Source organism: Rhineura floridana, chromosome 1 (assembly GCF_030035675.1).
Source record: "Rhineura floridana isolate rRhiFlo1 chromosome 1, rRhiFlo1.hap2, whole genome shotgun sequence".
In the NCBI taxonomy this organism is placed as follows: Eukaryota; Metazoa; Chordata; class Lepidosauria; order Squamata; family Rhineuridae; genus Rhineura; species Rhineura floridana.
This window is the reverse complement of record NC_084480.1, coordinates 35,355,525-35,499,703: the sequence shown is the minus strand read 5'-3', so window position 1 is coordinate 35,499,703 and position 144,179 is coordinate 35,355,525. Positions and strand designations below refer to the sequence as shown.

The window sequence follows — 144,179 nt, the reverse complement described above, 5'->3', positions numbered from 1 at the left end:
ACCATGAAAACCCTGTTCATAGGGGTCGCCATAAGTCAGGATCAACTTGAAGGCAATATGGTCTCTTTCTTTCATTCACTGGCACTCACTAGGGATGGAAAGATCTGTCAGTTTCAGTTCTCTTAGTTTCTCATTTTTCTGATCTTCAATTCAGTTCTGCAGCAATTTGTAATTTTTTAAAAACAAAATCCTCATGAAAATACTTCAGCACTTCAGTGTAAATTTGTCCTACTAAATACATTTTTGTATGCAGTTTTGACTGACGTACACATTTTTGCAAGCAATTTCTCCTAATATAATGCATCTTTGTGTGATATTACTAATGTATTCATTCATGTGCACATTTTCCCTGAATATGTTCATTTTTGTAAACACTATTTCGTTGAGGAACTACATCGCAAAATTCAGGTGTAAATCTTGAAGGATGGCCATGTTTTGGTCCACATATTGTTTTGGAAAGTGCAAATTTGATAAATTTGGCTTTAAATCTGAACCAAACTGAATTTCTCCACCGTCCTCAGCACTCACATACCCAGATAGTTTTAGAAATGGTATGTGTGTGAGAGGGAGAGAGGGAGACTTATAACTCACAATGGGTAAATTTGTCCATTTCAGTTCCCTAAGTTTCTCATTTTTCCAATCTTAAATTCAGTTCTCCACATTACTGCAACAACATATTTTTTTTAAAAAAATCATCATGAAAATTCATCAGCATCTTCATGTAAATTTCTCCTAATAAACTCATTTTTGTAAGAGGTTTTGACTAATTATACAAATTTTGCACACCATTTTCCCATTATAATGCCATTTTATATATTTTCACTAAAATATGCTTTTACATGCACACTTTACAAGTATATGCATTTTTGTACACATTACTTGGCTGGAGAATGGCACTGCAAAATTCGGAGATGTGTTTTCAAGGATATTTTGGTTCAAAAATATTTTGGTTCACATCTTGCTTCAGAAAGTGAGAATTAGGTATGTTTGCCTTTAAATGCTAACAGAATCACATTTCTTCTCCATCCCTACTTGCAACAAAGCCCCCAACACCCCTACCAAGTCAGTACCAGATTTCTGAAACCCAGATTTCTAATCCCAGACTTTCTCTCTCCATCCTTTAACTGTTGGTACTGTACTCACTCGCCAGTGTTTAGCATATAATATTCTTGCAGCCACTAAGAGATATGAAACTAGTTCCATGTGTTTTACATGAAATTCTGAATTAGCTTACTGGTTTTCTGGATCCCAATTATAGCATTAGTTCCCCCGAAGATCTCAATTCTACAGGTTAATTGTACATAAAGTATCTCCTTTTGCTTGAAAGGGTTATATTCTTGTTCTCTGCATTGCACGTGGCATAACAAAACTTATAGCTTAATAAAACACAGATCCTTGACAGTGGCCATAAGTATTTTCTGGGTTATGCTAAACCTCCCCCCCCAAGTGTGTTCTCTTCAGGAAAAGTGCAAATTCACTCACAATTGGTATAAGCAATTGGACCTGTCTAGTGAGGAAGATGACAGACAGAATGTTAGTTAGACATGAATATCAGTGACCTGTGGCTGTAACCTTGATCAAGATTTTTGCTATTAATTACAAGGGCTGCTTATTCACTAATGCTTCTGCCTAGCAATTGAAATCCCTAAGAACAACAGGACTTCTGAGCAAGTAAAAAAGTCACTCATACTGGATTTGGGGGAGGGGTTGATCTGCCTGGCTGTGGTATATTTTAGAGTGGAAGAGTCTAGTTCAGCGATGAACACTGAGTGCTCTGACACAAGACTTTAACTCCCCTTAATTTGAGGATAATACTGATCTTGTGTGAATCTGTTATAAGGATTAAAGAAAAAGGTATTTGCCACATGGATTTGCACATCTTTGTATACACTGCCTTATATATCTAGATCCAACTTTAGAAACAATTGCTGTGGGCTGTATTCACCTAACTTGTCGTGCTAGCAGAAGCCAGTACAAGGATTCCTGCTACTGCAAAGGGACTTCCCCCCTCCTCTCCCTATGTGCAGTGCATCCTCTCCCCAAATCTGCCCTGGAGGGTCAGGAAAACCCCAAAAGAGCAAATGGGGGAGGAGAGGGGAGATTGTTCCTGCAGGCAAGCAGAAATACTTGTGCTGATGGAATGATCTCCTTAGTGCTACATTGAACACAACCCCATGATTTGAATAGAAATACAATACATATTCCCATATTTATTTATTTAATTAATTTATTTATCACCCTTCCTCCAAAAGGAGGCCAGGACAGCATTAATGATAAAGACTGTAACCAGGTGAGTCGTGTGTCTGTTCAGTCTCCTGTCCAGGTGCTAACTATGGATGGGGAACTTCAAAGGTCCCTATTCTCTCTATTTATGGTTCTTTATATTTAAACCAGACTTGGACCAACCAGATCTTTATAAAAAGAGCTCCCATCAAACAGAGACTGTCCTCTGACTGCTTCAAATAGAGACTGTTTTCCATAAATATTCACAGCTGTCTTACAAGAATAAGACACCAGTGTAGCAATGTTGATAAAAGTGGCTGCTGGAAAGAACTACAGGGGGTGAGAGACACTCTAGTTGTCATCACAGCTGGCCCTACCATTAAGAAGTGGATCTTTTAGTTTTGTGGCACCTACCCTTTGGAATTCTCTCCCCTATCAAATAAGGAACAGATTTTAGGCTTTAAACTTAGTTGACAGAGAACCAGAAGAACTATGGAGTGAAGTCAGAGACATTATCAGGGAAGGATGCAAAAAGACAATACCTCTAGTTAAAAAGAGAGAAAGACCTCAATGGATGACTGAAGAAACGCTTAAAATGGTTAAAGAGAGAAGGAAAACAAAAGCAACAGGAGATAGAAACACGGTCAAAACCCTAAATGCAACAATACAGTGACTAGTACGTAGGGACACAGAGAACTATTACAATAGTTATTGTATAGAAATAGAAGAGGATAATAAAAAAGGTAGAACAAGAGCCCTACTCCAAAAAATCAGAGAAATGAAAGGGAAATTTAAACCAAGAGTAGGGATGTTGAATAATCAACAGGGGAACACACTGACCGACCGAGATGAAATAAAAGGAAGATGGAAGTAATACACTGAAGAACTCTATAAAAGAGATGCCAGGATGACAGATTCATTCACGGAGGAACCGTATGATGAAGAACCAGAAATTTTAGAATGTGAGGTGAAAGCTGCTCTTAAAATACTTGGAAGAAACAAATCACCAGGAACAGATGGCATACCAATAGAGTTGCTACAAGCTACTGAGTGTCCAGATTTTGGCAAAAATTTGTCAACAGATATGAAAAACTAAACAATGGCCCACAGACTGGAAGTGTTCAATAATTATCCCAATTCCAAAGAAAGGGGATCCCAGGGAATGCAGTAATTATCAAGCTGTTGCCTTAATATCCCATGCAAGTAAAGTAATGCTCAAGATTCTACAACAAAGGCTCTTACCATATGTGGAGTGAGAAATGCCAGAAATCCATTGGATAATGGAATGGACCAAGGAATTTCAGAAGAAAATCGCCCTGTGCTTTATAGATTACAACAAAGCCTTTGACTGTGTGACTGTGTAGATCATGAAAAACTATGGAATGCTTTAAAAGAAATGGGGGTGCCACAGCATCTGATTGTCCTGATGTGCAACCTATACGCTGGACAAGAGGCTACTGTAAGGACAGAATGTGGAGAAACCAGTTGGTTCCCCATTGGAAAGGGTGTGAGACAGGGGTGTATTTTATCACCCTATTTATTTAATCTATACGCAGAACATATACGGAAAGTGAGATTGAACCAAAATGAAGGAGGTGTGAAAACTGGAGGGAGAAATATCAATAATTTAAGATATGCAGACGATACCATCCTACTAGCAGAAACCAATAATGATTTGAAACGAATGCTGATGAAAGTTCAAGAGGAAAGCACAAAAGCAGGACTACAGCTGAACGTCAAGAAGACTAAAGTAATGACAACAGAAGATTTATGTAGCTTTAAAGTTGACAATGAGGACATTGAACTTGTCAAGGATTATCAATACCTCAGCACAGTCATTAACCAAAATGGAGACAATAGTCCAGAAATCAGAAGAAGGCTAGGACTGGTGAGGGCAGCTAGGAGAGAACTAGAAAAGGTCCTCAAATACAAAGATGTATCACTGAACACTAAAGTCAGGATCATTCAGACCATGGTATTCCCAATCTCTATGTATGGATGTGAAAGTTGGATAGTGAAAAAAGCGGGTAAGAAAAAAATCAACTCATTTGAAATGTGGTGTTGGAGGAGCGCTTTGCGCATACCATGGACTGCGAAAAAGACAAATAATTGGGTGTTAGAACAAATTAAACCTGAACTGTCACTAGAAGCTAAAATGATGAAACTGAGGTTATCATACATTGGACACATCATGAGAAGACATGATTCACTAGAAAACACGATACTGCTGGGAAAAACAGAAGGAAGTAGAAAAAGAGGAAGGCCAAACAAGAGATGGATTGATTCCACAAAGGAAGCCACAGACCTGAACTTACAAGATCTGAACAGGGTGGTTCATGACAGATGCTCTTGGAGGTCACTGATTCATAGGGTCGCCATAAGTGGTAATTGGCTTGGAGGCACATAACAGCAACAACAAATATTAGACAGGCACCATCTGTGTTATCTTTTTGGTGCCCACTGAAGACCTTCCTCTTTCAACAAGTCTTTTAAATAGAGACCTTATCCCAGTCTGTGTCTGCATTGGAATTACTTTTAAAGATGTTTTAAATTGTTTTAAGATGTTTTTAAAGATGTTTTGTTTTAATGTATTTTAAAGTCTACTTTTAAGATGTTTCAGAGTGTTTTGTTTGCCACCCTGGGCTCCTTCTGAGAGGAAGAGTGGGTTAGAAATTTAATAAATAAGTAAGTAAATAAGTAAAATGAAATGACTGCCTAGGGCTGTTGCTTTTAACCCCTCCCCCTGGCTATCCCTGCTGTTGGAGGCCAGAGCTGTGTAAGCTACACAAGATGCCCTGGCCTCTTAAACTAGCCTACTGCCTTAGATGTGGTGAACACCTGAATTAAGAGAACTACCAGTCCAGTTGGCCTCTGAATGAGGAATGGGTGCCATCTTGTCATTTACCCCAGGCAGCAAAATGTCTTGGGCTAGCCTTGGCTGCCAACAAGGGCCTGGTTACTTCCACCTGCTTTTTGCTACCATTCAGCCTCTGGAGCCTTCAAAAGGACACTGATGCTAGAAGGAACTGCAGGGGGCACAGTTTGTTGTCAAAGAGAAGGTGAGGGTGTGAGTCCTTCATGTTCCTTTATGAAGGGAGGGGTAACTGCTTAAGACTCTAAGAGTGCCTCTCCATGAGGGGAATGGTGTGTAAGATTGCTCCAGGTGAGAGATGGCTTGGGAGGCAACCTAGTTGTGGGGTGGGTTGCCAGCTTAGTTTGTTGGGCTTCTGAAAACTCATATTACTGGGCTGATAATTGGTGATGCTTCTGCAGTATGGTTGGGTTTTAATATCTATGAAGACTTTTTGATTTGAGTGATTTTGAAGAGGGATTTTTAATTTTAAATGAATAATTATTGACGTTATTGAAATGTTGCTATTATGTTTTGAAATAATTTGTTGCCGGTATTGTTATTGAAATGCTAATTATTTTTATGTATCACCATTAATTGTTTACTTTGTGTATTCAGCTTGTCATTTCTGCGAACTGCTTCAAGCACAATATAGTTGTGGAAAAAATGTTGTACACAAATAAACTGCCTATAACTATCTACTGGCACTAGACAAAGTTCGGATGGCAACTCTAGTATGTATGACTTTTATCTGGTCTTTCTTCCAACATGACAGTTTTACACCTAGGGAAGCGTTGGCCAACCTGATGCTCTCTAGATGTTCCACTACAACTCCCATAACCCCTCATCATTGGCTATGTTGGCTGGGGCTGATGGGAGTTGTAGTCCAACATCTGGAGGATAACAGGTCAGCCAAGGCTGATCCAGGCATTGACAAGGTTGATGAATCATGTGCTTTCATACCATTCTTTTAATTTTAATTAATTAATTAATTAAATTTCTGCCGTGGCTTACCTCCCCAAGGAGCCCACAGCAGCAAACACATGTGATAAAACAATCTAAAAACATCTAAAAGCAATTTCAATACAGATGCAGATTGGGAAAAATCTCTACGTAACAGGCTTGTTGGAAGGGGGAGGTCTTCAGTAAGCATTGAAAAGACAACAGAGACTGCACCTGTCTAATATTTAATAGGAGAGAATTTCAAAGGGTCGGTGCCAGAAGGCTAATGGCCTGATTCCTATATAGTGTGGAACAGACCTCTTGAAGAGATGCATCTACAGGAGGCCCTCATCTGCAGAGTGCAGTGATCAATTAGGTATATAAGGGGTGATATGATCTTTCAGCTGGTCCCAAGCTCTATATGTCTTTATATGCTAAACCTAGCACCTTGAACTTAGTTCTGTAGCTAATTGGCAGCTAGTGCACTTATTTCAGCAACAGCATAGCATGTTATAGTAATGCCATAGATTTTCAAAGACATACTGTTAAGTTGGTGTATTCAGCACTCCCTGTTAGGAACATGGAAGCTGCCTAATACCAAGTCTCATAATCAAGCAGTTCTCACCTTTACTATGGGCTTCTTCAGACATCCTGTTTATTTAGCATTCATCCTGATTTGCTTGCACAACCTTACATGGAGGTTAGACTATGTCCAGTCCTCATTGAGCATTCATTCTTACTTGTTTGTAGGGCTGTTATATGACAATGAGCATTCATCCTGATTTGCTTGCAGGGTGTTCATACGTCTTCCTGTTAATCATTTGTTCATCCCAGGGTATTCCTCATCACTTTCTTAACCACAAAAGGCTGTTTTTTTTAAAACAGTGCATTTGTTGCACTAGGGTGACAGAGTTCTTTAATCCATTCTAACTGCAGAAACCTACATTTCTGGTATGCACTATGAATCCCTCTTGCAAAATACTTGGGAACATAGGAAGCTGCCTTTATACTATGACAGACCATTGTTCCATCTAGTTCAGTACTGTCTACACTGATAGGCAGTAGCTCTCCAGGGTTTCAGACAGGGGTCTCTCCCAGTCCCTACCTGGAGATGCTGGGGATTGAACCTGGGACCTTATGCATGCAAAGCAGATGCTCTGCCATTGAGCTCCAGGATATAAGATTTTGAACATTGCAATAAAAACCATAATAAAAACATGCAAATTTATTTTTAAACCCTGACATAACATAGTGTGGAATCCAGTGGCCAAAATTAAAACTATTTTGTTGACACCCAACTATGGTCTCCATTCTGTGATTAATGGAATGTGCTAGTTTATTTTTCCCTTGAGAATCTGAAAGGCTAAAAAAAAGATCACAACTGAACAAAAGCATATCAATAACAGGAAGCTGTTGGTGAGAAATACCCCGATCTTCCTGTAAATTCACGTCACCACACTCCTCAGGGACAAAGGTGCATGAACAGCATGGTAAATAATTATGATTTAATATGGGCTTTGCAATGCTGTTTACCGTACAACAACAAAAAAGAATTGTTTCTCAGGGCACAAGAAAAGCAAATAATAGAAACCCCTATCAATCTAATCAGGAAATGATGATGTTATGTCTGGGTCAGCTGTTGAAAACAGATTGTAACCCATCAGTGTATCAACCAGGTAGCTCTACATGGATCCAAACAGAAAGATCAATGGTAGAAAGTCTTAGTGTTAAGATGAGGATAAGATGGGGGGGGCAACTTTCTCGTGTGTGCAGAGATACTGAACTGCACACAAACACAAATTGAACGGAGAAGATTGCAGCATTTCCTCTGAAGACATTTACCATATATATTTAGCATTTGGAGGACTTGTTTTTCAATAACCATCTTGCACTTTTGCCCAGTGCAGCAGAGGAATTTTGTGGTTTCATTGCTGAAGAAACTGTTGGGCGCAAACAGCAAATAGTTATACTGCTTCTAGGTCAAGGGGTATGGACTGAGCAGCAGGTTCTGAACAAATGCACAGCTTTCAGGACAGGTCCAGCAGGCTTAAGAAGCAAATACTTAGAACCTGCAACAAAACAGTGCAGTTTATTGTTCCTTTTAACTGGAATGCTCCTGTTCAGGATTCCAGACAGCATTTTCACTCTCCTGCCATCTGTCTTTCTGTTCTTTTTTCCTTTTCCAATTGTCAAACTACACTCTGGTGGCTACTGAACATGTTCAGTCCTCTGAGCATGTTGACACCTCCCTCTTGTTTATCAGTGGCCCCATTTGTCTATGATATTAACGTAACATAAGAACAGCCTGTTGGATCGGCGAGTGGCCCATCTAGTCCAGCATCCTGTTCTCGCTGGCCAACCAACAGCACATGGGAAACCCACCAGCAGGCCCTGGGTGGAAGAGCACTCTTCCCTCCTGTGGTTTCCAGGAAATGGAACTCAGAAGGATACCACCTCTGACTATGGAAGCAAAGCACAACCATCATGGCTAGCTGACAATGATAGCCTTATCTTCCATGAATTTGTCTAATACTCTTTTAAGCCATCCGAGGTGGTAGCCCTCATTGCTTCTTGTGGGAGCAAATTCTATAGTTTAATTATGTGCTGTGTGATCTTGTTGGCACCTAGCACCTGAATTGGCCATTGGATGGAGTGGTGGTTTGGTTGGTATTTTGTGAACATCAGACTTGTGAGAACCTAGCCTCAAATCCTTCCTCAGTGGATGGGCAAACTAGAATCACAGAGTCATAGAATAGTAGAGTTGGAAGGGGCCTATAAGGCCATTGAGTCTAACCCCTTGCTCAATGCAGGAATCCAACTTAAGGCATACCTGATATGTGGCTGTCCAGCTGCCTCTTGAATGCTTCCAGTGCAGGACAGCCCACCACCTCCCTAGGTAATTGGTTCCATTGTTGTACTGCTCCAATAGCTAGAACGTTTTTCCTGATGTTCAGCCAAAATCAGGCTTCCTATAATTTGAGCCCATTATTCCATGTCCTGCACTCTGGGATGATCGAGAAGAGATCTTGGCCCTCCTCTGTGTGACAACCTTTCAAGTACTTGAAGAATGCTATCATATATCCCCACAGTCTTCTCTTCTCAAAGCTAAACATGCCCAGTTCCTTCAGTCTATCCCCATAGGAACATAGTTCCCAGTTCCCTGGTCATACTTGTTGCCCTCCTCTGAAACTGTTCCAGCTTGTCTGCATCCTTAAAGTGCGGTGTCCAGAACTGGACACAGATGAGCCCTAACCAATGTTGAATAAAGGGGAACTAGTACTTCATGCGATTTGGAAACTATACTACTGTTAATGCAGTGTAAAATAGCATTTGCCTTTTTTGCAGCCACACCGGACTGTTGGCTCATATTTAGCTTGTGATCAACAACAATTCCAAGATCCTTTTTGCATGTAGTATTGTTGAGCCAAGTATTCCCCCTTATAACTGTGCATTTTGATTTCTTTTTCTTAGGTGTAGAACTTTGTACTTATCCCTGTTAAATTTCATCCTGTTGTTTTCAGCCCAGTGCTCCAGCTTACCAAGATCACTTTGAATTTTGTTTCTGTCTTCCACTGTATTAGCTATCCCTCCCAATCAATCAATCAATCTTTATTGATACGGTCATAGACCAAAAGATATTTATAAATAAAACTACATACATTTATAATAAAAGGTTACAAAGTTGCAGTCATGTTAAAACAGTAAAACAATAAAACAACAAGGAAAACAGTTACAGTTGGGTGGCGGAAGCTTCTGAAAGGATAGATGCCTTCCGAATTGATTGAGCCGCAAAAATAAATTTAGCAACTGACAAGATAGTATCCTTATTAGCTGCTGACAAAAGATGTAAAAGTAAACAGTTAAGCGGTTTGTAGGGGTATTTATTTATGATGAGGGTTATGAATTTGGAGCGAATATCGTCATATAGGGCGCACTCAAAGATGACATGAGAGAGAGTTTCTATGGCGCTGACACCACAAAGGCATAATCGGTTTGCATACGGGATACGTTTAAATCTCCCTTCAAGTAAGGCAGAGATAAGACAGTTAAATCTAGCCTTTGTAAAGGCTAGACGATATTTGGGGATCGTAAGAGTTTCCAGATAAGGGGCACTGAGCATAGGCACAAAGCTCAGACCAAAGTGAATAGGAGAGCAGGTCGAGGTGGCTGCAGTTATGGAGCGTTGGAAGTCCATATCGTTGATACGAGTCCGGATAGAATGTTTAACTGTCTCTGGAGCGAGGGACATCAGATGTTCAATTGAGAGGCCAATACTTGCAAGGTAATTTGTAAACGTACGGGCCCATTTCGAGGTAAAAGAGTCTTCCCAGAGTAAAGGGAGATAGCCAGAAGATTTTTCATAAGACATTTTAAACCAGAAATTTAGGGCGGCCAACCACGCTTGAGACTCAAGTGAGACTAGGCCAGATTCTAACCTAAGGACCGCCGCAGGAATGCACCTGGGAACGCCAAAAATTTGTCTGAGAAACGAGGAGAGAACTGCCTCCGCAGAAGAGTTGAAGGCGCCAACTATCCCTCCCAATTTTGTGTCATCTGCAAAGCTGATAAGTATTCCCTGCACCTTGTTATCCAAGTTATTAATAAAAATGTTGAAGAGCGCTGGACCCAGGACTGCGCCCTGCAGTACCCCACTTGTTACCTCCCCCTAGTTTGAAAAGGAACCATTGATAAGTACTCTTTGGGTACAATTCTGTAGCCAACTATGGATCCATCTGATAGTTTTTCCATACAGCCCCCATTTAGCTAACTTGCTAATCAGAATATCATGGGGCACTTTGTCAAAAGCTTTGCTGAAGTCGAGATATATTAGCTGAAGTCGAGATAATTAGTGTCTACAGCATTCCCACAGTCTACCAGGGATGCTTCCCAATCAGAAAATTAGATAAAATTAGTCTGGCAGGATTTGTTCTTGACAATCCATGTAGGCTTCTAGTAATCACTGCATTGTTTTCAAGGTGCTTACAGACTGACCGTTTTATGATCTGCTCCAGAATTTTCCCAGGGGTTGTTGTCAGGCTGACTGGTCTGTAGTTCTCAGGTTCCTCCTTTTTGCCCTTTTTGAAGACAGGGACAACATCAGTCCTCTTCCAGTCATCTGGCACTTCATCCATCCTCCACAATTTTGTATAGACAGTGGTTCTGAGAGTTCTTCAGCCAGTTCCTTCATTACTCTAGGATGCAGTTCATTGGGCCCTGGAGATTTGAACTCATTCAAAATAATTAGGTATTCCATGACCATTTGTTTTATTAATCTCAAGCTTCAATCCTTCCCCTTCAACTTGTACTTCAGATTTGCCGGGAGGATCATATACCCTCTTTGGTGAGAAGACTGTACCAAAGTAGGTACTGAGCACTTCTGCCTTTTCTTTGTCACCTGTTATCATTTTGCCACCTTCATTGAGTAGCTGAACCATCATTTCTTTTTTCTGTCTTTTGCTATGTATCTACCTGAAGAATAGTTTTTGTTGCTTTTAGCATCCCCCGCTAACCTCAGCTCATTCTCAGCTTTAGCCTTTCTGATGCAAACCTGGCAACAGATTTGTTTGCTTAAATCCAAATCTTTCCCAATTATATGGCAGTGATCCATGTGTGCCTAGTTTTTATAGCAAACATGGCACATGGGTGAGGACATAAAACCCTCCCCTTTCTGCAGTCTATCTCCCCACAGTATATCGACTCACGTAACTTTCTCCTCAGCTAAGCTCTGATACCAGAAGTGAGTTGGGCTGGGAGGAAGGCGCTTGGAGGAGGGAGAGGGTATGGGAGGCAGTGGGAGTTGGCTCATTAGAGCAACTGGGGCACTGCACCACCATTAGTCTTCCCTGAGCCAGCCACCTGCCTTCTTTCTTTCTTACAGCCAGTCCAGGGGATGGCTTTGCCTGTCAGAGTCATCCTCATTAGTCTCAGTGTTACCCTTGTGGAACTCAGCAGGAAGGAGGATGGGGACAAAACTGGAATTATTTGGCTCTACCTATCATTGGTTCTGGGTCCACCTAGCATTGGCCTTCCTGGCTTCTGCTCCACCAGTCTCAATGGTCACCAGCCACCACTGTGGGGAGGTAAGCCATAGTCCCTGGGACAGTTCAGCTCTGTGCATTGGACCCCGCCCTCCTTTATATGGGATTGAGGCAAATTTGGAATCCATTTCACAGGGTTGTGTGGGGCTACATGACGAAAAGGTCATCAAGGATTCAGCACTCCAAAAAGAACTACACAAATAATTCATAATAATGTTGATACAGTTTATTTCCCAACACGCCAAGAACAGCATTAGTGATTGGTGAGCATTGTTAATCTACTACAGAGTAGGGTTGGGGAGAAATTCAATTCAGTTCATATTTAAAGGGACTCTGCCTAATTTGCACTTTCCAAAATGAGAACTGACGTGAAGTCATCCTTCTAAATTTGTGCTTCTCTGAATTTTGCAATGCAGTTCTCTAGCCAAGCCATGTGTACAAAAACATTAAAAGTGTGCATAAAAATGCATATATTAATGAAAATAGCATGGAAAAATGCATTACATGAGGGTGCCTTTCACACTGCACTATATTCTATTATTCCAACAATTTCTTACCTGGCAATTTGAGCATTATATTTGACCTTTCACACGACATAAAAGCTAGTTCCGGAAATATAGTGGATATAGTGAAAGTTTAGCGCTCATTTCCATAACAAATTTCACCAGAAATAATCTGTTTGCAATCCTGGAACCCCTAGGATGCAGGAGGTTTGCACTGGCTACAGCCACTCACATAATTGGCATCCCAGCATGCACTGCGTTCCCGCCCTTTAGGCACACACCAATTTTTTTCCTGATGAAAATTGTACTGGTATTCTGGTGTGTATGTGTGGGTAGCAGCATTCCCTTCCTCCTTTTCCCACACACACCCGTGTCCAGATACTAACTCAAGCAGTGAATTACTGGGGAACTGAAGTGCACATGTGTATAACGGGTGAGGGAGGAAAACAAAGTGTTATTCATTGCACCAGTGTAAAAGACAGTTGTGCAAAATGACGGTATAACGACCGAAGAAGCCACAGTTCCTTAACACAACAGGTACTGCAGTATGAAAGGCATTTTAGGAAACGGGACAGAAGCACTACCATTTTAATCCATTAAACTAATGCAATAAAACCCACGTCTGAATGCAGCCTGGGTAGAACTAATTAGGAGAAATTTGCATTAAAATTCTGATTAATTTTCATGAGGATTTTTTTTAAATCGCAAACTGATGTGGAAATGTGGAGAAGTGAATTTAGGATTAGGATGGGCCTTGCTGATAATTTCCTCTTTCAAAAAGTAGAAGAAGGAACAAGGGGATCGGCAATCCTGAACCGGATCTTAACCAACACGGACGAATTGGTCACGGGAATTAAAGCGGTCGGTACGTTGGGGGAAAGTGACCACGTAATGCTGGAATTTGTGATTCTGGGGAAAGCCAAAGAAGAATATAGTCAAACATGGACCTTGGATTTCAGGAAAGCCGATTTTAGCAAGCTCAGGGAAATGATGGGTAGGATCCCGTGGCTAGATAGACTAAAGAAAAAAGGAGCCCAAGAAGCGTGGGAGTTCATGAAGAACGTATTACAAAAAGCGCAATCGCAAACAATTCCGAAGAGAAAGAAAAACGGAAGACATCGGAAAAAGCCAATGTGGCTACACGGAAGACTGGTGGAGGAGGTAAAAGTAAAAAAGAGCATGTATAAAGAATGGAAGGAAGGACACATCACCAAGGAAGAGTACCGACGAGCGGCTCGGGCTTGCAGGAATAGCGTAAGGAAAGCTAAAACCCAGAATGAGCTGAGGCTGGCGAGGGAAGCGAGGAACAACAAAAAGGGTTTTTTCAGATATGTTCGAAGCAAGAGAAAGACCAAGGAAATGGTGGGACTGCTGCTCATTGAGGATGGCAAAATGTTGACAGATAACAAGGAAAAGGCAGAACTGCTCAACACCTATTTTGCCTCCGTTTTCTCCCAAAAAGGGAACAGTGTGCAACCTTGCATCGGTAGCAATCTCAGTAAGGGGTCGGGATTGCAGTTCGAGATTGATAAGGAGATAGTCAGGAAATACCTAGTTAACCTAAATGAGTTCAAATCTCCAGGGCCTGATGAACTGCATCCCAGAGTATTGAAGGAACTTGCGGATGTACTCTCGGAATCTCTTGCCATCATCTTTGAAAAATCCTGGAGAACGGGAGAGGTGCCGGAGGATTGGAGACGGGCAAACATCGTCCCGCTCTTTAAAAAGGGTAAAAAAGAAGATCCGGGGAATTACAGGCCAGTCAGTCTGACTTCAATACCGGGAAAGATATTAGAACGGATAATAAAAGAGTCCATTGGCAACTATCTAGATGACAATGCTGTGATTAGTAGGAGCCAGCATGGATTTGTCAAGAAAAAATCCTGTCAAACTAATCTCATCTCTTTTTTTTGATCAGGTCACTAGCCTAGTAGATGGTGGAAATGCTGTAGTTGTCATCTATCTAGATTTCAGCAAAGCGTTTGACAAAGTCCCCCATGACCTTTTGATCAGCAAACTCATCAAATGCGGACTACATGGAAATACTGTCAGGTGGATTCACAACTGGTTGGAAAACCATACTCAAAGAGTGGTCGTCGGTGGCTCTGCTTCGGACTGGAAGGAGGTTTCGAGTGGAGTGCCACAGGGTTCTGTCCTGGGGCCGATACTCTTCAACATTTTTATCAATGACTTAGATGATGGGGTGGAGGGAAGCCTTATGAAGTTTGCGGATGATACAAAACTGGGAGGGATAGCTAACACAATGGAAGACAGGAATAAAATCCAAAGGGACCTGGATAGACTAGAAAAATGGGCTGAAATTAATAAAATGACATTCAATAAAGACAAATGCAGGATTATGCATTTAGGCCACAAAAACAAAATGCATGGGTACAGGATGGGAAATACCCGGCTTAGCAGTAGTGCGTGTGAGAAGGACCTTGGAATTGTAGTGGATCGCAAGTTGAACATGACCCAGCAGTGTGATGCTGCGGCAAAAAAGGCAAATGCGGGTTTGGGATGCATAAACAGAGATATAGTTTCCAGGTCGAGGGAAGTAATGGTCCCACTATATTCTGCATTAGTCAGGCCCATTAGTCAGGCCTCATCTGGAATACTGCGTTCAGTTCTGGGCGCCTAATTTTAAGAAAGATATAGACAAGTTAGAGTGGGTTCAGAAGAGGGCGACAAGGATGATAGCCGGTATGGAGAACAAGTCTTATGAGGAAAGGTTGAAGGAACTTGGCATGTTCAGTCTGGTGAAGAAAAGGCTGAGGGGCGACATGATTACACTCGTTAAGTACCTGAAGGGCTGTCACATAGAGGAGGGTACAGATTTGTTCACTGCTGCCCCAGAGGGACAGCTATCTGCGGGAGATGCTCTAGCTGTGGATTTCCTGCTGTGAGCAGGGGGTTGGACTCGATGGCCTACAAGGCCCCTTCCAACTCTATGATTCTATGATTCTATGATTCTATGATTCTATGATTAGAAAAATGAGAAAATGAGAGAACCAAAATTGACCGGTTCATCCACCTCTACTACACAGCAGGAACCATTTTAAATGAAGGGTGTATTCTTGCCCATATAAGAGAGTGCGCTTATGTTTGGTTTGTTTGTCTTTGTTGTTTAATTTTCAGTTTCGGGGGAAAAATGAATGTAAAGGAAGCTGTATTTTACCACCTAAACGCAAGGATGCTATTGAGCTCTGCTAAGATGTCAGGCATATGGAGTTTATAATACAGCCACGAGAATGGCTGTATACTGTAGCCAGTGCGGATTTTTCGCATTCCGCAATGTTAAATTGAAAATACCTCCCATGCCATTCTGCTGCTTCCCATAAGCTCATTTCAAAACAAAACCTTACAAAACCATTAGTCAAAGACCAGCACTATAAAATATTAAAACTATAAAAACATATAGTCCTATATACAAAATATATACAAAACTTATAGTCCTGAACTCAGAATCACTTGCTTAACAACCCTCTAAGTTTCATGGCAATACGCTCAAGAGAGAATCAAGAGTTCAAAATGTAAAACGAGAAAAAAAATCCAGACCTCTGTTGGACTTTTTTCTGTCAGCGGTCTCATAATTTGTTGAAATTAATTAACAATCAGCCATGTTCACAGAATATCTGTAATCCTATTACCGACATTGCTCAGAGGCACATGTTACCAAATTCTTCCAAGCTACACAGGAAGTGGATTGGACTGTGAAAGACCAACCCAAATTGTGTTCGCATTTTGACAAATCTGCAGGCAGCACAGTATCTCAGAGAGGAGGTCAGATCTCCTGCTCCCCTGGTGCATTCACTATAGCTGCCCAATTTCCCTGCTTTTTAAAGTTTGATAGAAATATCTGTTGGCTATAAGTATGTTCTTACACCACAAGGGTTTTTTTGCCTATTAGTGAATTTTGTAGTATGCTCACGGTTTCTCTAATTTCTTCAGCAGTGAGTAGTGAAACACTAAATATGTAATTAAATTGCTTAAATTTAATAATTAAAGACATTTTCAAGGATTGTGCTGCTTATTTTGTTCCCACAAACTCTGCATTTTTAAAAAAAATTCTGTGGGATCTTGTATTATCACTTTATCCAGCTTCTCTCCCAAAATATTTTGGAGATAATCAGGCAAGCTGTTATGTAAAGGCCACTTAGAACAATGCAGACTTTGTGAAGAAGTCTGGGGGGGGGAAATAACTTGTGCAGAAAATAATCTCAGCCTGGTCTGTCAGATTTTAAAGCTTAAATCAGATTGGGTCAGGATCAGTATTTGGATGAGAGGTTTTTTTTCACAGCTTTTGCAAAAAAAACAAGTCCACAGTGAATTTCCCACCAGAAATCACAACTGAAGTAATGAGTCAGCATTCTAGGAAAGAACACCAAGCATCAGCATTAGCAAAAAACACACAAAAAACTCTCACTAAAGAAATGTCCATTAATGATTTAAATAAATTTCTTATCTTCATTTTACCCGAGTTATTACCGTCCTGAAAAGAAATCTGTACAATTACTCTTGAAAAATTCTTGTGCATCCCTTGATCTTCCTCCCTTTTCAGGCTTTTTGGTTTGCTATGGATGCATTCTGAACATTGGATATGAATGAACATCTGGATTTGCTGTAGCTAGGGGTGGAGGAGAAATTTGGGTCGGTTTGCATTTGAACATGAACGTACCTAAGTCATATGTCCCAAAACCATACCTGAACTGAAATGCAGCTCTCCTTTGAAATCTGCACTTCTGTGAATACAGTTCTCAAAAAAAAGTGTATCAAACTGTAGTGGGAAACTGTGTATAAAAATGCCTATATTTGTAAAGATTACATACAAACATGCACTGTAAGTAGGGGGAAACTGCTAGAAAAACTGTATTAGACAAAATTGCATACAGATATGTGGATATTAGCAGAAATGCATACAAAAATGCTGACCAATTTTCATGAGTTTCATTTTAAAAAATACACTGCAAACTGATGCACAAATGCAGCAAGGTGAATTGAAGATTGGAAAAATGGAAACAGAAATGAGCAGCTCCATTCACCCCTAGCTACAGCAAATGTAGAACTGTTCAAAAGACAGAGGACATGTCTGTGCTTCTATCAGGTTTGATAGTGGTATACAAATAGGCAAATAGAAGGCATCCTCTTACAACAACTGACACTTGAAGAAACATGTAATTAGGGTTGTGGAACAATGTTCTGAAGTAACTAACAGGCTTGCTTAAATCCAGAATGGTCCACTGAATCTGCCTCACAAGTTTCTAAGAAGATTTAGGTCCATATGAAGCTGTCTTACACCGTCAGACTGTTGGTCATCAACTTGGATGGCTTTAAAAGAGGATTAGACGAATTCATGGAGGATAAGGCTATCAATGGCTACTTAACCCTGATGGCTGTGTTCTACCTTCACTGTCAAAGTGGTATGTTTCCAAATACCAGTTTCTGGAAACTGTTAGGAGGGGAGAGTGCTGTTGGACTCATGCCTGGTTGTGGGCTTCCCATAGACTTCTGGTCTGTGAGAACAGGATACTGGACTAGATGGGCTGTTGGCCTGATCCAGTTGGCCGTTCTTATCTCAGTCCAGTATTGCCTACAGTCTTCCTCCTTTCAGATGGGACTAGAACTCCCATTAGCCCAGACCACTGATGATGATGGCTGGGGCCGGTGGGAGTTGAGGTCCAAAACATCTGAAGGGCACCAGGTTGGGGAAGGATAGTCTATACAGATTAGCAGCAGTGCATCAGGGCTTCAAACTGTGAGATGCCAGGGACTGAATATGAGATCTTTTGCACACAAAGCATGTGCTTTACCACTGAACTGTTTTCCCTTGCCCCATGGAATTCCCCCTGGGAGTTGCACAAGATCCCACATCTTATCACCCATTCAATGCTAATTAAAAATCAGCTTACTGAGACAATTTTATCTTCACAGTTCAGTACCTGCATGTTTATTGAAATGAAGTAACACATCAGAGATAATGATAATCCAATTCACATTGCTTTTCCCCATCCCCAAGGAACTAAATTTCGTTTTATGAGCAATTTTCTGCCAAATGCAATCTACTCCTAGCAGAAAACTCTTTTAATAGGATGAAACAGAAATGCCTATTATAATGAAATAAAAACTAAATGCCTGTTATAATTAAATAAAAACTCATTCAAATCAGATTCAGGAAACAGCAGCTATTAGATTTAATATTTCCCTCAGAGACAAACATGAAGCAAAAATATTGGTGGTTTACACTTCCAAACACACAGAGCACAAAGCAGCTGTCGGCTTTTTTAAAAAAGGTGTTTCTATATGACTACATGAGAAATATCACACCACAGAATGCATGACATGTGTCATGCTGAGCATTAAAACCACAATACCATTTCACAGTAACAGCAGAAGCTTATTTAAAATACTGGTTTGAACATACATACAGTCTGTTTCAAACACAGTATTTCCAACATGCCAGTGCCCACTGAGCTACTCTATCCCCGAGGGCTTTCTCATTCATTTTGGTGGAAGGAGGCCATGTTTCTTTGAGTACATACATGACCCCTCCATTGCAATGAATGGGCCTGGCAAATGGGTTAGAAATCAAGGTGTACGCTTAACTGTTGCACCATTAGCTCTGCGATTTTCAGAAGCATTGATGAATATTGAACAGAACAGTTTCTTAGTAACTGTGTCTTAGGACAGGGCCAGATTATATTTTCACCCTGATGTAGTTTATTGCATGGAGGGGAGCCAAAATCATGCAATGAATTACCAGATTTTCCTTAGCAAATTGATGCTGCAATTTTGGCCAACATGAGTAAGCCATATTTGGACATGTCATTATCCTGTTCTTTTGAGGTTTGGAGCTCACAGGTAAAGTGTAAGCAATAAACAGAGCCTATTCCAATCAAATCAGGACTCTGGGCAGCAGTTTCCTATGGACCCTACTGGTTGAGCTATAGCAATATGTTGTCTTAGTAGAGAGCTGAGGTAATCTAAGACTTATGTAGGCGTGCAAAGCCTATATTGCATTTGGCCCTACCTCCCTGAGGAGGTGGCTGTGCTACCTTAAGGGGTCCTTGTCCAATACTGTGGCACTGATTTCCACACTGTGGAGGATATGGAGAGGTTATTGGGGGTTCTTCCTCTGAGTCTGAGGAAGGCAGAACAGCTACAGCCTCAGAGGGTGCAAGAGGAGGTGCTAAGGGCCTCTCGGCCTGAGTAGATAGCCTATATTTCTGTCTCATCTGTATTTTACTTGGGGTAGCAGTTTCAGGGGTTATGATACCTTTCTCTGTGTAGACAGCTGGGAACAGTAGAAACAGGGCTGGAGTGCCAAGTGGATGGAGAAGACAGTGCAGCTCCCTTTATGTGATGGGCAAGATTGTGGAGAGGCAAAGTTTGAACCAGTCTAGCCTCTCTACATTTTGACTTTTGTAGCCCAAGTCCCGTCTTCAGCAGGATCATTAACAGCTTCTGGCATGATATTAATTTCCTGGTTTATGACTCCTGATTATTACATCTTTCTTTTCACATATAACTTTCAATTCAGACGTTCAGATTTTGCTGAATATCAGGAAGAACTTCCTAACTGTTAGAGCAGTACAACAATTACCTAGGGAGGTGGTGGGATCTCCAACACTGGAGGCATCTAAGAGGCAGCTGGACAGCCACCTGTTGGGTATGCTTTAAGCTGGATTCCTGCATTGAGCAGGGGTTGGACTTGATGGCCTTATAGGTCCCTTCCAACTCCACTATTCTATTATTCTAATCCTCAATCACTCCCCTTTTCCATCACCACCTGCCTGGGAGGAGGAGGGCAGGTTTGATCATTTGCATGTTTATTGAGTTCAGTGGGATTTACTCCCGTGTAATCATGGCTAGGATAGATAAAACTGACCATGGGCGAGAAGAAGGGGGAGGGGAGAGTAAAGGAAAGGGGGAAGGGGGGAGATGGGAGCAGAAGGAGGGGGAAGGAGTGGATTGGAAGGGGGAGGGAAGGGGCAAAAGAAAGGTGATGGGAGGGAGGAGGAGGGGAGGGCAGGTTTGATCATTTGCATGCTTATTGAGTTCAATGGGATTTACTCCCATGCAATCATGCTTAAGATTGCACCCCCCATGGGGGGGTGGGGAGGGTGGAGGGGAGGGGAGGGAGGGGAAAGGAGGGGATTGGAAGGGGATGGGTGAAGGAAGGGGGAAGGAAGGGGCAAGAGGGAGGGGATAGCAGGTTTGATCATTTGCATACTTTTTGAGTTCAGCGGGATTTACTCCTGCACAATCATGCTTAGGATAGGTGAAACTGACCTGGGGGAGGGGCAGGGAGGGGATGAGAGGACAGGAAGGGGAGGGGAAGGGAGGGAGGCGAGGGGAGGAGATTGGGTGGATGGGCACTGGGCAGAAGGGAAGCCCCTTTCCAAAAGGAAAACATTGTGAACAGTATCATTCTTTTTCAGGGTTCCCCCCACCTTTTTATTCTACAGAAAGCACATGTAGCCTCCCACCCAAATTTAAACCAAAGCTGTCCCTGGTCACATCCACACCAGGCCTTTATTTCACTTTTGACAGTCATGGCTTCTCCCAAAGAATCTTGGGAACTGTAGTTAGTGAAAGGTGCTGAGAGTTGCTAGGAGACGCTGTATTCCCCTCACAGAACTACAATCAGAGCGGCTGACTGTTAAACCACTCTGGTCACTGGAGCTCTGTCAGGGGAATAGGACTCTCCTCTTAGCACCCTTCACAAACTACACGTCCCAGGATTCTTTGGGGGAAGCCATGACTGTGTAAACTGAAATAAAGGTCTGGCGTGTGTGTGGCCCCGATTAGGCAAGCCAAGCAGCTGTGAGTCTGGCTTTTAGAACACTGACAGTTGGTTCTTACTGAGCATGCCCGACATCATTCAGTTCAATGCTAAGTTTCTTAAATTAATTAAAAATCAGCCAGGCATTTTTTAATCTTTTAAACTGCAGAAGATAAAGGTCAGGGTACGGGGCAACGTCAGTAACAGGATTACAGGTGCTCTGTAAACATGGCTGATTTTTAGTTAATTTCAACAAATTATGAGAACTCTGACAGAAAAAAGTGCAAGGGCTCTGGTTTTTTCTCTCTCTCTTTTTACACTTTGAACTCTTGATTCTCTCTGTTTTGTGCATCACCATGAATATTTAGAGGGTTGTTAAGCAAGCGTTTGTTTTGAAATGAGCTTATGGGAAGCATCAGAATGTCATGAGAGGGTATTTTCAATTTAACATTGGGGAATGGGAAAAATCCATGCTGACTATAGTATATAGCCGTTCTCATGGCTGTATAATTATGGTATCAAAATTAAGGAATCACTATTTATGATTGACACACATACCTCATACTCTTCACATTGTTTGTAATGATTATATTTATTATATTTATCATTAGGACATTGTTAGTTATACATTTGTTATTGTGTATTGTGTTTGATAATATTTTTGTTTTAAATTTAAAGTTCACTTCTCACTCTTTTCAGCAAACATTTAACTGGGATTAATATGTGCATTGGTTCAAGGATCCTATTGTACAAGTTGTTTAATGGGATAGAAGTGAAATGCAATGCGGTGCAACGTATATGTTGTTATGAATGCCCTCTTTTGTTTTTTAAAACGTCTATTTCATGCTATAATCTTGTTCTTTGGCCTTATAGCGCTCTCCAGTGGTCAGACTGCCCCATATCACTAGGAATGGGAGTCTTAACTTTTGACCAATACAGATAAATTTGCTAGTGGAGAATATTATGTGTACGATCAACTTTCCTACAGGCTAAGGATTATATAAATACTGGAAAGGCCAATCTTTTAACTTAGGTGGAATGTGTGAGAAGTAGAAAGTGAAGGCTGAAATGGTTTCGTAACTATGTAACTGAGTGGGTGGCATTGGTTAATAGTACATTTTAATTTCACCTACATGCCTTAGGTTATGTTACAAGTGTATGAAAGGTTTGTCTGAAATTAGATAACGTTGACACATTTTCTGACCAGTACTTCTTAATGCCCCATTACCATGAAAATTAAGGGGTTTGTAGCGCTTAATGATAGGAGTCAGGAAGTGGTGGGCCTGTAAAGCTCCTCTTAGAATTCTGAGACTGAATTTACTAATAAGCAAAAAACCTGGTGGTTTAAGAACGTATCTATAGCCAACAGATATTTATAACAAAGTTTAAAAAGCAGGGAAATTGGGCAGCTATAATGAATGCACCAGAGGAGCAAGAGACTTGGCCTCCTCTCTGAGATATTGTACTGCCCTACACATTTGTAAAAATGCAAACAAAATTTGGGTTGGTCTTTCACAGTCCAATCCACTTCCTGTGTAGCTTGGAAAAATTTGCTAGAAATAGACATATCTGTTGGCTATAGGTACATTCTTAAACTGCAAGGCTTTTTGCTTATTAGTGAATTTCTCTGCTTTTTAATCTGTGAGGTAAGAAATGGGATCCTGTACAAATTTGCTGAGAATGGATTGATCATTTGCATGCTTATTGAGTTAGGAGGATTTACTCTCCTGCAATCATGCTTAGGATAGGTGAAACTGACCACAGGGGATGGGGAGGGGAGGAGGGGGAGGGGAGCAGGCAGGAGGTGGAAGACAGGTTTGATCATTTGCATGTTTATTGAGTTAGTGGGATTTACTCCTGTGCAATTATGCTTAGGATAGGTAAAACTGACCATGGGGAGGAGGAAGAAGGAAGAGGGGAGGGGAGGAAGAAGGGAGGAGAAAAGGAGATGACAGCAGAAGGAGGGGAAAGGCAGGTCTGATCTTTGTATGCTTATTGAGTTCAGTGGAATTTACTCCCATGCACTCATAGCCAGGATAGGTAAAACTGACCATGGGGGAGGGGGAGAGTAGAGGGAAGGGGGAAAGAGGGGAGCAGAAGGAGGGACAGGGGGAAGGAGAGGATTGGAAGGGGAGGGGTGAAGGAAGGGTGAGGGAAGGGGCAAAAGGGAGGTAATGGGAGAGAGTAGGAGGGGAGGGCAGGTTGATCATTTGCATGCTTATTGAGTTCAGTGGGATTTACTCCCGTCAATCATGCTTAGGATAGGTGAAACTGACCATAGGGGAGGAGGAGGAGAGGGTGGGAGGGCGGAGGGGAGTGGAAAGGAGAGGGGAGGAGATTGGATGGGTGGGCACTGGGCAGAGGGGAAGCCCCTTTCCTTTCCAAATGGAAAACATTGTGAACAGTATCATTCTTTTTCATGGTTTCCCCCACCTTTTTATTCTACAGCAGGCTCATGTAGTCTCCCTCCCAAATTTACACCAAAGCTGTCCCTGGCCACATCCACACCAGACCTTTATTTCACTTTAGACAGTCATGGCTTCTCCCACAGAATCCTGGGAAGCGTAGTTAGTAAAGGGTGCTGAGAGTTGCTAGGAGATGCCCTGTTCCCCTCATAGAGCTTCAACCAGAGTGGCTGACTTTTAAACCACTCTGGCCACTGGAGCTCTGTCAGGGGAATAGGACTCTCCTCTCAGCACCCTTCACAAACTACACTTCCCAGGATTCTTTGAGGGAAGCCAGGACTGTCTCAAGTGAAATCAAAGTCTGGTGTGGATGTGGCCCCCTGATTAGGCAAGCCAAGCAACTATGAGTCTACTTTTAGAACACTGAGTAAGAACACTGGTTCTTACTGAGCATACCTGACATTATCATTGTGTTCAATGCAAAATTTCTTAAATTAATTAAAAATCAGCCAGGCATTTTTTAAACTTTTAAATGGCAGAGGATGAAGGTCAGAGTATGGGTAAGGTCAGTAATAGGATTACAGGTACTCTGTGAACATGGCTGATTTTTAATTAATTTCAACAAATTATGAGAACTCTGACAGAAAAAAGTCTGGTTTCTCTCTCTCTCTCTTTACACTTTGAACTCTTGATCTCTCTGTTTTGTGTATCACCATGAATATTTAGAGGGTTGTTAAGCAAGTGTTTCTGAGTTCAGGACTTTAAGTTTTGTACGGTTTTGTTTTGAAATGAGCTTATGGGAAGCATCAGAATGTCATGGGAGGGTATTTTCAATTTAACATTGTGGAATGTGAAAAATCCATGCTGACTATAGTATAGAGCCACTCTCGTGGCTGTATAATTATGGTATCAAAATTAAGGAATCGCTATTTATGATTGAGACACATATCTCATACTCTTCACACTGTTTGTAATGATTATATTTATTATATTTATTTATTATATTTGCAAAACAGGTTGGGGGTCCTTTTCAGTGTGAGGGTCTCATTCGCTTCTCGGCAATCTTTCAGAGGCAACATGCTAACGGTGGACAGGGCCAGAGGCAAAAGTGAGCAGAGCATTAATGGTGAGTTTTATCCTTGTATAGTATGTTAGCTTTTACCCACACTCTCACACCCCTCTCTACCTTCCATCCAAGTAAGCAAGAGGCATTGGCAGAGTTCAAGGACACAGTCCAGCTAGGCAAAAAGACTCAAGGAGAGTGCCAAGCAAGGCCAGTGAAAGATGGGGCTTGTAGAGAAAGGGTGTGGTCTGGGGAGAGTCTTGATGGTTAGCATGAACCACCCAGAGGGCTGCATTCAGCCCTTGGGCCTGAGGTTTTCCTCCTGTTGTACAACATCTCCCCAAACAAAACAAATGCTCAGTGCAGACCAGATATAATCTAACCACCATGCAAGCTTGTGCAAGCAAATTAGGATGAATGGTCCATAAACAGGTCCTTTGGAGGAGCCCACTTTCACGCAAGTCAGTAGGTCTTCCCACGGACCCCTTGAAAAGCCCAGAGGGTCTTGGCAGACCACTTAAGGATTGTAACAATTGTCATATGCTGTGCTAGATGCCATATGATTTTTAATTGTATTTTTATTGCTTCTTTTATTGTATTATATTACAATTTGAATTCCACAAAACTCAGATTGTAAGTGTTCTTTACAGACACGCTGCAGGCCACCGGAATGGAACTAGAGTACCACTGGTGGTCCATCAACCACAGAGTTTGGGAACCCCTCCTCTACGTGTAAGGCCTGACCCGGACTTTTGAGATTAAATTATTCTGGGCCCAGGAATTTGTTTTGACTATCAGAAATTAACTGAGCTCACGGTCCTTCCATGCAACAATCCAGTCCTGGTCCTTCTCCCCCTCTTCATTGCAACAGTATAACTTTAGAGCCACTGATAGACACCTTTGCCCATCCACTTCAAACACCCAGAGCTCCACTAGTAGATCCTTATCAACATTTGGCGCAACCCTGGTGTACAGCGCTTTTATAATTTGAGGCTGATCTTCTTCTTTAGGGATGCCATCTCCTTTGCTACCAGTGTAGCTGCCTTCAGGGCCAAGTCCTGGCATTAAAAGCAGCAGCAGCAGAAGAAAAGGTTCCCGGGGCTAAGCGCAGGCTCAAAGTCAGTCCAGGAGACGACGCTGAAGTTGGTTCCTAGTTCCCAGTTCCCAGTTCCTTATTTGTGTGAAAGTTCAATCACTAACAGAGAAGAAAAGTTGACAGCTACAACAACGTCAAGCCAAATTTAACATGCCCCTGAACCCCAAAATATATAATGGGGTACCCTGTATGATATATCACTGTAATCAGGAGACTCCCCCCGTCAAGACTGACAATAAATTTATACAATCAAAATCATCAGGATTCCGATATTATCATAAACACATAATGATGTCATAAAATCATAAAAAATAAGTAACTGGGGGTACACACCCCAAAATCTGCTCTGGGCCAGGACAAATCATATACGAGATGCCAGTGTGTCCCGCCTGGCCCAGAGCTTCTCCTGCACATGGGAGGGCATCTATCCAAAACCAAATCAGACAAAAACATACAGGAAAAAATAAGTAACTGGGGGTACACGCCTAAAAATCTGCTCTGGACCAGGACAAATTATATACCCCAGGAAAGGGGAGGGTGTCCCCTATGGGATGCCACTGCATCCCGTCTGGCCCAGAGCTTCTGCTGGACACCAGGCACTCACGAGGGCATCTATGCAAAATCAAACTGGACAAAAACACGCAGAAAAAAATAAGTAACTGGGGGTACACGCCTAAAAATCTGCTCTGGGCCAGGACAAATCATATACCCCAGGAAAGGGGAGGGTGTCCCCTATGAGATGCCACTGCATCCCGCCTGGCCCAGAGCTTCTGCTGGGCGCATGGCACATGCACAGGCATCTATCCAAAACCAAAGCAGACAAAAACATACAGGAAAAAATAAGTAATTGGGGGTACATGCCCCAAAATCTGCTCTGGGCCAGGACAAATCATATACCCCAGGAAAGGGGAGGGTGTCCCCTATGAGATGCCACTGCGTCCCGCCTGGCCTAGAGCTTCTGCTTGGCGCAGGGCACATGGGAGGGCATCTATCCAAAACCAAAGCAGACAAAAACATACAGGAAAAAATAAGTAACTCGGGTACACGCCCCCAAATCTGCTCAGGGCTAGGACAAATCATATACCCCCGGAAAGGGGAGAGTGTCCCCTACGAGATGCCAGTGTGTCCTGCCTGGCCCAGAGCTTCTGCTGTGTGCAGGGCACGTGGGAGGGCATCTATCCAAAACCAAAGCAGATAAAAACATACAGGAAAAAATAAGTAACTGGGGGTACATGCTCTGGGCCAGGACAAATCATATACCCCAGGAAAAAAGATGGTGTACTCTATGAGATGCATGTCTTTCCCAGCTAAAATAATGAAGAGTAAATATGGCAAAATTGGTACAGAACGCGGCGGCGCGCCTGATTAAAGGCAGCTGCTGGCAAGATCATATCACTCCAGTGCTAAAAGAGATGCACTGGTTACCAGTTGCTTACCAGGCCCAATTCAAGGTGTTAGTTTTGACCTTTAAAACCCTATACGGTTTCGGCCCAGTCTATCTAAAGGAGTGCCTCCAGCAACATCAGCTATGCCGCCCAACAAGATCAGCCTCAAAAGACCTTCTCTCCATCCCATCAGTCAAAACAGCCAAACTGGTGAGAACGAGAGAGAGGGTTTTTTCAATTGTGGCCCCCACCCTGTGGAACTCCCTCCCAAATGATCTCCACCATGCCCCTTCTATGATGAGCTTCTGCCGGGCCTTGAAGACCGGGCTCTTCAGGCAGGCTTTTGGGGTGGGCTAGATTTTATCTGCATTGTTTTTAGATTTTCAATGTCTAGGTATTATATGCCTATGTTGTATGTCGCCCAGAGTGGCTGGACAGCCAGCCAGATGGGCAACTAATAAATTCTATAAATAAATAAATAATTTGTGGTGACCACTACAAAATCTTCTGTGGGCTATGAAAAATCATTCACTTGAGCAAAGTGAAGAGTGTCCTCCGCGAGATGCCACTGCATCCTGCCTGGCATGGTTTGTGGTCATACGGAACAGGTATCGACATCTATGCACAACAACAATAATCAAGCTATGTAGAAAATACATAAGGAACTGTGGGATTCCACCATCAAACATGCTTTGGGCACTGCAGGTCATACACCCATGCATTCTGGAGAGGGTTCCCACCCAATTCAGAATTTCTTGTATCTGTATGGCACAGACAAGGGCATATATGTATTAGAAAATATAGCAAATATGTACAGGAAAAGAATAAGGAAATGAGGTGCCCATCACAAAAGATGGTTTGGGGCACCATAAAACATACTACATTGCACTTGGAAGAGTGTCTTCTCTGAGATGCCATCCATGAATGCTTTTGAGTGTCAATTATGAAATTACATCTTCAAGAAATCATTGTTGTTTAACCTGCCACATTTCCTTCTGTCACCAATACCAATGGCTTTTAAAAATAATAATATTTGAGCTGTAACAAGGTGAGTAAGAGGGTAGACCGATACAAAAATTAAACATAAAAAAATCCCATATTTCAACAATCCTTTTAAGGAGAGACCTTGTCCCAGTGTGCATCTGTATTGGAATTATATTCAAGATGTTTTCAACAATGTTTTGTAATTTTCAAAAGGTGTTTTTCAATGTTTTGTATTTGATTTTGTAAAGATCTTTTATTTTTAAGATGTTTTTAAAAGACTTGGGGGGGTATCACTTTTTTGCCACCCTGGGCAAATGTGGTGATGTTTGTGCAACAGATGAGTTGTTCTAAGACTTCACAAAGAAAAATAGTACTCCAAGTCATATTGTAGCAATGAGGCTATAAAGGACCAAACAATAATGATGATGTGCAATGTGCAGTTTAGAAGGTCCTCTTCTAAATCTACTACTATTTCAGAGATGTTTGAAAACCAGGAGATTATTTCGAATGGGTGAAATTGTTTAATTCCAGCCCATGTGAAATGGTGTTGATTTTGTAAACTGCAAAAATGTTCTAATATATTTCTAAGCAAAATGTTTTTTTACTGTTTTACCAGTTCTGATAAATGTGACCTCCTTATTTGTTTTTTAAATTAAGTCTGCACTTGTTTATATGTTCATTTGTATACTTGGTTGTTACCTGTTGGAGAAATATAATATATATGTGTAGTAATTTATTTAGAGATATAATAAATCAAATGCACAACAATTCTTCTCAAAGTATGACTCTATGTTATCTGGTGCCATGGCAGATGGAAACTTGGCCGGATCACCAGACAACGATTCACTCAAGAAGCATAAAGATGTAATTTCATAGATGAGACTCTAAACTATGCATGGATGGCATCTAATAGAAGACAGTATCCCTGATGTGTGGAACTATGATTCGTGGTGCCCCAAATCATATTTTGGAATGGGCATCCAAGTTTCTTATAATGTTTCCTATAGATTTTGGCTATTCTTCTGATACATAAATTAATGTTGTTGGTGTTGTTTAGATTTATTCCCTGCAGTTAACTAAAATGTTTCGGGCAGATCACAAAAGTTATAAAATGCATAATTAAATACAGTTCAAAACACTCTAAAATCAGAAATGATAAATGACCTTGTCTGAGCTATAACTGAACAAAAAGCTCTGACCTGGGTTGGAACCAATGCCATCTTGTAGAGGACCCTGTCCTGTATGAATATGTGTATGGATCGTCACCTTGCAGTGGTGAGTGGGCTTGCGTGTTCCAATGAACCCTGTGAGCGATGCCGTCGGGAGTCATGTACTCCCAGCGGGGTCATCCATGGCAGTAAGGTCAAGGGAGAGGAACCAGATAAAGAACGATCAAAGAAAGTCCTCAACGGCAGAACAGGCAGAGGATAACAATGTGTATGTTACAATGGCTGTGAAGGCGGATGAAGGCTGCAGCAGATAAAAGACTTCCAATCAACATGGTATCCATGCCATTGGATCAAAGCCTTTTTCTATCAAGATTGTGTGTTGATCGTCGTGCACCGATCTCCCCACATAAAACAAATTCACGCACAGGCGTCTTCCAGCCAAACCAAACCAAAAGTCCCATGGCGATCAGTGGATGGCAACGGGGGCAGCACTGTGAAATCCGGAAGCTGCTAGTCATGGACTGGCACATGGGCAGTGGATACAGACTCAGTCGTCCTGGCTCAAGGACCGAGGCAGTTGAGTTGTTTGGCAGCTGTATCCACAACTGAGCATTCCTATTCAGGATCCACTCTGCTCACCCCTTATGGGGAAGGTGCTAGAAAAGGTGCCCTAAATATAGTCTGCCTCATCTCTCTCCCTGACTGGATTACCGCGTCCAGTGGGGTCACCACTTAGCAGTCGCAAAAGACAAATGAACTTTGGAACGTGGAATATACGGACATTGCTGGACAATACAGATAGTGAACGTCCTGAACGCAGAACTGCCATCACTGCGAGGGAGTTGAGATGTTTTGGTATTGACATAGCAGCGCTCCAAGAAACTCGAAGAGCAGGAGAGGGACAATTGAAGGAAGAAAAAGGTGGTTACACCTTCTTCTGGAAAGGACTGCCTGAACAAGAACGACGAATACATGGAGTAGCTTTGCTATTAAAAATGATCTTGTGAAGCTCTTGTCAGAAGTTCCTACTGGCATTAATGAACAACTCTCAACTCTCTGATTAAAACTTGCCAAAAACCAGCAGACAACTATTGTAAGTGCTTATGCACCAACATTAGATGCTGATGAAGACATCAAGGAAATTTTTTATACCCAGCTGGACACCATCTTATCAGAGATACCTAAGGAGGACAAAATTATCCTCCTGGGCGATTTCAATGCAAGAGTTGGGCGTGATTTTGATTTATGGCCAGAAACCATTGGGAAAGAAGGAGTTGGCAATAGCAACCTGAATGGAACTCTACTTCTGACTTAATGTTCAGAGCATAATCTTATTATTACAAACACACTCTTTCACCAGAAAGATAAATTTAAAGCATCATGGAAGCACTGGCATCTCCTGGATTACGTAATTATCTGTGCCAGAGATTGTCATGATGTCCTCCTCACCAGGGCCATGACGAGTGCCGATGACTGCTGGACAGATCACCGATTAATTCAATCCACGATGGCCATTAATATTGTTCCTCAACGTAGGCTCCAAGGAAGAAAACCAAGGCGTAAAATGAACATCCACGCCCTTCAAGATCCTATTAAGCGAGCTTGCTTTCAAACAACTCTCAAGTAACATCTACCTACGGAACTCCCTGAAAATGTTGAGGAACACTGGATTAAACTGAAGACATCCATTATTGCAGCATGTGAACAAACTATTGGATACCAAACTAAGAAACATCAGGACTGGTTTGATGAGAATGATAGTGAGATTGAACATATCATTGACAAGAAAAGAAAAGCCTTCCAGATATGGCAAAAAGACATTAACTGTGCTGCTAAGAAAAAAATCTATGCCAGTGCAAAGGCTAAGGTCCAAAGAAGAACTAGAGAACTTAAGAACGCCTGGTGGATAAAGAAAGCTCAAGAAATCCAGCATTTTGCAGATGCTCATGATGCACGGGGCTTTTTTAATGCCACAAAGGCCATCTACGGACCAACAAATTATGGTTCAATAGATGGTACCAAACTTCTAAAGGACAAAGAGTCTACTGCACTGTGTTGGAAAGAGCATTACCATGACCTCCTTAATCGTTAACTCTATTGTGGCTGGTGAGGTCTTCTCGCAAATCCCGCAACAACAAATTAGAGATGAGCTTGCAGCATCCCCCAATTTAGATGAAGTCAGTAAAGCCATTAATCAAATGAAGAATAACAAAGCTAGTGGACCTGATGGGATTCCTGCTGAAGTCTTTAAAGAAGGTGGGCCTGAACTTACACAACAACTTAATAAGCTCATCGAAAAAATCTGGATGAGGGAGGAGATCCTGGAAGACTTTAGGGATGCCATAATTATCACTCTTTTCATGAAGGGTGATAGAACAGATTGTGGGAACTACCGAGGCATCTGTCTTCTAGCTACTGCAGGTAAAATCCTTGCAAGGATCCTTGCAAATTGCCTCCTACCTATTTCAGAAGACATTCTCCCTGAATCCCAAAATGGTTTCCGCCCTTCCAGGCGGACAGTGGACATGATCTTCACTGCACGACAGCTTCCAGAAAAATGCAGGGAGCAAAACCGACCTCTGTATATGGCATTTATTGATCTGACTAAGGCCTTTGATACTGTAAATCGAGCTGCCCTCTGGACCATCCTTCTGAAAATTGGATGCCTTGATAAATTTGTGAATGTTTTGCGACTCCTCCATGACGACACGAGGGCAACAATTTTGGATAACTGTGGCTCTCAAAGTGATCCATTCAAAGTGGGATCAGGCATCAAACAGGGATGTGTCATTGCTCGGACCTTATTTGCTATTTTTATCGCCATGATTCTATACCTTGTTGAGGGGAAACTTCCCACTGGCGTGGAAATCACATATCGAACAGATGGAAAGCTTTTTAATCTCAGTAGGCTGAAAGCAAAAAGTAAGGTAATTACAACCTCTGTCGTAGAACTTCAATATGCCGATGATAATGTAGTCTCCACACATTCAGAGGAAGATCTTCAAACTATCCTAAATGTCTTTGCAGAAGCATATGAAAAGCTTGGCCTCTTGCTTAGCATCAAAAAAACCAAAGTGCTTCATCAGCAAGTGCGAACCAATTCCTCTGTAGCACCATCATTCCAGCTTAATGTGCAACGCTGGAGAATGTCGATCACATTTTTTATCTTGGCAGCCATCTCTCTGTAAAAGCTGACATCGATGCTGAAATTCAGCATCGTCTGAGCTCTGCAAGTGCCGCATTCTCCCGAATGAAACGTAGAGTGTATGAGGATTGGGATATTCACAGGGAGACCAAAATGCTTATTTACAAAGCCATTGTACTACCGACCTTACCGTATGCCTGTGAAACATGGACCATCTATAAACGCCACTCCCAACTTCTTGAAATATTCCACCAACGCTGCCTCTGGAAAATTCTGCAAATTACTTGGAAAGATAGGCGGACTAATGTTAGCGTATTGGAAGAAGCAAAGACCACCAGTGTTGAAGCAATGATCCTCCAACCCCAACTTTGCTGGACCGGCCATGTTGTTCGAATGCCTGATCACTGTCTTCCAAAGCAGGTACTTTACTCCCAACTTAAGGATGGAAAAAGGAATATCAGTGGACAGCAAAAGAGGTTTAAAGATGTTATCAAAGCTAATCTTAAAAGATGTAACATGCATTAAGAACTGGGAAGCCTTGGCCCATGAACATCACAAATGGAGGTCGGCCATTATCAAAGGTGCTATGGACTTTGAAGAAGCACGAGTACAGGGCGAAAGGGACAAGCGAGCTAAGCGGAAGGCACGTCAAGCAAATCCTCATCGTGACCATCTTCCATCTGGAAAACTATGTCCTCACTGTGGGAGGCTGTGTGGATCCAGAATTGGCCTCTACAGTCACTTACGGACCCACCGCTAAAGACCATACAATCTTACTCGGCCACGAGTGATCGCCAATGAATGAATGAAATGAATGAATGAATGATATATAATACTTCAAATAAAGTTTTGGGGTGGGCACCACCAGATCCTTTTCCCCCCTACCTAATTTAAACATTTGGATGTGTATAGTTGCTCAGATCCACTCCTTCTGCACACAAGAAATTCTGGGCAAGTCAGGAAGCCATGGATTCTCGTAGAGGATGTTTTTGTCCATTTTAGTTGTGAGTATATGCCATTATATGCGCCCTGCGCCCTCCACAACCTCTGGGCTAAGCAGGACACACTGGAATGTTATAGAGGACACCCTCCCCTTTCCTGGGGTGTATGATTTGTCCTGGCCCAGAGCAGATTTTGGGGTGGGTACCCCCAGTTACTTATTTTTTCCTGCGTGTTTTGTCCAGTTTGATCTTGCATAGATGCACTCGTGAGTGCCTGGTACCCAGCAGAAGCTCTGGGCCGGATGGGACACAGTGGCATCTCATAGGGGACACCCTCCCCTTTCCTGGGGTATATGATTTGTCCTGGCCCAGAGCACATTTTGGGGCGGTGTCCCCTACGAGATACCACTGCGTCCCGCCTGGCCCAGAGCTTCTGCTGGGCACAGGGCACATGGGACGGCATCTATCCAAAACCAAAGCAGAAAAAAACATACAGGAAAAAATAAGTAATTGGGGGTACATGCCCCAAAATCTGCTCTGGGCCAGGACAAATCATATACCTCAGGAAAGCGAAGGGTGTCCCCTACGAGATGCCACTGCGTCCCACCTGGCCCAGAGCTTCTGCTGGGCGCAGGGCACATGGGAGGGCATCTATCCAAAACCAAATCAGAAAAAAACATACAGGAAAAAATAAGTAACTAGGGGTACATGCCCCAAAATCTGCTCTGGGCCAGGACAAATCATATACCCCCGGAAAGGGGCGGGTGTACTAGATGCCACTGCGTCCTGTCCGGCCCAGAGCTTTCTGCAGTTTCTGCAGTGGCAGAAGCTCTGGACCAGGCGGGATGCAGTGGCATCTCATAGGGGACACCCTCCCCTTTCCAGGGGTATATGATTTGTCCTGGCCCAGAGCAGAGTTTGGGGCATGTACCCCCAGTTACTTATTTTTTCCTGTATGTTTTTGTCTGATTTGGTTTTGGATAGATGGCCTCCCATGTGCCCTGCACCCAGCAGAACCTCTGGGCCAGGCGGGACGCAGTGTGATCTCGTAGGGTACACCCTCCCCTTTCCTGGAGTATATGATTTGTCCTGGCCCAGAGCAGTTTTTTGGGCGTGTACCCCCAGTTACTTATTTTTTCCTGTATGTTTTTGTCTGCTTTGGTTTTGGATAGATGGCCTCCCATGTGCCCTGCGTCCAGCAGAAGCTCTGGGCCGGACGGGACGCACTGGCATCTCGTAGGGGACACCCTCCCCTTTCCTGGGGTATATGATTTGTCGTGGCCCAGAGCAGTTTTGGGGGCGTGTACCCCCAGTTACTTATTTTTTATGATTTTATGACATCATTATGTATTTATGATAATATCAGAATCCTGATGATTTTGATTGTATAAATTTATTGTCAGTCTTAACGGGAAGAGTCTCCTGATTACAGCGATATATCATACAGGGTACCCCATTATATATTTTGGGGTTCAGGGGCATGTTAAATTTGGGTTGACGTTGCTGTAGCTGTCAATTTTTCTTCTTTGTTAGTGATTGAACTTTCACGCAAACAAGGAACTGGGAACTGGGAACCAACTTCAGCGTCGTGTCCAGGAGGGTAGCCAACTTGTTCTGAAAAAAGACTGGATGAAGAGCACCGGCTTGCGTGGCCCAAAGGCCCGCCTGCCCTCCCTCCTTCCTCGCCCGTCTGTGTAACCTGACCTGAGCAACAAGCACGCTAGCAGCAGTAGCTGTCGGCGGGCGGAGCTCCCCTTCCTTGGCACTGCAAGCGGTCTGTGCTCCCCGGGGCCTCCCGTTGTCGGTCCCCTTTCCCCGGAGAGCGGGCGGCATGGCCCAGGGCTGGGGTTCAGGCAGCGCCCTGCTGCTGCTGCTGCTCGCCATTAGCCGAGAGGCGCTTGCAGGTAGGGCAAGAATTCCCGCTGCCTTTGCTTGGTGGTGGTGGTGGTGTGGCTACACCCCTCCCAACCCTTCTCCTGCCGTCGCAAAACGACTAGAGACAGGGAGGGTAGGTGGGTGCGCGGGCGGATCTGGGCGCCGCTGCTTCTCCAGGCTTGTGGTGAAGAGGCTGCGCCTACATGTGTGGGCTCGCTTGCTCCGCTCCTCCCTTTGCTTCCAGCTCTTCGCTCCAACCGTGCCTTTCCGTCTGTCCCTGCGAGGGATTGGCCGGTCCCGATTGCAGTTTGCAAGAATGCAACGCATGGCGTGGCTTGGCGCTGGCGGCTGCGACTCGTGCCAGCTGTAGCCTGGTAGCAGACTCTTGAAGCAGGAAACAAACGAAATTATAGTTTGGAGACTTTTTTTGGTGGCGCGCGAGCCAGGTGTAGTAGGAAGAAACTGGGCAACCACGCTTGTAATGAAAGCTAAAAAAAGAAGCAACAGCAACTCTTCCGAGATTTTCAGTTTAACAACAAAACAAAATCTCCCCCCCCCCCGGGGGAGAATCTAATAAGCAGTAGCTGCAGTCCAGCTTTATAGTGTTTTTGATGCCAATGGCTTGCAAAACCTTTTACTAAACTTGGATTGTGTACTTGGATAATTTCTTAAAACACACACACACACTTCATCTGTAAACCTAGCCCTTAATCTTGGGTATTTAGGAGCAGGTTCAGTGGTGGGAGAGATGCACTCTGCACATGTTCAGAAGCAATATATTGCTTCACATGCTCAAGGACTAATTTTTTGGCTATTTAGGTAACTACTTTTTGGAGAAAAATCCTGCTAGAACCTGCAGTCCTGCGTACAGGTATCTGAAAATGAACTCAATAGGACTTATAAGTGGACTGTTTAAAGTTCCTGCTATAGCTCCTAGGTTGGATCACTGCTGAGAAGTTGTCTGTGAAGCCAAACAGTAGACCTGGGTGGCAAGTGCCCTGTTTTTTTAGCTCATAGTTATTTTAAAAAAGACAACCAAGCATGATACTTGAATTTTGGCAGCAGTGGTATACCATTAAATGACTGTCACCTTTTTTTACGTGCCAATGTGTTCCTCAGTCTGTAAACATTTTCCTACCCCTGCTTTATAGAGTGAGTGCTGATGTCCTCATGAAAAAAAAGGTGGAAAGTTGACATAAGTTTCTCCTGCATCAAACTGTGTCTGATTCCCCCCCTCCCGTCAATGTCCTTTTATTAGACAAACTGTGTTGGCAAGTATTTTGAGTTCCACAGATTTCTGCCTGATGGGGAACTTTGTGGACCTTGCAGGCTTACTTACCTTGCCAGCATAGTTCATCCAATAAAACCCCCCATCATTTGGAGCAATCTGAGAACTGTGAAATTACTTCAGAGTAATCTTCAACAGGATGACATCAGACTGAAGGCAAGGGCTGTGTTTGAAGTGATTTGTGGACTTCTCCATTTCAGGAAAAGAAGGGGCAAGATCAGGGTTCTGAATAATTAGGTTCTAAATTAAATCATGATAGGCCTTACACTATTCTAGATGAAGCTCAGGCTGTTTGCCTGTAGATGACAGAAGATTTGTTGCCACGTTAAACATGAGCTGTAGAATGTAAGTTAGTATTTAGGCTGCATTCGTACATTGAAATCATAAGTCATTAAAAGCCTTTAGAAGCAGACCAAAGCCATTAAAATCAATGGTAGCTTTTTTCATTGACTATAATACGGGTTTTGGATTGCATGCTTTGGACACGATTCAGAGGTACGTGCCTGTAGGACACTGAAGATATTTTCAGCATTTCCCTATCAGCAGCTTCCTCCACTGTTCCTCAAAATAAACCTCCAATCTGTTTTTAAACTGCCCATTAAAAAGAGCATTCTGGATTTCTGGTAGCTGCTGATGGGAAAACTGACTTTAGTAAATGTTCAAAATCCCCCCCCCCATTTTTTGGTGAATTGATACCTTGATACGTCTCTTCACAGAGCTTGTTCATGTCATGCAGGGCTGGAGAACCTTTTTACCTCCAAGGGCTGCATTCCCTTCTGGGAAACCTTTCTGGGACCACATGCCAACGGTGGGTGGGAGCAGAGGAAAAAAACTGGTGAGAGCTCATGTAACTGTTGCCTTTGTACGATAGGCTAGTTTCTGTACACACTCACACAGCCCCCTCTATCCAGGGAAGCAAGAGTTTAAGGACACATTCTAACCTGGCAAAATTACTCATGGAGGGCTGGTGAGGGATGTGGCCTGGGGTGACAGGTGTGGCTAGAGAGGATGTGTGGCCTGGAGAGAGCCCTGTTTGCTTCCTGGGCCTAAGGTTTCACACGCCTGTTGTAATGATAATCCATGGTTTATTGTTACATCTGAATGTAGCCAATGTGACTAAGAGTTTGTGGACTAAGGGCACAGTGTTAGTCCCACTATATTTAGTGGGGCTTAATCTAAGATAAGTATGCATAGGATTGTAGCCTGTGGCTGCATAGTTTGTTTTAATGCTAACATGTTACAACATAAATATTACAAGGTTAGAATGTACTGGGCTTTTTTGAGATTTGTGTTTCACTCTTAGCAGTTTCCCATGGTTAAAATGCGATTTCCTTCCTTCATTGCTTGCTTTTTTGGCAAATGTACTTGACATATTGAGGTTAGGACAGTGTATTTAATCTTTTAGAGGAATGAACTTATTAAATGGAGTTTATTTTCTTTATTTAACAAGATTTATATTCCGCTTCATCAACAAAAAACCTTCTAAGCAGTTTATTATCCATTCCTTGAAGATGTTATTAAAAATGTTGAAACATGTTTTTTGAAAGGATGATGATGATTATAACACTTGATTTTTGCCTAGCAAATTTAAGCATAAGGGTCCAATCCTAACTGTGGGAAGCCAGCGTAATTTATGCCAGTTTAAGTTAAGCCAATGTAATGTAACCCTTCTCCCCCATTCAGGAATGAGGCTACAGCCAGCTGAGCTGTCCCAAGCTTGGCAGACGGAAAACAAGCCTTTCAAACAGAGTTTGATTTACACCATTCTTTTTGCCAGTGTAACTTCTGCTGTGTTGCCATGTCACATGACTAAATTGAATGGATTTAGGATCCAGCACTAGTCCCTCCCTGTCCAGTCCCTCCACCACCACATCCCTTTGGGGGACCTATGCCGGCTTTGGTTGAACTCTGGCTGAGCCAGAACTTATCTCCAGCTGAGCCAGGGTATTGGACTTACATCGGCGTAGACCCAGCTCAGCTGGAATCTACCAGATCCTAACTCGCTCATCGTGGCAGATCTTGGATTTGGATAGCTCCCTAACTTTGTGTTACTGTTCATTAGAATAAACAGTGACATTTGCAGTCCTGTGAACACTTGCTGGGGATTAAGTTCTATTGAACTCACTGGAGCTTACTTTTGGATAGATATTCCCAGGATTGGGCTGTAAAAATGTCATTTGAGTATTTAAAATTTTTTGGTTCTGCTTTGCTGCTGTTTGCATTTTGCTAGAGTGATGCCTGAAGTCCAATTTGGGCATGCTGGAGCACCAGGCAGGTAAACTTGCGGCAGCTTGGATTGTGGTGCCCTTGCAGGGTTAAGAGTGCCTTTCATCTCTCCAAGCCCAGCCAACAGCACTGGAGTTGCGATACTACAGATCTCTCAGAACTGACCTCTTCATCTACAGACCACACAACACTGAAATGAAATATCATTTCACCTCTTCTTTGTGTGGGTTTTTCATTGTGTACATAAGAATGTAGCTTCCCTGCAAGGAGAGTACACATAACATCGTAACAGATGGGTCTGTTGCAGCAGAAACAACAAAGAGGCTTCCTCTGGCACCTCACAGCCTAACATGGGCCAGGCGCACATCAGATGCGCATAAATACACATCAGGGCCATTTTCAGCCTTTGGTATAGTACCCTTCTAAACAACATCTAAACAGTCTTCGGTATAGTACCCTTCTCCTTTGTGGGCTTATCCAGGCTTATCCAGCAGCAACATTATTCTGATAGATCAGCCTTTGTCAACCTGGTGCTCTCCAGATGATTTGGACTGCACGTCCCCGTCATTCAGACAGCACAGCAATGCCAAGTGAGGCTGATGGGAGTTGTAGTCCAAACCATATGGAGGGCACTAGGTTGGCAAAGGCTGTACTAAATGGTGGGCAACCACCATTTATATTTCCCTCAATGCCATTGACATTTATTCGCTGGAGGGAAAAATAGCTGCAGGTGGTGAGTAAGCTCTATAGAAGCATTAATTACTGTTATGGTAGCGTTTTGGAAATTTGTGAATGACTTCCATTTACGATGTACTCACTAGCGGGTTTTATTATCCTAGTTGCTGCTGTTCTGCAAAGAAAATGTGCTCAGAGCTACTAGGTACAGCTGCATTATTAACCATTCTCCTAACAAATAGTTTATTTCATATTGTTCATAGTAACATACTGACTACAGTAGGGCCCCGCTTTACGGCGCTTCGCTTTACAGCGCTTCGCTTTACGGCGTTTCGCTAATGCAGCGGTCTCAGTTAGACGCAATTAGACTAAAGTCCCACTCATACGGCGCTTGTTCCACTTTTACGGTGGTTTTCGCTTTACAGCAGGGGTCCGGAACGTAACCTGCCATATGAGTGGGGCCTTACTGTACATCTCTGCTCAATATATATATAATTTGAGCCTTGAATACAGCATTCTATAGACTCTGGTCCTGCAGCTTTGTTTAATCAGCAGTATGTTTATGTGAATTACATTCTTTGCGTGTCATTTGTTCCTTTTTTTTAACTAAGTATGACGATCCTTCCTCCCCATTGAGTGAAAGTTGTGTATGAGCAGCATCAGATTACATTTGTGTACAAGGGTGGTTTGCAGAAAAGCACTTTTGTGAGAGCTATTAAATGAGTAGACTAATTGAGGCATGAGTATTTAGGAGTTGATCTTTCACAACGTACTTGTAACCTCCAGTGTTTTCCATGAGAGAGCATGAAATTGCACAGAAAAAATGGTTGTAAAGCACTTTGCACATGATAAAAGTAAATTGCTGCCCATATTTTAAAAGTGTTGTATTTCAAGACCTATCTGCTTGTCTTTTGGATAGCAGCAGATGAGGAAATGAGATAGATGAGTGTTTATTCTGTGTGTTTTTTCTGATATTTGACCCAAGCCTTTGGTTGGTTGATAAATAAATTTCATTTTTTTTAAAAAAGAGACCATGATACATTAATACTATATATATTTGACTAAAAGAAGAAACAGCTTCTTTCCTTTTAGCTCATGTAATCAGATGTAAGTGTGACCAAGCTGATTCTTTCTTGTTGGTCTAAGCACAACATAGCAGTAGAGATTAAACCATTATGTCCCAGTTCAGATGTAATGGGAAACTGTGGTTTAATAAACCCTAGAAGACTTGCATTACCATGTACTAGAGAAGGGGAAGAGGGAACATAGGGGCACAACCCTTGTTCTTGTTCCAATAAACCATGCATTATTGGACAAAAATCTGAACTAGGCCTTACGTTCAGTTTACTAGTACATCCTGCTTCAGAAGTCACAGAAGGAATATTGCTGCCAGTGAATACAGCAAAGAGCACGTAAACAAGAGTCTTCAGCAATGTATCTTGATTTCAAAGGCCCAGTTTGCATGTCATGGTAAATCATATTTCTGTGAAACATGATGATCTCACCTGCTTTGCCACTCTATGTTCATGCTGAAGAAGCAAACCAGAGATCCCTGGCTTAGATTAGCCATAATATAAACAAGATTAGCCATAATATAAGCAAGCAAACAATAATCTCCTCTGATCTTTGCTTTTTAGTATCATTTTACGGCAAAAGCTATGTGCATTTAAATTTTGCTGAATCCTCCACGACAACATTCCTGAAATTACGTTTTCAAACAAGCAGACCAGATGGATTGCTTTTTCTTGCTGAAGGAAAAGATGTTTATTTTTTAGTGGAATTACATTCTGGAAATGTGCAGGTAAGATTATACACATACGGAGGTGCCTTATTTGAGTTGGACCATTTGCCTATCCAGCTTAGCACAGCTTATTCTGACTGCAGGAAAGGTCACCAAGAACAAAAATACACAAACTAGCACTGGTAAAACTCAAGATTATATGATCTTTCCATTTTCTTTTTATTTTATTTCTTTGTTTTGGTTATGGCAGGGGCTCTCCAAGGTCTCAGGGAGGAACATTCTCCAGCAAGGCCACCAGGAGTGGCTGGTGTGGTGGAGCAGTGCTGTAACCATCCTGATGCTGGCATTGCTGCCTCTTATTGGATGGTTTAGAGGCAAAGCAGGGTGGCAGCATGGTTGCAGCTGCATGGGTGCCCCAGAGAGATTGCCAGATTGGCTCTGCTGGTGTCTCTGCAGCCCTACCTTGTCACCGCTCTGCCTCACCCCTATACCATCCATGTAAGCAGCAGTGCTGCCAGTGTTGGGAGTCTGGCTCCATGGCACTGCCACACCACACTTGCCACTCCTGAAGGCCACTGAGATCCTCTTTAACTGGAGATGCAAGAGATTAGACCTGAGACCTCGAGCAAGGGAAGCGTGAGCCCTGGGCTCTTCACATTAGTGGTGCAGGCTCTATCATTCTGTAGTTAAAACAAGAAGACCAGGTTCTATGATGTATTTATATTTCAGTGTAATATTATTAACCTACAAAAGACTGCTTGTACCCTGCTGAATACACATGAGCATTGGATATGCAAAGAAACAGGTGGCCTGTCTGCAGTCTTCCTTCCCACGTGGATAAACTTGTCACCTTCCTTTTCGTTATGAAACAAAATGCAGTTTCAAACCATAAGCCATCTAATTTTTATAGGTTGTGTTCTTCCAGAATAACAGTGTCATTGCATGGTACAGAATGCTTTGAAAGTGGTTGGAACTACAGTCATTCACATCACGAGGCAATGACCTTCATGGTGTTGGTCCCATCTAATGAAATAACCAGATCACATGACTGGCTTGTGGGATGGTGCTGGTTGAATGACTGCAAGTGTTTGGGGGGAAATGTAGACACTTAATTTTATTATTAAGTTATATGGCACCACCAATTTTTCAGAGTTTACAGAGCCATAGTACATAATAGGTCCTGACTCAAAGGTGTTTAAATTAATGTTGTTATTATTTTTTAAATGGTAACAGAAAAGAAAATTGAAAGATAAAATAACTGAGTTTTACCAGTGCTAATTTATATAGTTAATATGACAAGGATAAAGAGCCATGCACATGACTGGCACTATATTAATAAATGCATAAATAATAAAGAAAGTACAGTTTAAATTGCAGTTAAGTGATGAGCGCTAAGATTGCATCATGCACTTAAAACACTTATTGATTGATCTGAAATATTTATAGCCCACCTATTAAAGTACTCAAGGCAGCTTATTTCCTTTCTGATACTAGTCTGGTTCAGACGCAGTGCTAAAGTATAGTTTAGTGCAGAGGTAGGCATCTTTTATTATTTATTTATTATTTATTTTAACGACATGAGGTGTGCATGGGTCCCAAGATTTGCCTTGTATCTATCTGGGCTTTTTTAAAAAATCTGATCTCTTTTTTTTAGTTGCTTTGATGTGTGATTTAGGTTCTGATCCACTGTGTGTAAAATGAAGTTCTGTGTTCCCCATTCACTCTTTCTGGGAATTCTAAAATTGGCTCTGACTATTTTCCCTTTTGGCAGAAGTGGATGAAAGTGGCAGGCACAGGAGTCCCTCAAGGGTGGATTAAGCCTGCCAAATTACAGGCAGGTACTACCAGGGATTTGGGGGCAAAGCACCTTTAAAGTTTGGTTTTTAAAAACAAAGCAAAAATCCATTACTTTTGTTTGTCTCTAGCATTTTTAAAAACATTAACAGCTTTACATTGGCTGCCTTACCTTTCCAGTGCTTGTTGGTCTTCTCCAATAGGCATTAGAAGATGGGATTGTCCAGTCTACTGCCTGCGGAGTGCTGAAGAGCTCCAGAGGATTTTATTTCAAGTAGAACAGCTGATTTTAAAAAAAAAGTTAAAGGAAGCTTTTAACTTTTTAAAAATCGCCTGCTGCTCTGCTTTAACAAAAATAATAGCAAAAAAACCCCATCCAGAACTCTTCAGTGCTCCACAGACAGCATTCTAAGACAGCCTTATTTCTTGCAAAGGCCATGGACCTGAGAACCATAGAAATGTAGAAAAATATAGGGATATAGTTTACAGAAAAGAAGAGTTAACCAACAACAGTGTGATATAGGGCTTTGCAGGAGCTCTGATATAACTCAGGGCACTTTGTTGACATCACAGTTTGACTCCGGAGACGGGGGCAGGGAATCACACCAAACAGGGCTGTTGCCAGGCATGACTGGGCCCTTGGGCACTAGCCTGCCCCAGGCCCACAGCACTATACCCAACCCTCCCATGCAGGCAGCACAGAGCTAATAAACCTGCCTGCACATCCCACCTACATCTCCCATCTCTGTAAATGATTTGGGCACTGTATGTGCATGCCTGCCATCAACCAAGATGGTGGCAGGGGCTCTGCCACCATCTTGGTTGATATGAGGCATGTGCATGCAGCACACACATTATTCACAGGGAAGGGAGAGATTGGTGGGGCTGACTATGTTGGGGTGTGTGCAGGGTCAGCAGCCGATGCTGCCACTGATCACAGAATGGGAGCGCTACCCTCTCATCCTGAGGAGGGGCCCCTCTGGCCTGCAGTGGCCCTTGGCCAGGGCCCAACCTGGCTGCCCTCTGACACCAGCCCTGACACCAAATCACTCTGATTAGCCTTATTATTAAAACAGAACAACAAAACTGTTGAATCCATGTGCAATAAGTCAAATAAACACAGACTGAAAGAGGCCAAAACCAGCATTGGGCACATGACCCAGTCATTCTAACCCAACTACCAGCCTCATATATTAATCTCGTAAGATCATTCTTTTAAAAGTGTTTTTAGAAGTTGTTTAAAAAAGGTCAGTGATGGGACTTGCCTGACTTCCTCCAAAATTAAATGTCATAAATGGGGGCCCACCACACAAAAGATCCTGTTCCAATCAGCTTTTACTAGTGGGCATCTCAACAGGATGTCTGATATAGAACCTTTTTGTCCCCAAGGGCCAGATGTAGTGGTATATGGGCGTCACATGCCGGTGGGCATGGATGGCAGTAGACAGAGCCAGGGGCGTCACAACCGGGGTGCGGAGGGTGCGGCCTGCACCCGGGTGTCACCATGAGGGGGGTGACACCCAAAGCCGCCCTGCGCCGTTGCCCGGCAAGGCTGCTCCAAGTCCTCCTCGGAGGTGGGCAGGCAGGCGAGACCGGAAGCAGCATCGGCGGGGCGAGGGAGGCGCGCCGGTGTTCCCAGGCCTTCTCCGGCTGGGTGCCCTTCCGGCACGCGCCCTCCCAGGGGCATGGATGGGGTGGCTGGCCTCGAGTGCGTGCGCACGCAAACTCAGCCACCTCGTCCATGCCCCTGGGAGGGTGTGCACCAGAGGTCTGCACCCCCCCGCACTCCCGCTAGTGATGCCGCTGGACAGAGCCTGTGCTGGTAGACAGACCCTGGGTTGACACACTCATTCAGTCATTCACACACACTCATGGGATGGACACTTGTCAGAAGGAGAGCCTTCTTCACTGTCCTCACCATCACAGTCATGCAAAACAGTTGTTCGGTGGGCTGAGGGAATATGATTTACATGGGTAGGACAGCATACAGGGCTGACTTTCAACACCGGGTGCCCTAAACATCAAAATCATGCTCCCCTAATCCCAACAAACAGCTGTTTGATGTGAAGGGCAGTGCAAGGGAAGGCAGCAAAATTTGGCAGCAGGAGGGATTTGGCAGCATGGATGGTTTGTGTACCTATGTGGACCACTAGGGCTGCCTGTTGCACATGGGTTACCCACATGTAGTTGAGCATTACAACAAAAAGTTGGAGCAAATCTCAGGCTCACATACCCCTCCTCTCTTCTCCTTGGCACACAAAAAGAGGGGACTAAAAACTTTACTTTTCATTTTTGAGTAAACCGTAGTTCCACATTATGTTTGAACTAAGAAAGTGATGTTTATTTTAACTGTGGCTAGTTGATAAACCAGCTTGTTTGAACTAACCACAGTTAAAGTGGTTTATTCAGAATGGAACCATAGAAACTTTTACTCTCCTCCCTTCACATGCAAAGGAGGAGAGTGGAGTGGGGATGCACAAACCAAAGACTCACAGCGCCGCCTTCTTGTACTGCTAAACATTACATCAGAACTAGGTATGTGTTTCCCTATTTGTACTCAGTTTATGTAAAATTCTGCAGAGTTTGTGTTTTAGACTTTGTTGCAAATATGTTGGTTGTGTGTTTGGGGGGGGATGATTTCATGCATTCAATTAATTTAGGCTGCAGCCTTAATCCTACCTACCTAGTAGTAAGACCCATTGAATCCTATTGGACTTACTTCTGAGTAGACATGGTTAGAATTGCCATTAATTATCTTGTAATTAATTCATTTCCTGACTCATTTGGATGATTAAAACTGTACCCTTTTTTTTGCAGGTGAGAATCAATCTTGGGGTAGGGGAACAAATCCTCCATTCCCAGGGAAGCCCCCAGCTGAACGATTTAATGTGGCATCTTATAGAAGTCCATCGTGAAAGAGATAGTGTTACACTCATTATTGACAAAAGCTATCAAGCTACTACAAAAGTGCCAGGTGTTCTGTTTGAACTAAACTTCCAGCATGGCCTCTATGTTGGCGGGAGTGGTGGCCTTGATGTCCCTTATCTTGACGGTACACAAACCAACTTCCGAGGATGTATTGATGATGTGATATTTAACAAGCATGACATCCTAACGTCTCTGAGACCATCTCCTAGGTTTAAAAATGTTCATGAAGTGTCACTGAGCTGCAGTGATGAATTTTTTGCAGGAGAAGAGGAACCTATTAGTTTCTTTAGCTCCAAGTCGTATGTTTCTTTTCCCCTTTGGAATATCGAGAGTGAAGGAGTCTTGGAGTATAAAATGCAAACCACAGCTCAGAAAGGCTTGCTGCAGTACAGTTCTGGTCCAACGGGAGACTTTGTGGCAATGGAAATTGAAAATGGTCTCATTAAAGCTTACATTGGAAAGGGTAAGAACAGGTTTCAGCTTTCTTCCCTTAGCACAGTCAGTGATAACCAGTGGCACTCTGTCAAACTGAAAATCTCTGCAGAACATATTGAGCTCATGCTAGGAAAAGAAACAGTGAAAAAACAACTGCCCTCACACACTAAGCTTCCTATTCTCAAGGGGGCTTTTTATGTAGGTGGAGTAAATGATGCCACCCGGGCTGAAGTAGTGAAGCTAGGGTTAACCTCAATTTCTGGAAGATATGCTCAAGGAGGATCATTCAGAGGCTGCTTGAGAGATTTGAAAATTAACTTAGAAAGGAAATCCTTGAAAGATGTTCTTGTGACTAAGGATATTTCAGCGGGATGCAAAACTGAGAGTGCCTTTAGTACAAATCCTCTTGGAGCACCTGGGAAGCAACCTGTTGGAACAGCAGCTGCTGGTACTGTAGCCTCCAAACTCCCTGGGAAAGAGAGTCAGGACCACTTTCTAGTTTTAAACAACTTGATTGTTCCAGAAGGTGGGCAAGCAGCTCTTGAATCTAAGCACATCAAAGTCAATGTTGAATTCAAGAAATTGGGAATTCGGCAGTCACAAATTGTTTTTAAAATTAAAGACCAGCCATCCCATGGCCGTTTGAGGTTGGATGTTGAACCAGAGCACGAAGAGTCCACATTTACTATGCTAGATTTGTGGCAAGGCAGAGTCCTGTATGTCCACGATGGCTCTGAGGAAAGCTATGATTATTTCACTTTCTCTGTTTCTACAAGCAGTAAAAAAGAAATGCCTCTATATCTGCAAGGAAGCAAGAAATACATGTTCACCATTACGGTAAGACCAATAAATGATGCTCCAGAACTCACACTTCCAAATGGAAACTTGTTTCTTCTGTTGGAACACTCCAAGAAATGCCTGAGTATAGATTCAGTAAATGTTTCAGACAGTGATACAAGTGCTGGAGATCTCAGTATTACAGTGCTTGGAAATTTGAATGCAGATGCTGGATTTTTAGAAAATTCCAAGATTCCTGGAAAGGCTATTACTGTCTTTTCTTACAAAGACTTACAAAATGGCAATGTTTTCTTTGTGCACACTGGAGTGAAGAACTCCAGGATTGTTCTGCGAGCAAGTGATAGCGAAAAAGTGAGCAACACGGTTGTGTTGCGTGTTGTGGCTGTTCCCTTAGAGTACAAATTGGTCAACAACACAGGAGCAGATATGCTACAAGGCAGTGCAGCTTTGATCAGACTCAGCAATTTGGCCGTTGAAACAAATGCCTTCCAACAAGAGCTGGAGATACGATATGACATCACAGAGCCACCTCTCTATGGAGAAATTCAGAGGTGGCAAGCTGGTAGAGAATGGAAAGAAACAAACACTTTTTCTCAACGCTCCATTGAACGTGGACGTGTGAGATATGCTTCTACCTTCAAAGAAATTCAGCAAGATAATGCCCTTGAATACTTTAAGTTTAAAGTTAGCATTAGCAGCAAAAGATCTGAAGAGTTTCTGTTCTCTATCATGGTGAAATGGTTGAGGTACAATTTGCTGAGACATGTGCCATTAGTAATTGACATATCAAAGAAGGTGTACCTTAGCTCAGATCATCTTCTCGCTGTGATAGCACAAGTAGAAGTTCCAGCAAATGAATTTTATTACCAGTTGCTGTCCTTGCCTGAGAAAGGAAACATTCTGCTTAACAACATACCTCTGCAAATAAATTCAACCTTCAGCCAGCAGGATATTTCTGATTATAAAGTAGAATATCAGTTAATCAAGAGGTCCCATGAGGAAACTCAGGACTCATTTCAGTTCTTAATTTCTACAAAATATGTGGTATCAAATATCTATGATTTCAAAATCAGCATTAAAACAGACCCACAAAGCATTCTTCTGACAAACAACGGCCTCACTGTTACTGAGGGTGAAGGGAAGCTCATAACAAAATTGGAATTATTTGCACAAACCGTTGACAATAAGACCTTCCAATATAAAGTTACAAAGAGTCCCCGTCATGGAAAGTTAATGCTTATTAATTTTTCAGATTCACAGGAAAGTAACAATAATCTTAGTAGTTTCACAAATCAGGATATTATTGGCAAACGTCTTATGTATGTACATGATGACTCAGAGACACAGTATGATGAAATTCATATCACCACAACTGCCACAGAATCTGGGGAATGGATGAGCAGGGACACAGAAATGGAACCCGCTTTATCAGCAGAGATCAAATTTAACATTTCTGTCCAGCTGAAAAACGATGAGAAACCAAGGCGTGTGGTAGATGAGGTATTTCACGTTGTTAAGAGTGGAAGAAAACTGTTGACCTTAGCTGATCTTTGTTACCATGACCCTGACACTGATTTTGATGATAAGCAGTTATTGTATACCCGGCGGGGCATTCCTAATGGAGATTTGGTTCTTGTCAATGAAACGTCTCATAGGCTGTATCAGTTCAAGCAAGAAGACCTGGCACAAAAGCAAGTCCTGTTTATGCACCATGGAGCAGCCTATGGTCGCTTTGTACTGTTTGTAACTGATGGGAAGCACTATACATCGTCACTCCTAGAAGTAAGTGCTTCAGACCCTTACGTCCGTCTAGCAAACAACACAGGGTTATTGATCCAGAAAGGAAGAGAGGGAACGATCACCACGGCTAACTTGAGTGCTACCACGAACCAAGATATTAGAAGTGATCATGAAATTACATTTGAGATATCTTTATCTCCAAAGTATGGACAGGTCTTGGTAAATAATTTAGTAGCGGGCACTTTCACTCAGCATGATCTCAACACAGGGCATGTGACTTATAGGCATGATGATAGTAACAATTTGGTTGACACATTTGACTTTACAGTTTATGCTAAAGCTATCCAGCTGGATGCTGAAGTGAATGTTCGTATATTCTTGGAAAGTCATCAGCGCCCACCAGCGATTGTACAGAACAGCAATCTTTTGGTTGAGGAAGGGAAGCCAGTTAAAATCACGACAAGAAATTTGCTGGTAAGCCGGAGTTGTCTCACAATTTTCAACAATATGTTTTGAACATGCTTTCTTTTGTTTACTATGGGTCTAATATAACCAAAGCTAAATGTTTTAAAATCTCACTGGTTTCAGTGGAAGATTAAGTGTACATATTCAAAACTCTTCCACTAAAATTATTAGGACTTTTTAAGTGCTTTGTTTTGTCAGGAACTCAAGCATTTTTTCTCCAGTTCTCCAGTATAGCAGTTTTAAATGACTGTGAACAGAAGAGGTTAAGAATAAGGAAATAACATTCTATAAACCTCATAGAGTGGAATACTGAATTCACAAATAGAAAATGGCAGGTAACAACCTAGGCCTTGAAAAGGTATTGGTGATGCGAAGAGCCGTTATGGCTCTATGAGTAGGGAGGGGTGTGGAAAGCCTGGTTTCAAATTCCTGCTCTCCTAGGAACTAACTGAGAGGTATTATGCAAATCACCTCACTGCAAATATAAACAAAATATTATCTCCTCCCCAAAATTATTGTGAGCCTAAATGCTCAAAGATAAACACTTGCATGCTTATTTTGATATATAAATGATAGTTAATAATATCAGCCTGAACATAAGTCAATTTATTGCTCAAAAGTTTAATTCTTGTTGGAATAATTATCAAAAGCTTCATCCTTCTGGGAAAAGAGGATTGCTTTACTTCATCAACTTTGCAAATAACTCAATTGGAATTACTGGTTGACAGACCTGTCCAATTATCCACACCTTAGTTGTCAAGTTCACAATGCAATGAAGGAAAAAGAAAAGAACTAACTCCCCTCCAGTTTACAAAAGCTTCCCTATTTTGTTGCATGGGAGGCAATCAAGTGATGGCTATTTACTAAGAACATTACCCGATTAAAGAAATCTTAGGTTGCAGTACTATACCCGTTTAGCCGGAAGTAAGCCCCATTGAACTTAGTGTGTGAAAGAGAAGTGGGAGACAGAAGGCTGGTGATAGACAGAGAAAGGGGAGAGAAAGAAGGGGAGACAAGTGTGGTGTGCTAAGAGTGTATGTTGTGTATTAAGGGTATGTGATTGTGTGCTGTGCATGTGCTGCAGATGTGTGCGTGAGAGCTGGCATGGCTATACTGACTTTGGCCACACCCACTGCTGGCATGTTCCCCCCTCTGGAGGGTTGGCCAAGTGGAAATGCAGCTTTTGAGCTGAAAAAGCTCTCCCCAACCCTGTATGCCTTTTTTCTTGATGCTCACGATTGTGTAAGCGTGGGCTGATCTTTGAGCTCTCAGGTAAAAGATCGTATGATCCATTTCCATAACACTGAAAACTAGAAGTGTGTTTTAGAACTAAAAGGCAGAGATTTAAAAACTTTGTTTTTAAAAAAAGGCAGGGGAAGCGTAGCTCAGTGGCAGAATACATGGCATTCCAATTTTTTAAAAAAGGACCTCACATAGCAATGCTGGTACTAGGTTAGATGGACCAAAGGTCTGACTCAGTATAAATCAACTTCATATATTCATATTCCATGCTAGAATGCAGATTGTACACATGCACGTTTTAACAGCAGCAGTTTCCAGAGTGATGGCCCCTGTGTCTCTACCCTAGCACCACTCCACCAGCAAGCCACTTTTACAAACGGCCTTGGACAAGCTCAGTGAATAACCCCAAATGTGGATGAGTGTTTTGTGTTGTACTTGTTAAGGGTTAAATGGGAAAAGGATTAATAGAAAGAAGATGCTTATCTTTTGTTTTTAATGAACTTTTTACTTTTTAAGGTTGTGCATGAAAACAGTTTGCCATCAGAGATAGAATTCAAAGTAAGGTTGCCTCCAGTGTATGGGTACCTTCGGAAGTTTACATCAGAAGAAAGCTACCTCGGAGTAGAAGAAAATCCAGTTTTGACCTTCACCCAACAAGATATTAATGATGGTAATATCCAGTACGTGCAGACTTTTTCAAACCAACTCCAAGACCAGTTTTCCTTGGATGTGACCAATGGCATTTGGGCAGTCAGTGGAATAGAAATTGCAGTGGACATTATTCCAAAGGCGATCCCATTAGAAGTACACAACTTCACAGTCATTGAGGGGGGTTCAAAAACCCTGGATGAAGATTTTCTAACAATTCCTAATAGTCATTTTGCAGGGCTCAAATGTGAATTCAGCTTAATTGAGCCACCCAAACATGGGTGTATTGCAAACGCTAACTTTCCGGGAATGCCAGTGATGAAATTTACCAAAAAACAGGTGAGGTTGCTGAAAATGTAATTCTGCTTTTAAGTATTTTTGTTGAAAAAGCAATGCAGATTATTCTTTGGAAACTGTATAACAGAGAGGAGTCATGATTCCATTGATCTGGATAGTACATTATCTCTGATTATGAGGAAAAAAACTATTGCCTTCCATTGTTATATAATATATAATATATAGCATATAAAACAACAAGAATGGTGTGATGGGGTAAAATGACAGTTAAGGACCAAGAGCAATTGAGTCTTGCATTTTAGTTTTTTGAACATGCTGGATTCTTAATTCGGATACTTTCCCTTTTCAGCTGGAACAAGGATTCATATTCTACATTCATGATGATAGTGAAGAGCTGCTTGACAATTTCACCATCATAGCAAACAGCACAGAACTGTGGAAGCAAAGCTTGCCTCAAATGATATTTGTGACTGTTACACCAATAAATGATGAAGCTCCTGTTGTAAGGAGAAACAAAATATTTCGGGTAAGCCCCGTGTAATTTCAAAACTTTTTAATTGGCTAATTGTGACTGTCTTCTTTCTCTAAAAGGCAACATGTGCAACTAGAATTTCAAGGGTCCTCATACGTTTTGTAGCATTATCTTGCATATATGGAAAACACTATATGCATATAAAGCATATGCATATATGGATGCATTATATCCAAATAAGTTTTATTCAGAGTAGAGCCAATGCATTTCAGTGGGTCTACTCTATAACTAACAGTGTTTGTATCTGAGATCATCTATACTGTGTGAAGATCATCTGCCCAAGCTTTCTCCAACCTGGTGCCCTCCATATGTTTTGGACAACAACTCCCATCAGCCCTAGTGAGGGATCATTTTTTATTTATTTATTACATTTATACCCCGCCTTTCTTTTCATGATAGAAACCCAAGGCGGCTTACATATGGTTCCCAGGCAGTCTCCCATCCAGGCACTGACCAGAGCTGACCCTGCTTAGCTTCAGCAGGGAGATGGCCTTGTGTGCCTTCAGACCATAGCCTGTCATAGTCCAATATCATCTAGAGAGCATCAGGTTGGGGAAGGTTGATCTGCACTAATAATCTGGAGCTCAAACCAACACTGAAAGAACATTAATTGCCTTTGTACCGCCTTTTGTCTGCAGAATCCTGCCTGTGATTTCCCTTGTCATAGTGTGGACTATACCACATGAAATGACTGAGCTACTTAGCTATACAACTTTACTGTCTCCCTTTTTTGTTATTATTTAAATCACTCTGTTCACATGCTAAACCCATCTACACCCAGCACGGCCTCTCTGGTGCTTCTTAGCTCCTAAATACTCCCACGGGTATCTACTCCTTTCTCACTGTGTTTTAGGCAGCGGACTTTTGCAAATAACTGCTCAAGTAAGTGGTCTCTTTGCATGAGCAACATAACATTATTGGAAGTGGGGCTTGAGCAAGATTGCAGCAGAATTCCTATTCTGATGCATTGCATAAACCTGGTTCCCTGTTGGTTGCTTCTTAATGTTGGGATGGGGAATCTGTGGCTCTCCAGGTGTTGTTGGACTCCAATTCCCATCAGCCCTAGACAGCATGGTCAGGGCAGCTTTAGTCAATCTGGTGCTGTCTAGATGGCTGTGCTAGCTGAGGTTGATGGGAATTTCACTGCCACTAGTCCAGGCAGTGAAAAGGGCAACAAACATTTTCTTCTTTCACAAGTTTTAAAATCTTTTCCCCATATTTAGTTCTTTTCCCCAGTGTTCATAGGATTTGCCCTCTAAGCCCTTCACAATATTTGTAGCTGTCCTCTGAATTCTCTTCAACTTGTGCAATGTGCTTTTTGATATTCCAAAGGAATGCCTCGTTCAGCCATGATCAGTCATGTCGACAATTTATCATTTGAAAAAAATTCCTCACTTTTTCCTGTTGGAGGAAATAATCAGTCACAAACCCTTTTAAATCAAAAGTTTAATCTTGTGTTCATGATTATCCTCTTGAGGAATGATATGTGTGACTTGTGTTTTGGATTTTTAAGCCTTTGAATATTTTCTCAGTAGAGTTGCTCTCTTATATTCTGGCTGTTTTAAGTGATCAAGAGTGATCAAGAGTGCAATTCTTTCTTGATTGTATCAGCTTGGACCCTAACTAGACTTTCATGAATGTAAAGCATCCTTTACAGAGGAAACTAGGACTCAGTGTAGCCTCCTGCTGGAGTACAAGGGTAGTGCAGTGTTGTCGTTTTGCTAATCTCTCCTGCAGAGCATCTGCTTTGCATGCAGAAGGTTCAATCCCTGACATCTCCAGGTAGGACTGGGAGAGACCCATGTCTAGAATCCGGGAGAGCCACTGCCAGCCAGTGTAGACAATACCGATCTAGATGGACCAAAGTTCTGACTCAGTATAAGGCAGCTTTCTATAATGCGCTTTGTGGAAGGGCTATAACTCAGTGGCAGAGCATCTAGTTTGCATGCAGAAGGTCCCAGGTTCATTCCCTGGCATCTCTAGGTAGGGCTGGGAATAGTCCCTGCCTGAAACCCTGGAGAACTGCTACCATTCAGTAGAGACAATACTGAGCTAAAGGGACCAATGGTTTGACCCATTATAAGGCAGCTTCTTATATTTCATGCTGCTCTAGAGAGCTCTCCAACCCTCCAGAACAGATTTTGAAGGAGTGATGAGGCTGCAAGGGGAAGGGAAGATCAGTGAAAGTCACCTTCCTCCCTTCTGCTGCTGGCATCCCACGCACGGAAATTCACCTAGTTAGGCTCTAAGTCATCATTTCAAGCATAGGTACAGTAGTTCATCAGTTTTACAGCAGTATAACCACAAGAGGGCCTTGTTTTCATTTTTGTTGAAGCTTATCTGTTCATCAAAAACAGTTAATATTATTGTAGTATTTAATTTACAGTAATGAGGCAATAAAAAAAAAGGTGGCAGTCTGAAAACATGCCAGTGTGAAAGGAAATTCAATTCAAAGCAGGGGACTTACTTGTAAGTAATGTTTTAGAATTTAAAGTATAAATAGACTGTGTTAATTGCATGGTGTATGGATATCCACGAATGCTAAAGAACCTTTGTACAATGACATGATTTATAGTGGGTTTTTTTTTTCCAGATCCACACAAATAAAATAAAAAACTAACCTGGATATTAGATTTGTAGAATGTGTGAGGCAAACCTAGGATAAGGATAAGGTTATCCTTAAACAAGATTGCCATCATTTTTAGAATGTCCTAAAGTTTATGGGTTGGACCATGAGGAAGTTAATCATGTTTTAATCCAAGGACTGAGAATCTGTGGTCCTCTGTATGATGGACTCCAACTCCCAGCATCCCCAGCAAGCAGGGACAATGCTCGGGGTGGTGGAAATTGTAGTCCAACAACATGCAGGATTCTGGCATGTTCAGTCTGGTGAAGAGAAGGCTGAGGGGTGACATGATTACACTCTTTAAGTACCTGAAGGGCTGTCACATAGAGGAGGGTACAGATTTGTTCTCTGCTGCCCCAGAGGGTAGGACTAGGTCTAATGGTAGATTCAGATTGGACATTAGAAGGAACTTCTTGACAGTAAGGGCAGTTTGGCAATGGAACCGACTGCCTAGGGAGGTGGTGGGATACCCTTCGCTGGATGTCTTCAAGCAGAGGCTGGACAGCTATCTGTGGGAGATGCTCTAGCTGTGGATTTCCTGCTGTGAGCAGGGGGTTGGACTCGATGGCCTACAAGGCCCCTTCCAACTCTATGATTCTAACATATGGAGGGCCACAGGTTCTCCACCCCGCTTTGAAATCCAACTGAAATCAGGACTCAAGTTAATCGTGAAAATTTGCCCTATTGATTTCAGTGGGACTAAAGTGCAATTTGCATCCCCTGAATGTACCCCTGTATGTGAGACAGGACAAATATGCAATGTTCTAGAATTGTGACTCATTGGGGAGCTCCCTTATACTGAGTATTGCCCACACTGAGTGACAGTGGCTTTCTACGATTTCAGACAGAAGGCTTTCTCATTCTTGTCTGGAGATGCTGGAGGCTGAATCCTGAACCTGCTGTTTGCTAAGCATGCATTCTATGACCCTTATACAATGCTACATATAACAGAATAGAACAAAAACACTAAAAAAATTGAGATGAAAGAAGGCATAGAGGGGGAAAGGAAAGGTATAAAGAAGGCAAAGGGGCATATGCACCAACAATTGGATCCCATTCAAGCAAAGGTTTCCCTGTACACCAACTGCCATACATGGGCATTTGCAATTGGAAGTATGTTCAGACACAGAAAGTGCTGCCAATTCTGTAGCGTGGGAGTAGCCAACATGGTTCTATCCAGATGTTGTTGAACTGCAACTCCCATCAGCCCAGACCATTATTTAGTTACTTATTTATTAAACTTATATCCCGCCCTTCATCTCAGTAGGAGCTCAGGGTGGCAAACAAAACACTAAAAATATTCTAAAACATCTTAAAAACAGACTTTAAAATACATTAAAACAAAACATTTTTAAAAGAAAAAAGCTTTAAAAACATCTTAAAAAACAATTCCAACACAGATGCAGACTTATTATGGCCAACAGTGAGGGATGAAGGCAGCTGTAGTCCAGCAACATCTGGAGGGCACCATTCTGGCTACCCCTGGTCTAGTGATTGATAATTAGAGAGAGGGTGCTGATCTTTCCAATGTTTAGATTTGCAATATTAGTACTATTTATTGAATTTCTTACCATCCCTTCACCATAAATTTGCTGAATGGGTTGCAGCAATATAAAAATACAATACTAAAATCAGTTCAAAATAAAAGTCTTTTAGCCACCTGGAAGACACTTTGCAGGACACAAAAATGTCTAGTTATAACCCGCTTGAGGAAGCAGAGTAACCACTTGCAATAAGAAACTGGTCTCCTGTCATGAGCCAATATTGCAAAATTAAAACGCAGAGAAAGGCAGAAAGCTAGCGAGTTCAACATTCTGCATTCTTTTTTTTATTATTTCAAAGTTTTACCCTCAACATACACTTAAGTGATCATATTTCACAATTAAAGTATCTATTTTCCCTTAGCAAAGACATCATCAGATATCATTTGACTTGGTGGTGGTGCCTGTATTAAATTCAATATGAGAATACAATTTGTCAAAGACCGTTGTTGTCCCTTTAAATATTACATGAAATGTTTATTGCTCAACAGCCATTTAAAATCTGACACATTACTTAGCGGTCAGGAAAGTACTAGAATAAAACGTGTAATGATAAATATGTACAAACAGTTATATAGAAAGACATAAGAGGGAGACATTAACCTAATTTATAAAACACTCATCCATTGAATCAGCATGTGAGCAGGGCTGCATTGACTAGTCCTGCCTCTGACATTGTGGCTGCCAGCTTTCCGGCACCCAGTGTCTGCACACGAAGTGGGAATGTCAGGGGTGGGGCAAGACAGCATGCAGAAGTCCTTGTCACTGCCCTGCACTCACACATTGCTGCAACACATGAGCATTTGTTATGAACAGTGCTATTGGCAGTAGAATATCTTTCCTCAGTTGTTAGCCTCATTCATTTTATTCTGTAGCACATGTGTTTTCTCTGAAAGGATATGGCCAGCCTCGAAGAAACAGCAAGAGATACAGGTTAGCTTGCATTTTTAAACAGCAGTCCTATGTCCACCAAAGGCCCCACCAATGAGGGGTGTTTCAGAAGCACTTGGGCATCTGGCACACTGTTGGGGTGTTTAGGAAACAGTCAAACATGTTCTGGTTCGTTTAAATCTTTTCCTATATATTTACAATGACAGCAACAATAATTAGCTGATGAATTGGTTGGAGTAATTAACAACAGCAGGAGTGGAGGCTGTGATGCTGTTCCACAAGAACATGATCTTGGAGATCCAGAAATGGGTGCAAAACCTCTGGCATGAGCAGTGTCCAAGTCTGGGTGTGCTGTTACATAAATAATGTGGGAGAGACCGACAGAGGGGAAGTCTCCTGAGAAGAGCAAAGTCTGGAAGTCTATATTGTGAGGAGGAATTAGGCAAGTTTCATTTTACAGGGATGAGGGAAGTGAGGTTACTGAGCTAGAAGGGAGATCTGTTGAGCAGGGGTGGGGTAGGTGAAGTCAAAGTGTTGACCTTTGATTATGTAGCGCTCCCAAAGCCAAGTTTTAGCCTGAAAGATATTTAGCTTTCTCTGGAATTGCAGAGCTGCTAAATAGACTCTGAGCAATCTTATCAGAAAGGAAGTTTTTACATAATTTCTTTCAACTAAAAACATGATGAATGGGTCAGCAGATTGTTTTATTTTTTAAAGTTTTAAAGTATTTTCTAAATTACGAGTATGTATAAAAACATTAGAAGTTGAGTGCAATCTTCGGATAGGCATTCTCTCCTGTGTGTGAGAAAAGGGAGAATTGGTCTTCAAAGGTAATCTAATTGATGACACCTGTATTAAATATTCATGTTAGGAAAAAAGTTATTATGAAGAAAAGCCTACTTTGTTGTTGTGCCACAGCAGGCATCACTTAGATGAGGTATTCTCCCATCTTTCTCACACAGATAGGGATGCCTTTCCAAAATGATACACTACATCTATATGGTTGTATTCCATGTAGCTCTATGCAACTAGTTTCATTAGTGCAGGGTTTCCCAAACTGTGGTCCATGGACCAACAGTGGTCCACGAACTTCATTCAGGTAGTCCATGGCATGTCCATTTGATTTTTAATTGTATTTGTATTGCTTCTTTTATTTCTTGTATTTTTTGTATTACACTTTGAATTCTGTGGAATGCAAATTGTAATACAATAAAATATAAGAAATAAAGTATAAGTATAAGAAGCATAAGTATAAGAGCTAAAGAAGCAATACAAGTAAATTAAAAATCATACAGCATCTAGAGCACAGCGCACATCAATTGCTAGAACAGGCAGAAAAACCATTAAGTGGTCCTGCAAGACCCTCAGCAATTTTCAAGTAGTTGGGGGGGGGGAGTTTGCAAACTACTGTGTTAGAGCAAGGATTTACGCTTGTTCAATGGAACTCCCCCTCCTTGCCTAAATCTGTTCTGGGGTTCACCCAACCCTCTGGAGCATGTTTTGGGAGGACACGGGGTACATACAGGGATGTGTCGAGGGACGGAAATTCTGTTGTGCAACCATAAATCCTTGCGCTAATGGAACAAGTTACTTGGCATTACATTGGATACAACTGTATAGATGTTGTGTATCATTTTGGAAGAATGGATACTGCCCATCATTTTTATTTGTCCATGCAATTAAAAGTGTTTCAATTAAAAACTGTTGTCCAGTTTAAATCAGGGGCACATTTGTTTCAGTCAGTCAGTCAAAGATAAAATCTTCAATGAGCCACGATGAAGTGATGGGTCAAAGTCAGCAGCTTTTTTGATAACCTCTGGCAGATCATACAATAATTTATTATTTATTTAATTTATATCCTGCCCTTCATCCCAGAAGGAGCCCAAGGTGCCAAACAAAACACTAAAAACACTCTCAAGCATCTTAAAAATAGACTTTAAAATTATATTAAAACAAAACATCTTAAAAACATCTTTTTTAAAAAAAGTTTTTAAAATATCCTAATAAGCTGTTCCAACTCAGATGCAGACTGGGATAAGGTCTCTACTTAAAAGGATTGTTGAAAGAGGAAGGTCTTCAGTAGGCGTTAAAAAGAAAGCAGAGATGGTGCCTGTAATATTTAAGGGGAGGGAATTCCAAAGAGTAGGTGCCACAACACTAAAGGTCCACTTCCTATGTTGTGTGGAACGGACCTCCTGATAAGATGGTATCTCCAAGAGGCCCTCACATGCAGAGTATAGTGATCAACTGGGTATATAAGGGTTAAGACGATCCTTCAGGTATCCTGGTCCCAAGCTGCATAGAGCTTTGTACACCAAAACCAGAACCTTGAACTTGGCCTGGTAGCTACTGGGCAGCCAATGCAGTTCTTTCAGCAGTGGGGTGACACGTTGGTGATACCCTGCCCCAGTGAGCAGTTGCACTGCGCTGCAGCTTCTGGACCAATCTCAAGGGCAGCCTTGTTTTATGCCAGCTTTGTATATCCACTTGATGTCAGAGCGTTACTGCCAGATGGAGGAAGCTTCGCTGCATGGCAAAAATTTCACAAACTGGAGAATAGAACCACCTCCAAAAAACCCCCAGAAGTTAGTCACATCTGATGAGTATGCATTTACAAGATTTAGTGAATGGGCTAAAAAGCGGTTTGGGAATGGATAAACGGATCTTGCAAAATTATAGTTAAATCCTGGCCTAGAGGGGTAGCTTATATTAATCTGTTGCAACGAGAACAACATCATCTCGTGGCACCTTAAAGACTAACAGATTTATTGTAGCGTAAGCAAGTGTATATATTTTTTACTCTCTGTCCCGTGGCCATGTGCAAGTTGCAAGGATATCCAAGGTATTATTGATTTTGGCATCCTTCTAAGCCGTCGTTGACTGGCACCTTTCTTTTGACCCAGTCTGTGAGGTGCGGAGCATCAGCATTAGCCCATTTATTACCCAGCTTGTTTCATTCACAGATTGGACTGCAGTCCTAGACTGCAATGAACCACAGCTGCTATAGAGATGGGTACAGAGACAAGACAGCTGTTTAGATGTTCTCAGAACGAGTCACACAAAATACCTTCATCAGCGTTCATCTGCTCCCAGACTATACAATTCCTCGTCCAATTCCAAAGCACAGCATAGTTTGACATCTGCCCTAAGTCTTTGCAGTTCTGAATGCTGAACCCTCCTTTGCCTGCTCAACCTATTTCAGCTGCAAAGCTATATATTTTAATAACTTGGAATAACCAGAATCAGTTTGTGTAATTATTTCCTGTTTTCCTCTTTCTTGGTTTGTGTGTGTGTGTGTTTAAGGTCTGGGTAGGATCAGTCACTGAAATAACTGTGAACGATCTCTGTGCAGAAGATAAAGACTCTTCTCCTGCGGAACTCTGGTATTCCATTTCTCATCCAAACAATGGTCACTTGGCTCTCAAGTCTTCTCCAAACAAAAGTATCCTTAATTTTACCCAAGCTCATATTGAGGAAGGACAGTTAGTATTTGTCCACAGTGGTACGTCATGTTATCGTGTGAACTATTGAGTTTTAAAACTTTATTACTTACATTTCTTACCTTTTAGTGTTCTTAAGAATACTGTTGTACAGGTCAAACGCTACATACATAGGACTGCCTTTGCCAATCCTGTGCCCTCTAGATGTTTTGGGCTGATGAGAGTTGTAGTCCCAAACATCCAGAGGGCATGGGGTTGGTGAATGCGGATACAGAAGCTTTGCATTTGGAGCCCCTGGCATCAGTTTTCTTTCTTAAAAAGCAGCCACCTCTGGAAGACCTAACTTAGAGTTTAGAGTTGCAGAAGAGAGGGATGTTTAGCTTCTCATCCTTGTGCTGACTTCCAGACTTAAATTATCCCCCAAAGTTGCTATTAGCTGCAGGGGACAACATTTATGGGCTTAAGTAAAGTTTTGCCTCTTACTGTTAAGTGCAAGTTAGGGTAGATATTTGGACCAGGGTTGGAGCACAAGGGCCAACAGTTAGATCAACTCCCCTATGTGCCAATATTGCAGTACAAATGAGGCTGCTTTTTAAAAAAAGGAACAACCAAACTTGGTTCCCATGTCATGCCCACTTTGACTCTAAGGCAACAATTAAGGCTGCATCCAATACTCGCCAAAGAGTGAGCCCCATTGAACTCAATGGGACTTGCTTCTGAGTAGGTATGCATAGGATTGCACAGCAGATATCCCATCAATTAGCCATATGTCCAGTTACCCAGAGCAAGTGACCATTTCTCCTAGTGAATAGCTTGTCATACCTTAGGGGTCATCAACCTTTTTTGGACCAGTGGGCACATTTCAAATTTTCAGATAGTTCTGTGGGCCCCAGTCACAAACTGCCTGCCATGGGGGTGGGCATGGCACCACTTAGCTGGTAGCAAGCACAAAAAGACTTACTTCTAAAATAGACGTGTATACCCTGAAATAGACATGTTGTTATGTGCCTTCAAGTCAATTAAGACTTATGGGGACCTTATGAATCTGCGACCTCCAATAGCATCTGTTATAAACCTCCCTGTTCAGATCTTGTAAGTTCTGGTCTGTGGCTTCCTTTATGGAATCAATCCATCTCTTGTTTGGCCTTCTTTTTCTACTCCTTTCTGTTTTCCCCAGCATTATTGTCTTTTCTAGTGAATATATTTTGTATACCATTGCACTGTAAGTTAACTATACGATGAATTCTTAATGAGTGTCTAGACATCAGCCTTTCTCTGCGCAATAGGAGGCATGCCTAAACCTCTGTGCAACGTTTTCATGTTTTTCATTTGCCATTTGGGGAGGGGATTCTTTAACATCCACCTGCCCTTATTCTACACTATTCTGTAGTAGTATTTGCAGAAAGTAACTTCTAGGAGTACCTAATTTTAGACAAACCAACATTGAAGGTGCATCATGGCTGCTAGGAAAAAAGGAAGGACAAACGACAGACATTCCAAGGATTAAAGCTTGTGTTTTGTCTGGAGGAGACAAACCAAGAACCCATGTTCAGATAACATGCTAATCTAAACCATGGTTTAGCTCACAGCAGCAGCAGAAGCAAAGAGGTCATGGTATCTCCAGGAGCCTCATTCTTGTGCATACATACTAAGTCAGAGTTTGGCTTAGCGTTATGTGCAAACTGAGCAGTTATCTGTCACTTTTCCATGAGATGCATTTGTAACTCTGAAAGTTTGTCTGAAAGGTTCTGATGCATGATTGACTCTGATCCCACCATTTTTAGGTAATGCCACAATAATCTGGATTGCTGATCATAAATGGGTACTGGTGTCCATCAATACTCAGATCACTCACTTCCACATTGATACCACACCATACTGGCCCAGTTTACATGTCATGGCAAACCATGAACACACCTTTCTGGACTGTTTGTCTCCTCCCACTAGTGCATGAAGGAAACAAACTACATTCCCTGGCTTATTGTTATGACCAAACAAGGCATTGTGGTTTGGTTTGCTCCCAAGAAGTGATAATCACTGAGCTAAGAACAAACCTTAGCTACATATTGTGGTTCGTTGGGAGTAAAGTGCAAAACACAATCCCTGATTCAGACATTACAATAACCTAGGGATAATAGTTTTTTTCTTTCACCTGTTAGCAGAAAGGAGCAAAACAGATCAGAAAGGTGTGATCATGGTGAATAATTAAAACTCATACGATCAAAGGTTTCTGTGTACTTTTCGTTGTTATAAGAATTTATCCATCTTCCTTTAGGGGCCATGTCTGGAGGCTTCAATTTTCAGGTCACAGATGGTCTGAACTTTGCACCTCGACAAATTTTTAGCATCACAGCTCGAACTCTGGTTATTCACCTAGAAAATAACAATGGACTGACACTTTTTCCAGGTAAGCCTTTTTATTTTTATTTTTTATTTTCATCCAGAAAATAAGAATAAACTCCGGAATTATGGAATGTTTGACCAGTATTTAGTATTTAGCTCTTCCTTTCTGAGAAAGAAAAAGATATTTGGTGTTCCAAACGTGGAGATCCCAAACAGTACTGTGTTTAGTTTACAAACATGGGAAGCTGCCTTATATTGAGTCAGACCATTTGTCAATATATCTTAGTACTGCCTGCGCTGATTGACAATGGCTCACCAAGGTTTCAGGCAGAGGTCTTTTACCAGCTGCATCTGGAGGTGCCAGGAACTGGACATGGGGCCTTTCAGATTCACAGCTACAGCCCTTATACTAGAGTGGAGAACCTGTGGTCCTCCAGATATTGATGGACTACAACTTCCATCATCCCTGACCATTGGCTGGGGCTGATGGCAGCTGGAGTCCAAGAAGCTCTGGAGGGCCATAGGTTTGCCACCCCTGCCCTGATTCAGCCTTTCCCAACCTGGCACCCTCCAGAAGTTGGACTCCAACTCCCATTAGCCTCAGCCAGCATGGTTAATGGTCAGGGAGGATGCGAGTTGTAGTTCATACCATCTGGACGACACCAGGTTGAGGAAGGCTGTTCTGAGCCAATGATAATTAAGATATCTATGTATTTAGTCATACACATATTCATACAGGGCCAGTAAGAATTCTTTCTAGGTGAATAGGTTGTCAGACCCAAAGAGGTCTTCAGCTGCTATGCTATGAGACCTTTCCCATTATGGATCCTAAATCCTGGAAGCAGAAAAAAAATGAAAAATGAACACATGCACACACACAACCACTACTTAATCTGTACCTATCTATAAATATAACATTTTTGTAAGCCATCGCACAGTGTGATGGCAGCATTCTATGGGTGGGAGGGGAGGCACCAGGCATGAGACAAGTATGGCAAGGGCATGAAGCAAGCGAGGATGGCGGGTGGGTGTGCGGGTGGCTGAGCAAGCAAGGATTGTGGACAGGCTACTGAGCAGACAAGGTGGGAGAGCAAGGCAGCCCGAGTGAGCCACAGAGGAATAGTCAGGACAACCCAGGGTCACTCCTCCTCATCGGTTATGCTGTGCTGTTGCTGCCCCCTCACCTCACCGACAACCTTAGCAGCAGAAGGCAAGGGGGAGGGAAGCAGTGGGACAGCAGGATGCTTGCTAAGGCGCTATCCTGCCCACTCCCGTTCCTGTGTTGCTTGCCTCAGCCAGTCACCTCCCTCGTCCTCACAGGAGAAAGTCTAAAGGGAAGGAAAGGAGGAGCTTGGTGATGGGGAGGAGAAGAGGACACTTGATGACTCATTGAGGGGGTGACCTGTTTGAGAGGGGTGTGTGTGTGTTTGGGAGTCTGGGGGAGAGCTGGGAGTCCCTGTAGGTGTGGGTGTTTGGGAACCCTTGGTCTGTGTATGTGTGTTTGGGAGCCTCTAGGTGTGTGTGTATTTGGGAGTCCCGGGGGGGGGGAGTCCGTGTGTGTGTGCGTCTGCGTGTGTGTGTGTGTGTGTGAGAGAGAGAGAGAGAGAGAGAGAGAATGTGCAGCTGCAAAACTCCTAGTCATTGTAACCCCTATGTTTGTAACATTCCGATTTTAGTTTGGTTTAGCATGTTTTTATCTCTATACTTACTTTATTTACAACATTTGCAAACCGCCTGATACCTTAACGTTCTTTGGGGATGACCAGTACAATTTACAAACCATAAAAATAAAAGGCAGAGCTACTCCTAATGAGCTTATTTAACAAAAGAAGCAAAGCATGAGAGTTCAATTTCATTCTGAATAAATGTGATTTTAATAAGCTGCCTGGCAAGGCTTTTAACTTTTAACCCCTATCCCCGCACTTGCTTTTGGCCTGCAAGATAGCTTCAGGCATGAGCTTTTGTAGGAATTTTTATAGTAAGCCCAAGATAATTATAATCAAACTATGCCTGATGCATTTTTGAAGGAGGAGCCATTCTGTCACTTCTCCCACATGAAAAGAGTAATATATCTTTCCTCGTGTTCACTCTTGAACAGGGTGGCTTATGACAGATGCTGTTGGAGGTCGCTGATCCATAGGGTCGCCATAAGTCCTAATCGGCTTGAAGGCACATAACAACAAATGTTCATTGGCTGCAACATATGATGGCCTTCCCAAAAGAATCCTGGGAAGTGTAGTTTGTGGAGGGTGCTGAGAGTTGTTAGGAGACCCTAATTCCCCTCACAGAACTACAATTGCCAGAGTGGTTTGACAGTCAGTCCCTCTTCTGAGGGAACTCTGGGAACTGTAGCTCTGTAAGGAGAACAGGGATCTCCTAACAACTGTCAGCACCATTCACAAACTACACTTCCCAGGATTATTTCCGGAAAGCCATGACTGTTTAAAGTGCAATAATAGAATAAATATATGGTGTGAATGTGGTTAGTTTTTGGAGCTCTCGGGGCTCTCCTCCTTGCTGGTACTCCCTGTCCACATGTCCACTCTGAGCAAGGAAGCAGTGAGTGAAGCACGAAGAAAAATATTATTCATTTATTAATTGCGTTCTACACAATTGTCTCAAGGTGATGTACAACAAAAACAGCTAAAAATCAGCTAAAAAAATTAATAACCCACATATATTTGACACAAAACCAAACCAACACAAAATAGACATTCATCCATCCAGAAAAGCCCACTGGAACAGAAATGCCTTCAGTTGTTTCTGGACAGTGTTGTTTCTGGAAGGTGCAGATAGTGGGCACCTGTTGTATCTTGATGAGAATGCTGTTTCACAGAACAGAGGCAGCCACACTAAAAGCCCTATTCTGAGTTACTGGAGCGGGCTTCTGATATCTTTTGAACTTGCAAGAGATGCTGTCCTGCAGACTGCAGTGACCTATTGGGTATATAAGGGATAGGGAAGTTTCTCAAGTAACCTGGTCCTGAGCTGTATAAGGCCTTATATGTTAGTACCACCATGTGCAAGTCCTGTCCTCTGCCTTTAAGAGGTGGTGTGGACTTGGCCCTAACAGAATGGCGAGTGGCAACAGAGGTGAGAAGGAAAAGATGGGCACACTTAGGGAAGGGGCCCACCAAAAGCATCTTGCTCAAGGCCACCCTAACTCTGGAAGCAGCGTGGATTATCTTTCTTGAGTGGTTTAATCTACCTGTCTTTGTTCCTAAGATGGTAGTAGCACTAGTTGAATAGTTTTAAACTTTTTAATATATATATATTGTTCAAACATGCAGAAAATAGCACCTTCCTAGACTGTACCACTTCCAATGAGGAACCACATATTTGAACATTCACCTGTGTAGAAAGCTCTTTGCACATGGCCAGAAAGACATGTTTTACCTTATCCTTGATGTTCTAGCTTTCCACATACAGGGAATGTTTAAGTGGGAATTTTAAGTTCAATTTATCCACCTCCAGTCTAAAGTAGTATGTAGGAAGGACTGTACAACATAATAATTTCTGCATTTTGGTATGCACCCTTTAGCAGGGCTCAAAACAGGTTCTCCCTTTCTGTGCAGTTGCCCACTCTAGCCAAGTTTAAGGGGAATTTGATCAACAAGAGAACGATTTAAGTAACTTGTTTTAATTCTACCAGGAATTATAGAGCATTAAACCCAAACATGATCTAAAAATGCAGTTGTTGTGATGGAGAAATCAAAGTAACTAAAATCAAACTAAGTGATACACTGCTCCAGCAAAATATTGTCCACAATCCATAATGATCTATTTCACCAATAATAACATCCATGTTTATGCGGTCAAGAAGTAAATGTTCTTTGTTACTATGTCAGGCGCTCAACAGATGGCAATTATGTAATGGGTCAAACAGGCCAACCAGGAACTCATCCAAACTTACAGAAAAGACAGTAAGAACAAAGGATTTTTTTTTTTTTAAAAGTCTTAACTAGGTCAGTGTTTCACAAGTATAAAAAATGAACTGCAAATCATTTTATTGTCTTGAAATAAGCAGTACTGTTGATGGTTGATCTGTTACCTTTGTTTTCATAAGGGTAACTGTGGAACATGTTCACGATGTCTAGAGTTTGACCACTGGCCCAAGATCATCTTGTGAGTTCAGCCATAATGGTCATTGGATGACTTTGGGCCAGTAACTTTCTCTCAACCTCACCAAGCCTACCTCATTGGTTTACTTTGAAGATAAAAGGAAGAGACGCTACATATGCAAGCTTCAACTACTTAGAAGAAAGGCAGGATAAACACATAACAATAAAAATAAATGGCAAGGGAGGTACCACACCGAGAATGATATCATTTTATCATTTCATTTAATCTAACGTTTCCTATATCTTAAAAGTGCCAAAGGCTCTCCTTAGTGCAGGGATATATGGCCCTCCAGATGTTGTTGGACTCATAGAATCATAGTATAGTAGAGTTGGCAGGGGTCTATAAGGCCATCAAGTCCAACCCCCTGCTCAATACAGGAATCCAAATTAAAGCATACTTGACAGGTGGCTGTCCAGCTGCCTTTTGAAGGCCTCCAGTGTTGGAGAGCCCACCACCTCCCTAGATAATTGGTCCCATTGTGGTACCACTCTAATACTTAGGAATTTTTTCTGATGGTCAGTCTAAATCTGACTTCCTGTAACTTGAGCCCATTATTTCATGTCCTGCACTCTGGGATGATCGAGATCCTGACCCCCCTCTATGTGACAACCTCTCGAAGAGTGCTATCATATCTCCCTTCAGGCTTCTCCAGGCTAAACATGCCCAGTTCTTTCCGTCTCTCCTCATAGGGCTTTGTTTACAGTCCCCTGATCATCCTTGTTGCCCTCCTCTGAACCTGTTCCAGTTTGTCTGCATCCTTCTTAAAGGAACTGGACACAGTACTCAAGATGAGGCCTACCCAGCGCTGAATAGAGGGGAACTAGTACTTCTCGTGATTTGGAAACTATACTTCTGTTAAAGCAGTCTAAAACAGCATTTTCCTTTTTTTCTGCAGCCACATCACATTGTTGGCTTATATTCAGCTTGTGATTCCATCAGCCCCCACCAGCCGATAGTCAAGAATCAGGAAGATGGGAGTCATATTATAATATCTGGAGGGCCACAGGTTCACCATCCATGCTTCAGTGCCTGACCAATGATCACAGTGTAGAAAACCTCCATAGTAGTGGCCAACTGTTCTGGTATCATGGTTATGGTTGCTATATTTCCATTTCAAAAATACTATACTTCCTCTTTGTGCCCTGAGTCAGAGCCAAGGAGGTCAGAGTCAGGGCGACACTAGTGGATTATGGCCAGACCCAGGACAGAACCTGAATCCTACTGGCTTTCCAGAGCCCAAAATTTGTTAGTTGTTTTACAGACACTTGCTGATTGGTGACTTTAATCACAGTGGGGCCAGAACTGCTACATTTACAGTAATGAAAAGGAAACATCTTTGAGGGGCACAAGGATTGCCAACTTATTCTCTTGGAATTACTGTGCCTTTAACAGTAGTGTCACAGATGGAAATCCAACAGGTCAAACTTTTCCTGGAATAGCAAAGGAGAGGAAAATGTACACATTTCTGCCTGTCATGCAGCTATTTTTCTGTGGCAACCCTAAAAGGAATTCCTAGAGGACCAGTAGCAATTCTACTGAGCAAACTATTAGAAAACAACATTTGTGGAGCTCTAGTTAGATGTGCATCTGAGTGCATGTGGGCTAACAGTGCGGAGCGGCAGAGGCATGCATACAAACCCCACCCAGAACATGCCCCATGCACCAGTACTACTTCAGACTTTCCTGCAATGTGAGGGAAGGCCTGAAAAGAGATTCTCCTGTGATCACAGACCTTGCCTTATCCGGGTTTCGGATCTCTAGGAGGTTCTAAGCACATTCAGACAAACTGCACTACAACTCCCAGCAGTGCAGGCAGGAGCTGATGGGAGTTGTACTCCAAAACATCTGGGAAGCACCAGGTTGGCAAAGGCTGGCCTAAGAAATCCAGGGCAACTGAAAGGTGAATCAAAGTAGCCAAGGCTGATTTTATATGAACAGCTTTCTGACTCCATGGGAGAAAAAAAATCTCAGCAGTTACTGCAGGCCTAGCAGAGCATAGATATATTACTCCCTTCTGGTTTTTCCAGCATTATTGTCTTTTCTAGTAATAACATTTATATTACAGCTGATTGACGCAAACAGCACTTTTATTGTCCTGTGAAAATGCCTTTATTGGTGATAGGTGGTAAAAAGAACATAGGAAGAAGCCCTGCTGGATCAGGCCAGTGGCTCACTTAATCCAACATTCTGTTCCCACAGTGGCCAACCAGATACCTATGGGAAGAAGCCCACAAGCAGGCCCCAAGCCCAACAACTCTCCCCACTTAACGATTCCCAGCAACTGGTATAGAGTGTGCTTCCTGAGCAAGTTGTACTGTCAGCCTTATCCAGATTCCATAGTTTAGCTATGTGTAATGTTAATTGCAGTCTTCTTGGAACCATGAACCTTGCATATCTCTGCTTTTAATTTGAAGTACTTAAGGGTGCAATCTTGAGCACACTCATTAGGGAGCATGTCCTACTGGACTCAGTGGAAATCACCTGTGAGTGAACATGCATAGGATTACACATGAATGAAAGAATTGAATATGATGCTCAGGGCTGGCCCTACTGTTAGACAGAGTGAAGCAGCTGTCTCAGGCTGTAGATGCTCAACAGCAGCAGTAGCAGCCCCTGGTTTTTCTTCCTGAGCTCCTAGCCATTCCCCTCCTTTGTCCCATTAACTGTTCTGACCCCCTAATCTGGCCTGCTGCCTTGGGTAAAGTGGAGGATGCTATCCTGTCACCACTGTTGAAGTAAGATTCAATTGCCAGTCGAGCTGGTTTCTATATGTGGAATTGGGAAGAAGTGCCACCTCATCCTTTGCCTCAGGCAACAATTATGATGGAATCTTAAACAATTACAGTAGGGCCCCGCTTACCGGCGCTTTGCATTCCGGTGTTCCGCTAATGTGGCGGCTTTCAATTAGGGGAAATTCCCCATTTTAAAGCCGTTTTTGTGCTTTTGCGGCATTTTTGCGCAACGCGCCCCATTATACTCAATGGGTTCCGCTTTACAGTGATTTCTGCTTTACGGCGGCAGTCCGGAACGGAACCTGCCATATAAGTGGGGCCCGCCTGTATGTGCTGAAGCATAGGACTGAGAGGGAAGACTTGAGAGGTAAAAAGGACACATCAAATATAGTGACAAGTACAATGTTAATTTACCTTTATATTGTTTATGATTATTCAGGGTCTAGGAAACCAATTACATCTCACAATCTGAAAGCTGTCACCAATGATGTGGGTGAGTCAGAAAACAGAACTATACTTTTTACAGTTGCAAATCCCCCGAAACTTGGAAGACTCATCAGTGCACACTCTGATAATAGCACACAGGATATTACAAGTTTTACACAATCCATGGTAAGAATTCTTTTTACTATGGGTGCTGGCAACCTACTTGCTACAAATATGTTTATACACTTATTTGGAGAGGGATGGGGAATGTAGCAATATTTTTAGAGAAAAGTTCTTACTCACTTACATTTGATCAATGAGGGCAGGATCTTGCCAGGGACAATATTATACAGTGTGCTAAGTGTAATACAAAGAGCGGGTTGGGCTAATGTCAACATTTACTAAACCTAAGAAAGGAAAGGGAGTGGAAGATTAAGGCAAAATATATCAACGTTATAGAAAGCAAGTTTGCATTTGTTACGGGAAGCCCTTATAAATGGAGTGCAACGTAGTTCCTAAGAGACTGAGCTACAGGAACTCTCTAGTTCAAATCTTGCCTCCGATGTAAATTTATTAGCAGCACAGTCTTAAGTATATTTTTTCAGATGCAAGACTCACTGTTTTCTATGGACTTTACTCTCAGGTAGATGTGATTGGGATTGCAGCCCAGGTGACCTGAACCAAGCCACTCTCTTCTTGGGCTCTGCTCCCCACCTCTAATTTGGTGATAATAATTAAGTTGTTAAGAAATCTTTAATCATACAAATGTTACTTAATTAAATTTGCTTTTGAGGAAAAATAGTTCTAAAGAAAGAAAAGCCCTTGTTTTTGAATTTAATATGATGCAACAGGCCCCATCTTAGAAGAGGCATTCCCTACCCCACACTCTCCTCTTCCACAGGATGGGATGCCTGTTTTAAGATGGTGCTTGCCTTCTGCAGTTTTTGTAAGTACTTGCACTAATTTAAAAATAAGTAAAATTCAGCTGACTTTTCGAAGGCCCCTTTAATCAAAGTTGGTTAAAATATTTTAATGAATTCATCATCTAAATGTTGCAGCCCTAATCATAATACCAATCACCGGATTGCTGTGAGGATGACTTGAGATAATGGCCTGATTGGGATTTATATTTCTCAGCTGATTGACCATAGTTTCTTGGATTGGACATAATGGAAAACTATGGTTAAATAGAGTAGGAAGTGCTGGATCCTGGCACATCAAGAATCAAGGAGGGAACAGGCAATGCAAAGACAGCCCAAAAGCATAAGGCTTCAGCTTGCCTCAGTTTATTAAGCCGAGATGTATATATCCAAACCAGGGTGATGAATGTGACGTGTTTTGAGCATAATATTATTCCCGCTAATCTTAATTCTATTGATTCCAATTTTAATTAAAACAGTTTTGTTCTACTTATCACCACTCATTTTTTACTTTTATAAAAGCAATACATTTCCACATTCATGTTGGAGGCAGCAGAAGCAATGCTGCTGGCTGGTTGAGAGGCCACTCGGGGGGGCCCCACACCACTGCACCGCTTTCTCTTCCCTCAACCCCCTCATGCTGCCCTGGTTGCTCCCCCCCTTCCTCCTTACCAACTGATGGGAAGGTAGCATACTGGTTAATTTTCCTCCTCTTTCACTTCGCATCCAGGGGTGTGGGGTATGGATACAGAAAAAATAACCTGCTTGTTTTCTTCCTACTACCTGGATGGTAAGGGGAGGCTTGAGAACAGGTCCTCTTTTCCTCCTTTCCCCCCCAAAACAAAAGAAAGAAAAAGGACCTACTCTTCTACCCTTCCTTACATGGAAGCAGGAAACAGAATGAACAGGTCCCTCTTTTAGATCTTTGTTTCATAGCTTTTTGTATAGGTTATTGGTGTGCGGGCTTTGTGGAATTAAAGATGGCAGATGTGATTGTCTGAAGCATCACTCTGTAAAATGTTTAGAAAAAGAAAAGAAGTTGCAGGCTGTTCTTTGGGGGCCCAAGGGCTGTGGGGTGTGGGACCTGTACCATGTAGTCCAATCCTAGAGGTGCCATTGAGAGGAAAGAAGCTAGCATCTGTGTTAGGTCACCAGTCTGTTAGTGCTGTTATGGTTCGTGGTGTACCTCATTAAAAATTCAAAACTTAATTCATCACATAAAACCACAATGTCAAAATTCAAAACACACTCCCTTCTGGGTTTCCTCCCTCGCAAACTACGTTCATAAATTATGCTAGACTGAAAGGTGTTCTTATCGTCAACTGTAAGAGCACCAAGGTCTCCAAGCACTCTTCAGTGTGAATCTGAATTTGTTGGCTAGTTTGAGGGTAAATCTTTTGGATTACACATAGAATTAAGGTTTTGTGGCAATGGGGTTCCCACAGCACTTTCACAGGATTATAGGTTTTAACTCTGAGGTTTGGCCACATTCCATATATGAAGTAATTCTATTCTGTAGGCCAAAGATTTAACTGAGAACAGTTTTAGGGCCAATTTTGCTGGCATACCTGAGTTTTTCAGTATGCATTTTTGTTCTCTTCTGGACAGGTGGATGATGGGATTATCATCTACGAGCATGCAAAAAAGGAAGCACTTGATTGGAACACACAGGATTCTTTTATGTTTACAGTCTCCTCTCCACCAGCAGTTCTGGGTCCTCAGGTGTTTCACATTAATATTTCTTATGAAATTAAAAGGCATGATCAGAGCAGTCAACTACTTGCAAACACAGGTAAAACCAGTATATTGTTTTCAATCACATGTGTATCCTACCTTTCTTCTGAGGAGTTCAAGACAATCCACATGGAATTATCCCCTTTTCTCTCATAAAACTAGAACCAGGAGCCTCCAATGAAGGTGAATGTTGGAAGATTTCAGGACAGGCAAAAGAAAGTACTTCACTCGGTGAATAGTTGAACTATGGAATTGGCTCTCACAAGATTTAGTAATGGCCACCAACTTGGGTGGCTTTAAATGAAGACTAGACAAATTCATGGAAGACAGCTATCTATAGCTACTAGCCATTAATAGCTGTGCTCTGTCACCTCTGTTGGAGGCAGTATGACTCTGTATACCAGTTGCTGGAAATTGTAAGTGGGGAGAATATGATTGCATTCAGGTACTAACTGTGGGCTTCTCGTAGGCATCTGGTTGGCCACCACTGTGAGAACTGAATGCTGGACAAGATGGGCCTGTGGCCAGATCCAGCAGAGCTGTTTTTATGTCCTTGTGTTCTTTTTATCCTCACAACAACTCAATGAAGTAGGCTAGCTTGAGAAGGAATGATTGGCTCAAGGTCATTTCATGGATGTGCAGGGATTAGAGCCCAGGTCTTCTTGACTGAATTCTAACACTCTTCTAGCCATTACTGTACAGTGGATCCCTTCTATATTTTGGGTTGGTAGAGGATAGACTCCTAGCAGGGTCACCCAAGGCAGAATGGTCAAAGCTGAGACACCAGACTAAGATGCATCCAGACTCAGAGGAAGGCAATGGTAAACCACCTCTGAATACCTCTTACCATGAAAACCCTATGAACAGAGTATCCTAAATGCAACACGAGATAGTGCTGGAAGATGAGCCCCCCAGGTCAGAAGGCACTCACCGAGCTACTGGGGAAGAACAAAGGACAAGTACAAGTAGCGTTGTGACTAATGACGCAACTGGGTCAAAGCCAAAAGGAAGCCCAGAGACTAAAGCACACAGATGTGAAAGGGGAGTCCGGAGTTGTACAACGTACACAAAAGGAACATGGAATGTGAGAAGCAGGAACCAGGGAAAGTTAGAAATTGTCAAGAAAGAAATGGAACGTATCAATATTACAATACTTGGTGTGAGTGAATTAAAATGGACGGGAATGGGACACTCTCAATCAGGCAACTACAAAATATTTTATGCAGGAAATGATAGATTAAGAAGAAACGGGGTTGCTGTAATAGTGAGAAGTGATGTAGCAAAAGCAATTAGGAGCTATAACTCAACATCTGAGCAAGTGATATCAATGAGACTCAACAGGAAACCTATCAACATAACCATCATCCAAGTCTATGCTCCAATGGCAAACACAGAAGAAGAGGAAATGGAGATATTTTACGCAGAAGTACAGGAAGAAATTGATCACACACCAAAACAGGATGCTCTGATAATCATGGGGGACTGGAATGAAAAGTAGGGAATAGAGAAGAAATAGAAATTGTGGGGAAATGGGGCTTAGGAGATAGAAATGAAGCAGGAGAGAGACTTATTGAATTCTGTGAAGGAATTATTTGTTTCTTGCATATTTTTCAAGCAACCAAAAAGACAACTGTACATGTGGGCATCACCAAATGGTCAATATAGGAAATTGATTATATAATTGGTAGCAGAAGATGGAGAAGTTCCATACTTTCTGTGGGGGGAAAAAGAGCAGGAACAGACTGCGGTACAGATCATGAGCTGGTAATATCGAAAATCAGAGTAAAGCTAAAGAAGAAGAACAAAGCAATCATGACCTGAACTTACAAGATCTGAACAGGGTGGTTTACAACAGATGCTACTGGAGGTCACTGATTCATAGGGTTGCCATAAGTCATAATCGACTTGAAGGCCCATAATACAGACACAGAGTAACTGCTCTATGCAAATTGTAAAAAGTATAAATTATTTCCTTCAATTCCATTCACAAACTATAAAAAGCAACTTCTTTTCCAGCATTTCCTAAACTCATCTTTTCCCCCTGGTCCCCTCTTATTAGTCTTTTGTCCAGTTTCCATTCAGGGAAAAATGACACCATTTGTAGATCCTGACCTGGATAGTTTGAACTCCAGGGAGAAAGTTGTGTTTTCCTATTCATTAAAATATACTCTAGCATGGCCCTGTGACTTTTTCTGAATCATGATTTATTGATGCTGCTGCTGCCAATTAAAACTGTTTTCCTTTTCCCCCCTTTAATATAGGTGCTGTTGTCCAGGAAGGAGGCAAAGTTTTAATTGACAAAACTAACCTAGACAGTTCAAACTTGCTCTCTAAATTACCCAAGGCACAGCGTTCTACATATGAAGTATGGTATCAAGTTACATCCTTGCCCAAACATGGCACTATTGTTGTGGGAGAAAGAAATATTACTAGGGAGAAGCCCAATTTCTCCCAATACATTGTTAACAAATTTGGAATCACCTATATACATGATGACTCTGAATCATTCACTGACCAATTTATGTTTGCTGTGTGGTTAAACCAGAAGAGCAAGTCTGCAACGAAACCTCATTCCGGTGTTTTAGAAGAGACATTTAATATCACTGTTGTGCCAGTGAATGACCATGCTCCAGGGCTAAAGACAAAAGTGCTACATTTGAATGTTTTGCAAGGAGATACAGCAGTCCTGGGACCAAAAAACTTGAAAGTGGAAGATTTAGATAATGTGCCAGAAGAAATCAAGTATACCATCATAAGCAACCCACAAAACGGCTACTTAGCACTGTGGACTTGTCTCAGTGAACCCATCAAAGATTTTACACAAGCTGATGTTGATAATGGTAGAGTTTGGTTTGTACAAGATGGAACCTCTTCATCTGGGGTATTTTACTTTAGTGTGACAGATGGAAAACACCGTCCACTGTACAAACTTTTTAACATTGAAGTGACACCCACGTCCGTCACCTTGGTCAACCTAACAGAGGTAGTGCTTCCACAGGGACAAAACAGTGTTGCTATTACAAACATACATCTTTCAGCTACAACAAATGGGAGAAACACTGAGATTGTTTTTGAAGTAACAGAACCCCTCAGTTATGGGCATCTCTTGATTGGCAATGAGCAGGTAACTATGTTTCGCCAAGCAGATTTATATGCAGGTAGGCTGATGTACTGTATGACAGACATCACTGCATTTAGAGATATGCTGGAATTCACAGTGTTCACCTTGGACAGCAATCTAACAGGACAGGTTATGAATATCACAGTACAACCTCTTGTGCAAATGGCGCTTGACTTGAGCATTCCAAACAGAGTGGCTTACAAGCTAAAAGCAAGTGACTTGGATGCTTCAGAGTTAGCAAACCTGACAATCAGCAACCCCAGGTTTGAAGTGACTGTGCCTCCAGCTTATGGAAGGGTGCTAAGAAGGTCATTAAGCAATGCCAAAAGCGAAATACTATCTGTGTTCACGCAGAGTGACATTGACAGTGGAGCTATATTTCTTGAAGCAGATGTCAATATGACAGGTGTCAATGAATTAAATGATTCTTTCACATTTATACTCCGAGCAGACAACGTGCAGCCTGCCATGGGGCAGTTCCACTATGCCATAGTGCCACATGATCCTTCACTGATTCAGACGTTTACACCAGAAGTGGCTCTCTTAACTAGTGCAACTATTTTAAACAGCTATACTGTTACAAAAAACGAACCTTTGTTTTTCCCAAAGGGTAACATGCACACGGAAGCTCCGAGAGAGGCCCAGTGGCACAGGCAAAATCACCAGAAGCATCAGAACGATAAAGATACAAGGTTTAACGAGGAAGTTGCAAGAGGCAGATCTGTTTGGGATGAGACCACAATAAAAACAAGTTTCAGAAGCACCTGGGTTCAGCCCCCACATAGCAGCAACTGGCTGTTTGTCATTATACCGCTCGCCTCTGTGGCTGTCTTGTTCACTGTGAGTGCTGTTGCTGTTTGCGTCTTCCTAATGTGCCACAAACCCAGAAAGGCGAAGCCTCTCATTGCCGAACAGCCACCAGACGTTCTCAGCAGCCCAAGCTTTTCTCCAGAAAGGAGTCTGACTGTTCCTGCTGTCACGGTGACACCCCTGTTAAAAGGCGCAGGCAAAACAACAGCCTTCCCATTCATGTCGCTCAGACAGGAGCAAGTTCATCCTGTGCCAGTTGCTCCAGCTCCAGCTGCAGAAAGTCTTCTGCAAAGCAACTGGACCACGCTTGACCCAGAAATGATCCAGCACTGTCGAAAAACCAACCCAACTTTGAATCGCAATCAGTATTGGGTCTAGCATGCCATTGCAGCTACTGAGGAATGTGTGGACTACTGTCACCTTAACATTGGATTGATCTCAGTGGTGCTTATTTAAAATATGCATTCTCTGATAGTTGCATCCTTATGGAAGCCCATCAATAGTGGACTTTCAGTTAAATCAGGAAAGGAGAATCTGAGGCCCCTGGGCCAAATATGGCCTCCAGGCATCTCTGTCTGGACCTTGGGACTCTCCCCAGCCACACCCCTTCTCCCAGACTTCTCATTAAGCCCTGCTTTGCATCCTCCCTGAGTGTTTTTGCCTGGCTAGAATGTGTCCTTGAACTCATTATCAACCTTCTTGCTTGCCTGAATGGAGGACAGAGAGGGGTATGTGAGTGTGTGTAGAAACTAGCCTACTGTACTAAGGTAAAATTAGCATTCATTGCTCCACCTGCTTTTGTTTCTGGCCCCCACCCCCCACTGGCATGTGGCCCTATCCCTCAACTATATTGTTAAGGCCCGATTTTGTCAGTGACTGGACTAGCAAAAGAAATAGAAAGAGGCACAGTGACCACTGGTCTGACTTTGGGTGGTGTGGCAGCATTGTAAGAAGATCTAAGATGTTCCTACTTTGCAATATATGTTGGTTCTGTCCTGCTTGGAACAGCTGGTATTTCCAGATGTAGTGAACGAGAGAGCTGCTACATCAGGGTGGGGAAACTGCTGAGTGCTGCATTCCCTTGGGGGTAATCTGTTGGGGGCCACATGCTGGTGGTGAGTGGTGCTGGAGCCAGAAGTGGTCAGGGCAAGGCCAAAGCTGGGTAAAACACCTTTTCTTTTTCTCTGCCACCCCTTTTTCTTTCGTGTCTCTGTCCCCTTTTTATCTCTCTTTTTACCCCTTTCCCCCTGCATGGAATTAAGTCTAGGTTCTTGGGTAGAAATAGCCAGGGACAGAACAGAGGTGGGCATATTCATCCTGAAGGCAAATTTACGTGGCTAGTATTTGGTAGTAAGGAACTGCAATGCATTTGCAATTGACACACAGCATACTGGGACAGACTTTATCCCCATTTGCTTATAGGATGCCACTGTGTCAGGGACTCCAGGGTTTGAGCTGAAACCTTTAGGGGCTGAGGGTAGGCCATAACTGGTGAGCTGTCTAGGGCAGTGTGTTTTTGGACTTCAGTAGTGGTCGAAGAGTGGGAGGGGCGAGACACAGGGAGCTTGAGGTGGCAGCAGAGCCAATTCAATGCTCCTGCTGCTCCACACCTAGGTCCTCCTCATATCGGTCAGTGGCAGCGACCTGCCATGTTTGAAAGCCAGGAAAGTAACAGTGCCCCACCCGCACCAGCTCATCACCCACTCCTGGTAGAGGATTGGTGCATCACCTTTTGCAGTTGATAAGCACTATGAAGCTTCAAGACTGTCCGAGCTCTTGCCTTGTCAACAGATGTTGGAATGAAGATGAAAACGTGGTATCCAGTCCTGATTTGCAGAGCTTGCACCAACCATAGCTTGCTGGTCTGGATGTAATAGCAGGTTATGGTTTGCCTAAAATCAGGATGTTACTAATCAAGTGGAGCACATGATGGAGGGGGAAGGAGGGAATGTGCAAGCACAGGGCTTATTCATGTACTGCCAAACTATGATTTGCTATGATAGCGAAACCCCTATAGATATTATCAGTTCATACTACTTTGTATCCTGTGGCTTCTCTGTAGATTTTTTGGCTTAGGGTTTCATGGGTAAATATGCCATTTGGGTCTCAAAGGTCTGTATTTTTAGATTTTATTACTTTTGCAATAATCTTGGGAATGTGTGCATATGATTCTATGCAACAACTTTAAAAAAAATCAAACTCTATATCAGTAATTTTACATCTTCTCTCACATCCTGAGCCTACTTGCTTTCAAAAAGATGTGGAATGCCCACACATGCACAAAATGGGCAAGGTGCTAATCTCTATCACGTCCTTTTGACCGTTGCACAGTTTGATGATGAATGTTAAGGCAAAACTGTTATGGTCTTGGAAGGTGTTTGTCTAGGTCAGTGAGCAAGAAAGCCATGATTCTCTTGAGCAGTTGAAACAGATGGTATAAGACACGTGCTACTATGAGCCTTCAACTGTTTTTGTATTTTTCATTATAAATGCTGGATGTTGTTTTAAAATACATGCTTCACCTTTCATCTATATAGCAAAACTGTGTGGCCGCCGGCCAGTCTGCAGCATTATCTTTATGTTTATGCCTTTGTCTAGAGAAACATATCCTCTTCTATATTGCCGAGTCAGGGCCAAAATTCTGTCTTGAATTGCACAAAATAGAACTAATTCAGCTGGAGATGGGTTCAATAGGAATTTTGTGTAACTGAGAGCAGAAATGTAGTTGTATTGGAAGTGTTCTTCAGACTACGCCTCCGTTGTTCATGCTCTGGTAACTTCAAGATTGGATTACTGTAATGCGCTCTACGTAGGGCTGCCCTTGAAGACAGTTCGGAAGCTTCAGCTGGTGCAGAACGCGGCTGCCAGACTATTGACGAGGACCAGTCGGTCTTCGCATATAACACCTATTCTGGCGCATCTGCACTGGCTCCCTATTTGCTTCCGGGCGAGATTCAAGGTGCTGGTTTTGACCTATAAAGCCTTACACGGCGTGGGACCTCAATACCTTGTGGAACGCCTCTCTTGCTATGAACCTACCCGTTCACTTCGTTCAGAATCTAAGGCCCTCCTCCGGGTACCAGCTCATCGGGAAGCCCGGAGGGTGGTTACTAGATCTAGGGCCTTTTCTGTGGTGGCCCCTGAGTTGTGGAACAGCCTCCCCGAAGAGGTACGCTTGGCGCCTACACTTCTATCTTTCCGGCGCCAGGTAAAGACCTTTTTATGCTACCAGGCATTTTAATCTTTTAATTTTCTTAATCTTTCTACTTTTAACATGTATCCTTTTTAATTTGTGTTGTATTTCATTTTCGTTGTGCTTTCTGTTGTTTGTTTGTACATGTTTTTGTGATTTTTTACTATGATATATTGTATTTTATCTTGTTTGTTCACCGCCCTGAGAGCTATTCTGCTAAGGGCGGTATATAAATTGAAATAATAATAAATAAATAAATAAATAAATAAGTTGAAACAGAAATACATTGTAAAAAAAATAGCTCATAACCTATCCTAAGCTTGCAGAATCAAGTGCAAGCCACAAGTCATGTATAGTGGCCTGCAAGAGGCTTGACCCTAGTCAAGTCTTAGGCTGGCAACAAGATATACCTGATTGGCTACATTCAGCTTGCTGGGTCATGAGATGTGGGTAGGGCTGGATGAATCTGACAATTTTGATTTCTCTCATTTTCTCAACCTGAAGTTCTCCATATTTCCACCTCAGCTTGCAACTTTTTTTAAAAAAATCCTTGGGAAAATTCATTAGCATTTTAGTACAAATGTCTCTTAAGATATGCAGTTTTGCCTAATACACATTTTTGCAAAGCAGTTTTTCCTAATGCATTTTTGTATGTTATTTTTCACCATTATAATGCATTTTAATGTTATTTTCATGAATATATGCACTTCTGTGCAACCTAGTATATGCATTTTTGTGCACATTACTTAACTGAAGAACTGCACTGCAAAATTTGGAGAAGTGAGAAATTCAAAGGATGGCTGAGTTTTAGTTCGCATGTTGTTTTGGAAAGTTGAAATTATGTAGGTTCACCTTTAAATGTGAACTGAACCAAATTTCTTCCGCATTCCTAGCTGTGGGGGACTGACACCATTCCTCTTAAAATACTATAAAAGACTTTGCTGAACAGTCTGCACTATTTTATTCTAGTTTGGTTGAATTTGCACTGTTGCAAATTTTCAGTTATAATTGCTAGAGGAAATACTCTCCTAACAGTTCAGGTAAACGTTAGCTGACATGTTAAGGAGAGTATTTTCCCTAGAAATGATAACTGAAAGCTTGCAACTGTGCACATTCAACTTTAGTTACTAAAGGGTCCAACCTTTAGCTATTATTTTAGTTATTGATAAAATGTGTACTGATTTCAAAAGGTGGAGAAATCAGAGAAGACTTTTAAAAAATAGATAGGGTTGCAATTAATCAGCTATATATATAAATCTACATCAGAATATGTAAAGTACAAGTTTGGGGACAGTCAACTGGTTAGTCAATTACATTTTTAATTTCAAAAGTATTCATAGTTATCATCCAAAGATGCATAGGCCTAGAGCCACACATGACATTCAGCTGTCATTGTTTTCTTATTTTAAAAGAAAAGCAGCCTCCATCATTGTAAAACACAACTTGACATGCAGAGGAACTGCTGCTGTTTGGAGAAATGTTAAAAGCCTACTATGTGCTATTGGCACAATCCCACCAAAGTTCCATTGATGTCAAGGGGAAAAAGTAAAGTATATGAAATTAATGTAATCTAATTCACTCTAATTGAATTTTTTTAAAATCTCATTTCTGCAGCAGTTGGGACAGGATGTATGAGGTTGGGTCTTACTCTCTGAGGGCAGGCTTCAGAAGGGGAGATCTGCTCCATCTTTTGGTTGAGGGGATGCCCTCCCAGCGATCATAAGATTGCAGGATAAAGTGAGGGGGTTTTGCAATTGGAGAATAACTTTCTACTTTCTAAATACTACTAAAATGACGAAGCTACATTGTGATCACAAAACTTTTAATGTATACGTAGAAATGTATTTTATACAAGGAAGATGTCTATTGATAAATAATTTATGAAAAGCGAAACCATAATTGTGCTGCCTCCGCAGGGTTAGAATTGTATATAGAGATACTCCTGTTGTGTTAAATAAGGCATTTATTTGGTTAAGAGTTATGGAATTCTAGAGGGCTGTCTCTATGCTCCCTTAGCCTCATAGTAACTTCCTGTCAGGTGACATCACCCCTCTCTTTAATTGGTTAGTTATTTTTTCCCTCCAAAAACCTGCCGCAGTTTGTTTCAGTCATCAGTGAAGCTAGCAGCAGTACTAGTAGCACCAGAGGACAACACTCCTTTTTTACCTATCTCTCTCTCAGAAGCAGAGCTTGGAAAAGTTACTTTTTTGAACTACAACTCCCATCAGCCCCAGCCAGCATGGCCACTGGATTGGGCTGATGGGAGCTGTAGTTCAAAAAAGTAACTTTTCCAAGCTCTGCGAAGCTATCTCTCTCTCAGAAGCTATCTCTCTCTCAGAAGCTATCTCTCTCTCAGAATTGCCTCTTGCAGAAGCTTCTTCCTCAGAAGGTAACTTTCCTCCATTTAATCTACCTCATCAACAATCCTGCAATATAATTACCTGCTATCAACCTTCTTCATCATCATCACCCTCCTCAGTTCATCATCCCCAGAGACTGTATGCTTTCCTTTAAGTTTCTGTATACCTTTGTGTTTTCTGGTTTAGTAAAATAGTTCTGATTAAAAGAGAGAGATTGAGTTGACTGTCTGGCAAAGTGGGTTTCAGAACCACGGGTTCAGAACAATAATGTAGAAATGCAACATGGTTGTATTCTGTAATGAATAAAATCTAATGTCAAGTTTCTTTGTCCTTTTAAAATTGCACACATACTGAAATCTAGTTAGGTTTTGCCATGTAAGATATGTATTACATGCTATTGGATGTGGTCTGAATTACCCTTGCACAAACATATATTCCTATCTTCCTTTGATACCAAGGCGAGGAGACATGTATTATTGGTAGTCCCATTTTTCCTTGCACCTGTCCCCTGTCTTAGGGTGCTTTCACACTGCAGTTTATTCCGTTATTCTGACGATTTCTTACCTGGTAAGTTGTGCATTATATTTGAGCTTTCACACAACATAACGGGTAGCTCTGGAATTCTGGTGGAACGTAGTGCAAGTATAGCGCTAATTTCCACAATAAGTGATACCAGAAATAATCCGTTAGCAAGGCTGGGAACCTGGAAGATCGCAGGAGTTTTGCACTAGCTGCTGCCACTCACGTGACAGGCATCCCAGCATGCAGTGTGGAACAGGGGGGGAAAGCAGGAGCCACCTTAAAACGGGGGAAATTAGCAAGAGCCACCTTAAATAGAAGGGGGAAATGAGGACTGGGGCCAAAGGGAGGTGCATTATCAATTGACTGGAGATGCAGCCACCAGCTCTGGTATAGTCTGAGACAGGGAGAGCAAGGGGAAAAGGAGCTGCCTCAGTGAGCTACCAATGGCTGCTGAAGCTGGCACCGCTGCCCGTAACCCCCAAAATAAAAATTAAGAATAAGGAGAGCCACCTCTGGAGCTCCCGGTGGCTGCAATAGCAGGCGCCGCCACCCCCCAAACCCCAGGGCTACCTCCATGAGCCTCAAAAACCAAGTTGGGGGGGGAAATACACCAAACCCCCTAAAATGAAGGGGGGGAGAAAACTCTGCTCTGTTCATTGTAGCTCTGTGTGTGTGTGAGAGAGAGAGAGAGAGAGAGACTGTTGCGCGAAATGCCGGTATAACAGGTACTGTAGTGGTGAAAGGGGTTTTAGAAATCAGGACAGAAGCGCTTCCTTTTTAATCTGTTAAACTAACACAATCAGCCCCATGTGTGAAAGCAGCCTTAGAGACTGTTGCACTCTCAGATTAGGAGCCTCAACAGCTTATTTTCTGTCAGGGTAAGAACTTAATAGGGGAATGAATGTAATCATTTGAGGCAACTGTTAGTCTTCCACATGAATCTTAATCCAAACAGCTATTGTTCTGATCCATTATATGTGCTGCAAACCGCCCAGAGATCTTCAGCTATGGGGCGGTATATAAATGTAATAAATAAATAAATGAATCTTGCAATTCACAGAGCCCTGTGATGTGGATCTGACTGGCCCTGCTGGAAAGTGCCACAGCCAAGCAAAATCCAGGCTCCTCTGAGGCCAAGCCAGCAAGAAGCCATGCCCACTTAGGAAAAAGGTGGTGTGTAGCACTCTTGGCCATGACCTTGGCAGGGGGGAGGAAGCCCAGCTGACTGAAATGGGTGTTGTGGGTGGGGGTTCCCAGGAGTCACTCTTAAATAGTGCTGAGAGTTGGTGCAAGGAGGGAGTGGAGGAGGATAAGAGAGGGCCAGGGAGCACTCACAGACAGAAAACGTTAAAGGGAAAAATGGGAAAGCCACCACTCAAACTGGTCAAGCTAGCTCCATTACTGAGAGAAGAAGAGAAGGAGCACTATCCACTGAAATCTAACAGAGGCATCTCAGGACTGCCATACCTCTGGGAGACGATGAAGAACAGTTCACCATTCCTCTCTGAACCAAGTCGCTAACTCCTTAAGGGTGCAAGAACTAGTCCTGGATATGCCCTCAAATGATCCATAGTGGGTCTATTTAGAGGAGGGTGGAGAGTGTCCAGTTCAAGGACCTGGGAAGAGGGACAGCACATCAGCCCACTGACAGGGGTAGCCCAAACTCAGAAATATTCCCAATGCCTACTTACTTGGATCCTCTTCCTAGTCCTGATGTCACTATGACCTGTGGATCCAGAATCTGCCTGAGAAAGGCAAGTTAGAGCTGACCAAAAAGGAGCTACAACCTAATTCAATGAAGGAAAAGAGCTGACTTACCTGGATATCGCTTGATTAAGTATTGGACTTTGTTCTGCATCAGCTCCAAGGTTTGGATGGGCTTAAGTGGCACAACATACTGCCGCCCTGGGCTCCTGCTGGGAGGAAGGGCAGGATATAAATAAAATAATAAATAAAATAATAAATAAACATATCCCATAATAAAGATATTCTCAGCTGAGTTCCACATATTGTAGTCTCTAATGGACAGGGCGGCAGGAAAAGGAACATGGATCAGGTCAGTTTCAATGTGCCCTTCCCCATGACTACCCCATATAATGCAATCATAGTATAGACACAGCAGCACAAAGAGAAAGTATCATACTGTTGATGTCAATGGGTAAGCGGTGTGCTTGTCCCTGAAGTGCTTTTGTTCCTGAACTGAAAAGTCAAAATCACACTCCCTCCTCATCCTAATACCAATGGTGTAAACTCAGTTTTCTAAAAACATACAGAAATGGAAAACAGAGGCGGACAAATGGCATCTCTTCTGGAATTTTATGCCAGAAGCAGACCATTTAGCATCACTTCATGGTAAGGCTTCGCCTAGGCAGGTATTTTTCAGTGCACTCAGGAAAGATGACCACTTGGAATTTCAGTTCTGGATCCAGAATTCAGTTCTGTGATATACATTCACAGAGATCTACAGCTCAAAACACTTTTCATGTTCATGGAAATTACTGATCCGCCTCCTGCGTGCCTGAATCAAAGTGAAGGACTATAATGGGTTCATAATGGGATCTCTTGTTTTGGTGCAAATAAACAGCCATGTACAGCTAGGGATCTCTTCTGCATTCACATTAAATGCTTATTACAATGTCCCAGACTGCAATCTTAGGGTTCTTCCAAGCAACCTGTTTATTGAGCATTCAACCTGATTTGTTTATGGGTAGATTAGACGGTATTGGCTATTTCATAAGCATTCATTCTGATTTGTTTATGAGGAGGTGAGAAGACGATGTGTTAAAGCAAATGTTGTCCCACACTTTCCAGTGCATTTCCCCATTACTTTACATATTGCAAAAAAAGTCTAGATCTTTTGGAGAAGTGGGTTTGTTGCGCAAGACCTCCCAGTCAACTATAAGTGCACAACCTGAATTTGCAGATATGGGATTGAATCCCACCCCAAAATAGCAACAGCTGGAAGCAACCTTAAACACACAAGGAAGCACATTCTGTTGGAAGCCTGTGGCTCTTAATAAATGTGCACTGGATTGGGTTGCAAATCAACAAGTGGCGTAGTTTAGCATCCTAAAATGTGTAGCTGCTTCTTGAACAAAGCACCCAGTCTCCCCAAACATTCTTATCCTATATTAATTTTTAGTAAAGTCAAAGCATAGTTTCTTCTTGTTGAAAATAATTGTCCTGACAAACACAATGGATACTATATTAATCAGAACTTGGTTCAAAATGAAATGAAACATGCAGCTCTTGCCAAAACTCCCTATAAAGTTCCATTTCAGCACAAAGTGTTCTTTCATTGCAGTCTGTGGAACCCCTGGCTATGAAACTGTTTGTGGGAAAAGACTCTCTGGCGAAATCTCTTTTTTCTTCAACATGCTCCTTTCCCTACCCCCCACTTCTAGATTTGCTTCCTTGTTCCTTTTTTTGCATTACATTATACCTACTGGGTATGTGTGTTTCAGCATAAGTGTGGAAATCCCACTAACGGCAGATTAAGCTGTTTGTCTGCAAGTTGAAAGGTTTAAGCTGAGTAATGTTTCCTTGACCTCACACAGTATCAGAGACGCAAGTCTCATGCAAGTCTGGAGGAAAAGAGACCAAGAAGATTAAGTGCTGGAATGGTGCTTTGCTGGGTGTTTTTTCAAACTTCTTGGAAAGGAAACAAGTGACTGAAGGGCTAAGTGAAATGTGTGGCATTTTTCATTGCATATGACTGATGTTGAGCTCCACAGTATGCCACACTGTAATCCAACATAATTTGTGTATAGTGTAAAATGCTTACAGCATTGAGAGAGAGAGAGAGAGAGAGAGAGAGAGAGAGAGAGAGAGAGAGAGAGGCATTGTGAAGAAGAGAAAATTGAGGTACAAAAGAAGATGGAGGAAGCAGCATGACATGAAGATCACAACTTCGCATGGCTGCATTCAGGGTAGAGTGAGCCAGAGTGGTGAGGTGGTCAGAGTGTTGGACTGTGAAGAAGGAAACCAGGAGTGGGGAACCTTTTTCAACCCAAGGGTTATACTGTCACATGTCAGTGGTGAGTTGGGGTAGAAGCGAAAGTGAGTGGAACAATTAATGCAAATTTTACCTTTGTACAGTGGGCTAATTTCTACACACAGCCCTATCTATCTTCCAACTAGGCAAGCAAGAGTTAACCTCTCAGCCTAACCTACCTCTCAGGCTTGTTATGAGGATAAAATGGAAGGAGGAAGATCCATGTAGTAGCTAATAAAAATATATAAAATTTCTTAGTTTCTGATTGACTACAACAGTGGAGCAAATAAGAGGGGAACTGGAGCATATTTGTACTACAAATATAAATTGGTTTTGAGACTGAATTTTGCTAGCATATTTCACCTCCCACAGTTTTATCTTGTGCAAACTGAGACACTCCTCATGTCCATTGGAAACTATTCTGCAGAACAGTCAGTGCCACAATTCCACAATTGTTTTTGGAGCTATTTTTTAGTGTTGCAAAGTGTTGCTGTACTTCACATATTCACAGAAACAGAAGCAAAAGAAAATGATTTACTATAGGAAACTTCATTAAAATTGCAGAGTAAATCAAACATATTTAAAGTGACCATCTGAACTATATCAACTATATAAATATTGTTGCTTCATCCCTGCTAAACCAAGATCAGCACAGCACATGTCTTGTTTCTGTTATTTGGACTGATTGCATACCAAGGCATTATATGTGTGACATCATAAATTACCTTTAAAGGGACATGCTGTTTCAGTGAAGATTACAGAGACAGCAGAAATCAACTATCTAGGAAAGATCGATGCTTTATTTTTAGTTACCATTATCACTTCTTCCTTGCTTACAGCATGTTTTAAAGGTAACCTGAAAAGATCTGAATATATTTGGTGCTACTGTGACGTCAAAATGTTTTTTCATTACTACTACATTTTCATTCAATAAATTTTCAGGTGTCTACAAGACATTATAATAATGATTTTCGAACAGTGGGTTGGATCTGCAATTTTACACACCTGGCAGGAAACCCCATTGAGCTCAATGAGGCTTACTTCTGAGTAGGGATGGGGAAGAAATTTGATTTAGTTCACATTTAAAGCCAAATCTATCAAATTCACACTTTCCAAAACAACATGAGAAATAAAACATGGCCATCTTTCAAAATTTGCACTCATCTGAATTTTGTGATGCAGGTCTCCAATCAAATAATGTTTACAAAAAATATATATTAGGGGGAGGTGTGCATGAAAATGAATATATTAGTGAAAACAACATACAAAAATGCATTGTATGAAGAAAAACTGCTTGAAAAAATGTGTATATTAGTCAAAACTACATACAAAAATGTGTTTACTAGGAGAAATTGGCAAAAATGCTGAAGAATTGTCATGAGGATTTTTTTTTAAATCGCAAATTGCTACAGAAATATGGAGAACTGAACTTAACATTGGAAAAATGTGGAAGTGAAATTGACTTCTATCCCTACTTCCGAGTAGACATACATAGGAATTGTGTTGTAAGTTGCTTACAATCAATGGCTTGGATCCTAACTAGGCTTCTGCTGGTAGAAGCATCCCATGTAGAGTGTTCCCACCAGTGGAAAGGGGGTGGTGACTTTCACTAATCCCCTGTGCAGGCAGCGCTTTCTGCCATTTGCAAACTGCTTTGGAGGGTTGGCCTCTGTAGCAGCATGCCCACTGCATGCAGGGGACTGCAGGGGAAATGGACAGAAAAACTGGCCTTTGCTGCTTATGCCAGTGAGATCCTATGTTGGATCTTGGTCCAATCTGTGAATAGAAAGAGCCCTTCTCTTAGTGGATGCTTGATTAGGATCCAAGCCAATGGGACTTAAGTCATGTCTAACCTTTCACACTGATTTTTATGAGACCTAAGTGCAACTAACTTTAGTCTGAATCTAGCCCTCTGGTGATATTTCACAATACTGTCAGTGCATATGCCTCATCTTCCCTCTTTTACAGTGAAGCAAAAGTTTTGTTTGTCTCATAGCTAATAAGCTAGCATTTTACCAGCTTTGTTTCCTGTTTCAAATACTTTCAAATATTTGTATATTCTCCTCTGTTGCATATGTATGGGCAGTGTGATGGGCAGTGGCAATCACCTGACCTCATGTTGGTCACACTGATGCTGCTTACAGGAAAGTAGAGGAGAAAGGGTTAGGTGCCAGCCAGGTAATCACAGTGCAAACACACTGGTGGAGCCAATCTGATCTTCCCGTTGGTGCATTTGCACTGTGCCCACCTTGGCATTGCCCTCTCAACTTGCCAGTAAGTAACAGTGACACAACTGACCAGAGGTCAGTTGAATGGTGGCACCTCACCATGCCATCTGCTCATGGTATCTTTTATATCAAATAACAATTTTCATTTTTTCTATTTCTTTGCTATTTTTAAATTAGGTTATTTTGTTAAATCCACACTACTTCCCCAAGTGGTGAACTGCCTGGGGCACGGCTGGGAAACCTTTGGCCCTTCATACGTCACTGAAATACAACTGCCATCAGCCCCAGCAAGCATGGCCAATGGCCAGGGAAGATGGGAGTTGTAGTTCAGCAACATCTGGAGGGCTAAAAGTTCCCCACACCTGGTATGGGGGTAATACTCAAACTGCCAAATTGCTTCTAGCTGTCTCCTCTATCTGACTGGTGCCACATTCCAATGGCAGGACAGAGAGATTTCTAGGCCGCTAAGGAGTATTAAGTTTCTTTTGTTACGTTTATGTGACCATCACTACTACTACCTGCTTTGTCAGGGAAAGCCATACTGCCCATCCACAGTACACAAGACCATCAACTCAAAAGTATATTTTTAAAACACAGACACACACACAATGCAGTATCTTACTAGCCTTCAGTTAATTAGCAAAGTATGCATGTATATTTGGGTCAAAGTCACAATGAACAAAAGACAAACAGAAATACATATTTTTGTACTGAAGACCATATTTAATGTAGAAAGTATCTAATTAAAGTGGAAACCAGAGCTTGGAAGTAACTAGTTACAAATAACTAGTTACTTGTAATGTATTACTTTTTTGAGTAACAAGTGGGTAACTTCATTACATTTTGCTGGTAATAGAACGAGTAGTAACTTCATTACTTTTGAGCTGTAACTGTAACGTTTCCAGAGTTACTTTTGGGCATTACTTGGGGGGGGAGCAGGGGAAGTGTTCTGCTCCTCTGATTTGTGGATAAAAATCATGTGCTTCAAATTTGGCTTCTGTGCAGCGTTGCTCTTCCCTTGTGCTCTATGGGTGCTTAGGAGGTGATGAGGGAGGAGGTGGAGAGCGAGATGGGGTGGAGTGGAGAAAACAATTGTTTTAAAAAATGGGTGGTGGTGGTGAAGAATGGAGTGGAGAGATAAAAGAGCCAGTGGGCAAGAACATGGATAAAGGAGGACTTAAGAAGAGCCTTCTGGATCTAACCAGTGGCCCATGTAGCGTAGCATCTTGTTCTCACAGTGGCCAATCATATGCCCTAAAGGGAAGCCCATAAGCAGGTCCTGAGTGCACAAGCAGCACTCTCCTCACTTGTATTTCCAGCAACTGATATTCAGAAGCATCCTGTCTCTGAAGTGGAAGTAGAACATAACCATCATTGCTAGGTGCCGCTGATAGCTTTATCTTCCATGAATTTGTCTAATCCTCTTTTAAAGCCATCCAAGTTGGTGCCCATCACTGCTTCTTGTGGTAGTAAATTCCATAGTTTCACTATATGCTGGGCAAGACCACATTTTTAATTGCAGGAGAAGGGATAACGTTTATGCTGGTGGATTACTTTTGATATGTGCATTTTCTGTTTACCTACGTTATGTCTCTTAAGTTCTGCTTCTGACAGTTCAATTGTACATACATGTTTATCCAATGAGTTCAATGGGACTTACTTCCTGGTAAGTATATACAGGATTAAGTTACCTCTAAGCTATACTGTTGACAAAAAAAATTACAAAGGCAACTAGTAAAGTACAGGTACTAACGTTTGCATTTTTCTTTGATGATAGGGGATTGCCATTTTGATTGAAATGTTTTTTAGTTGAAAGGGGTGCTGCGTTGTTTTTTACAGCATAACACAGGCATGCCTTCAAGCACCGCTGTAGAACACCTGGTCAGTACTGATGGCAACATAATCTGTAGAAAGACATCCCTTGTCTGATGTGCTCTTTGAGCATCCTGTTCTTTTGAGACATAACAGAAATGCATTGTAAAAGCAGCATTACAAATGTAAAATTTAATTTCAAGTGAATTATATGTGTGTTGGTGTAACATTGTTGGGGGTGGGGTGGGGGGATGTGAGATTCTGTTATGCCATTCTGTTAATCTTACAGATTTTTTTTTTTTATTCTACTACCCTCTGTGTGTGTGTTCTTATTTTTAATGTTATTTTAGGCTACTTATATGTGCAGCAGCCAAGGCCAGCACCTTTTTTTAAAAAAGTAACTAAAATGTAATTGTAGTGATTACTTTTAAGCCAAACCAAAGTAATCAGTTACTTTCAGAGCAATAGTAATTGCAACGGTAATTACTGCTTTTTTGGGCCATGTAACTGTAACTGTAATTTATTACTTTTTAAAAGTAATCTTCCAAGCTCTGGTGGAAACTCAGGACAGGAGGCATGAGTTTGCCATTATATTTACTCCAATCTATCAAGGATAATATATGAATGCAAGCTTGATTCCACATATATATCTTCTACATCAAAAGTATAATTTAGACTGCTAGATTACTATATCTAGTTTTCCCTTTCTGAACTGAGATCACATGTGCAGTACCAAACTGATCCTTCATACTTTACAATGCTGATAATCTTCTGGGGAGGGACTCGAGGGAGACTGAATCCAGGCCATCCCTTATCTGCTCCTGTACATGTGAACAGCACTATCAAATGCCAGTAACCTATTTGGCTGGTGCAGATACAGTATGCAGCTACCTAAAGATCTTGGGATTGTAATGAGTACCTGAAATAAATGTATGAGATACCATAGTGCTCATCTGTTTTGAACTGTGCTTCCATAAACAGATGGGAAAACACTAAAATCTGTCGGTGTTAAAATTAACATCCGTTTTAAAAAAATAATTATGGAATATTAATAAGAGCAAGGCACTATTTGCAGCTTTATACTATTATTTATCATCTTTCAAAATATACATGATTCAAAATTGCATTTTTGCATGCATAGCTACTGATCCAGCAGGGCTATTGTGCTGAAGCTAGATCCATGTACATCACTGGATCAGGGCACATACATGCTATTTTATTATCTCTGGATTTTACAGTAGATCTGGGGAGATGGAACATACTTAAGTTCCTGAAAAAGGCATTCTAACTTTCATCCAAGATTCAAGGACAGACACACATGCATTGAGAATTACAAGTTTGTGGCTTGGTCATTATTTGTGAAAGAGATAGAAAAGTATCAGATGTAACAATGATTTAAAAATAGAGTGGTCACATGTCCTGCCTCACATAAGAAAACCTTCTATTGGAAGTTCTTTCAGAGGACAATCCCTCTATTTCAAGGAGTCCTCTATTTGAAGGGCTATTTCATCCAAGTCTGGTTTAAGACAGAGAACTATACAAAAGGAGAGCAGGACCATCAATAGTTAACATCTGAACAGTGGACTGAGCAGGCTCAGTTGTCACCTCGTCAGCGTCTTCCCCAATATGGTGAGATGTATCGCATTTTATCTAAATTATATTTGATATTTAAAATTTTGCATCTGCACCCTGATCCAGTAATGTTAATGGACATGGATCTAGCTTCAACATTGGTATCAGCTGTCTCAGATGACAGATGCTGAAGTGTTGGAGGGCATAGATGTGTGTGATCCATGACCAGGATGTGTAGTGAGACAATTTTCATTGGGTGAGCAGAGAGAAAAATTGGATGGTGGGGGCAGAAGGATTGGGGCACTGATGATTATAAAATAGGTTTCAGAGGAGAAAGTTTTTCATAGGTAATGACAAAAATAAACTACAAGTTCTGCATTTTAATTAGGAACTATGACTTGTGAAACTTACAAAAAAGCAAATCAATTTAAAATACAGTATTTTCCACATGCAAGTTGTGTAAACTAAATAACAATGACTAATTATCTGTACTGTTAATAAAGTCTAATGCGTTGTGATTTCTCTGCAAACTTCTGTTCGCTAGAAATTCTTTCAAATATGTTACTTTCAAAAGCCAAGATTATTAATAAAGTTTTGAATGCCCAAATGGTGTCAGCACATGTGTCAAAGCTAATTAATTTTCACACACAGCTGGAGATGCACCAAAGGTGAGTGCTGCAGTGTACAAATTGTACATGCATGAAAAGGCTTCCTTGTACAGGTACAATGTTTTAGTAAGCTTGTGAACTGTGAGTTCAGTTCTCCTGAGGCAGCTGCTTCCCAGAACTAACTACCCTGGTCTCACTTGTCAGGCCAGGAAAACAATTCAGAGAAGTTTCACTTTAAAAATTAATGTCTATAAACATCATATTTCATAAGGAAATGCTTGACAGCATGTCACATAGGAACTATATGTCTCTCTGAGCTGCAGGTGCTAGAATTAATTGTACAAGCACACAGTCTCTGTTCTACAGAAAGGCCCTGGGCCAGCCAGCCAACATGCGACTTCTGATAGCTCTGCCAGCAAACCTCATATGCCCTATTTTGGTAGTACATATGTTCACATGAGAAAAGTTAAAGGTGAATTATTGATAACAATCATTTGCACAGGGTGGAGATCTAAAAGGAAGTCTTAGAGCAACTAAGGCTCTAGCCACATTCTGTTCTTCAAAACCATTTTGAAATAGAACCGGTGTGAAAGGATTCAAAGTACATATTTTTCAACTTTTTTAACAAACTAGGGAAGAAATGGTCTCCACAGAGAGAGAGAGAGAGAGAGAGAGAGAGAGAGAGAGAGAGAGAATATTCTAGCTCCCCATTGATGCATCCAAACTCAGAGGAAGGCAATGGTAACCCACCTCTGAATACCTCTTACCACGAAAACCCTATGAACAGAGTATCCAAAATGCAACACGAGATAGTGCTGGAAGATGAGACCCTCAGGTCAGAAGGCACTCAACGAGCTACTGGGGAAGAACAAAGGACAAGTACGAGTAGTGCTGTGACTAATGATGCAGCTGGGTCAAAGCCGAAAGGAAGCCCAGAGGCTGATGTGCACAGATGTGAAAGGAGAGTCCGGGATTGTATGACGCACACAATAGGAACATGGAATGTGAGAAGCATGAACCAGGGAAAGTTAGAAATTGTCAAGCAAGAAATGGAACGCATAAAAGTTACAATATTTGGCGTGAGCAAACTAAAATGGACGAGAATGGGACATTTTCAGTCAGGCAACTACAAAATATTTTATGCAGGAAATGAGAAATCAAGAAGAAATGGGGTTGCTTTAATAGTGAGCAGTGATGTAGCAAAAGCAATTAGGATTTTTTTTCATTTACTTTAGGATTATACCTTTTAAGTTTTTATTTTATATTGTTCTGCCATGGTAATTGTAAGAGTATCCATGATTATCTAATTATTTTTGTCTACTTAGGCTTGTAAGATGACTCCTAATTGTATGCTGTACTGTATTTGAATTGTATATTGTCTTATGATTTATTTATTTATCATATTGTTTTCTGAGCTTTGCTTGGTATATTTTGTTTTTTCCTTTTTGTATTGTTATCTTTATTCTTTAATAATAATAATAATAATAATAATCTCAACTGAAGTTTTAAATTACTGCAATGTAATTTGGGAACTGAAGGAAAATTTCACTGGGGGCAGAATTATCATTGGGGGGACAATGCCCTCATTTGTCCCCCTGTCACTACATCCCTGTCCATGACTTTCCTTATACTTCCCTTTTCACACATAAAAGATGCCCCAAATTAGTCTGAATTTGATCAACCTCTCTGGAGTCTATACAGTGACTAATTCTCAGGATTCCTTTGTCAGCAGTTGGATTCAGTAAAGAATGATAACGGTGAAAACACTGCAGTGGTTCAGTCTCAATGGCAGCTGATGCATAGATACAGGTAATAACCTCAGTGATGTATAATTGTCTCCAGATAGACCCATCACCAAAAAGCCTTGTCTCTGTGAACATGTATTCATCTGCATATGCAAGCAGACACAGGCAGATCTAGTAACAACCTGCAGTTGTCATAAGAACATAAGAAAAGCCCTGCTGGATCAGGCCAAAGACCCATCTAGTTTTCACAGTGGGAAGCCCACAAGTAGGACCTGAGTGGAACAGCACTCTCTGTGCTTGTGATTCCCAGCATTGGTTTTCAGAAATGTATTGCTTACAATACTGGAGGCAGAACATATGGCTAGTAGCCATTGATAGCTTGGATAGGAGGCTATGGCTGCGCACATTTATTTAAACCTGAAGGCTGTCCTAGCTTTAAGATTGAACTACTGCAGTATTTTCTTTAGTCATCTTCCTCAAAAACAAATGTAGGATAGTTCTACATATCTTTATAAAATTAAAGATTTAAAAGCCCTTTGGATGCCTGTCTCACGCACAATCAGTTTGTACCAGCAGGAAGGAATAGTTAAAAATGCTGTGCAGATCTTTTTTCACACATATAAAAGGTGCCCCAAATTAGTCTGATTTAGTTAGCCTCTCTGGAATCTATGCAGACAATGACTAAGACTCAGGCTTCCTTTGTCAGCAGTTGGATGGTGCAAGCATTTCCAGGCTGCAAGAGTCCCGCATCCTCCTTCCCTCCTTCCCTGGTTGTGCAATCTGAATTTTTACTGTGGAGTCTGATGGTATGAAGTGACAGATTGTTGTAATTTATAGCTGAAAGACACCGTTTAGAGTTTCCGGTCTCACATTGCAAGGTCTTTCTCCACTCTCTTAACTGGGAGAAAGAAGAAATGTTTGAGAAGAAAGAATCATGCAAAAATAGGACAAACTGGGGAAAAGGTTATGTGAATGTGTAGAGACTGCAACAATAATAATTCCTCTTTGGAAATTGCATAAACCAGAATTCTGTCTTTTAAAAACTCTTCTGCTAAATGTTTTCATTTATGTAATAGGTGGTAATGTTTGTTTGTTTGTTGCAAAGTGCACAAAATATTGCAATAAACAGATTATAAATATTGTAAGCAGATAAATATAGAATGGATTCATAGATAAAATAACCATATTATACAGCCACAAGAGTGGCTGTATACTATAGTCAGCGGGGAATTTTCACATTCCGCAATGTTAAATGGAAAATATCCCCCCATGCCATTCTGAGGCTTCCCATAAGCTCATTTCAAAACAGAACCTTACAAAACTTATAGTTCTGAACTCAGAAATGCTTGCTTAACAACCCTCTCAATTTTCATGGCGATACACAAAACAGTCAGAGAGAATCGAGAGTTCAAAGTCTAAAAAGAGAGAAAAAAACTCAGAGCCCTTTTGGACTTTTTTCTGCTAGTTCTCATAATCTGTTGAAATTCATTAAAAATCAGCCATGTTCACAAAGTACCTGTAATCCTAATACTGACCTTGCCCCATACTCTGACCTTCATCTACTGCAGTTTAAAAGTTAAAAAAATGCCTGGTTGATTTTTAATTAATTTAAGAAATTTTGGCTGGAAGCCTATTATAACGCAGGGCATGCTCAGTAAGGACCAACTGTCAGTGTTCTAAAAGCCTCACAGCTGCTGGGCTTGGCTAATAAGAGGGCCACACCCACACCAGACTTGATTTCACTTGAGACAGTCATGGCTTCCCTCAAAGAATCCTGGGAAGTGTAGTTTGTGAAGGGTGCTGAGAGGAGACTCCTATTCCCCTGAGAGAATGGTTTAACAGCCAGCCGCTCTGACTGAAGGTCTGTGAGAGAAACAGGGCGTCTCCTAGCAACTCTCAGCACCCTTCACTAACTACACTTACCAGGATTCTTTGAGAGAAGCCATGATTGGCTTTGAGCCATGGCTTTGAGAGAAGCCATGATAAATTCTTTTAAATTGTTTTTAAAAGATGTGTTTTTAAATCTGTATATTTGTTTTTAATGTTTTTAGTTATTGTAAACTGCCCAGAGAGCTTCGGCTATGGGGCGTTATATAAATACACTAAATAAATAGATATATAAATAATGATTGTCCAAAGTGTAATAGAGGCCTGGTGTGGATGTGGCCAGGGACAGCTTTGTTTTAAATTTGGGTGGGAGGTAGGGTTGCCAGGTTCAGGGCCTGAGACTGATCCTGTATCTTTAGGAGAAGAGAAAGTCACCCAAGTGCCGGTGTTCTTGCAACATTGTAATGGGAAAAACCACAAGGTAGAATTGTCCCTTCCCCCTGCCCAACTGTGAAAGATACAGAAGACGTCTTGGTTGGCAGGCCCAGCTTGGTCAGTTTTACCTATCCTAATCATGATTGCATAGGAGTATATCCGATTCAACTCAATAATCATACAAATGATCAGACCTGCCTTTTCCCTCCTTCCCCTTTCCTCTCCCTTACTCCTCCCCTCCCCTCTTCCTTCTTCCGCCTTCCCTGCCCACTCCAGCCCTCCGTCCCTCCCCCCCAGTCAGTTTTACCTATCCTAAGCATGATTGCACGGGAGTAAATCCCACTGAACTCAATAAACATGCAAACGACCACATTTGTCCTTCTTCCCTCCCCTCCTGCCTGCTCCCATCCCACTCCTCCCCTCTGCCTGTCCACCCCTCCCTCCTTCCCCTCCTCCCTTCCCCATCCCCTGTGGTCAGTTTCACCTATCCTAAGCATGACTTCCGTGTGTGTGTGTGTGTGTGTAAATCCCACAACTCAATAAGCATGCAAATGATCAATCCATTCTCAGCAAACTTGCACAGGATCCCATTTCTTACCTCCCGGATTAAAAAGCAGGGAAATTCACTAATAGGCAAAAAACCTTGCGGTTTAAGAATGTGCCTATAGCCCACAGATATTTCTACCAAACTTTAAAAAGCAGGGAAATTGGGCAGCTATAGTGAATGCACCAGGGGAGCAGGAGACCTGAACTCCTCTCTGAGATATTGTACTGCCCTACAAAGTTGTCAAAATGCAAACACAATTTGGGTTGGTCTTCCACAGTCCAGCTGTGTAGCTTGGAAGAATTTGGTAACATGTGCCTCTGAGCAGGGTTGTTGCAAAGATAAACGGGGGGAGGGAATGGCAATGGTCATGGCATTCACAAATCAAAAATATATCTGGGAAGGGGGGCACACACAAGTAATAAGATGTCTGACAGCTAGAATGTTAACAGGTGAAGCTTTCCCCATAATTAGGGTTGCCAGGTTCAGGGCCTGAGACTGATCCTGTATCTTTAGGAGAAGAGAAAGTCAACCAAGTGCAGGTGTTCTTGTAACACTGTAATGAGAAAAACCACAAGGTGGAATTCTCCCTTCCCCCTGCACAACTTTTAAAGATACAGAAGACCTCTTGGACAGGGCCGATTCTAATGGGCAGCCAGGTTGGGCACTGGCCCGAGGGCCCCTGGAGGCTAGAGCTACAGGGGGGCCCTCAGCAGCCCCTCCGCATGCCCCCTGCAATCCGCACCCCCCACTTACCTGTCTGCTGTCTTTTACCATTGCCCTTAACGAAGATGGCAGCCGTGGTTTCCCTAAGGTACTGAAGCCCCTGCCGCCATCTTAGTTGATGGCAGAGATGCGCGCACATAGCACGCACGTGTGCCATCAACAAAGATGTTGGCGAAGGCGTCATCCCCTTAGGGAAACCGCGGCCACCATCTTCATTAAGGGCAATGGTAAGACAGCAGACATGTAAGTGGGGGGGTGCGGATCATGGGGGGGCTGGGGGGCTGCTGAAGACAGCCGTGCGTGCGTGTGTGTGTGTGTGCACACACGCACACATGCGCACGCACGCACACCAGGGCCCAGTGCAAGCCCAAGGGCCCCCACGTGCCTGGAAGTCTTGGAAGACTGCTCTTGGAAGTCAGGCCTGGCAACCAAGAGGTGTTCTGTATCTTCAAAGTTGTGCAAGGGAAAGGGAGAATTCCACCTTGTGGTTTTTCTCATTACAGTGTTGCAAGAACACCTGCACTTGGCTGACTTTCTCTTCTCCTAAAGATACAGGATCAGTCTCAGGCCCTGAACCTGGCAACCCTAATGGGGCTTAGTCCCTTAGTAAGTGTGCTTAGAATGGCAGCCGTCAGGAGCATCCATCTTTACTCCTGAGTGCTTCCATCTAACATCTCCACAACACTAGGCTCCCTTCTTCCTACAATGGTCTGGTCTGGCCTGAGGGCACTTATACCCTTCTTGCCAGAAGCAAGTAGGCTAGATTAAATGTTCCCTACCCAGGCTCTCTAAACAGGTGAGAAGGAATGATCCCGTCACTTCAGCTGGACCTGGGAACACCCTCATTTATCTAAGATTTCTATCTTAATTTCCAATCAGATATTTTTTTTTGTTTGAGTGGTATGCTCTAAGCAAGTGTGGTTGATACTTAACATATCATACTTAATGACATCACTAGGACCCCATTCCATTACCCCCCAAAACCACAGTTTCTGGGTGAAGACCAGACACCTGGGAACCCTAGGCCCAGCAGTAAGTTTGTGGATGGCAGACGGGGCCTTCTGACCCCTGGAGCTCTCCGCTGGTGCCTGACCAGCCCAACTCTTGGTGCTGTGCCTGAATATGTGTCAGCAACACCCACTTATCCACCATAATATCTACAACACAAATAGGAAGTAACAAAAGCCAGAGAATACCAAAAAGAAAAAAATGGAACTGTTTTCAGGTTGCAATGAAAGCTATGCAAGGAGGAGGCCAGCTGGAGCTCCCTTGGCAGATAGTTCCAGACGGTGAAAGCACCATTCTTAATGCCTCCATGTTATAACCATAGTGAAAGGCACACCATGAAGCAAGCCTTCAGTATACCAATCTGAATGAACAAGAAAATCTATGTATGGGAAGTTATATACTGGAGAAAGTCCTCCCCTACATCTTGTAGTAATATTGCATTGCATACTTAAAAAAAAAATCATTTATGGATCACTTCCCATGAAACATCTCAAAGTGATTTAACAATAAAAAACATAAACACTAAAAACATATGTAAAGAAAGTTTCAAATCCAATACAGTACAGATAAAAATCTCCACTTAAAAGATTTGTTGCATAAGGAAGGTCTTCATTAATTACCCTTTGAGTAAAGAAATTCTTCCTATCATCCTACGCAACAACAGCACTGAACACATAGTTAAATAGCTTCCTCAAAGGTGGGTTACCCGGATAGTGTTTACAATGCTTTCATAATATGATGATTGGCTATATTTGCAGTGCAAGGTTGACTGACTCTGTAGGGGATGTTGCAGAGTAAATACAGGCAGTGCCGTGGTTCTGGGTTGTGGCCAGGATGATGTCATTTCTGCTAAGGTCAACAATGGAAGCTTAGAAAATACTTGACAAGTGATAGCAGCACAGCCACAAAGGCTGGGGGCCTGTGGGGCACTGAAGAGGCAGTGGTTTTTTTACCGTAAAGGAACTCATTTAAATTACTCACATATGGTTGTTAACCAAGACACATTATGTTCTTTGTTATATTCAAGGTGTGAATGATAATTTATTTTTGCATTGGTTTTCATTTTGAGTGTAAATAGGGAAATCCTGTGATATTTGTCCTCTCGACATCACTCTGTGGATCCCTCCCCAATATAAGAATAGAAACTTAGACTGAAGATAGCCATTTATTTTAAAGGGGCCCCAACCCAAAGGCCTCCAGACGTTTTGGATTACAACTCCCAGCATCGGGACTCTAAGTATTGGGACTCATAGGAGTTGTAGTCTGAAAGATCTGAAGGGCACTAGGTTGTGGAAGGCTGTTCTAAAGTGAAGTGGAAGTGGCTTCAACACATATTTCAAGGTCAGTAAACATGTTGCATTGTGGGAAATTAAAATGGTGGCTCTTAGAGTACCTCTGGGGGCCACCTAACATTGTTGGAGCACTGGAAAAAATGTCTAAAGGGCAGACATTAGCAATGGGTCCTTCTAGGATGCCAGGCCTCTGACAGCCTCCTAAGGATGATTTCAATGGCTATTAGCCACAATGTCAGTGGCTAGTAGCCATGATGGCTATGTTCTACTCCACTGTCAGAGGTAGCATGTCTCTGAACATCAGCTGCTGGGAACGACATGGGGAGAGTGCTGTTGCACTCAGGTCTTACTTACGGGTTTCCCACAGGCATAAGTTTTTAGTGCTTTTGTTTGCTGCCCTGGGCTCCTACTGGGAGAAAGGGTGGGATATAAATCAAATAAATAAATAAATAAATCTGGTTGGTGAAATTTTTCTATGTACCTGGTTTATGCAGGCAATTGAGGCAATATATTTCTGGAATAGTTAATTGATTTCTGATTTTAAATTTTTATATTGTTTTATTCTGTATTTATATATGTTGTAAACTGCTTTGGATTTTTTAAAAAAACGAATAGCGGTATATAAATGTTTTTCTAAATAAATACATGTAAACTGCCTTGTGAGGTCCACCTGAAACACGGTATATAAATGCCTTAAATAAATTATAATAAATAAATAAATAATAAAGAGGATGCTGGACTAAATGAGCCTTTGGTCTGATCCTGCAAAGCTCTTCTTATGTTCCTAAGGACTGATATTGGGCTTACTAGTGAGCCATCTAGAATACCTGTATGTGTTCAGTCCTTACATGGATTCTTTTCTGCAGAAAGGAATAGGTGTGTTCAACATCAGTTTCTGAAACTGGCAGGCAGTATGGAGCTTCTGAATTGGCCAGTCTTTGTATAAATATTACCAGGCCAACCTTTTGCTCTTTGCTGGTCAACAGAATAAGACCGTCCTTACCAGCTTTGCTGTATATCTTTCATGCTAAACAAAACACCATTTGGTGCTTGTTTATCAATGAAGATTTGTAGCAATGCCACACAAATCCTTTGTTTCCTTTCGTTCTAATATTTTTCTGAATACATTCATTTGTTCGTGGATGATGATGATGATTCACTGTAGAAACAGACTTGCTCTGCTTCAATTGCCCTTCAGTTCCAGGAATCATTCACACAGCATAGCTGTGGCTGTCACTGCACAAACACTTTGAAAACAGGGAAACCATCCAACCAAAAAATGTAAAGTGCCTGTGTTGTTAAAAATCAGTTTTCCCGCTGCTGAGCTAGTTAACCAGAGCAGACAGGAAGCTCTTCCAAGCCTGAAATAATAAAACAAAATAATAAAGAACCAATATGCGCTGCTTTGAGGGAATGTAAATAATTTGATTGGGCTAATTGTCATATGAGTGAAATGGAAGAAACAGATAATGGTGCCAAAAGAAACTGAGATTGCAATCCTGAGCACAGTCAGGCTCCTTAAATGTTGAAATAGGGTTTCATCTGTCAAACAAACAATATGCAGGATTGCGATTGAGGTCAGAAGGACACCTGGAATATTGGACTTCCAGGAAGGGTGACTTCGCTTGTGCCTGCTTTTTGAGACGAGCTCTCGTCTCAGAAGAAGCTTTTTCAGTTTTAAAATCAGTCAGAACGTTATTTTTGACTGGTAAACATTTTCTCCCGAGCAGGGAGAAACGTAGAGATTAACCACAAAAGCCTGTTTTTGTTGGGAGGATTGGATTTCATTAATTTATGAGAGAAGGTTCAGCCAGCAAATGCCGGACGGACTTCCAACAAGCTCTAACTGATTAAGTGACACGTTTATCTTTTCTTCAAAGAAAAACGGACTTTAACAGGCAAGCATCCTTCTTTCTATTTTTTTTTCACTTGGTTTAAATCGTTGCAGCAAAAAGAGATTTGTCAATGAATCAGCTGTAAAGAATTTCTGGGTGAGTTATAACTCTTCTCTTTTATTCACGAAATTAAGGAGGAAAGAAATTGAAAAAGCTTATCTTTGTTTTTATTGCAAAAAGCTGGCTTGGAAGTGCATTCTAAAGATACAAACGGAAGAGGGATTTCTATTTCGAGGAGGGGAAAATTTTTTTTTGATTTATGAACTTTGGAGTATTATATGTCCGGGACTATTTTCTTTTTGGTCTATTTCATTTTGACGAATCTACTTGTTCACGACGCCACTAACTGTTTTGAAGCTGGGAACTAAATTTGTTTTGTATTCCTGAACAAATAAGAGATAAGGCAGGCTGTACTGTCTACACTGTGATGTCATCAAGCCTGGAATATTAACCCAATTGTGGCTGAAATAATTTTTGTTTTCGTGGTTTTAAGAATGGCAATCAGGAAAGTGGCTGAGACCATGGAAGAAATTATGTTTCAGAAAATAATGGATGAGATTGAGATAACGAAACAAACCCTGAGACAGGGTAGACAGGAGATGAAAATTGAATTAGGCAAAATGACGCAGGAGCTTAAAGAAATAGGGGATCTTGTGAGAGAGGAGATTGATGAGATTAGAGATGAGAAAAGAAAAATTAAAGGGAAGATACAAGCCCTGGAGATTGGAACAAATGTGGAATTGGAAAAAGATCTGGAGTTTATGGATATTAGAAACAAAGTTTACTGTTTGGAATTCAACGTTGTCTCTGAAGAAATTGGTGAGGATATTGGAGATGAAGTTGTCAATGTCTTGAATAATTTTCTGGACTGGAATGATGTGATGGAGCTTGACATAGAAAAAATCTATGGAATTAACTACAGATATATGACAATGGAAAAATTCTCAAGAGATGAGCCAGTGCATTTTGTAAAAAAGAAGAACAGAGATATGACTTTACAACAATATTTCAGCAACATATTCAGAATTGATGGCAAGGAAATATTTGTGATAAAGCAGGTTCCCATCAGGCTCTTATTATATGACTATGGCTATGGCTATGACAGCAAGATTAATATGGGATACTGATAATGGAAGAATGGATACTGAAATTACTGGACTGAACAGGACTATTGAAGATGGAAGATGGAATTAATATTGATAATGGAAGAATGGCTATTGAAATTATTGGATCTAACAGGTTTGATGAGATGGATTAATCTATATGTTTACTTGGACTATGGCTATGACAATAAGATTATTATGGGATACTGATAATGGAAGAATGGCTACTGAAATTACTGGACTTAACAGGATTATTGATAATGGAGGAATGGCTACTGAAATTACTGGACTTAACAGGATTATTGCATCTGTCTTCACAGTGGAAGATATAGGGCAGATCCCTGAACCTGAACTAACATTTGCAGGAAGGGATTCTGAGGAACTGAGACAAATAGTGGTAACGAGAGAGGAAGTTCTAAGCTTAATGGACAATATAAAAACTGACAAATTACCGGGCCTGGATGGCATCCACCCGAGAGTTCTCAAAGAACTCAAATGTGAAATTGCTGATCTGCTAACTAAAATATGTAACTTGTCCCTCAGGTCCTCCTCCGTGCCTGAAGACTGGAAAGTGGCAAATGTAACACCAATCTTCAAAAAGGGATCCAGAGGGGATCCCGGAAATTACAGGCCAGTTAGCTTAACTTCTGTCCCTGGAAAACTGGTAGAAAGTATTATTAAAGCTAGATTAACTAAGCACATAGAAGAACAAACCTTGCTGAAGCAGAGCCAGCATGGCTTCTGCAAGGGAAAGTCCTGTCTCAGTAACCTATTAGAATTCTTTGAGAGTGTCAACAAGCATATAGATAGAGGTGATCCAGTGGACATAGTGTACTTAGACTTTCAAAAAGCGTTTGACAAGGTACCTCACCAAAGGCTTCTGAGGAAGCTTAGCAGTCATGGAATAAGAGGAGAGGTCCTCTTGTGGATAAGAAATTGGTTAAGAAGCAGAAAGCAGAGAGTAGGAATAAACGGACAGTTCTCCCAATGGAGGGCTGTAGAAAGTGGAGTCCCTCAAGGATCGGTATTGGGACCTGTACTTTTCAACTTGTTCATTAATGACCTAGAATTAGGAGTGAGCAGTGAAGAGGCCAAGTTTGCTGATGACACTAAATTGTTCAGGGTTGTTAAAACAAAAAGGGATTGCGAAGAGCTCCAAAAAGACCTCTCCAAACTGAGTGAATGGGCAGAAAAATGGCAAATGCAATTCAATATAAACAAGTGTAAAATTATGCATATTGGAGCAAAAAATCTTAATTTCACATATACGCTCATGGGGTCTGAACTGGCGGTGACCGACCAGGAGAGAGACCTCGGGGTTGTAGTGGACAGCACGATGAAAATGTCGACCCAGTGTGCGGCAGCTGTGAAAAAGGCAAATTCCATGCTAGCAATAATTAGGAAAGGTATTGAAAATAAAACAGCTGATATCATAATGCCGTTGTATAAATCTATGGTGCGGCCGCATTTGGAATACTGTGTACAGTTCTGGTCGCCTCATCTCAAAAAGGATATTATAGAGTTGGAAAAGGTTCAGAAGAGGGCAACCAGAATGATCAAGGGGATGGAGCAACTCCCTTACGAGGAAAGGTTGCAGCATTTGGGGCTTTTTAGTTTAGAGAAAAGGCAAGTCAGAGGAGACATGATAGAAGTGTATAAAATTATGCATGGCATTGAGAAAGTGGATAGAGAAAAGTTCTTCTCCCTCTCTCATAATACTAGAACTCGTGGACATTCAAAGAAGCTCAATGTTGGAAGATTCAGGACAGACAAAAGGAAGTACTTCTTTACTCAGCGCATAGTTAAACTATGGAATTTGCTCCCACAAGATGCAGTAATGGCCACCAGCTTGGACGGCTTTAAAAGAAGATTAGACAAATTCATGGAGGACAGGGCTATCAATGGCTACTAGCCATGATGGCTGTGCTCTGCCACCCTAGTCAGAGGCAGCATGCTTCTGAAAACCAGTTGCCGGAAGCCTCAGGAGGGGAGAGTGTTCTTGCACTCGGGTCCTGCTTGCGGGCTTCCCCCAGGCACCTGGTTGGCCACTGTGAGAACAGGATGCTGGACTAGATGGGCCACTGGCCTGATCCAGCAGGCTCTTCTTATGTTCTTATGTTCTTATGGAAGATGGAATTGACATTGATGATGGAGGAATGGCTATTGAAATTATTGGACCTAACAGATTTGAACGAGATGGATTAATCGACATGTTTATTTGGAGAAAAATGGAAAGATATATCTCTCAAGGAATTGAAACCTCTCTTGGACTTTTTGTGGAAAGAATAAAGTAATGTTTATGAGATTTGATGATTGATTAAGATAACTACTGGAGGAAAGTGATCTTATAATATAATTTAAGAGACAGGATTGTTATATATTGTAGACCTATAACTGATCTGCGACAAATCGGAAGTCAACATTTTATTTTATTGTTTAATTGTTTTTGTTTTGTTTTGTTTTTTGTCTTTGAAAATTTGAATAAAAATTAATGATAAAAAAAAAAGAAGGACACCTGGAATATTTGAAAACCCACATTTGAAAAATATAGTCAAGATCAAAAGGGATTTGTGCACTGTTCTGCATGTGCTCACCTGGGCTTTTCAGGCCTACCCACTACCACTGCAGCCCCATGTGCTGACCTTAAAAAGCAGCTTTTAGAAGTAGCAGGGGACCCTCCAGAGTGGGATTCAATGGGATGAAAAGGGCTGTGGGCAGAAGGGGCAATTGTCACCTCCTCAATGCAAATGAGCAAGCTCTTCAGAATTGGGTAGGGGGCTTTTTCTGTTTACTCTTTCTTTTCTGAATCTATAAACTAGATTTTTGTATCCTTTAAATTTGTCAGTCATAGTTCCCTGATCTCCAGTGATATAGAAAAAACCTCTGGTTCCCTCTAATTGTAATTTTTTTCTGGATACCAGGAATGCCAGTAGATGACATAAAAGTGCAACTAATGAAAATGATTGCTTGAATGTATTTTTAATGTCTTCTTGTTGTTATGTGCCTTCAAGTCGATTACGACTTATGGCGACCCTATGAATCAGTGACCTCCAGTAGTATCTGTCATGAACCACCCTCTTCAGATCTTGTAAGTTCAGGTCTGTGGCTTCCTTTATGGAATCAATCCATCTCTTGTTTGGCCTTCCTCTTTTACTATTCCCTCCTGTTTTTCCCAGCATTATTGTCTTTTCTAGTGAATCATGTCTTCTCATGATGTGTCCAAAGTATGATAACCTCAGTTTCATTATTTTAGCTTCCGATGATAGTTCTGGTTTAATTTGTTCTAACACCAAATTTAATTTCTTATATAACTATTTTATTGGCTTGGCTTGCATAGTTGCCCTCGTGAAAAGGTTTTTTTTCCAGTTCATTTTTGTTTTTCTCTATAACCCACAGTAGTGGGCTAAAGCTTAAAAGCATGGTGCATCCCACACAGATAGTATATGATTGTTTTTGCCTAAGAAGCCATGGAATTGCAAATCACATTTAATGAAAGAAGAGAAGTAAAGGCAGATGTACTTGATCTCTGCACTGGCACTGGTATCTAGACTTTATACATTGTTTTAGCATCTTCAAGTTCTCTGGGCCATTTTATTTTTCTTTGAATCCATCTAGTTAATCTATAGTCACACAGTGGCAGCAAAAACATCAAATTTTAAATAGATGTTTTGCCACAGGATTTGAAAATGAGGGTATTATTCATAAACTGAACTATTTGTAACCCTTCCAGGTCTAGAGATATTATTTGTACTTCGAGATTTAAACTAGGAAAAAAGAGTTGCCATTTGGAAAGGGCCTGAGATACATATCTGGCAAATATAATATGCAACAAAATGTTGCAGTACATGTTCCTTCCCTGCAGGCATGCTCCTGTTCATGCTTCCAGCCAACCTGCCAGCTGTGCTCTTCTCTAGGATACTCCATCCCCTTTTCCCTTCCCTAGTTTTCAGTTTTCTTATTCAAACTGGCACACTCGACATCTCATGACTACTGAACATCATCAGTTCTCATTGGGCTAATGTAGGGTTTATTTTACCCCCCTTAAGTTTTTTGTGCTTCTACAAACCTCAGGATCCCCACAGACCTGCTGATACTTCCATCTCATTCCTCATTGCTACCTAAAGCCTGAGTTCGCTATTAAAAGCAATTAATACGAGAGATGCTCAGCTTTTCTGGTTTCTGAAAATTGTCAAAAAAACATTTTTAAATGCAGAATTGAGATCAAAATTTGATTTGTTGTTCAGTTATGACCAAAGTTTTCTGGCATTTTTACTTTACAATGGTCTGCTGTTTGATCAAAACATATTCCAAAATGAGAATTTTTACTCATACCATTTCATTAAAGCCACTAGTTTAGACCAATTCATTGAGGACAGTCTTTATCGCCAGCTAGTAGCCAGAATATGTGAATGAAAACATCATGCCCAGAGGCACTGTGCCCCCAAGTAGGGTGCTAGGGATAGATCAGAGCTGTACACAAGAAATCTGTCAGATGTCTCTGTCTTATCTGTGAGCAAAAAAAGGGGGGGATTTCACTGAATTACTCCAGGGGAAGGAGAAATTATCCAACTGGCTCACCTATAGCACAGTTTCTCTCTCCCTCCCCCCCCCCACTGTCTCAGAAAAATGACTACTGAGAAATTTTGGCACCACTCTAGGACATATAATGAGTAGCCTTCATGCCTGTCTGAATTTCCTAGTGGATATAGGGAGTGGCCCATGGCCAGTAATGGAAAATGTGAAAAGGGCTAGAATAATGGACAAATTAGGGGCAGGGAATCTCAGGCCTGGGGACACAAAACCGCCCTAGAAGCTTCTCTGTTTGGCCCTTGGGGCACTCCCCCAGGTCACATGACTCCTTGGCCTTTCTCTGTGTCCTCCTTGAGTGCAATTGCTCCGCTGAATGTGTCCCTTGAACTGTGGAGATGCCACTTGTTTGCCAGGATGGAGGGTGTGCATGTTTGTGTGTGTATAAATCTGTGACTTGTTCATGGCTGGGATGTAGCTTACTGTACAATAGTAAGAGACACATTCATTGCTCTGCTTGCTTTAGCCACTGGCCCTGCCACCACTCGCATGTGGCCCCTGGCAGGTTGCCTAGAAAGGAATGTGGCCTTTGGCCTGAGGAAGATTCCCCACCCCTTGGACTAGATGGATCTTTCATCTGATTCAGCAGGAGTCATTGTACCTTATTCTGTAGGAAACTTTTGAATCTTGTCCTTATACACAGCAGAGTCAAACTGGCAAGCTTCTGCCTTCTCTGATTCTAACTAACTGAGCCAAGCACAAATATTTGAGTCTTTGCCACCACACTTCAGTGATATTTAATTTAAAGGGCTTGGGAAATTGACACAAAAGTTTGTTGCAAAATGAAATATAATCTTATGCTTTTTGAAAAGGATTCTACACGGACAGCATATAAATTACAGGAAGCTTACATGAAGACTACTCGTTTGCCTGCTCTTAGCTTATGGATGGCCTTTCCAGCCACTGTGTACTTTGGAACGTTAATAAACATACATTGTAAAGGGTGACTTGTGTAATGTTGCAAGATGGATTGTATTTCACTGCATCAATTTTTATGTTTCTTATAGAAAGCTGCTTTTTACTATGGAAAAGCACTGTACTTTACAAGATGTTGTACAAGATGATATGTTCCACATATAGATTAAACAAATAGGGTGATAAAATACAACCCTGTCTCACACCCTTTCCAATTGGGAACCAGTTGGTTTCTTCCATATTCTGTCCTTACAGTAGCCTCTTGTCCAGAGTATAGGTTGCGCATCAGAACAATCAGATGCTGTGGCAGCCCCATTTCTTTTAAAGCATTTCATAGTTTTTCATGATCTACCCAATCAAAGGCTTTGCTGTAATCTATAAAGCACAGGGTGATTTTCTTCTGAAATTCCTTGGTCCGTTCCATTATCCAATGTATGTTTGCGATTTGATCTCTGGTGCCTCTTCCCTTTCTAAATCCAGCTTGGACGTCTGGCATTTCTCATTCCATATACGGTAAGAGCCTTTGTTGTAGAATCTTGAGCATTACTTTTGCATGGGATATTAAAGCAATAGTTCAATAATTACTGCCTTCCCTGGGGTCCCCTTTCTTTGGAATTCGGATGTATATTGAACACTTCCAGTCTGTGGGCCATTGTTTAGTTTTCCATATTTGTTGACAAATTTTTCTCAAAATTTGGACAAATTCCATCTCACTAACTTGTAGCAACTCAATTGGTATGCCATCTATTCCTGGTTATTTGTTTCTTCCAAGTATTTTAAGTGCAGCTTTCACGTCACATTCTGAAATTTCTGGTTCTTCTTCTTATGGTTCCCCCATGAACGAATCTGTCATCCTTGCATTTCTTTAATGTAATTCTTCAGTGTATTGCTTCCATCTTCCTTTTATTTCATCTCGGTCAGTCAGTGTGTTCCCCTACTCTTGGTTTGAATTTCCCTTTCATTTCTCTAATCTTTTGGAATAGGGCTCTTGTTCTACCGTTTTTATTATCCTCTTCTATTTCTATTCTCTTTCTATTCTCTATTTCAGGCAATGGTAAACCACCTCTGAATACCGCTTACCATGAAAACCCTATTCATAAGGTCGCCATAGGTCGGGATCGACTTGAAGGCAGTTCATTTTCCCATTTTTATACAATAATTATTGTAGTAGTTCTCTTTGTCCCTACATACTAGTTACTGTATTATTGCATTTACGGTTCTAACCGTGTTTCTCTCTCCTTTTGCTTTCCTTCTCTCTTTAACCATTTTAAGAGTTAAAGTCATCCACTGAGGTCTTTCTCTCATTTTATTTAGAGGTATTGTCTTTTTGCATTCTTCCTTGATAATGTCTCTGACTTCACTCCATAGTTCTTCTGGTTCTCTATTAGCTAGGTTTAAAGCCTCAAATCTGTTCTTTATTTGATTTTTAAATTATTCTGGGGTGTTATTTAAATTGTATTTGGGCATTATGATTGCTTTGTTGTTCTTCTTTGGCTTTACTCTGACTTTCGATATTACCAGTTCATGGTCCGTACCGCAGTCTGCTCCTGGTCTTGTTTTCGCAGAAAGTGTGTAACTTCTCCATCTTCTGCTTCCAATGATATAATTGATTTGATTCCTATATTGACCATTTGGTGATGTCCATGTGTACAGTTGTCCATGTGTACAGTTGTCTTTTTGCTCGAAAAATGTGTATGCAAGAAACAAATTATTGGTTTCACAGAATTCAGTAAGTTTCTCTCCTGCTTCATTTCTATCTCCTAAGCCCCATTTTCCCACAATTTCTAGTTATTCCCTACTTTTGCATTCCAGTCCCCCATGATTATCAGAGCATCCTGTTTTGGTATGTGATCTATTTCTTCCTGTACTTCTGCATAAAATCTCTCCATTTCCTCTTCTTCAGTGTTTGCCATTGGAGCACAGACTTGGATGATGGTTATGTTGATAGCTTTCCTGTTGAGACTCATTGATATCACTCACTCAGACCTTGCGTTATAGCTCCTAATTGCTTTTGCTACATCACTTCTCACTATTAGAGCAACCCTGTTTCTTCTTAATCTATCATTTCCTGCATGAAATATTTTGTAGTTGCCTGATTTAAAGTGTCCCATTCCCGTCCATTTTAATTCACTCACGCCAAGTATTGTAATATTGATACGTTCCATTTCTTTCTTGACAATTTCTAACTTTCCCTGGTTCCTGCTTCTTACATTCCATATTCCTATTGTGTACATTGTACAACTCTGGACTCTCACAACTGTGCACTTCAGCCCCTGGGCTTCCTTTTGGCTTTGACCCAGTTGCATCATTAGTCACAGCACTACTCGTACTTGTCCGTTGTTCTTCCCCAGTAACTCAATGAATGCCATCTGACCTGGGAGTCTCATCTTCCAGCACTATCTCGTGTTGCATTTTGGATAGTCTGTTCACAGGGTTTTCATGGTAAAAGGTATTCAGAGGTGGTTTACCATTGCCTTCCTTTGAGTCTGGATGCATCTTAGTCTGATGTCTCAGGTTTGACCATTCTGCCTTGGGTGACTCTGCTAGGTGTTTAAAAAGCAAACTGAATCAAAATTGTTGCCCATCCCTGCTGTATACCAGTGTAAGTCATTTGTGACCCAACCACAGATTAAACAGAGAAGAGAAGAGATAATCAATTCAATTTTACAAAACTTTCCTACCTCGTCACCTGAAGGCAATATCTATCTATCTATCTATCTATCTATCTATCTATCTATCTATCTATCTATCTATCTATCTATCTATCTATCTATCTATCTATCTATCTATCTATCTATCTATCTATCTATCTATCTATCTATCTATCTATCTATCTATCTATCTATCTATCTATCTATCTATCTATCTATCTATCTATCTATCTATCTATCTATCTATCTATCTATCTATCTATCTATCTATCTATCATCACATTTGTATACCGTCCCATAGCTGAAGCTCTCTTTACAACAATTAAAAACATTAATAACAAATATACAAATTTAAAAACACATTTTAAAAAAGCAATTTAAAAACACATGCTAAAATGTCTGAGAGAAGAAAGTCTTGACCTGGCGCCGAAAAGATAACAGTGTTGGCACCAGGCACACCTCATCAGGGAGATCATTCCATAATTTGTCATAGAAGAGTGGGTATTTACAAGGGAATTTCCCTCCCACCCGCTTTCCCTCTGCCTGTGTTTCAAACCCATGTTTACCCTGCAGACAAGGGTCTGGAGGGCCTTCCAAGTATAAAAGGGTCTGGGGGGAGTTTCAGGGGGGAAGCAACGGCAGGAACAGGATTAAGCACTCATTTCCTTCTATTCCTTCTTTGATGCAAAGCACCTTCAGGAACGGTGCTTCTGCAACCTTGAAGGGGCAACAGACATCCAACTGCAATTGTTATGTATAGCTTTCACCAAGTCTCTGTCCAAATAACTTATTTATTTGCAGCAGCTTCTATGTCTCACTGTCTCTTCCCCACCCCCGCCCAATTGCATATCCTATGTTGAGATCCTTTCTGCAGTTCTCTTCACGTTTGGGGCCAGCTTGCCTGGTGGCATATTATGGCTGAGACATTTTCTGAGAATTAGCTTTTTCAGGCTCTCCCCAACTCTAGGAGAATTCTGCCTACCCAGAGAATATTCTGTGAACCCACCACCACCACCTTTTTGTCCCATGGTGGAGAATTTTGGGAGGCCGTTTTCACTCTGCTCCCAAAATATTGAAATTCAGCAAAGCATTGACATCTTGCCAAAAAGAGATGGCTTGTCAGTCATAGTTCCTTCCCCTAAACGTGGACTGATATTATTATTGTTGTTGTTGTTGATGATGATGATGATGATAAGCCAGTTTTGAACAGGTGCTTGTCATCACCTTCAAAATCTGTTATGTTCTTAGAAGGCCAACACCCTCTGATTGTATATCAAAGCAGGTCATTCCTGGAAGCCAAATAACATCTAAGAAGTATCAAGCATAACAAAGACAGGAAACAGACAGTTCAAATGCCAAAAATGCCAAAGCCTGCCAAGATATGCACTTGAATGTGTGCTTTGGAGAGGGCGGGGAGAAGAAGAGAGTGCTACAGACACCAAGGTAAATCAACTTAAAGCATAAAGAGCAGAAAAAGTCCTTCTCAACAGATGTTAAGACTGACTATGTGCTGTTGTTTTTTAAAAGAACCACTATACTAAAGTATATCCAGGTGTTCTGAGTTTTGTATTTTCAAATTGCATTCGTGGCATGAAAAAAATAAAAAAAATAGTGTCTGAATTATTTTTGTACTTGTGACCAACCGGGTGTTTTTGTATAATCTCTTAGCTCTTGCCTTGTTAACTTCGTTTTATAGAACATACTGGAGTCACACCAGAGAGAAGTAGATCGGGGTGAACCCAGGATTTCCTGGGTGGTGGTGATTATGTGGAGGCCTACATTCTACCCATGCAAAAGCCAGAGCTTCCCACATTCCCATGCACCCACCCCAATCTCTCCATCCAGGCAAACAAGCAGCGCTATCCCTGTTCAAACACACCGTTCAGCCAAGCAACAGCACTCACAGGGGGCAAAGCAGGGCAAAAGGGTGTGTGGTCTGGGAGCAAGTCCTGAGAGCTAGAGAGAAAGGCCCCAGGGTCTGTGGTCTGGAGGTTTCTTGTCCTGGGCTTAGCTAGTTGTTGATTTATTTACTGGTTTTGGAATTTTGAAAAAGAAACAGAAAAGTCAGTAGTTATTGCAAGTATCCGGTGACCACAGGTTTGTTGCTTCTAAATACACAGATTCCGTTATCAGCTATCAACATTAGTGACCATTGAAAGATGTCATAGAGCCCCGTGTCCTACCAAAGTAGCTAATCCACTTTAAACCAAAAAACCTGTGCTAGCTCCAAAGTTGGGAGGGTCTCTTGGGCAAGTGCCTTCTCCTTCTGGTCCCAATCTACACAACCACCCAGAGAGAAAGTACAAGGCAAGTGAAGGATGCTGCTTCATCTCCACTTATCACTGCTTGCATGCTGAGACAGAGCAAATGAACAAGAACATAGCAACATTGGAAGCTGTCTTATACTGAGTCAGACCATTGGTCCATCTCACTCGGTATTGCCTACACGGACTGGCAGCAGCTCTCCAGCCTTTCAGAAATGGGACATTCCCAGTCTTACCTGGAGATGCTGGGGACTGAGCTTGGGATCTTCTGCATGTAAAGCAGATGCTCTGCCACTGAACTATAGCCCTTCCATCTTCATCTTGTAGAAGATCACTCTTCCCCATTCTTTCCAGGGAGCCCTTAAGCGGCACATGGACCTGAAGAAGGCAGGCAGGCACTGAAGCTTGCTGGGTAACTTTGAGCCAGTGTTTATGCCTCAGCTATTCCTAACTGGCCTCACATGATTGTTGTGAGGATACAATGAAGTGGTGAAAAATAATCTTATATGTCATCTTGAAGGAAAGGTGAGATACAAAGAAAACAATGAAGCAACCCCTGTGATGTCTTTCTTGTCCTACCTTACTGATGCAGTGAAGGACCAGGCTGCCCATCATTTACCAGATTCTAAGGTAGCTTCCCTTTTTGCCTGAAATTGACAGACGATTTTAATTTATTTGTGCTAAGTGATCTTCAGTATGAACTCTGTGGTCTCTTTCCTAACACTTAGATAAGCCTGGCATTCCTAACTGTCTACCATACACAGGCTCCTTTGCCTCTCAGTGGCAGAAACTGAGACCTCATTTTATGGCTCCCACTGGGTTAGAGCTTGCTGCCATGGATTCCCTGCTGCCTAGTGGGCACAAGATCTTGGTACAAGGGGTCTCTCTAACTTTGTAAGTCAGCTTTTCCGTATCACAGGAAATGTTAATCTGCTGTCTAGATGGCTATGCCAAGTTCTGGGTGCCTGTCCTGCCTGTGCCACTCTGAAGGAGAATAAGGCAGCAGTCCAAGCTGGAGGTGGGGGATGGAACTTGTGCTAACAGTTCCCCCTTTTCATCTCTTCACCTCCCCACTTTGCTTTGCGCTGCTTTCAGCTAAAGGCCTTCAGAATGTTGTAAGGAAAAAGGAATGTGAGGAGAAGCCTTTTGTGCAAGGATAGGTGACTAGGTTTTTTTTTACTAGGTTATGTTTTAGCTTAATTTTTTACTTCTCTCGTGTGTGGGGGGGAAGATGCCATTCAGACAATACTTGAAGAAGTGAGAGAGTGTGTGGGAGGGGGAGAAGGGGGATGGGAAAAGGCAGGTTGAGATGACCAAGGAATGAAGAAGGGGGTGGCAGGGAGCATAAACGTAAGCAGTGCTGGATACAGTGGTCATGATAGAAAGATCAGCACTCCCATCATCACCACCAGCTCCTCTCGTGGCTGCAGGGCCTGGATGGGATGCAAGCCCTCCCAGCCTAAATATGTGTTCCCATAAGAATGTAAGAAGAGGCTGCTGGATCTGGCCAACAGCCCATCTAGCTCAGCATCCTGGTCTCACAGTGGACGACCAGATGCCTATGGGAAGCCCAAAAGCAGGACCTGCGCTCAAGAGCACTCTCCCCACTTGTGATTCCCAGCAACTAGCTTTCAGAGGCATAACACCTCCAATAGTGGAGGCGACTATAATTTGTGATGCAGATTCAAAAAGCTGCTTAGCCATATAGCTTTTGGGGAACCTAGCGCAAGTTCTTTTCTTAAAGCTTAACCTATCTCTGTGCTTTATCTTGGCCCCTGATTGTGCAGAGGATTCTACTCACAATCAAGCAAACATGAGTAAAAGCCCCCTGCCAGTAATGTAGTGGCAAATTCAGAATACAGGGTCTGTTCATGATACTCAGCCAAACCCCTCCCCACTTTTTTCTTTTGCTACATGGTTGAGATGAGATCCTTGTTAATGCCTTCTCCCACAACAACAGACATCCCTCTGGACCAATCAGCATGAAAGGGAGGAGTGTTAGCTACCAAAATGAGTCTTCTTGGTGGCTAACTCACCTTTCACTCTATTTGGTTCCAATCAGCAGGAAAGAACAAGGAAGCATGTTAAAAGACTCTTCTCAGTGGCTAACAGACTCTCCTTTCATGCTGATTAGCTTGTAGGATGCTGGAGACATAGGGGGACCCCAGTAGGACCCTGCTTCCAAAAAAGTAAGGGGTCTAAGACCCCCTGAGACCCCAGACAACTACACCCCAGACTTTTCCTACTCAACGTTAGAAGGTCAGGGACTGAGTGGGCAGAGCTGACAGATATGGGGATTTTGGGGTAGGGTTTGCATGCATGGTCTCTCCTCACTATTAAATACCATTTGCTCAGGTGACTGTCTGAACACGGCTTGTGAAACTGTCTGATGAGGAGAAAGAACTCCTTCAGTAGAGGACATTACAATAAACAAGACTTGAGTTGGAGTCCAGCAACTTCTTGTGGGCATCAGGTTGCAGAAGGCTGCCTTGCAGGGTGAGTTAAGGTGCAGTGGAGCCCCAAACCCTCACAAGCTAATTGGATTTTTTTTCTGAGGACAGACAACCCCCATGTATGCTGCTTTGAACTTCTTATAGGACAGATGCTATAAATTAAATTATGGTCTGTCCTTCCTTAGAAATTTCTTCAAGAGATTTGGGGAACCTTCTGTCAAGACTTACTCGAATTGATCAAATTCTTTGACAGTCCATGGAGGAGGATGAAGGAAGTTTAAATTACTTCCAGTTCTATAAATGTAGTTGTTGACAGAATGCAGAATATATTAGGATTAAGAGTGGCACCTCTTGGACAAAAGTATAGTTTAATATTATATGAGGCAATGATTTATTACTCTATGTCACTGTCAGGTTTCTTTTATAGGGAGCATGAGGTATGAGGATTTCAATAAAACAAGAGCATGTACAATAAACTTAGCTTATAAAACATATGTGTACACCAGACTTTCTTTTGGGGGGTAAAATCCCATGTGAGCCCACATCAGCTAATTTCTGAAGGACCTAATAAATGTGCCAAGATATAATGACTTACATATGTGGCTAGTGGCACGTGTGGCTAATGTATCGCTACTGCTCGTTGTATGGCTTTTGATACATAATGTTGGAATACGAACAGGAAGAACCAGAGGGAAGTTTATGTAAGATCACTCAGTAACTAAAACACAATCTCCCAGGAATGGATGACCCTTCTGAATAGGAACATAGGAAGTTGCCTTATATTGAATTTGAACATTGGTCTGTCTAGCTCAGTACTGTTTACACTGACTGACAGTGGCTCTCCAGGGTTTTAGACAGGGGTCTCTCTCAGCACTACCTGGAGATGCCAGGGATTGAACCTCAGGCCTTCTGCATGCAAAGCAAATGCTCTAACAATGAGCTACGTCCCTTCCCCTTTGAATAACTCTGTAGAACCAGTTTCCAATGGTGCTTCAGAGAATCAGACCAATCTCTTGTCAAGTGGGGATGCAGAGTGGAGGTGGCGGGAGGCAGGGCTGCAGTATCCCGGGTACTGAACAACATTGTCCCATTGTTGCTCCGACCAGCGAGATGGCGTGACCTCTCAGCTCTTCTATGGGATCAGGGAGTATCACCTGACCCAGCAATCTATTGTTGTAAAAAGGCTTCCTTGCTAGCCTGGTTGGTTTCCTTGCACGTTCCTGCCTCTGGCACACTTCTGGTTGAATATCCACTGGACGTTCCAGATTCAAGACCTGCTATCAGCTTGCATACTCCTGATATGGAACAAGTCACTTGTAAAATATCTCAGTGGCAAATCTCTTTGATGGAAACATTTTCTGCTGTCCAAGGGTAGTATTCAACTAGACCATTGTGCTAGTTCAACAGGATTTCACCTCCTCTCCTCCCCCTGCACACCCCGTATTAAGAATTGAGGAATGATTCTGGTTTGGCTTACTAGGGTTGAAAGCCATGCCCAGCCTGTCCAGCCTCCCTAACCCAGTATGCACACAAGAACTTGAAGCCTTGAATCTCCTGACAGTAATGGGCCTAATTAAGCTATATGGGTTACAAAGATGCATGTTTTGCTTAAAACAGGGTGGCAAATCCTATATTTCAGAGTCTAGGGAAAAACACAATAACCTAACTCTGCATTTTGCTTTCCTCAAATGTAAACCACGGCCAAGCAGAATTCAAAAGGCACGACGGGGGGGGGGGGTGGATTTTGAATTCACTTGGGGAATTCATTCATTCATTTTAATTCATGTTAAAAAATGCCCTGAGCACCCCCAAATCAGCTCCAGAGGGTTGTAGGAAATCTCAGAGCAGATTTATGGGGTGCACAAGGGGAGGAGAAGGGGAGAATTTTCTGTTGCACAAGGAGAAATCCTTGCACTAATAGAACATTCACCTTAGCTCTACTTTAAATGCAACCCCAAGTATTTTAATCTTCATAACTGCCATTATCAGGTTTGACATAGCAAAATTGGCACCTCAGTCTCATTGGCAACAGCTGCATGTACCTTCTTCTTTCCATTTATTCATCTTTCAGAGCAGTCTATGAGCTAAGCTCAGCTGGCCAAAGTGATTTGATTAGTTAGTGCCAGAGCTTGGAAAAGTTACTTTTTTGAACTACAACTCCCATCAGCCCAATCCAGTGGCCATGCTGGCTGGGACTGATGGGAGTTGTAGTTCAAAAAAAGTAACTTTTCCATAAGCTTCAATTTGAACTTGCCTCAAAAGTGGATGGCAGTTCTAAACTGCTCAGATAGAAACAACTCTATGAAACAGAACCTGCATCTCTATTGCTATGTTTTGTGGAGCCAGAACAGTTTAGTAAAGCTGCTTAGAGGCACTTGAACTTGCTTTAAAATAAACAAACAAAGGTTTCCTACACGATGGGTACACCAAATTAGATATTGTGCATCTTGATAACAATGGATATTTTGGGGTGCACTTCCATTTCTCTCTGTAAAAATGTAAGCGCTCATGCTGTCACAATGTCACAGTGCGACGGTGGGGGCAGGGTGAGCCGGTGAACTATGTGGTGGCTGCAGCAGCCACAGCCTGGGCCTTGGCATCCACAGCCTGGAGAGGAGGCCAGACAAGAGGCTGGGCAGGAGGTTGGTGGCGGCAACTGCAGCTGTAGCATAGATGGGAGGCTGGGTGGGAGGCTGACAGCTGTGGCGGCAGCAGCAGCAGCAGCAGCAGCAGTTAGTCATATTTTTCAACTAAACTTAAGCTGTGGAACTATAGCAGGGATAACGAACCTGTGGCCCTCCAGACATTGCTGGACTATAACTCCCATCATCCATGATCATTGGCCATGCTGGCTGGGGCTGATGGGAGCTCCCCACCCCTGAACTAAAGGGAAATAGTTTCCATATTATGTCCCATACAGTATGCAAACCCCCCAGAAACACTCCAGAACTGAGGTGGCAAATCCTATACACAGAGTGGGATTTACTTCTGAGTATACATGCATAGGACTGTGCTGTAGTCTGTTTATTCTTGAATATCTTTGAAGTGTCACTGATAACTATAACACAAGTAAGGTTCAGAAAATCTTCCCTTATGAAGAAGGTTGTCCAAACTTGGCCGCAGGAGGCAAGGTACATGAAAGCCATTTTTATGAATAGAGAATCACTTTGGTCCAGAGAAATCCAATGGTAACAGGGTCAGCATTAGGGATGGGCAAATCTGTCCATTCTGCTTTCTACCTGGGTTTCATTTTTTCAATCTTAAATTCTTCATTGGTTTGTGATTATTATTATTTTTTTTAAAAAGCTGTTACAAAAAATTGTCAGCATTTTAGTGCATTTCTTATGTGCACACTTTTGTGCGCATTTTCCCCTAATATAAAGCACTTTTGTATGTTATTTTCATTAATATATAAATTGTTAAGTACTCTTTCCCATAATATATGCATTTTTGCACACATTATTTGATTGGAAAACTATACTACAAAATTCAGAGAAATGCAAATTTCAGTTTGAAAGGATAGCTGCATTCTGGTTTGTATCCTCTTTTGAGAACTGCAACTGCAAATTACTTAATTTCTCCCCTATCCCTATCCAGCACTCTGCATAACCTAGCTGGACTCATATGTCATCTAACCATTTGCATGCCTCTTTCTGTGTGACAAGAATGATGCATTCCTCAGACCTTTGATCTTCTCACAAAAGTGCTGTTTCTTGACTCGTGCTGCACCAGTGCTTGTGCCTTCTATAATTTACTGTGCAGAGAAAAAACTTCCTGACAACTGGTTTTAATCTGTTCCTCCTTGCTTTGCCATATGCATCTAGTTGAAAGCCTTCCTGCAGGATGACATTTATGTGTACAGGCTGAGCTTGTCTTCCTAGCCCATAATTTTTGACCCACAGTGATGGTATCTTGCCATCTTCTTTTCATACAATAATGGAAAGTTCTTATCTAGCTATGTTTCATCTATAGATAACCAAAGCATGGCATTCATGATGGAGAAAAAGAGATGGGGAAGACCAAGTTACTTTGAAGCTATGTTATGTGGCTGGTATAGATTAGGGCTTTGTTGTATCTGGTATTTCCATGACTACATTATGAAAAAGACACAAATGACAGGCAAAATCAAAACAAAAGAAGAGACTTTTCAACTGCCCCAAGATGCAAAACCCCCAAATGGTAGGAATAGGCAGGGACTGAATGGCTTGCCTATTTAGGCTGCGATCAGTAGTGGACAGAATCATGGGATGGTGCCACTCAGCTGACCTCCTGGGAGCAGAGTTGCTGCTACTTACCAGGAGGGAAGGGTGCTTATGCAGGAGTGCCTATTGGCTCTGCCAGTTTGTTTGCGCAGCACAGCCCTCCCCACTGTTTCACCCCTCCCACTCTCACTCCCTGTAAGCAGCAGTGGCTCAGTTTTCAGGAAGTCAGGTGAGAGCTGTCACCCCACCCACACAGTCTGCTACTGGCTGAAATACTATGCAACCCGGAGGGCATGACCAGCTGAGCATAGCACTTCTTACTTCTAAGTAAGCATGAACAGGAGAGATTGTATATTGCTTATCTTGTTTCTATTTGGGCTCAAGATAAGGACAGGTAGGTAGTACCAGTTCATGCAAATTTATAAAATGATGGAACAGGAGACTAAAGTGTAAATTTTACTCAATAGCATGTAATTCTTACTGCAAATGATGTCAAAATAGATGCTGCTCAAGACTTCTAACTACTGGTGGTGTTCTCCAGAAGTTTCCCTCCCTGCACTCACTCATGGAACACTTTGGTTCCCACTTATCTTTCAGCATTAAAAGAAAATATTTCTCTCCAAATTTAAATAAGTTTATTCCAACTTAGTGCCAAGGTCTTTTTCAAACCACATAGAGACAGCATGGGTTTTCTGTTCTGTTTATTTTTTAAAAGATTTTATGTCTGGTACATGAGTGAACCAAGTTTTCAACTACCTTCTTGGTAGTTCCACCCCTCTCAGAAGTTTGGGAGGTGATGGCCCATGAGAGGGCATTATCTGTGGCAGCTGTGAAATTCTCTCCCCACAGAGGTGCATCTGGCACCTTTGCTATACAGTTTTTGGCAAATGCTAAAAACGCACCTCTTTACCCTGGTCTTTGGCACTTGAAATGTATGTTTTCAGGACCCACCCTATTCTTGTGAATGTAATTCATTTTAATTGTTTTTAATACTGAATTTTAGTCTGCTGTTACCCACCCTGGATCCTTCCAGTGAAGGGCAGGCATTAAGTATAAAACAACAACAACGACTTGAGGCCAAACAGTTTCTCAAACATTGCTCGATTCTCAGGTATGTCCAGAGCTGGAGTTAGGTAGAGTGAGGAGATAGCTTCAGGCAACAGATGTTGGAGGGCAGAGAATAGCAGCATCACAATATTGGGAGGGCAGAGTTGTGCGTGTCACATAGGGATGGAAGGATCTGTCATTTTCTGTTCTCCTTTTTTCCCAGTCTTAAATTCAGTTCTCCACATTTCAGAAGCAATTTCTGATTTTTTAAAAAATCCTCATGAAAAATCATCATTTCAGTGCAAATTTCTAATAATCACATTTCTGCATGCATTTTTGACTATTGCACACATTTTTTGCAAGCATCTTCTAATATAATGCATTTTGTATATTATTTTCATATATTCATTTTTATGCACATTTCTCCCTAATATATGCATTTTTGTAAACATTCCTTGGTTGGAGAACTATATTGCAAAATTCAGACGTGTGAATTTTGAAGGATGGGTCTGTTTCAATACTCATATTGTTTCGGAAAGTGTGGATTTGATAGATTCACCTTTAAATGTGAACTGAATAGAATTTCTCCCCCTAGTATCACATGACCTGTCCTGCATCCCCCTAACCTAGCCTGTTGCCCTCAAGTGTGGTGGAAGATACTTTCATGCATGAAGGCCAGTATTTGTTTCCTTAGCTCTTGTTTTTGTCTTTTCTTCTTTTTTTTTTACCTTGAAAAAGAGTGAAAAGTGTGCAACAGGGCTGCAGTAAAGCCCCATATTTATTGCTCAGAATGGTATTCAGGAGGGAAGAACTTTAGCAGCTGATTTATCATTCTTTGGGGGGTATCTGAATAAAATATAAGTGCTTCCACCACAGTCTTCATTCTGTGAACCATCACAAAATGGTTTTGGGGCCAGCCCTATGGAAATTATGCCCTGTGTTTCCCAGTGAAACACCCCATCCTGAATTCAGCCCAAAAAGTTGTATCGGTCAAGTTCAATACAAATTTGTGTATCAAAACCTATTACCTGGAATAACAGCTGAGTGAGTGACCTTGACATCATACCTGCAACTCAGGTTATCTTTCAGTCTTTTACCAGCAGTTGTTTGTTATCTGGCATCTTCAGTGGCGTCACTAGAGTTGGTGTCACCCGGTGTGATAACTCATGGTGTCACCCAGGGCCAGCTCCAGGCATGTGGGGGCCTTTGGGCATCAGTTTGCCCTGGCCCCCTGGTGGGTGGGTGGGTGTGCGCACGTGCGCGCATGCACGTATGCGTGTGTGTGCCCCCCGCAGCCCCCGACCTCTCTACGGTAGTCTTTACCATTGTCCTTAATTAAGATGGTGGCCGCAGTTTCCCTAAGGGGAATGAAGCCTCCGCCGCCATCTTTGTTGATGGCACACATGCATGCTACACACGCACATCTCTGCCATCAACTAAGATGGCAGCAGCAGCTTCAGTACCTTAGGGAAACTGCGGCCGCCATCTTAATTAAGGGCAATGGTAAAGACTACTGTAGATAGGTACGGGGGCTGTGCGGGGGTGTGGGGGCGTGCGTGGATCATGGAAGGGGAGAGGAGGGCCCCTCAGGGGCTCCTGTAGCTCCGGGGCCCTCGGGCCAGTGCCCTGGCTGTCCTTTAACCGGCCTTGGTGGTGGGCACCGCCAGCAAAAGGAGAGCTAGGGGCGGCTCTGGGTGTCACCCCCCTCTCGGTGTCACCCAGGTGCGGTCCACACACCCTGCACCTGCGTAGTGATGCCCCTGGGCATCTTAATGCTAAAGTGATTCAGTCTGCAAAGCTATACAAGCTTTTCAAGATGCTGAATTTGTTTGTGCTATTTTTTTTAAAAAAATCATTGTTTAGTGATTATTAATGAGAAGAAACACATACCACTCATCTGCCAGAACTGAAACATTCAGAGTGCCAATGAAGAAATCATGTGGGTTTACATCTGTTTCTGCCAGTATAAACATCTCTTTGCCTTGATATTTTCTGTCTCTCATGTTACACATATTAACATAATGACTAAATTCACCACATTTTTTGCATACTTTCACATATGCAGGCCAGGCGTTTATGGTATGGCTGATGCTGGATTTATAGCAGGCATACATACCATTGTGTCATTTCTTTCTGTCTGTAGCTTTTGTCAGTGCTAAGGCTTCCTTTGAATCAAAGCCTGGCTATCTTTTTGCTGTTAAAGAAATACATTTTCCCTGTAGAGAATTCATTTGGTTTTCCCACTATTGCCAGATCTCTCATTGCTTTGTAACCACTTCCTCTCCCTGCATACATTCAGTGCACACTCCAGAGTTAAGTCTGCCTCTCTCAGTAATCTCACTCTCAGGCTGCTTGACTTGATGCTGCTCCTATGCTGGAGTAGCCAAATGTGGTGCTGTCCAGAGGTTATTAGACTACAACTACCATCATTTAAAAATATATTAGTAGATGTGTATCTCACCTTTCCCCACCTCCCAGTTTTATCCTCAAAACAACCTTTGAGGTACATTAAGCAAAGAGACAAAGACCCAGTGCCTGCAGGAGGAAGGGGCACCCCACCATCCCTTCCAGGGAAAAGAGAGCCGTTTGCTGCTGCCTGCCTGCCTGCTGCTGCTCAGCTACCACCACCACCACCCTTTCCCGGTTGGACTTCTGCTCTGCGGGGGTCACACCTTGCAGGACCAGGCCCCAGGTACTCAGCCAGCTGTGGCTGATATTGTTCCACCTGTCCCTTCCTCGCAGGGGATACATAAGCCGGCTGGCTGAGGTGGCTCCTGCTTTGTCTGCCTTTTTCTGGGTCTTCAGTTATGTGCCTGGGAGAGAGGACTCGGAGTCAAGTGGGGAGATTTGAGGGCCCCCCAATTAGTGTAGTGACGGGTAGAGGGAGATATGGCATTGTGAGGAGGACTTGCCAGGTAAGGGGAATGCGGCCCAGGCAGTTAATGGCTGTGCCTTGTTCCGGTCCTTCCCGCACCTGCAGGTTTGTTGGTTGCCCTATCAGCCAGCTCTCAGGCCTCCAGATGCTGCTGCTAAATGCCAGATCGGTGCATAATAAGATCTCCCTCATTCACAATTTAATTGTGGATGAGGCAGCCGATCTGGCATGTATAACTGAGACCTGGGTGGGTGAGCAAGGGGGAGTCAGTCTCTCCCAGCTATGTCCACCAGGGTACCTGGTCCAGCATCAGGGTAGACCTGAGGGTCGGGGAGGGGGGTTGCTGTGGTCTATAGGAGCTCCATCTTCCTCTGCAAGCACCCTGTCCATGTGACTACTGGTCTGGAGTGTTTGCATCTTATGTTGGGTCAGCGGGAAAGACTGGGGATTCTGTTGGGAGACGTTATCCAGAGTTTTGGGGTTCGGTCCCACCAATATGCGGATGACACCCAACTCTACTTCTCCTTTCCACCTCATGATACCAAGGAAGCTGTCCAGGTTCTGAACCGATGCCTGGTATCGGTGATGGATTGGATGGATTGGATGGGGATGAACAAGCTGAAATTAAATCCAGACAAGACAGAAGTGCTCCTTGTCAGTCGTAAGGTGGATCAGGGAATAGGGATTCAACTTGTGCTGGATGGGGTTACACTCCCCCTGAAATCGCAGGTTCGCAGTTTGGGGGTACTCCTGGACTCAGCTCTGAGCCTGGAGGCCCAGGTCTCTGCTGTGGCCGGGAGTGCCTTTGCTCAATTAAGATTAGTTTGCCAACTGCGCCCGTTCCTTGACCTATCAGACTTGACTATGGTGACACATGCCTTAGTTACATCCCGATTAGACTACTGTAACGCGCTCTATGTAGGGCTGCCACTGAAGACTGCTCGGAAACTTAAATTGGTACAAAGAGCTGCAGCCAGAATGTTAACTGGAGCCGGGCTCAGGGAACATACAACCCCTTTGCTGTTCCAGCTCCACTGGCTGCCAATATGTTTCCGGGCACAATTCAAAGTGCTGGTTTTGACCTATAAAGCCTTATACGGCTTAGGTCCAGGTTATCTGTTAGACTGTATCTCCCTCTATGAACCTGCCTGGACTCTAAGATCCTCCGGTGAGGCCTTACTCACTACTCCATCCTTTTCACAAGTTCTTCTTGCAAAGACACAGAATATGGCTTTTTCGTTGGCCGCCCCCAGATTGTGGAATTCGCTCCCTAGTGAAGTGCGATTAGCCTCCTCGCTTTTGTCCTTCCGTGCTAAGGTGACGACGATCCTTTTTAGATGAGCTTTTAATTGAATTGGTTAACTAATTGTACTTGATTTTATTCATTCTAATTGTTTTTAATTTTGTATATTTACTGTTTTAATCTTTTTTATGATTATTCTTGTAAGCCGCCCTGAGTTCTCTGGAAAAAGGGCGGGGTATAAATATTTTTAAATAAATAAATTGGTGTACCGCCCACCCCACTGCACAACAGACTCCCTAGCTGAGCTGACGGAGGTGGTCTTGGGTGTACTGTTGAGATCCCCCAGACTGTTGGTTCTGGGGGATGTCATCATCCATGCCAAGGCCACCTTATCCGGGGCAGCACAGGATTTCATGGTCTCCATGACAACCATGGGACTGTCCCAATATGCCATTGGCCCAACACATGTAGCAGGGCATACTCTAGATTTGGTTTTTGCATCTGGACATGGAGTTGGTGATCTGAATGTGGGGGGCCTTACATCAGTCCCTGTGTCATGGACAGATCACTGCTTGCTGAAGTTTAGACTTACAGCAGATTTTCCCCTCTGCAAGGGTAGGGGACCTATTAAGATGGTCCGCCCCCAGAGACTAATGGATCTGGATGGTTTCCAAAGGGCTCTGGGGAGTTTTCCGGCTGATAGGGCTGGCGCTCCTGTCAAAACCCTGGTTGAACTGTGGAATACAGAAATGACCCAGGCAGTTGACATGATTGCTTCTGAGCGCCCTCTCCTGTGTAGAGCTTGTACGGCTCCATGGTATACCCCAGAGCTGAGAGTGATGAAACAATATAGGAGACGCCTTGAGTGCAGATTGAAGCAAACTCCTAGTGGATGCAATTATACACTGGTAAGTGCCTATGGTAAGCTGTATTTAGGGGCAGTAAGGGCAGCAAAAAAATAATATTTTGCTGCCACTATCAAATCATCGATCTGCTGCCCAGTGGAGCTCTTCAGAATTGTCCGGGGGCTATTACACTCTGGCCCCAGGGACATGGTAGAACCATCTGAGGCCCGCTGTAATGTATTTGCTAGGCACTTCCAGGATAAAATCTTTAGCATCTGCCAGGACTTAGACTCCAGTGTTATAGCAGGTGAATCAAGCAAGGTATCCAGAGCACAGCCTTGTCCCGATTTCTTGGATGAGTTTCAGTTGGTGCAGCTTGAGGACGTTGACAAGGTGCTTGGACAGGTTCGTGCAACCACTTCTGTGCTGTAACCTTGCCCTTCTTGGCAAATAAAAGCTAGCAGGGATGGAACAGCTGGCTGGGCCAGGGAAGTGATTAATGCCTCTCTACGAGAGGGGGTGGTCCCTGGCTACCTGAAAGAGGCAGTAGTGAGACCACTCCTGAAGAGGCCCTCCCTGGACCCAGAAAATTTTAATAACTATAGGCCGGTAGCAAATGTTCCATTCCTGAGCAAGGTCCTTGAATGAGTGGTGGCAGGCCAGCTCCAGACACTCTTAGATGAGACCGATTATCTAGATCCATTTCAGTCGGGTTTCAGGCCTGGTTTTGGCATGGAAACAGCCTTGGTTGCCCTGTATGATGACCTTTGTCGGGAGAGAGACAGGGGGAGTGTGACTCTGCTGATTTTCCTTGATCTCTCAGTGGCTTTCGATACCATCGAGCATGGTATCCTTCTGGGGAGACTAGCTGAGTTGGGAGTGGGAGGTACTGCATTGCGGTGGTTCCACTCCTACTTGGCAGGTCGCCTCCAGAAGGTGGTGCTTGGGGAACATTACTTGGCACCCTGGACTCTCCAGTATGGGGTTCCGCAGGGGTCAGTTCTGTCCCCCATTGCTGTTCAACATCTACATGAAACCGTTGGGTGCGGTTGTCCAGAGCTTTGGAGTGCGTTGCCATCACTATGCTGATGACATGCAGCTCTGTTTCTCCTTTTCATCTTCTTCAGGTGAGGCTGTCAATGTGCTGAACCGGTGCCTGGCTGTGACAATGGACTGGATGAGGGCTAATAAACTGAGGCTCAATCCAGACAAGACTGAGATGCTGCTAGTGGGTGGTTCTTTTGACCAGATGGTGGATGTCCAACCTGTTCTGGATGGGGTTGCACTCCCCCTGAAGGAGCAGGTTCGTAGCTTGGTGGTTCTCCTAGAACCATCTCTGTCACTTGAGGCTCAGGTAGCCTCGGTGGCACGGAGTGCCTTCTACCAACTTCGATTGGTGGCCCAACTACGTCCCTATCTGGACAGGGATAACCTGGCTTCAGTTGTCCATGGTGGAAAAAAGTGGATGTCATTCAATATAACAAATAGCTCTGCATCTTTTGACACACACGCTTACACATTTACAGTTTATTTTATTATTAGTTTATTATTACCAGATTCAGCCAAATGAATGCACTGCCGATAATTTACAATCCTTTAAATAAAACCAGAACCATCCTTAATTAGAATGAAGAACTTGAAACAAGCATATCTGGTATGATTCTTGAAAACCTCTGTGTCTGGAAGGTCCAGACATAGTGAAGATCCCAGTAACATAGAGCAATGTATCTTTGTTTTTTTATATCAATGTTTTGACTAATGAAAAAATAATGGAATGTGTGTTTTTAGCTATCCCTCTTTCAAAGGAAGCTCATATATTTAAATCCAAGATAAAAGTGATTACAAATAATAAGCGATGTAGAACTCCAACCGAGATCTTTTAAAACGTATTATAATTCACCTTGAAAACTTATACGTAATTGAAACAGGATCCCTAAGGAATGAGAGTCTGCAATTATTCAACAATCGCAAATTCCAGCTGAAAGCATTTGAGATAGACTATATTTTTCTCGGCAGTTCTCAACAAACATGCTTACCAGATTCTGCCTGACGAACGTGTTACTGACAATTTGTAATCTTTTGAAAAATATCAATAACATCATCACTTTGAAGGAAGAATTTAAACAAGCATGTGAGTAATGACAACATAATAAAAGAAAAATGTTTGTACTCCCACCCCACCCTCCTTTTCCAAAAAATTGAAACTGTAAGTTACAATTTTGAACAGAATGTTAAGTAATTTCAATATATATCTATTTCTTTCAGCCCCTGATGAAGGCTATATGTGATTAGCCGAAATGCGTTGGGCTTTTTATACATTTTTTATTTATAAAAACGGAATAAAATTGTGACTTTTTATCATATTTGTTTTGTCATTCTGGGCACCTCCCTCCAACTATTTGTTCAGTTGTCCATGCTCTGGTAATCTCCAAATTAGATTACTGCAATGCACTCTACGTGGGGCTGCCTTTGAAGACAGTTCGGAAACTGCAGCTTGTGCAAAATGCAGCAGCCAGATTAGTAACAGGGACCAGATGGTTCGAACATATAAAACTGATTCTGGCCTGCTTGCATTGGCTGCCTGTATGTTTCCGAGCTCAATTCAAGGTGCTGGTTTTGACCTATAAAGCCTTACATGGCTTGGGACCACAATACCTGATGGAACACCTCTCCCGATACGAACCCACCTGTACACTACGTTCAAGATCAAAGGCCCTCCTCCGGGTGCCTACTCCAAGGGAAGCTAGGACGGTGGCAACAAGGGACAGGGCCTTCTCAGTGGTGGCCCCCAAATTATGGAATGATTTCTCTGACGAGGCGCGCCTGGCACCAGCACTGTTATCTTTTCGGCCCCAGGTCAAGACTTTCCTCTTCTCCCAGGCATTTTAGTATGTGTTTTAAATTGTTTTTATATTGTTTTAAATTTTAAAATTGTGTTTTATATTGTTTTTAAAATATGTGTTTTAAATTGTATATTTGTTTTAATGTTTTTGATTGCTGTAAACCGCCCAGAGAGCTTCGGCTATGGGGCGGTATACAAGTGCAATAAATAAATAAAGACTGGCCCAAGGTCACCCACAGAGCTTCACATGTGAGTGGGTATTCGAATTCTGGTCTCCCAGGTCCTAGTCCAACACTCTAACTCAGCCTTTCCCAACCAGTGTGCCTCCAGATGTTGCTGGACTACAATTCCCATCTTTCCTGACCATTGGCAATGCTGGCTGAGGCTGATGGGAGTTGTGGTCCACCAACATCTGGAGGCACACTGGTTGGGAAAGGCTGCTCTAACCATTACACCATACTGGCTCTTATCCTGGGCCGGTGCCAAAGGCCCTGGGGTGTGGGGGTAGTGCTCTCCTTCTGCGATCTTTGGCAGGGTCAACTCCCATCCACAGACACTGAGCTCCCAGCCCCCCTACAGACTGTGCAGGCCCACGGCACCCACCCACTCCACCTACCTCTCCTCCGTTTCTGTGAATGCCCTGCACCCTGCACACACAGCTGCCATCAACAACAGAGGCTTCTCTAAAGGGCTGATGTCCCAATCACCATCTTGATTGATGGCAGGCATGTGCACACATACAGTGTAGTGCTCATGTGTGCCATCAACAAAGATGGTGGCAGGGGTATCAGCCCCTTAGAGAAGCCTCTGCCATCTTGGTTGATGGCAGAGACCTGTGCTCCCAGCACACAAGGCATTCACAGAAAGAGAGAAGAGGTAAGTGGAGCAGTCCCGCATGGTCTGTAGGGGGAAGCTGGGAACAGGGGCCCCAGGACAGGCTGGCTCCCAAAGGTCCAGTCATGCCTAGAGCCGGCCCTGCTCTCATCCCTAACCATTGACCAGGCTGGCTGGGCCTGATGCTTTAGAGTCCAACAACATCTGGAATGAAGAATCTTAGCTACCCTTGCACCATGCAGTCTAATAAATGTTTGCACTATCCTTCTGTTTCCGTTTTCACAGTTCACAAGTTGGAGTCCCATTTGTGGTAGGAGCTACCAGAGGATTCTGCTTCTCCTGTTTTCAGAAGAGGAATCTGTGGGCCAAGTGAGAATGGGTTCTGACAGAAGCCATGATTCTTTATATCCCTTCCTTATCACTGGGATCTTCAGTGAATCACTGTTAGTGAGTTCCCCATGGCTCAGATGCATGGCTTGTATCCACCAGGAGCCATGTGTTCAGTATTGTGGGCCCAGTTCTGTGGAACTCCCTCCCAGCTGAGACCAGACAAGTTCCCTCCCTGTAGAACATCCGGCATTTGGGGAAGACATTTTAAAATTTCAGCAGACATTTTAAGTGAGCTTTCTTAGGATTTCATGGTTGAATGTAATTGATTTTATGATGCATGTCGTTTCCCTGTTGTAGACCACTTGAACGGTTGTATTAAATGGTATATATAAATTATTTAAATAAATAAATAAACTGGTAGCTGGCCAGCAACAGGAAATTATAAATTATAGGACTGATTTCAAATGGAAACTTTTGTTGATTTAGAACTAAATGGGACTTGCTTCTGAAGAAACATGCTTTGAATCATGTCAGTGGAAATGGGGATTTGCAGGATTTTTATAGAGGATAGAGCAGTATGGATAGAGCAGTAAAACTTCAATTTTAAGTTCCATTTCCATTTCCACCTGGTTCTGGAAGAGCACCATTTTATTATCACTAGTCATGATTGCTATATATTACCTGCAGTATCAGAGGGAGCATGCCTCTGAATAACAGTTGCTGGAGAACACAAGCAGGAGAGTGCTTTCACAATCATGTCCTGCTTCATGTAGGTATTGTAGTGAAGTAGTCTTTAAGGTAGAAATACAGCAAAGAAAGAGATAATTTTCTCTAGAGGGTATTGCACACCCTGGGGGAGTTAGACTGATTTAGTTACTGGAGTTAGTCAGTGTTGTGCGTGCTGGGTGAGACCTAGCACAGAACAAGCTCAGATGTTTTACTGTTTAAGATTTATTAAATAAAGAAGCTCTATTTTACCCTCTGTCTCATCCTGATCAGTATAACATGGTGTCAGAAGTTAAGAAATCCTCATAGTGTCTCCAGAGTAGCAGAGCTCCTGGGACAACTGGAAAAAAAAGGAAAGAAATGGCAAAGTTTTCCCCACCAGAGGCCTTTGATTTCACCAGGCCTGCAGCATAGCCAGATTGGAAGCAGAGGTTTTCCAGATACCACATTGCTACAAAACTGAAGGAAGCAATTTTGGTATGCTCCTTGATTTATGCCATGGGCCAGCAAGCAGAGCAGATATATAAATGATTTGAGTTTGCTGCTGCAGAGGACCAGGATGACTATCTCCTAGTCCTGGGGAAATTTGATGAATATTTTGTGCCACAGAAAAATCTCATTCATGAGAGGGTATGGTTTCACCAGAGACATCAGAAACCAGGGGAATCTGCAGAGGCCTACATAAGATGGCTGCGTGACAAAGCTGATGAATGTGCTTTTGGGGACACCAGAAGTGAAATGCTCAGAGACCGATTGGTAGTGGGAATGTTTGATAAAGACCTGTTCCAGAAGCTACAGATGGAATCCAATTTGGAGAGGGCTGTGGAGATGATAAAAAAACTCAGAGCTTATAAAAGGCCAGGTCCAAGACCAGGGTGCTTTAAAAGGGCTGCAAGAAATAGCCAAGAAACCCCTGCAGAAACAGAAATCCCAAACTCCAAAATACCAGAAACAAAAATACAGCCAAATATCTAATGCTCAAATAAAAGCCCCTAGATGCACAAGATGTGGGAAAGGGCATACACAAAGAGCAGTCTGTCCTGCAAAGGTTGCAGAATGCCACAAATGTAAGAAGATAGGTCATTTTGCTGCTGTGTGCCGCACTAGAATGGTTAGTGAAACTGTGGTGCAATGTTTAGATGAGCTTTCCACAGACATTCCTGACACAGTTGGAACTTTGAAGACACCACCAGTACAGATAAGGCTCAAAGAAGGGGCTGTACCTTACACTGCCAGAACAATATCAGTTCCATTGCTACCCAAAATAAAGGCAGAACTGGATAGAATGGTTCGCTGTGGAGTCATAGAACCTATCACAGAACCTACTGATTTGTGTGTGCCAATGGTTCCAGTACCAAAAAGAGACAGAACAGTACGCATATGTGTGGACCTAAAACAACTAAAGAAAACTGTCAAGTGGGAAAAGTACATTCTTCCTACTCTGGATGATATCCTGCCACAGTTAGCTGGTGCCCACATATTTTCATTGCTTGATGTTGCGCGTGGATTCTGGCAGATCTGCCTAGCTGCCAACACTGCTAAATTGATTACATTCATCACTCTGTTTTGGAGATACTTATTCAAGAGATTGCCATTTGGAATTTCAAGTGCATCTGAGCTGTTTCAGCGAGAAATGTTGGAGCTGTTACAATACTTGGAAGGTGTTTCAGTGTTCATGGACGATGTGTTTATGATCCCACAATGGCAGAACATGATGAAAGACTGGGCAAAGTCAAGGCAGCAGGGTTAAGACTCAACAACAGTAAATGCATCTTATGCCAGAAAGACCTTGCATATCTTGGACGCTGCATAAATGAGCATGGTGTGAGTCCAGATCCTAAGAAAGTAGAAGCCATTTCCACAATCAAACCTCCAGACTCCATCACAGGACTGAAAAGATTTTTTGGCATGGTACATTATTTAGGATGCTTCTTGCCAAATTTGGCAGAGAAACTACACCCATTAAATACACTTTTGAAAGCAGACAGCACATGCTGCAGGAGTCCAAGCCAAGAAAAGGCCTTCTCAACAGTGAAAAAACTCTTAACAGAGGCTCCAGTACTTGCTTACTGTGAAGTTAACTGGCAGACTGTAATGAGTGCTGATGCTAGCAGCTATGGCCCGGGAGGAGTACTACTCCAAAATCATGATGGAGAGTTGAAACCAGTGGCCTATTGCTCAAGAATGCTAACAGAAGCTGAGACCAAATAAGCTCAGATAGAAAAGGAATGTCTAGCTGCTATTTGGGCTTGTGAAAAATTCTCAAAATATCTCTATGGGCTAGAATAATTTACACTCTGTACAGACCATAAACCCTTAGTACCACTGATAAATTGCAAAGACCTGGATCGAGTACCAATATGATTTCAGTGACTCCTTTTACGCATGATGAGGTGCAATCCTCAAGCAGAATACAGACAAGGCAAGACTCTTGTTGTAGCAGATGCACTGTCAAGAAATCCACTGGAAACTCCAGACCTTGAAACAACCCAGTTAGTTGAAGAAATTAAAGTCTATGTAAATCTTCTACAAGCTTCTAAACCATTATCTACCACACTCCTTCAACGCATTCAAGCAGCTACCATCACTGACCCAGAGCTTTCAACGGTGCTGAAATTTGTCAGAACTGGTTGGCCATTGTACACATCTGAAGTGACAACTAACCTTAAACCTTTCTTTTCAGAAAAGGGAAGCCTTACAGAGTTGGAACGAACAGTCCTCTTTGGTGATAGAATTGTCATTCCTGCTGTAATGCGACAGGAAATATTGGGAAAATTCCATGAAGGTCATCAAGGAATCAGTAAGTGCAGAGAACGTGCAAGAATGACTGTTTGGTGGCCACAAAAGGGCAAGACTTCAAGGCAATAATAGCAAACTGTGAGTTTTGCCAGACAAATAAACCTTCACAACAGAAGGAACCACTCATTACCACTCCATTGCCAGATAGACCATGGAAGAGAGTGAGAACAGACATCTGTGAGTTACAAGGACAAAAGTACTTAGTCGCAATAGACTATTTCTCAAGATGCATAGAGATTGCATACATGCCTGATTCAATAAGCTCTACTGTAACAGCTGTCTGAAGAATATCTTTGCCAGATGGGGATGCCCAAATTAACTAGTAACAAATAATGGACCACAATTTGCAGGGAAAGATTTTAGTTTGTTCGCAAAGAAATATGACTTTTGTCACATTACAGCCAGTCCCCATTACCCACAAGCCAATGAAGAAGCAGAGAGAGCAGTACAAACAGCAAAGTGAATCTTATGTTAGGAAGATCCCTTCCTAGCACTGCTAAGCTACAGAGCAACACCTATCAACGCAACGAAGTGCAGTTCTGCACAACTGATAATGGGAAGACAAGTAAGAACACCAATTCCAACCTTAGAAGCAAATTTGTATCCTAAGTGGCCTGATTTGGGAAAACTCCGTGTCACAGACAACATGGCTAAAAGAAACTACAAATATTACGACAACAGTCGTTATGGAGTGAAGACACTTCCAAAATTACAACTTGGTTCACAAGTAAGATTGAAACCGGACAACCAGAAAGGATGGTCTGAACCAGCAACAGTCCAGAGCCAAAGTCAAACTCCACGATCTTATGTTGTCACTACTAACAATGGAACATTCCGAAGGAACAGGGGACATCTACAGTTGGTTCCCAAACCACAACCAATTTCACAACAAAGTGAGAATACAGAGGCAGAAATACCAGAAGAGCAGAATTTATTGCCAGAACAAAGAATTGAGAAAATTTTGTGAGCAAGCATCACCTGCCAAAGACAGCCTATCTCTTCAGAGTCTGAAGACAGTGACATCCAGAGGAAGAGAATTAAAAAACCAGAACATTACAGAGACTAAATGTTATTCTACACAATGTTTGCTGATAGAAAAAACACACAAAATAAGTTAGAGCTCAAACAAAGGGAAATATAGTTAAATGTGTCTTTAAGGTAGTTGCACAGCAAATAAAGAGTTAACTTTCTCTAGAGAGTATAACACACCCTGGGGGAGCTAGACTGATTTTGTTACTGGAGTTAGTCAGCCAGTGTTGTGTGTGCTGGGTGAGACCTAGCACAGAACAAGCTCAGATGTTTTACTGTTTAAGAATTATTAAATAAAGAAGCTCTATTTTATCCTTGGTCTCATCCTGATCAATATAACAGGTATCTGGTTAGCCTTTGTGGGAACATAATGTGGGACTAGATGGGCTTTTGATCTGATCCAGCGGGGCTCTTTTATGTTATTTCACTTAACTTTAGAGACTAAAGGGTCCTAGCAGGGAAAGCACCCTAAAAACAGGTGAATGAATTGTTCAGCTCAAACATCTTTGATGCACACAAAAATAAAACACTGACTTATTCTATTATCTCTTTTGTCGAAGGATGAGACCACAAAAGGTGCTTGCATTCGCTAACCTGCCAGCACTGGAAAGTATTAAGTAAACAGAAATGTTAAGTGTGTCATTAATAATGCTGTATTATTATGCCCATCTGTCTTTAGTTTTGGAATCAAAGTGCTGGATTACAGCAGCTGCTTCCAATTTTTTCTCTAATAATTACTATAATTACATGATTTAATGAGAGAGTGCATTTAACTTTCCTGGTAATAACATTGACTCTGATGTCTGCTTATAAATACAGAATACTGAAGAACAGAATAAGAAAGCAAAGAACTCACATTAAAGAAAATCTGGTCATGATAAAGCTGTATGCTTTTCTGGAATATATATCTCAAAGTGTGCAGTCAACTAAGAGACTGTCGCTTTCAAACTAGAGACTAGGGGTGGTTCCAGATGAGTGTTTACTGTGGAATCTGTACTCTTCATCAAAATGCCAGCTGAGGAGAAATCTGTTAGGGAAAAAAACTGTTGCCAATGACCCGTTTGCAATATCTGAAGTCAACAACCTGTTTATGATATTAATATGCTATCTGGAAGCACACTATTGCTGTCACAATGATCATTAATTTATAGCTGTCAAAAATTTGGGGATGAAAATTAAGAGCTTGCTGTTAAATCTTTTGGATATGTTGGACAACAGGGATTATTTTGGCTCAAAGCCTGCTGAAACTGAAACCCAGGCAATGAGCAGCTGAAATGCTGAACTCATCAGTTCCTCTAGTGACAGCATTTTTTAAAAATGTAGGTCAGCAGAAATTGAAGGGCAGGGTCTACTAATCATCTAACACAGAGTTTTAAAATGTTTCATTTTCATATGTTAATTTATTTTTAAAAATACAAGTTAAATTTTCTAAGTTGGCTAATATTGATTCTTTGCCAGGGAGGGGTGGGGGTGGGTAGGGAAGGCTGGTGAAAAAGGAACCAGTGGCTACCTCAGTGAGAAATCACTTTTCTTTAATCACTTTTCTTTAATTGCGTATTATGAGGAAAATGTTTGTTTTAAAAGTTATATATATAGGAATTCACACAGTGAAATGTACAGAGTTAACTGTGTATATGATCTTGACTTGCTGCTGAGAGCTGTAAGAGATAGGACAATAGGACTGGACTATCAGTAAAACTGGCAGTAACATTTTGTCAAACCAAGGATAGCTTTGAGAGGGAGGCCCTATATATTTATAGAGACACAGTAGATTGAAATTTGGTGAGTTTCTACTGGACAATACAGTGGGCATTCTGCCTCATCCCATTGGATGAGAATTGTGGCCTGATGAGAAGGAGGAGAGTGCCACCCAAATTTAAAATTATTGGCTGGAGGGAGACCTTGCTTGAGCATAAAAGACAGGTCTCAAACCATAGTCAGGGTCAGTCTTAGAGGAAGTCAGGGTCAATCAGCCCTTGTAGACAGCCCTTGTGGTCAAGTCATCATGTGAGGTAGCAGAAGAAGAATCTGGAAGCTGGAGCAAAGAGCCAGACAAAGACTATTATGGCATGAAGTAACTTGGAAAAAAGGAAAGGATCAAGTTGTTGAGATCACTGACTGGAGCTGAAGAAGGTCTATGAAGGGGTGCAAGTATCCCAAGAAGCACCTTTCAGGGGAGCTTAGAAGCAAAGCCTCTGCGGGGACTGTTGAATGCCTGAGGTAGCAGAGATTGCTGTGCCCCAGGTGAAGACTTCACCAGGGGTCTGGGTTGAAGCCTGAGAGTCTCCAGAGCAGAAGGACCACATTTAAGATGTCAAACATATTGCCCTCAGTGCCAAGTGGTTAAGAGGTAACTGGGATGGAGTGACTAGGGAAATTGGCTATTGGTTAAAATAGGGAGAGGAACTGAATCTCTCAAAGCTATCTTTTAACATGGCAGTAATGCAGTGACCTGGTAGAGTGAACAGTCAGTTTAAAGTAACAGTAGTCAAGTTTATTTTATTTTTAGTAACCCTTCAAGATAAGCATAATGTGAGGCGTCCTTCCCTGGCTCTCCCTGTCAGGTTCCTACCTGCTCGTGGTTACTGCCTGTTTCTAGGCACCACCAGGGACTCCACCAGTCCGGACCGCTCTCTCTTATGGTTTCTCTCCCCGCTCTAGCACAGATCTCAACTGATCCCCCTGCTAGGCAACCACCAGTCACGTCCTAATACTAGTATTCCCAGAGACTCTGAATACTGGTATTGTTATTCTCTTCACCGCTGCCACCATTTGTTATAGTTTCCCTTCAGCCTTGGTCATTACCTTACCCTCCCTTCTGGTCTGTGAAACCCCAGCCAAGGATCAGGCCTTTGGTAAACCAAATTAAGTATTTATTAACGATAACAAAGCTAACAAGATTAACAAGATTTCTTCTTAAGGCACATAAGCATATGGTTGTACTCAATACTAATCCGAACTCCACCTCCCTCCTTCTCCACTCTCTCCTGTCAAACAACTCTCTAAACCCCACCAAGCAACCCACTCAGTTCTCTTCTCCCCCCCTGATTCCACTCTCACTCTTCCTTTTATACGTTCAGCCATTTTAAACACTCAGCCAATCATCTAGCATTCTACTGCCCATTCACTCCCCCTCCTCTTTCACTACTTACCATATATCTTCTAAACAACCAACACTTACCATATAAACATTAATATAGGAACATCACACATAACCATATGGGTTTTTTTTTTGTATTAAACAAAAACAAGATACAACTTGCACTGTTGTTTTACTTTAAAGTGGTGTCTGGACTGTTTAGTACTACACTTTACACAGCTGGTATAGCACAGTGGGGAGGAGAGCCTGGCTGGGAGTCCAGAGTCTGTGAGTTAAAATCCCCGCCCATGTCACCTGGGTGTCAAGGGCAAGCTAAAGATCAACCCCACAGTGAGTGGCTCAGGGGTTACGTGCCCTGCCACCTGTGCAGCCATGGGCAAGCTGCATAGTCCCAAGGAGCCCAGTTGCCCCCCAGCTGGCAGTTGCAGACAAGAAAGGAGCTGGCTTGTGCAGCTGTGGCAAGCTGAGCAGGCCCTAGGCAGCTGGGGAGGACTAGCCTGAGAGGGAGGCAATGGTAAACCCCCTCTGAATACTACTTACCATGAAAACCCTATTCATAGAGTAGCCATAAGTCGGGATCAACTTGAAGGCAGTCCATTTCCATTTCATTTTTTACCACAGCTACTGGTGGGTGAATGAAGGTTTATTATTAACTGGAAATTTAAATATATGGCGGCAGCAGGGAAACCGTTGATTAAATAAGTTTTTATTTATTTATTTGTAGTATTTATAGCCCACTCTTCATTGAATTTTTTCAATCCCAGAGTGGGGAACAAAGTACTGAAAATAAAAAGAAAAAAACATACAAAACTTACAAAATAATGTAAACAGATCCAGTAAACATATGAAAAATTGTGTCAGAAGGCAGGCAAGCAAAACTACAATAAGGAAAAAAAGGTAAAACTTCCAATTTAACCTAGACAAAACCAAACACAGAACATTCAAACAGATTAAACAACTAATGGTCTTAGCAACAACTCCCACCCCATTTTTCAACTATGGCAATCCATTCGCTCCCCCTCTGTCTCTCACACAAAGAGGGCCTCACACTGTGGCCAGCAGATTCTCATTCTGTGGCTTTTTAGCAGCTTAACACCTTTCACCCCCACTTTCCAACCCATCCAGACTCTCACCCTGAGTGACAAGAATCATTGTCCACAAGCATCTATAGCAAAAACCTCCCACCCAGGCCCAACACCAGTGGGTGGCCAGGTTGGGCACTAGCTGAGGGCCCCTGCTGCTAGCCGAGGGCCCCTGTGGCTGGGAGGGTGGAGCTCGCACTCCACAATCCTCGCCAGTTTTGGATTGCAATTGGACAGCAGTGTGGATTATGGAGCAGGAGCTCTGCTGTCCCAGTCAAGGTCAGCCCCACACGCATGCACAGCCAATGGGCCCTTAAATACACCTGGTTGTTTCACCTCATGCATCATTGCACATGCTTGCCATCACCCAAAATGACGGCAGAGGCATCAACATCTTGCGTAATGGCAGGCACTGACACGCGAGGTGAAGCGACCAGGTGTATTTAAGTGTGTCCGTGCATGCTCACTCATGCACGGGGTGGTAGCAGCTGCAGTGGACTGGTGCCCGAAGGCCTGCAACAGGCTAGTTCCAACCTGGCCCCCACTGTTTGTCCATAGTAGCAGCATAGCAAACACACACAGAGGGTGGCAATAAGCCACAGCTACTGTTAATATTCTCTTCCAAGTCCTGCAGGCCTCAAGGTCAGCAAGGCTGCTTGGGAGGGCCATGCAGGTGGATTTGCAGGCCTCTTCCATCTCTATTCACCTTGCTGGCTGGCTGGCAGGCACAAACAGCATCAGTAACTGGTCTGAAAGTTGAAGTGGAGTGGGATAATAAATCCTTGACAACTGGTGTCAGCAAGGTGGAATTATAGTAGTAATAGCAGCTATAATCCCATGACAGCAGCATGAAGAGGACAAAGACTGGCCACAGGTGTAGGGCTGTACCTCAGGGTGCAAAAGATCCCGGGTTTAATTTCTGGCATCTTCGGGGCCTGTAACAGGGCTAACTGAAACACTGGAGAGCTGCTAGCAGTCAGTGTAGGCTGTCCTTTGCCAGCCTGATGCCCTCCAAGTATTTTAGACTGCAACTCCCATCAGCTCCGTTGAGCACAGCAATGCTGGTTAGGACTGAGGGGTCTGCTGATCTAGTCCAAAGTATCTGGAGGTCACCCAGCTTTGTGAAGGCCAGTATGGACAAGACTGAGTGAGGCAGCCCAATGATGTGACACTGAACATAATCAATAAACAGCTTCCTCTGTTCCATACCCCGTTAAATCTCAGCCAGGTTCCATTGTTTGAAATTTCCTTCTGGAGTATCTTGGAAATCACTGTTGTTTCCAGCTCAGAAAATAAATGTTACATTCTACAAATGTTATGTCCTGATATGGTGGATAAGGTTGCAGGATATGGTGCAGTCAGGAAAACGATTCCGTTCATTCTGCTGTAAATCAAAGCTAGCCAGAATAGTACGAGCTTATTACACTTGCCATCTGGAATGCAGCCAGACTGTTCAATGACATTCATGAATCATCTGTGTCAGTAGCTGTCTGTTTCGCTGCACATGGCTGAACTTAATTAGATAAATATAAATGCTTTAAAGTAAATTAATTGATGATATCTGTTTCCTAATGTATGTCATAGTTTTATTTCAAATACCTATCTATAATCTTTTGCTTGTAAATTCTTCTTGGAAAACTACTTAACCTGTACAGGCTTTAAACCATTTGTTCCTCAGTAGTCCTAGGGCCCTAATGGGATAGAACAAAGGTCCGAACATCTTGTTTCTAAAAGATGTCCTGCTAGATGCTTCTGGAAAGCTCACAAGCCAGGCACTAAGGCAACTGATGTTTCTTTCATTGTCTGCCCCAAGAAAATGCAGAGCTTGGAAAAGTTACTTTTTTGAACGACAACTCCCATCAGCCCAATCCAGTGACCATGCTGGCTGGGGCTGATGGGAGCTGTAGTTTTAAAAAGTAACTTTTCCAAGCTCTGATGTTATTCATAAACATATCACCTCTGAAAATGTAGGTTCTAGTAACTATTACAATTGGGATCTGCAACATATTCTTGCAATGCATCCTCACAGGAATGTGCAGGGTTCCAGGTAGCCTGGAATACTATAAGCTGTAAAACAGGGATGGGGAACCTATAGCCCTCCAGGTGTTGTTGGATTCCAACTGCCATTACCCATATCCAGAATGGCCAATGGTCTCCCACCCCTGCTTTAAGGAGCTTCAGAAGGCCATTTCACCTTCACTTCCCATTTCCTAGATATTCAACATTCCAAAGCTACTGACCATGCTTGATCCTCAGTGGGCTGTTTCGTTTTGTGCTCTCCATTTGTTGTTAATAGTTTTTGTACTTCTGCAAACCTCAGAACTCCCCTGAACAGACTGATACCTCCCTCTTGTTTCTCATAGTCATTGGCATTCATCACCTGAGTTGCCTATTTAAGGGAGTGGTGGCTAATAGTCATTAATGAAAAATGGAAATGGACTGCCTTCAAACTGATTCCTACTCATGGCGGCCCTATGAATAGGATTTGCATGGTGTCCCGTTCAGAGCGGGATCCAAGAGGCTGAGACACAGGTGCAATTAACTCTTGTTTTATTAAAGTAATGGATACATTAAAAGCAGTGCGCTTCATAAGAATCTCTATACTAGCTCACTAGAATTCCCTAACTACACTCTAGACATGTTCTGCAACGTGTGAAGGAAGTTGACTCAGCAGCTTAAACCAGAAAGCTGCAGTCTTAAGTAGGGAAAGTCTTTGATCATAATCTCTGACTCCTGCACAAGTCCGACCTCTGTCCTGTCCATTTCTCACAACGTTGCAAGCGGGGTGACGGGGTGTGTGCCTCCAGTGGTTCATCCGAAAGAACCGGCTCCTTAGCAACAGGCTGTAGGTCGGGGGTGGAGACGCACTTGGAGGCTCCCTCAAGCTGCTCGGTGAAGAGGGAGTTAACGCACGCTCAGAGGCAACCTCTGACGGCTCCTCTGATCTTTCTGCGGGTGGCACACTCTCTTCTTCGGATATCGCGCCATCCGTGGGAATTGACCCGAACTCAGCCTCACACGCCCTCCCAAGGTCTTGTTGAGACTCCACCACTCCTGCATCTTCCGGGCCTTCTGGCAGCTGGGGAGTCTGAAGCTCATGTCTTCCCTCTCCCAAGCCCTCATGGGTGAGCAGAGGCTCAACACATGGTAAGTGGTATTCAGAGTGGGTTTACCATTGCCTTCCTCTGAAGCTAAGAGGCAGTGACTGGCCCAAGGTCACCCAGTGAGCTTTATGGCTGTGTGGGGATTTGAACCCTGGTCTCCCAGGTTGTAGTCCAACACTCTAACTGCTACGTCACATTGGCTCTCAATAGTCATTGATAGACCCCTCCTAATCCCCCTCTCAAGGCATCTAACCAAGTTATGTATTGTGTGATGAAGTTATTTCTTCTGTCTGTCCTGAATTAACTCTCAGCCTATTTTGTGGAGTGACTCTGGCTTCTAGCATTTTGAGAGGGGAAGACAAATCTCTTGCTTCACTTGTCATACAACGCATAATCCTATAATTCTCTATTATATCCTCCCACTCCTTTGTCATGTTTTTTTCTTAACTAAAAAGCCCACAGCAGACTTTAGCCGTTCCTGGTAAGGAAGATGCTCCAACTTCTTTATCATTTGGGTTATTATTTTCTGCACTTTTTTCAGCCCTATGATATTCTTTTTTGAGATGGAACAATTCCAAATGCAGCTACACCACAGATTTAAACAAAGGCATTCCCATAATGGCAATTTTGCTTTCAGCATCTCTCCTATAATTCCTAGTATGGATCTTGCCCTTTCCACACCAGCCTCACAGAGAGTTGGTGTTTTTCATGGAACTATCCCCAATTACCCCAGGGTCTCTTTCCTGGATAGCCGCTGCTAGTTCAGATCCCAATGGTTATTATATGATTAGATTTGTCTGCCCCACTGTGCATCACTTTATATTTATATGGATTCTCATTTGCCGTGTTGTGGCCTATTGACTCAGTTTGAAGAGATCTTTTTTTGGAGTTGTTTGCAGTCCTGGGATTTTATCATCCTGAATAATTTGGCTAACTTTGTGGCAGGGCTCACCTGGACTCCCAATTAGAGATATTGTCAAAACATGCAGCTCTATGGCTCAAAATACACATGTTGATGACCCATCATCTCATCTTCAGTACCAAGTCAAGCACTAAACCCACACTATGGCAAGCTATGAGTTCTTCTCTGCCTCATATTTTAATCTGCATTGGAAATAAACTGCCTTACACTTATTTATGTGGCTGCTTCAGCAGGGACAGAAAGAGGTATTTTCCCTCCCCAAACTGGCACCTGTAACACACCATAGCATTACAGGTGCCAGGAGGGGGGAAGACTCCTGGCCACCACTAAGGAGCAGGGAGAGAGGGCCAACTATGAGCAGGCCAGTGTTGGGGGGCGGAGGGAAGACATTGCAGTATTTTTTTGCTTTATTTATTTATTACATTTATATACTGGCTTTCCTTCTAGCTGCCCAAGGTAGCATACATAGTCATCCCCCACCAATCTTAGAATCATAGAATACTAGAGTTGGAAGGGGCCTATAAGGACTCCGAGTCCAACCCCCTGCT

The 144,179-nt window shown here is 42.3% G+C and overlaps 1 protein-coding gene across 1 annotated transcript; it reads left to right on the top strand.

Annotated features, from left to right (window-relative positions):
- The first annotated feature begins 35,298 nt into the window (after positions 1-35,298).
- On the top strand, positions 35,299-82,792 carry LOC133380516 (chondroitin sulfate proteoglycan 4-like). Its single transcript, XM_061617917.1, has 10 exons — positions 35,299-35,431; positions 41,229-41,392; positions 45,944-49,501; positions 51,251-51,721; positions 52,029-52,205; positions 60,573-60,771; positions 62,985-63,116; positions 70,346-70,518; positions 72,861-73,044; positions 75,248-82,792. Exons 1-10 carry the CDS (start codon positions 35,359-35,361, stop codon positions 77,293-77,295), a joined length of 7,179 nt encoding a protein of 2,392 aa, XP_061473901.1. The 5' UTR covers positions 35,299-35,358; the 3' UTR covers positions 77,296-82,792.
- The last annotated feature ends 61,387 nt before the right edge of the window (positions 82,793-144,179 follow it).

Excerpts from the sequence above, each read along its gene's own strand:
- LOC133380516 (XM_061617917.1), top strand. The coding sequence starts at position 35,359 with ATGGCCCAGGGCTGGGGTTCAGGCAGCGCCCTGCTGCTGCTGCTGCTC. Across the intron at positions 52,206-60,572 it reads GGAGAAACAAAATATTTCGG|GTCTGGGTAGGATCAGTCAC; the intron begins GTAAGCCCCGTG and ends TGTGTGTTTAAG. Across the intron at positions 60,772-62,984 it reads GTTAGTATTTGTCCACAGTG|GGGCCATGTCTGGAGGCTTC; the intron begins GTACGTCATGTT and ends ATCTTCCTTTAG.